Source organism: Mustela nivalis, assembly GCF_964662115.1.
Source record: "Mustela nivalis genome assembly, chromosome: 6".
NCBI lineage: Eukaryota > Metazoa > Chordata > Mammalia > Carnivora > Mustelidae > Mustela > Mustela nivalis.
Genome location: NC_139025.1, coordinates 150451929 through 150595167, shown reverse-complemented (window position 1 = coordinate 150595167; position 143239 = coordinate 150451929). Strand labels below are relative to the sequence as shown.

General features: G+C 44.1%; 2 protein-coding genes, 1 long non-coding RNA gene and 1 pseudogene across 4 annotated transcripts in view; 3 read left to right on the top strand and 1 right to left on the bottom strand.

Annotated features, from left to right (window-relative positions):
• LOC309867340 overlaps positions 1–4173 on the top strand; it is a 5897-nt gene extending 1724 nt beyond the window's left edge. Inside the window, exon 2 of the long non-coding RNA XR_014313121.1 lies at positions 3788–4173. This is a non-coding gene — a long non-coding RNA (uncharacterized lncRNA). The remainder of the gene's footprint in view (positions 1–3787) is intronic.
• A 64469-nt stretch (positions 4174–68642) lies between these two features.
• Positions 68643–81398, top strand: ARPIN (actin related protein 2/3 complex inhibitor). Its single transcript, XM_082736087.1, has 6 exons — positions 68643–68975; positions 70218–70293; positions 72833–72965; positions 75826–76032; positions 76408–76571; positions 77506–81398. The coding sequence occupies exons 1-6, from the start codon at positions 68884–68886 to the stop codon at positions 77512–77514; spliced, it is 681 nt and encodes a 226-aa protein (XP_082592213.1). The 5' UTR covers positions 68643–68883; the 3' UTR covers positions 77515–81398.
• A 2247-nt stretch (positions 81399–83645) lies between these two features.
• Positions 83646–135927, top strand: AP3S2 (adaptor related protein complex 3 subunit sigma 2). Its single transcript, XM_082736088.1, has 6 exons — positions 83646–83824; positions 88899–88990; positions 89359–89470; positions 103636–103707; positions 133163–133270; positions 134957–135927. The coding sequence occupies exons 1-6, from the start codon at positions 83756–83758 to the stop codon at positions 135083–135085; spliced, it is 582 nt and encodes a 193-aa protein (XP_082592214.1). The 5' UTR covers positions 83646–83755; the 3' UTR covers positions 135086–135927.
• On the bottom strand, positions 96460–98868 carry LOC309868126 (arginine/serine-rich coiled-coil protein 2-like; annotated as a pseudogene). The gene is made up of 3 exons: positions 98272–98868; positions 97944–98072; positions 96460–97344 (listed from the first exon to the last, which is right to left on the bottom strand). The product of its transcript is annotated as an arginine/serine-rich coiled-coil protein 2-like (transcript).
• Positions 135928–143239: the final 7312 nt, after the last annotated feature.

The following is a 143239-nucleotide window of genomic DNA, read 5'->3' as shown; positions in this document are numbered from 1 at the left end:
TCCATTACTTTATCTTCCAGGTCACTGATCCATGCCTAGGCTTCCTCTAGCCTAACTTAATTTTAGTTATTGAGTTCTTCATCTATATTTTTTTAAAATGTTTTTTATCTTTGTTCAGGATCTCACTGAAATCCTTCACTCTTTTCTCAAGTCCAGTGAGTATCTGTATGATCATTACTTAAAATTCTCTATCAGGCTATTACTGATCTCTGTTTTATTAACTCTCTTGCTGTGATTTTTGTCTTGATCTTTCCTTTGGGACATATTCCTCTGTCCCCTCATTTTGTCTGACTCTCTGTGTTTGTTCCTTTGTGATATGAAAGTCAGCTACATCTGCTGCTCTTGAAAGCAGTGGCCTTATGGAGAAGAGGTTGTGTAGTGCGCTGCAGTGCAGTGTCCCCTGTTCACCAGAACCTGGTACTTTAGGGGTGCCTCCTAGTTGTGTGATGTGCACCCTACCTTTGTGGATGAGCCACATTTGCCTTCAGTCCAGTCACCTGCAGTGGTTCTCTTTGCCTGATTTGGTCCCCATGTTGTTAATAGGCCAGTCAGGGTTTGCCTGGGGCTTACACTGGGTCAGAACAGGCATTTGCCAGAGCCGGGTGGCACCAAACTGAAGGCACTCTCCCTGTGTTGTCCCCCTGAGAAGACTTCAAAGATTTATTTATTTATTTGAGGAGGGGAGGGGCAGAGGGAGAGAGAATCTCAAGCAGACTCTGTTCTGAGCACAAAGCCTGATATGGGACTCAATCCCACGACCCTGAGATCATGACCTTAGCCAAAATCAAGAGTTGAACACCTAACGAACTGAGCCAGGCAGGTGCCACATGCCCTGAAGAGCTTTCATTGGTGGGTAGGGACTGTAGTCAGACCAGATGTTCATGATCCAGTGTTGACAGATGTGTATTTTTAGGAATTTATCCATTTCCTCTGCTAACCAATTTGTTCATGTACAGTTATTCACAATGTCTTTATCTATAAAGACATAAAAGACATAAAGATATATAAAGACATAAAGACCTTAAGGTCTCCTCTTCCATTTCTGATTTTAGTTATTTGAATCTTCTCTCTTTTTTTCTTCATTAATCTAGCAAAGGTTTTGTCAACTTTGTTTATCTTTTCAAAACCCAACTTTTAATTTTGTTGATTTTTTTCTATTCTCTATTTCATTTATCTCTGCTCTAATCTTTTATTATTTCCTTCCTCTGCTAGCGTGGTTTTACTTTGTTCTTTTTCTATTTCCTTGAGGTATGAAGTTAGGTTGTTGATTTGGGACCTTTCTTTCTTTCTTTTTAATGTAAACACATACAGCCAAAAGTTTCCCCCTGCTTTCACTGCATCTCTTAAGATTTGGTATGCTGTGTTTTTGTTTTTGTTTGTCTTAAGGTATTCTCTAATTTCCCTTGTAATTTATTTTTTGGTCCATTGGTGATTTAACTGCATGTTATTAAATTTCCACAAATTTGTGGATTTTCATTTTCCTTCTGCTATTGATTTCTAGTGTCTCCCATTGTTATTGGGAAAAAATACCTTCTATGATTTGAATCATTTAAATTTGTTAAGACTTGTTTTGTGGCCTAACATGTGGCTTACCTTAGAGAGTATTTTATATGCACTTAAAAAGAATATATATTCTGCTGTCGTTGGGTGTTCTGCATACATCTGTTAGGTCCAAATAGTCTACAGTGTCATTCAGGTCATGTATTTACTTATTGATCTTCTGTCTGGTTATTCTATTTCTTTTCTTTAAAAAGATTATACCATCTCTTGAAAGAAATATATTCACATGGTTCAGAATGTTAAAAGTACATGAAGTCCTTCATTTTTGTCTTCCATTCTCCAGTTCTCCTCTCCAGAGACACTCAGTGTTATCAGTTTCTTGGTTCTTTTGGGGTGGGGGTTAAACAAAATACATATTTCTGGGGCTCTTCCCAGAGTTTTTGGTATAGTAGGTCTGGGTAGGGTTCTGGAAAACTGTACAGGAGGTTATTCTGTGGCTCCAGATTTGAGGATCACTGCTCTAATCATCTTTCACATAAATGAACATATAGGTCAGGCATTTTATTGAAAAAGACTAAGGCACAGAGTAGGATGGGCTACTCAGGATAGATAATTGAACGGAAATTTTCAAAGAACAAGAGGCTGTCAAAAAGAGCATTTTGCAGCTGGGCAGTGGTGTGGAGGAAAGGCTGGTCTGGAATTAGGAGTCCTGGGTTCTCATCCCAGATTTGCCACCAATTTGGGGGGACATTGGACACTGGTCAGTGCCCTTCTCTGTCCTAGGTTTCCTACCCATGAAGTGAAGAGATTGGACAAGACAGTCTCCAGAGTCCCCTTCCCTGCAGCTTTTTAACATTTGGGGATTCCAAGCCTCTGCTTTCCCATAACCCATCCATGGGCTTGTCAGTGTTACTGTTTGCCTCCATAGTCATCGTTCCCTCCCTCCCTCCCTAAACATGTAGTGAGCTTGAAATGAGAGTTGTATTTTCTGTGAAGAACGTCTGGAAAGGGGATCCTAGGCAGAGGGGTTAATGTGTGCATGGATACATGGAGGCAAGAAATAGCATGGCCCCTCCTTGTGGGGGAGGGGCTGTACCTGGCTCAGCATAAGTAGGATGGGGAGATTAGGAAGTGTGTCCCGGGCTCCTGACGAGAAGTTAGGAGGGTCCAGGCATTAAGAGCCTTGTGAGCCAGTCTAAAGAGTTAGGGCTCTGTCCTAGAGGCAGTGAGGAGGCCTGAAGATTTTATATTGGAGAGTGATTCCCTCTAATTTAATTTTAGGGAGAATACCCGAGCATAAATATGGGAGGCAAACTGGAGGGAGGCAATACAAGCATAACGGAGACCAGGCAGGAGGCTGTGGCTGAAATCTGAGCAAGAAATCCCCACAACGTGGGTGCCTGGGTGGCTCAGTGTGTTAAGCTGCTGCCTTTGGCTCAGGTCATGATCTCAGGGTCCTGGGATCAAGTCCCGCATCGGGCTCTCTGCTTAGCAGGGAGCCTGCTTCCCTCTCTCTCTCTCTGCCTGCCTCTCAGTGTACTTGTGATCTCTCTCTGTCAAATAAATAAATAAAATCTTTAAAAAAATTAAAAAAAAAAAAAAGAAATCCCCACAACGTGAATTTAAACAGTGAACTTGACGGGTGCCTGGGAGGCTGAGTTGGTTGAGTGTCCGACTTTGATTTCAGTTCAGGTCACGATCTCGGGATCCTGGGACTGAGTCCCGTGTCGGGCTCCATGCCCAGCATGGAGCTTTCCCTCCCTCTGCCCTGACTCGAATTCTCTTTCTCTAAAGTAAATGGATATGTCTTCATAAATACAGAATAACCAGCAAACTTGAAAGAGTAGATGGGTTCAAGAGACAATAAGAAGAAACGATCAATGGGGTTGGTAACTGACTGGTCAAGACGGTGAAAGTGATTTTAGTGATGTCTATCTTTTCCGAGCCTTTATGCCTGTGAAATCATCTTAACTATTAAAAAGGCTTTATACAGGGGCGCCTGGGTGGCTCAGTGGGTTAAAGCCTCTGCCTTCGGCTCAGGTCATGATCCCAGGGTTCTGGGATCGAGCCCTACGTCGGGCTCTCTGCTCCGCAGGGAACCTGCTTTCTCCTCTCTCTCTCTCTGTCTGCCTCTCTGCCTACTTGTGATTTCTCTCTCTCTGTCAAATAAATAAAATCTTTAAAAAAAATTATAAAAAATAGTAAAAAAGGCTTTATACCAAAAAAAATGTTGATTCCACTGTTACTTTAAAAAAAAAAAGATTTTTTTCATTTATTTATTTGACAGAGAGAGACACAGCGAGAGAGGGAACACAGCATGGAGAGTGGGAGTGGACGAAGCAGGCTTCCCGCCAAGCAGGGAGCCCGATGCGGGGCTTGATCCCAGGAAGGCAGACGCTCAGCGACTGAGCCACCCGGGGGTGCCCGATTCCACTGTTGCTTTTGACAGAAGATTAGAACCATTCTGAGCTGCCTTTGAGGTATGTTCCCCCTGAGGCAGCCTGTGAGACTGACAGCTTGGAGGGGCAGTGACTCAGTGAGGCCCCCATTGCTGACTTCTAAGGGGGAAGAGAGCTTGAGGAAGATGATACAGGGTCACCTAAGCTCTTTGAGGGTCAGAAACATGTCACCCCAGGTCACATGAAACATAATAAAATGCACCTGCCTCCACAATTCAGTATCATTTGAATCTAACTACACAAGTCGCATTCCGCTTGCCTGTTTGACAAAGGTTACATTTTGCAGGCAAACATTTATTGTGATCGTGCTATTTTTAGTCTTGGGAGTCAACCTCTTTTGTTTGCTTGTTGGTCGCTTTGTAGCTTGCAAACGTTTTGCTCAGCCTCAGCGACGCGTGAAGGGACCTGGGGTGCGCTGAGGCCAGCGGGTGGCAGTTTCGGGGAGCCCCGCTACATCCACGGAAGCAGCTTTCTACTCATGAGAGAGCTGCCCCACCAGAAGAGCTGCCTGTTCCTGGACACAATTTTATTTCGGGCCAACTAACCTTCATTTAGCACCTGGTACATGCCGGGCACCGTCCCTCCATCAGACCTGCGGCAGGAAGGGTTTCTGGCCTTAATGGGGAACAGGAGAGCACAGTCTCTAGAGTCCTTCGTGTTTAACGATTTCATGGCCATGAATGCACCGCCCAGCGGCCTGCCACTCCCAGTGTGATTCCTGGTCCGGCAGCGCTGGCTGGGAGCTTGTTAGAAATGTGGATCTCAGGCCCTGCCACACCTCCCACCCCAGCCCTAGGAATCAGAATTCGCCTTTTCACAAGCTCCCAGGTGATTCCAGTACGCGGGACTGCTTGAGACGTGCAGTCCTTGTGGGCTGGCGGGCTCCACTGGTCTCACCAGCAGGGACCTGTCCTGGGCTGACCGCAACTCTCAGTTTAGGGGCTTATTTGTGACTAGGGGCGTCATGAGCTGACGGCCACACATGCATCCCCAGCCAGCAACTCTGGGCCCCTGTGGGGGTGGCTAGAGGCTGTGGGCTGTACAGAAGCTCATGGGGTTCGCTCAGGCAGTGGGGCCGCCGCCTGGGTGAGGAAGGGGCCTGCTGAGGACTCCCTGCCAGCCTCAGGGCCCCCTCCTGTAGCCGCAGAATCTGTTCTGTCTTGTACAACGAGTCTCCTTGGCTGACCTGGGAAGGCATGGGGCGGCGTGGGGCTCTCTTCATTCAGCAGGCGGGCCGAGGCTGCCGCTGCTATGAGGGGTCTGTCTCTGGGGAGGGCAGAGCAGCGCCTGCAGGGACCCTGGGCAGCCTAGAATTCTGATTTTCTGTCCTACCACCTGGGGGTTGGGAGGCCACTCAGTCCCTTACTCTCTAAGCATTTGCTAAGCACCCACTGTGTGCCAGGTACTTTGCCAACATCTGGTTAATCTGTGCCCCCAATATCTCCCAATATCTCCCAAGGAGTGGCTGGGAACTGAGGCTCAGCCTTGTGAGGCGACTGGCCTAGGCTGCCTGGTGGGCTCCCATGCAGGCCCACACTGAGGAAGCCACGGTGTGGGGCCTGGTCTTGGGGAGGGGAGGGCAAGGAACGAGGGAGTTATGGGCCCGGCAGGGATTGAAGCGGATGGAGCCCAGCACCAGCACCCATGGGGTGTGCAGCCCTGGGAGTGTTAGGACAAATGCCCCCGTGACTCTGAGGTCGGGTAGAGGATCCCAGAAGGTGGAGCCATGGCTACTGGGTGGCCGCAAAGTACCAAGAACCAGCCACGTTCTTCCAGAGAGCCTGTGGGAAGCCCCGTGCTCGCAGGATTACGATGGAGCCAAAGGCAGATGCTTAACTGACTGGGCCACCCGGGTGCCCCTGCCTACTGATTTCTAATGTCCTAGCTCATTCTTTTATTTTTGAGTGTATCCATTTTATTATACGGCCTTGTTTTGTTCCCAATTATTTTTCTCTTTTAAATGGCCTCATTTTACCTTTTCTCCTCTCCAACCTTTTAAGCCTTCTGTTTTCCTTTCGGAGCTGCTATTTAGTTATCTGTTTTTATTGTGGTGTATTTCCCTCCAATTTAAAAAAAATCATATTTTTCTGACTTGAAAGTGTAATGCATTTTTATTGCTAAATGTTTGGAAAATATAGGAAAAGGGTAGAAAGAAGAAAATTAAACTATCCCATTAAGCTCTCCTCTAGGGATAATAAGCACTGTCGCGTTCTTCTAGTCTCTTCAACTACCTCTCTAGCCACACACGCTTACACATACTGCTGTAACCCTTTGTCCACCATTGCGCTGTAAATATTTTCCCACGATTTGATGTTTGTTGAGAAAGAGTCTTTATTTCCTCATAGCGTGAATGGTCTAGAGCAAACAGTGCACCCGTCCCTTCCTCCACACCCACACCCCTGCGCCTCAGACCAGCCCAATGTCAGGAGAAGGTGCTGTTCCTCTACATCCCTCTAGAATATGAAAATGCATTTTCATGTATGTTTTAAACAAGAATTGTAGGGCTGCTTGGGTGGCTCAGTGGGTTAAGCCTCTGCTTTCAGCTCAGATCATGATCTCAGGGTCCCGGGATCGAGTCCCGCATTGGGCTTTCTGCTAGGCAGGGAGCCTGCTTCCTCCTCTCTCTCTCTCTCTCCCTCTCTGCCTACTTGTGATCTCTCTCTGTCAAATAGATAAAATCTTTAAAAGAAAAAAAAAGAATTGTATTAGACACGTGGTTCTGCCTTTTGCTTTTCCCCTCAACAACATGATAGGTGTCTTTCCACGTGAGCCCCGAGTGGGGCAGAGGTGGGCTTGCAGAGGCTCCACCAGGCAGGGTGGGGTTCACCGCCCCGAGTCAGATAACCCCAGAAGGCCCCGCTGGCCCATCTATCACCAGGGATGTTCCAGAGGGAGCTCATGTTTGTGGCCCATAAGCCAGAGAGGATCAAAGCACCATTCATTTCATTATTAGCAGAGCAAATGCCTGAAACCGGAGAGGCCTGGGTTTGAAAACCGGCCTGCAACGTGCCTCCTGGCGCTTCCTGGTGTTCCAGCAAGTGCAGAGCAGGAGGCCAGCCCACCAGCACTGCTCGGCGGGCACAGGCCGGGGATGTGGGAGGAGGTGGCTTCTCCAGTTTCCTGGTTCCCACTCAAGACGAGGTGCGAGGGTAGCCAGCTGTCCAGGCTGGAGCCCTGCCTGAGCAGCAGCTTTGCTATAGTCTGTTGGATTCCATCGTAATGATGCTACAACACGGAGTGACTGCAGGCCAGGCACAGCTCCCAGCCTGCTTCTTATCTCCTAACTCTTAATCCTCATGAACACTCTGGAAAGAAAACACGATATGATAGTATTTTTGGATGATAATGTTTTTCAGAGAAGAAATCAGAGGAACAGACGAGTTACTTAACCACTCGTCAGTGGTCACACAGCTGGCTGGAAGTAGACTCTGGATTTGAACCCAGACAGTATTCCTAACTGTGATGCTGTTCTAGTTTAGTTTCTAATGGCTCTGAGGTATTTACCTCATCTGGCATCTGGGTCCCTGAGTTAACCTCCTACAGCGTGATGCCACATGAGGGTCAGGCCCTCCCTCTCTCGTGGGAGAGCAATGAGTAGACATTGAGGCAGTCACACTGCACCCACGTGAGTATGTGTCCTCGTTCATCTTCTGGGTCAGGAGGCCCAGGAAGGCCCAAATGAGGAGCCACACCTCACACGGGACTCAAAGGTAGAAAGAAGTTGGTCCGCGGCGCATAGCCAGGCTGAGTCTGGGCATCTGGGCAGCCCCAGTGTAGGGGAACCTGAAGGAGATATCCAGAACCCAGGGTGAGGGACAGCCAGGATGCCCCAAGGCAGCCCAGAAGCTACGAGCCCCCAAAGGTGAACAGGGAGGGCAGCCTAGGGAAGAGCAGCCATGGGCGTGTCCATTCAACACCGTGACCTCACCCTTGATAGACCAGGTCTGATCAAAGCCTAACAACTCCTCCTCCAGGCTTGGGGTGTGTTGAGAGGAAGTGGCAGAGCAATCTTCCCTGCACGGAAAAGTACAGGCCGAGCTGACACATTCTTTTTAACCACGGCACATCATGCCGTCAGGAGGCTTAACCTACTCACGAACATTTAGCCGCGTGCTCCCCCAAATTCCACTCCTTCTACCGTGTTCTCCATTTTCTCCAAGCGGCTTTTATGTCCTCCAGCAAAGTTGTATATAGCTTTTGTCACATAGGAATTTTACATTTCTTGTTAAATTTATTCCTAGGCATTTTACAGCTGTCATTATTTTGAACTTAGGGTGTTTAAAGCATACACACACACACACATATATACGTGTGTGTATATATATGTATGTACCTATATATATGTGTATTGTGCTTGTATATTGCCAGATATGCTCACCTTTTCCTTTGTACTGCCAATTCTGATATCAGCCTCAAAGGGTCTTCTCCACTCCAAGATTATGGAGCCATTAGCTTAGATTTTCTTCCAAAACTTTCATATGGTTGTTAGCCAAATTGTTAGTCAGTAGAACCAATGTAATATATTGAGTTACCCATCTTTTTCCCCACTGATTCAAAATCACACCTTTATCACACATCAGAGTCTTATATCTAGTGAATCTTCTCAGTTTTGTGTTCTGTTCTATTGATCTGTTAGTTTACTCCCAGGCCGATACTACAAAATGACTTTATTTCTTATTAGAAAAGCAATAAAGGCTTATTACAGAAAGATCAGAAGATACGCAGACAGAAACAAACAAAAAAACACTCACGATTGTATCCCAGGATAGCTACCATTTTACTCTGGTGTTTCTCATTCTAGATCATTTCATTTATATAAACATGTGTAAAGATATATTCATACAGTAAAATTAAGACAATGTTGTACAGTTTCATCAACTTTTTTCATCGTATGATACTTCAAGAATGTTTCCTTGCTAATAAATACTCTTTTTTAAAGAGGGAGAGAGTGTGGAAGTGGGAGCAGGAGCAGACGGAAAGAGAGAGAGATAATCTGAAGCAGACTCCGTGCTGAGCATGGAACCTGATGTGGAGGCTTGATCTCCCCACCCTGAGATCATGACCTAAGCTGAAATTGAGTTGGACGAGCCACCCAGGTTCCCCCTGATAAATACTCTTTAAAAAAATTTTTTATTGAGGGATGCCTGGGTGGCTCAGTTGGTTAAGCAACTGCCTTCGGCTCAGGTCATGATCCCAGCGTCCTGGGATCGAGTCCCACATCGGGCTCCTTGCTCCGCAGGGAGCCTGCTTCTCTGTCTGACTCTGCCTTCCACTCTGTCTGCCTGTGCTCGCTCTCACTCGCTCTGACAAATAAATAAAATCTTTAAAAAAAAATTTTTATTGAAAAGTATAACATGCATGCAGTATGGTACACAAAACACACACATTTAACGCAGTGATTTATCACAAAGTGAACACCCATTCTCTTTCACTATCTCAAATAAAAAATATATTTAAAAAAAATAAAGATTTGTTTTTTTTGAATGAGTGAGAGAGAACAAGGTGGGGAGGGGAGGGACAGAGGAAGAGGGAGAAGCAGACTCCCAGCTGAGCAGGGTGCCTGACATGGGGCTTGATCCCTGGACCTTGAGATCATGACCTGAGCTGAAGGCAGACGCTTAACTGACTGAGCCACCCAGGTGCTCTGAGAGAGAGAATCTTAAGCAGATTCCAAACCCAGTGTGGAGCCTGATGTGGGACTTGATCTCATAACCCTGATATCACAACCTGAGCCGAAATCAAGGGTTGGATGCTCAAACAACTGAGCCACACAGGCGCCCCTGTTTTCCTCTTGTTAATTTTTTTTTCCAGTCCCAGCCAGTGAAGCTAAGATGGGTAGAGGAAAAACTCTTCCTCTCCTACAGTTTGGGCAACTATGAAGGGCCAGTAAAAGCTTGGGAGGCCCCACTGGTTCTGGAACCTACAAATGAAATCCTGGAACAATGGATAAAACTTGGCAAGAGGTAGGAATTCGTTTTTCATGTCAACCTCCTGGATGTCTGTTTGTAAGAGGAAGGTAAAAACTCCTCCTTGTCCTTCCCCGCCCCCCAAATTTAGATTAATAGGAGAAAATATTTGTGTGAGATAGTTCTTTGGCTTTGTGCTGTTTTTGCTATTTGCTATTGATCTGATTTTCTCCCAAGAGTAGACATAATTTTTCTTTGTCTTGGTATTTTATGTCATTTGTCACAGTGAGGAGAATCATAAAACTTAAGTATAGGTCCTGTAAGCCCCTTGTTTGAGTTAGCGACACAGATTGGTGAGCTGACTTCTCCCCAGAATGATATCTATTTGGACAAACTTTGCTGTGGGTCACCAATTAAAAAAGAGAGAGAGAAATGAAATTCTGCTTCTGTTTCATTTCATGTCTTGAGAGTTTGGCTTGGGTCTCGTGAGTGGATACTTTCCTTGTTTTCTCTGCCTCCCCAGGAGTACAGATTGTTGGGGGTCTGCCTCCATAGGCGATGGGCCATCAGGCTGGGCATCTGAGATGCTTCCTTACCAACTGTGCCAGCGATCAGGGGAATTTGTCTGGAGAAGGGGTCACAGCCTGTAAGAAGTCTTTGTTGTCTTTAACCCTCTCTGCCTCGGCAGTGCTGGGAAAATCCCATCCGAGCCTTGCCTCCCTGGTACTGCAGGTTAGTGGGTCTGCACTTAAAGACATCTAACTTTTGTTGGATGTTGGTGTTTCCTTGTTGCATGTGACAACAAAGATCTTCGCTTTCTTTGACAATCTCTGGGAGTGACCTTTTTGGATCACAGGGGCTACACCATCTACACTTGTTCTGGGGACCCCGCTTATACCTATAATAAAAATTTATTCTAAGCCTGGAAAGCTGTCTCTGGGTTTTCCCTTAAAAAGTTTTTCTGGGGGGCGCCTGGGTGGCTCAGTGGGTTAAAGCCTCTGCTTTCGGCTCAGGTCATGATCCCAGGGTCCTGGGATCGAGCCCCACATTGGGCTCTCTGCTCAGGAGGGAGCCTGCTTCCTCCTCTCTCTCTCTGCCTGCCTCTCTGCCTGCTTGTGATTTCTCTCTCTCTGTCAAATAAATAAAATCTTAAAAAAAAAAAAAAAAAGGTTTTCTGCACCTGGCTCAGTCAGTGGAGTGTGTGACTCTTGAATTTGGGATTGTGAGTTCGAGGCCCATGTTGGTGTAGAGATTACTTAAAAGTAAAATCTTAAAAAAAAAAAAAAAAAAGGCGTTTGTGCTGCATTTGGAATGAATATACCTTTGGGAGATCCTACCTATTGATGACCAAGTAATAGTTTTTTTGTTTTTTTTTTTGTTTGGTAATAGATCTTTTGATTTGAAAATATTTTTATACATTAATGGATTTTTAGAGAGATCTCATTCAAAGTATCATATTGATACCTATGGAAAGATGGCATTATAAGGAGGGCACATGACACAAGGCTGGACCAATAGTCCAAGGGACTCCCTTAAATTAAAAGGCAAAAGTCAGACGTTAAAAATCAAAGACAGAGAGAAAAGTTGGAAATCAGCCGGAGGAAAGTGGCCTGTCACATACAAGGGAGCGCCCATAGGTTCCACTACCCAAGATCCTGTGGTATTAGTGAATATATATCAATGAAATAGAATAGAGAGCCCCTAAACAGACCCATGTAAATCTAGTCAACTGATCTTTGACAGTGGAATAAAGATGATGCAATGGAGCAAAGATACAATTTCAACAAATTGTGCTGGAACTACTGGACATGTACACGCAAAAAAGTGATGCGGCCACAGACTTTATGTCTTCCATAAAAATTAACTCAAATGGATCACAGATCTAAGTTTAAAACACAAAATTATATAAACCGACTCTGTGAAAGACAATGTCAAGAGAACAAGAAGACAAGCTACAGACTGGGACACAGTGTCTGTGAAAGCACATCTGATTAAGGACTGTTGTCCAAAATATACAAAGAGCTCTTAAAACTCAATTATAAGGAAAGAAACAGCCTGATTTAAAAACAGTCCAAAACCTCAACAGGTACTTTGCCAAAGAAGATAAACAGATGGTAAATAAGCCCATGAAAAGATTCTTGACATCAAGGAAATGTCTCACTTTGGTAAGACAACAGTGAGATACCACTACCCGCAACTGTTAGAATGACCCAAATCCGTTAACAGTGACAACACCAAACAGCTCCACCTGTTGGGGAGCAACAGGAATTCTCATTTTTGCTAGTGGGAAAGCAACATGGCAGACTCCCTTTGTATTTTCTTACAAAAATAAAAATACTCTCATCCTATGATGCAGTGATTGTGTTCCTTGGTCTTTCCCCAAGAGAGTTGAAAACTTCTGTCCCTACAACTCCTGAGCAAGGATGTCTATAGCAGCTTTGTTCATCACTGCCAAAACCTGGAAGCAATCAAAATGTCCTCCATTGGATGAATGGATAAATAAATCATGGTGTATCTAGATAATGGGATATTATTCAGCACTAAATAAGAATGAGCTATCTAGTTGTGAAAAGACATGGAAGAAACTTAAATGTGTTGGGGTTCAGGATACACTACCCCCCAAATATGGCGCACCTTGGGATGTTGAATATTTTAAGCTGAAGGAGCTTGAGAAAACAGCAGAAACAGGAAGGTCTCTGTGACCTCTGCAATCCCTTGCTCTTCTTCCTTGAAACACATCATAAAGCAGTCACGAGAGAGGTACCCTCCCTTTAGGTGGAGGAAAGGAGCATCCTTATTTATAGGACTTGGAGAGTTCCTCCAGTTTACTACAATTAGTGGATACTCCTAACCTAGCATACTTTGCCCCTGCTGTCTTTTCATCAAACCTACCATAGAAACACAGAAGTTTTCATCTCCCTATGAAGGCTCATGTGTCGGGTAACACTCACCTTAGATCATTTTGTTTACCTTTCTCTTATTAACCTGTCTTTGTTGGTGTAATTGTCAGACCCAGTCAGGGACCCTCAAGGGGGTCAAAGGAATAACTTTTCTTCCTGTACAAATACATGTTTCTAAGTGAAAGAAGTCGATCTGAAAAGGCTGTGTATTGTAGGATTCCAACTATGGGACATTCCGGAAAAGACAAAACTATAGAGACAGTGAAAAAAAATCAGTTGCTATCAGGGGTTTGGAGGGAGGGAGGGATAAGTCATGAATGGCACAGAGGATTTTTAGGGCAGTGAAACTATTCTGGATGAATCTGTAATGGGGGCAGCGTGTCATTGTACATTCGTCCACTCATGCAGACTATACAATGTCAAAGGGAACTCTAGTGTAAACCATGGACTTGGATGATGATGATGTGTCCATGTAGGCTCATCAGTTGGCCCAAATGTACCCTCTGCTGGGCGATACGGATAATGGGGGAGGCCGTGCATGTGTGGGGATGGAGGCTACATGGGAAATTGCCTTCCTTAATTTTGCTGTGAATCCAAAACTATCTAAAAAATAAACTATATTAAAAATTTTTTTTAAATGACCCAAATCCTCCTCACCAACTGTAGGAACTTTCTTATTTATCTTAGGACACTGCAGATACTGGAAAAAGCCATGACTTTGGAAAAACAATTGTCCTACGGGTAAGCATAGGGAGGGAGGATTGAGTAGTAACAGCCCTAGATTTCTGATACTAGGGAAATAGGCCCTCTGAATTCTTTCTCAGAGAAACCCTACATCCTTTCTCTGTCTCTTTGAGATGTAAATCTTACTATACCTTTGAAATATGAACATCCAAGGAGATAACTCTTGGCTATGCAGCCACCTGAGTGAGAGGAAAATAAACATGAGCAAAAAAAGAAGCATTTGGACATAAGTCTCCACCTGGTGTTTTCAAAAGGGTCCCTGGCCCAAAATGTAGTCCACACTCTCTGTGATACTGCATCTCGGGGCAAATAAAAATCCTAAAACTCTCCACAGGTATTGGCAAAAGCTTTAGCCCTCATTGAGCAAGGTAATCTTAACTTGTTCTGTCTGCCAGAAACAACTCTGATTAAAACCAAAATAAGACTAGGATGAGAATCAACTCATAAAAGTTAGCAAAATTTATGTTTCTATTTTTATACCAAACTCAGCAAAAATTTAGAATAAAAGCTTTAAGCCTCTATTGGCATTTGTATGTTTAGGTATTTAGGTTGTGTACCTGTGATATTATTCTAAGTCTAAATGGTATTGCCCAAATTAATTTGTAAGAAATCTCCATTAATTGACTTTAAAAATAGAGACGTATTTATTTATTTATTTATTTGAGAGAGAGAGAGAGAGAGCGAGAGTGAGTGTGGAGAGAGGATCAGAGGGAGAGAATCTTCACAAGAGCTCCTATCCATGAGATCATGACCTGAGTTGAAACCAAGAGTTGGAGCTTAACTGCACCACCCAGGCCTCCCTCTATTCATTGAGTTTAAGAAATAAATATGTAGGGGCACCTGACTGGCTCCATCGGTGGAGTGTGGGACTTTTGATCTCAGGATTGTGAGTTCAAGCCCCATGTTGGGTGTAGAGATTACTTAAAAAAAAAAAAAAAAAAACACTAAAAAAAAAAAAAGTAAGTGCTTATATAAATTAAGTCTTTCTAACACTTTAAAAGAAAATAAAAATTAACCTCAATGCTTTCCAAGTTCCCGTGATGTGGGATAATCTTTGGTAAATAATTTGGTTAGTTTACAATTGTAAGCTAATTGGTTAACTAAAAGTAAGTATGTCTTTAGAATTGACAGCATTAGACAGAATGTAGATATAAAATTTTATTCTGTCTGGGTTTACAAGTCAAGCTTCTCTTACATGTCTGAGATTATAAAATTATCAATTCAACCTAAGAACAAAAGAAACAATAGAGATGAAGGGCTTGATGTATGTCAAACATGGCAGTAAAAACAGAAACAGGGGAGAAGGGAGAGACATATGTTTCACTTTTAGGTTTTTTGCTTCTGTGACATTTTTTTTATAGCTGGATTTATCAACAACCACAAAAAATCAGGATGATGGTTAGCTTTATTTAATGTCTCACGGAGCTTTCATGAGCAATCCAAACATAGTTGTTAAGGCAAGCAAATTAAATAAATGTAAGTGGGAAACATATATAAATGAACATTTATTTATTTAAAGTAATCTCTGCACCCACCGTGGGGCTCAGACTTACAACCCGGAGATCAAGAGTTGCACTGTCCTCTGGCTGAGCCAACCATAGGCCCCGTAAATGAACTTTTTTTTTTTTTTTTTTTTTTTAAGATTTGATTTATTTTTTGTCAGACAGAGATCACAAGTAGGCAGAGAGGCAGGCGGGGGGCGGGGCAGAGGCAGGGAGCCTGTTGAGGGGCTTGATCCCAGAACCCCAAGATCATGACCTGAGCTGAAGGGAGAGGATTTAGCCCACTGAGCTACCCAGGTGCCACCCCGTAAGTGAACTTTTTAACAGTAATTGTGTTTTATAATATATCCACTTAAAAATAGTTTCCAAAGTCTCTTTGGTAACTTGGAACCTTAAAGTTACACTTTTAGTTAAATGATAGATATTCAGTAACTATCTAGATCATTTTTAAAAAATACTGAAACATTAATTGCTAAACATAAATATAAGTTTATCTACTTTGGCTTCTCAGTTTTTACAGAGAGGCAAAAGATACTTGGATCTGTTAATAAACATGCCTTTTTTGCCATACTGAAAAATTATAGAATGGAAAATTATGTAGAAATTATGAAATAGCATATTATTAAATTCACTAATTTGAAGAATGCTGATCTACAACAATTCACAATTGCCTGCTCTCTAATTTTCTCCAGAAATTAAGGTCAGTAAAACTTAAGAATTCTAATCAATACATGTAAATGATTTACAAGAATACTACAGGTAAAGGAGAAAACCCTATATGCATAGTGTGCAAGGAAAGTGAGACAGGTTTTTAAGGAAAGATGTAAGGAATGACAGGTGCATTTTTTTTTTTTTTGGATTTTATTTTTAAGTCATCTCTGCACCCAACATGGGGCTCGAACTCACAACCCCGAGATCAAGAGTCACACGCTCCACCCACTGAGCCAGCCAGGCACCCCACAGTGGGTACATTTTTGTTAAGGGAAAAGGAGAGTAATTTTGTCCTCATTTAAAGGTTATTTAAGGTTGTCTCAGAATAAGAAAGAGGAAAATAGAGGGCAAAATCCTAAAGGGTATAGAAAGTTAAAAAAAGAAAGAGACAGAGAATATCTTACCTCGTGGTGTCAAGCTGGCTAAAGTTCATGGATTTATTATAAGGGTATAAAGAAGCTTTAATATCAATAGAATACCAATGCAAAAGTAGAATTTGATTTTTCTTTCTCTGTTAAAAAGATCAAGTTTCCTAGGATTATTGGTCTGTTCTTTTTTTTTTTTCTTTTAACAATTTTTATTTATTTATTAGAGAGACGGAGATTACAAGTAGGCAGAGAGGCAGGCAGAGAGAGAGAGAGAGAGGAGGAAGCAGGCTCCCTGCTGAGCAGAGAACTCGATCCCAGGACCCTGGGACCATGACCTGAGCCGAAGGCAGAGGGTTAACCCACTGAGCCACCCAGGCACCTCTATTGGTCTGTTCTTAATAAAAAATTATAAAAGCTGTTTGCTTTTTAATCTATGGAATAATATGTCTAGGAAGCAGATTACTTTATCAAAATAATTTCCCACACTTCACGTTATCTCTATCAAGTCTTCAAATAGTTAGGAAAGCGAAGCCTTCTCAATATTAACACAGCTAAATCTTTTTTGTTTTTTCTTCTCCCCTCAGCTATGTTACTTCCTACGTTTTTGAAATCTTTTGAAATCTTTTATTTTTGAAATCTTTTTTTTTGCCACTTCGGTAAATGAATAAGCAAGTATTGCTTCATAGTGATCTGTAATCCTATCTATAGATCTTCCTCCATTTACGATGGGGTTATGTCCTGATCAATCTACTGTAAGTGGAAAATCACAAGTTGAAAATGCATTTAGTGCACCGAAACTACTGAACCTCGTAGCTTAGCCTCCCTTACCTTACATGTGCTCAGAACATTCACATTAGCCTAAGCTGCGGAAGATCGTCTAACACAAAAAGCCTCTTTTTATAATAAAGTGCTGACTATCTCATGGAATTTATTGAATACTTCCCTGAAAGTGGAAAACCGGGATGGCTGTGTAGATAGACAACGGTTTTAAGTGTGTTTGTCTGTGTTCACTCTTGTGATTGAGAGACTGAGTGAAGCAGTGGCTTGCTCTCGCTGCCCAGCACCGTGAGAGATTGCTATTACTAGCCCTGGGAAAAGATCAAAATTCATGATTTGAAATATATTTTCTATTGAATACATACTGCCCCTGCGCCGTTGTAAAGTAGGGAATTATCTGCCATCAAGGGCTTAAAATTTGTGGTATTTTCTACAACCTTTACGAAAGCAAATTCTAAATAAAGTCTTTGACTTCAAACTAACTTTGAGGTTTATTGGTTTTTGTTTTTGTTTTGAGGGTCCTTGGGAAATCACCAAGGATTTGTCCTCTCATCTGGTAAAAGCAGATGTTAAGCTGATTAGGTGTATTTTATACGTTAAATTACACAGGAAGCATTGTCGAATAAAAATTGGTTTAACTTTCTTTAGGTTGTAATTGTACGGACATATGTTAATAATGTAAGTGTTCTAGCAATTGCATGAAATTCCCAGAATTGTGTTAATGTTCTTATTATCCATGTACTCAGTCGTAATTTCAATTAAAATCTTGTATGCCACAGAAGTAACAAAATTTCCTTGTCAATTACATTACAATGAACTCTCATCAGATGTTTCACCGTGACATTTCAAGCCTTTTGTCATTCATAGAAAATTATTGTTTTACTCTGACACTTCCCAGAGATCTTTTATAATAAGCAGCAATCCGAAAGTACTTACTCCTCAAAGAAGTTCATGGAGAACCCTCTGACAAATTCTCCGGAGAGGTTTCTGATAACTTTGAAAGCATACCACTTGACTGGGTAAGAATTTCCAGAACTCTAATAAAGAAACAAATAAAACTGTTGGCTCAAAGTCAGATAGAACAACATTGTCTACAATGGCCAAATTATGGAAGCAGCCCAAGTGTCCACTGATAGACGAAGGGAGAAACAAGATGTGGTGTATATATGCAATGCAATATTACTCAGCCACAAAAAGAATGAAATCTTGCCATTTGCAATGACATGGAGGGAGCTGGAGAATATAACGCTAAGTGAAATAAGTCATATATGGAATTTAAGAAACAAAACAAATGAGCAAAAGGGGGGAAAAGAGGAGAGAGAGTAGGACAAACCAAGAAATAGACTCTTAACTGCGGGGAACAAACTGCTGGTGACCAGAGGGGAGGTGGGCGGGGGGATGGGGGAAACAGGTGTTGGGGATTACGGAGTGCACTTGTCCTGATGAGCAGCGGCTGATGTACGGAAGTGTTGAATCACTCTGTTGCACACCTGAAACTAACATAACACTGTATGTTAACTGACTGGTATTAAAATAAAAACTTAGAAAAGATCAGGCAGAACAAGAATTAATTACATAAGATGAAGATGGCTATACATTTTTTAATGGCCTTTTTGTTTAAATTATTTTTTTAAAGATTTTATTTATTTTTTGACAGACAGAGATGAGAAGCAGGCTCCCTGCTGAGCAGGGCTCGGTCCCAGGACCTCGAGATCATGACCTGAGCCGAAGGCAGAGGCTTAACACACTGAGCCATCCAGGTGCTCCCTTTTTGTTTAAATTGGTTCTTTTAACGTTCTATTTTCTGGATATAGGAAACCCTTTTTCTCTTTTCTCATAAGCTATTTGCAACTTACAACAATGCATAAATTGTATCTTTGTAAACAGAAATACAATGTTAATTTTTCTTCTTTCTCTGTATGCTGATATATGGGGGTGAGTCCTGGGGAGGTGATCAGGTCATGAGAGTGGGGGCCTCATGAGTGGAACTAACTAGTGCCAGGGACCCCAGAGAGCTCCCTCACTTCTTCCGCCACCTGCGGACACAGTGAGAAGACAGCGGTCTATGAACAAGGAAGAAGCTTCTCCCCGGATACTGAATCTGCCGGCAGCTTGAGCTTGGACTTTCCAGCTTTCAGAAAACTATAAGAAATAAATTTCTGTTGTCTGTAAGCCTCCTAGTCCAGAGTATTGTTATAGCAGTCTGAATGGACGAAGTCACCGACTGATCCCTCCAGAATTCAGAAATTCTTTTTTTTTTAAAGACTTTATTTATTTGTCAGAGAGAGAGTGTGTGTACAAGTAGGTGAAGGGCAGGCAGAGGGAGAGGGAGAAGCAGACTCCCTGCCAAGCAAGGAACCCGACAGGGGACTCGATCCTGGGACCCTGGGATCCTGACTCAAGCTGAAGCCAGACACTTAACTGACTGAGCCACCCGGGTGTCCCCAGAGTTCAGAAATGCTTACTGAGCCTTATAACCAACAGACCGTGGCACCAGTGGAGTTGCAGGATTTCCGTGGCTGGGTCACGAGAAGGTTTGCCGTTCCTGCCTTGTTCGTGTCTCCAACACTCTCTGTGGCAGCTGCTATAGGAGAAATCTGGCTACCTTGCTGGGAAGACGATGTGGAGGGACCCTGGGGCTACACTTGAGAGGGAGAAGGGCCAAACTGAGCCGATATTTTCAGCTATTCTCCCCAAAACACTAGGCACATGAAGGAAGTCTTCTTGGGCCTTTGGGCCCAGCCCAGCTGCCAGGTGAAGACCATCCAGCAATGCTTGTCAATGTCATGTGGAAGCTGAAGAATCAGCCTTGCCCCAGTTCTTGATAAAAAATATTGTGAGACATTTAAAGGGCTTTATTATTAGTAGCATTTTTGATCACTAAGCTTTGGGGTAGTTTGTTACATGGCAATAGCTAGCTGAGACAATATTAATACATGTCAAATACCTTCATTCTCTTTATTTATTTTATCCCAGGTACACAAAATTCAGAGTTTCTTCCTCATTGGTCTGCGCAAATTCTCTTTTATTGTATGATTTTTTTTTCTATTCTTCTGTCCTTGTAGGAATTTAATACAGGTATTTAACATGTGTTTTTCCAATCTACCATCTCTGTTTATTTTGATATATGTCTCTTCTTAAAAAATATAGCAAGTCCCATTTTTTGTATATACCTTTAAAGTTACAGAATTGTACTATCAATGATGTTCTGTTTTTTACTTTTTTTTTTTTTTGCATTCAATTTATAAATTTCTGAGATCTCACAATATCGTGTCATGGAATCCAGGTGGCTTTTCCTGAGTGCTGCATAACCTTCCACCGAAAACACACTCCGTCTTCTCCTCACGCGTCTTGCTGGTATGGGAACGAGCAATTTTGTTATGACACACAGTTGCGTTGTTGTAAAGGTGACAAACTTTTGCAAGATAGTGTTTCCTGAGAAGTAAGGAGGGGAAGTATTGCTGTGTTGTGGGGAGTGTGTGTTCTTGATTTCACTAAGTGCTACTGTGTGGCTCCCCAGAGAGCTGCCCTGCTTTAGAATCTTATCAGCAAGATTGGGGGGGGGGCTTTTATTCCCCCACCTTCTCCAGAACTTGATAACATCTCACTTCCTGGTTTTAGTGCAGTGGTATCTGTTGTTTTGATTTGCCTTTTTCTCATTACGGTAAGATCAAATGCTTACTACCCTGGTGACTTTCCCCTTCAGGGACTTACCTATCAAATCCTTTGCCCATTTAAAAAATTGGGTTTCTTGTAAAAAAGAAAGATCAAAAGAAAGAAAGAAAGAAAGAACTGTGTTTCTTGTCTTTTTCTTGCTGATCAGCAGTCCTTAAATGTTCTAGCTATGACTCTGTTCTTGGCTTTTTGTACAGATTTCTCTTAGGCTGTAATTAGTCCGCTCCCTTGTTGATGGGGCCACTCTACTGAACTCAAATCTTTAAATGGTCAAATCCACTGATTTTTTTAAAAGAAAATTTATGTAATTTAAAAATCTAGTTTAAAAGATCCTGCCTCCCTCCCCACCCAAGGTGATAAAGTTGTTTTTCTGTTTTTCCCCTGATAGATTTTATCCCTGAACCTGCCACAGTGCCATCTGAGACTCAAAGCCTTTTCCCAGCAAATTCTCCAGCATTTTCAACCTTTTCTCTGAAGGCTGTCCTCACCCTTACCTTCTTGCTCTGGAAGAATCCTGGTTTTCCCAGGGGGATCCTACTGAACTCAGGGTCACAGAGTCAACTGTAGAGTGCTATCGCTATGGGGTAAGTTAGAAAAAGGCAGCCCTTCTGGGTGTCAGAGCCCCCAGGCATAGGGACGGTGAGGGGAGTGTGGACCTGATTTCCTCCCCTGCTGGCCCTTTCCCTGCACACCCCCTGCAGGGCACACTCCTGGCCGAAATGTGGTTTTATCCTTGTCATCCACTTTCACCTCATAAGGCTGAATTCTTGAGGTGCCTGGCTGACTCAGTTGGGAGAGCATGTAACTCGCTCTTGGGGTTGTAAGTTCGAGCTGCACACTGGTTGTAGAGATTACTTAACAATAAAATCTCAACCCAGAAAAAGCTCAGTTCTTAAGCACTGTCCTCTCTGCCCACCTCCTCCCATATTTCCTGTTGCATCAATGCCCCAAGCCCTGTGGGAACCTCCGAAACACCGATGACCACTTTCTCAGGGTGTATATAACTTTAAAGGTATATACAAAAAATGGGACTTGCTATGTTTTTTAAGAAGAGACATATATCAAAATAAACAGAAATGGTAGATTGGAAAAGCACATGTTAAATACCTGTATTAAATTCCTACAAGGACAGAAGAATAGAAAAAAAATCATACAATAATGTATGATAAAGTCCCTGTCTGGACTCCTCCCTCCCAGCTGCCCAGTGACACAGTGTAGCTCGCACCATCACATCATTATAATCATGCCCTTGCACCCCCAACTTGCCTGGAAAAACTCTGTCCCAACTTACCACCAGCCTTCCACTAACTCTGTGGCAGCACCTGGACTAAGGGCTGAAAAGTCACGGTCATGCTGAATTAATCTCACTTTAAATTAATGACCAAACATCTCCGTGTCCTATTGACTGTTTCTTCCACAAGGAATGGCCCGTCACCATCATTTGTATATGTAAAAATTCAGTTGGTTAAGCGTCTGCCTTGGGCTCAGGCCATGATCCCAGCGTCCTGGGATCAAGTCCTGCACAGATTAAGAAGAGAAAAGCCTACACATTTTACTGAATTTTTACATATACAAAGGAGCCTTCAGAAGAGAATGGAGACCCAAAGTAGTGATCAGAGCATGAAGCTTTCATAACTTTTAGACAAACAAACAATTTGTGAAGAATTGACAAGACAAAGGGGTAGTATATAATGAAGAAATGGCTAGGAAGGGTGCCTGGGTGGCTCAGTCGGTTAAGCGTCTGCCTTAGGCTCAGGCCATGATCCCAGCGTCCTGGGATCAAGTGCTGCATCAGGCTCCCTGCTCAGGGGGGAGTCTGCTTCTCCCTCTTCTTCTGACTGCTGCTACCCCTGCTAAGTTCTCGCTCTCTCTCTCTCTCTCAAATAAGTAAATAAAATCTTTAAAAAATTTTTAAAATAAAATAATAATTAAGTCTGTTACAATCCAGTTGTACCTTTAATAAATTGGTCCCAGTCAAATGGTTTTTGCATTTTTTTAAGTGGGCTGGCAATGGAGCCCAACACGGGGCTTGAACTCACAGCCCTAAGATCAAGACCTGAGCTAAGATTAAGAGTCAGACAGTTAACAAGTGAACTACCCAGGTGGCCCTCAAGTGATAATTTTCCATAGACCTATAGAAATTTTCTACTTAAACTTTTTGGGTAAAGTTATTAAAATGTAATATTTCTCTAATTATTATTAACTGTATATTAATATAATATGTTTATATTCGACCAATTTTATTTTTTGATCATCTTGTTTTGGAGATTTCAGACAAAAAACTGTACTGACTTTAAAATTATCTCAGTTTAGGCTTCCTGGCTGGCTCAGTTGGAGGAGTGTGTGCCTCTTGATCTCAGGGTCACTAGTTCAGGGCCCATGCTGGGCATGGAGCTTACTTAAAAATAAAATATTAAAAAATAAAATAAAATAAAATAATATCAGTTTATCCAAAGACTTATGAATAGTTGGTAACAGAATATTGCCTGTGACAGAAGATAAATGATGTCATAGATAAATGTATACACTAAATTTTAAAAATGAGTCCATATTTACCTATACAACCTAAAAAGCAAAAGGAGAATTTTGCTTATACCTCAAAGTGTGTATTTCTCTGTATTCCAACTTTTATTACTCTTATTAAACTCTATCAACAAATAGGTATTCTCCCTAATATGTCCCTTAGTGTATATTAAAACTTCTTTTATTTTAAAAATAACCGGTGTTGTGTTCAGAATGGTGTTGATCATGAAAGTCATCTAGATCTATATACTCGAAATCAGAACCAACATATTCAGCCTTAAAAGGAAAGGAAAAGGATTCACGGCCACCCATGGGATCTAACTCTGCATTTTTGTTTTATTTTAAAATATACAGGTTCTTCCTAAACCCAAAATGTTATTAGGTACTTAAACGAGTAAAACAATTAATGTGTTACAGGTTTGACACTATAATTTTACCACTTAAAATTTAATTGTTTTAAAATTATGATTTTTAAAGCTCTAAGTAAGATAATAATTCAATATAGATTTCTATAACAATCTCTCATACATATGTATATTTATATATGTGGGATATATATATATAGAGAGAGAGAGAGAGAGAATAAAATTACTTTGCATTTATTTCTTCCCATTTCCTGAACTATTAATTTGCAAAATTTCTGTTAAATCCACATGCAATTATAAAATTTAATATACCATATTTTATATGTATGATTGTATGCATATGTGAATCAGGATTGAAAGAAACAAGAAAAAGACAAACAAAGACCCGTAATAGTTCAGAATGGGAGGTGTGGCAGTGGAGATACATGTAAAATTTGTTGTTGTTGTTTTAAAGGTTTTATTTATTTATTTGTCAGAGAGAGAGAGAGAACAAGCAGTGGGAGCTGCAGTCCAAGGGAGAAGCGCACAGCCTGATACGTGGGTACGAGTGTTGATCCTAGGACCCTGGGATCACGACCTGAGCCGAAGGCAGATGCTTAACCAACTTAACCAACTAAACCACCCAGGCATCCTTAAAGTTTGTTTTTATAAACAGTAGCCAAATGGAGATGATCTCGCAAGAATTCTTTATTAAAAAGATTTTTATTTATTTATTTGAGAGAGAGAGAGAGAGAGAGAGAGAGCATGAGCTTGGGGGAGGGGCAGAGGGGCTCGATCCCAGTGCTGGATCCCAGGACTCCATCTCAGGACCCTGGGATCATGACCTGAGCTGAAGGCAGAGGCTTAACGGACTGAGCCCTCAGACACCCTCACAAGAATTCTTATGTAGGAACTTTGCACTTGTAACCAGCACTGAACCAGAGACAGGCCCATCCGAGTTCTTGTACATGATGGTGGCCCACATTTTCCATCCATTTTTCTTCATGTTAGCAACTAAATACATCCGCCAAGTAAGAAGTATAAATTGTAACGTACTAGAGCACTATCACCTTTCATTTGAAAATAAATGTGAACAATTGGATCAAGCCAGGCACGTGTTTATACAATCACAGCCGAATCAGAAATTATTACCAATACCTGTCACCAGGTCGATGGGTTCACCATATGGCTACCAAGGACAGCTATAATACTAAATTTCATAACGCATGCACTATTATATGATCAGTGCTGGGATTATAGTTCATCTCAGGATAAAACAAACAACCAATTATAGTTTTAGTCAAGAGTTTTAATTAAGGCTTACTACTTTATAAAAGGAAAAGGGTAACAAATTTAAACACTGGCAACAAAAGCCTTTGAAAGTCCCATCCCCCAGTGAGAAGGCTCTTGTTCATTGACAGTGTCAGGGCAACGAAGCCTACTGGCCAAATTAGGAAGGAATCTGCATCCCTTGGAATTATCAGGAACTTGGGAATACAAAAGAGGATTTAAAAAAAAAATAAACCGGACACGCTTTGCACAGAAACCTAATTCAGATGGCCAGATGTGTTTTCACTCTACAGTCAGCAGAAAATTGAAACCCTCCCCCTGCAGAGTCAGGATAAGCCCCTTTGATATTCTCTGTAGACATTTATTTCAAAGGTAACCATATTCATTGATGTATTGAACACGCTCTTGTGTTTTTGAACACACTGAAAGGTTTTTGTTGGGATGGATTGATTATATTTGAACATGACTACATGCCCAAGAACTTTAAACCACCCCACGAGCACCCCCATCTGAGAAACATAACATTCTTTAAAATAATGCTACAAATATATTTCCTATGCACGTATTTGCCCAAACATGGAATAGATGAGCCACAAAATAAATAAAATGGATTACGTAAATGAGTGGAAAGAAACAAGATGGGGAAGGCAGGGGTAGAAGACGCACTTCTCTGAAACGAGGTCGTTTTGTAGACTCGACTCTAGAATTCTGTGACTGTTTGGCCTGAGAGTTAAAACAAACTTAAATCAAAATGCATCGGCAATTTGTGTCTTCTTTTCTTTTTTCTTGATCAGTCTGTCTCCAGGTGGATCAATTTTATTGATCTTTTCAGAGAACCAGCTTTTGGCCTCATTGATTTTTCTCTAATGTTCTCTAATGTATTGATTTTTGCTCTTATCTTATTTCTTTCCCTCTACTTGCTTTGAGTTTAATTTGCCCTTCTTCTTCTAGAAATCTCTTCTTTTTGAATACACGTACTTGCACAGCTCTCAGTTTCCTTCCAAGAATGTGGCATGTGTGTGAAGATGTTTTTAAATTACAAATCCAATTTCTTTAACTGATACAGGAATATTCTGATTGTCTATTTCTTCTTATTCCAGTTTGGCAATTTGTGATTCTTTTTCCGGGGACTTTTCAAGGAGTACCTGGGCTGTTCTGTGCCCTGAATGGCTGTGGGCCTGGTTTGGCTTATAGCTCTTGGACAGTTGTCCCCTGTGTGCCCTACAGATATGGACGCTAGGTGTGCACATAGCTTTGGGGGAATCACTTTTCCCAGGTCTTCTCAGCAGACAGGGCTAGGGACTATATGTAAGTGTATATCTTTTTTTTTTTTTTTTAAGATTTTATTTATTTATTTGACAGACAGAGATCACAAGTAGGCAGAGAGGAAGGGGGAAACGGGCTCTCTGCTCAGCACTGAGCCACCCAGGTGCCCCTGTAAGTTTGTATCTACACACAAACATACCTATGTCTGTTTCTTTTCTTTAAAGATTTTATTTATTTATTTGAGAGAGAATGGGAGAGAGAGAACACAGCAGGGCCAGGGACAGAGGGAAAGGGAGAAGCAGACACTCTGCTGAGCAGGGGGCCCCATGCTGGATCCCAGGACCTGGGGATCATGACCCCAATGGAAGGCAGACGCTTAACTGACGGAGCCACCTAGGTGCCCCCGGGTCTGCTTTTATATAGTTAGTTTTAATAATATAGTAAATACTCATTAATCCATTGCCTGAAAGGAAAGCAAGAACTATGACAATATTTTATATCTAATATGTCCCCACCATACCTCTCTTCCAAACTTCTCCCAAGATAAGTATTACCGTCTCATTGTAGTTCATTCATCTAACTGCCACAGATACTTCATTCATAAGACTTAATCATGGTTAATTCGTCTACTCCCCTAGATGGGCATCTAGATTATTTCCAGGTTTTGTTTGTTTGCTTTACAATTTTTCTCTTTGTCTTGGAATTTGGAAATTCATCCTTTGGGATGTGACGGTGTATGAATCTTTTTTCACAAATTGTTCCAGTACGTGGAGGATGGTTTCAGACTTGGCATCTTTTATCTTTTTCAGCATACAGACCATGTCATAATTATTTGGAAGCTTTTGATATTTTCAGTAATGCTGCTATAAACATTTTTTTACGTGTTTCTCTGGTTGTGCGTGAGCCAGAGTTTCTCTAGAAAATTTTATCTAAGAGTAGATGATAATGATAACTTTATTGTTTTCTAAGGTGGTTACAACCACCCCACCAGCAATGTTTAAGAGTAATTAGAGATTCACATCTTTTCTAACGCTTGACGGTATCAGACTTTCACAATTTTGCCAATCAGATATATGTAAAATAATATCTCTGTGTGGTCTTGAATGGCATTTACCAGATCAGTTTTAAAAATCTCTTCATAGATTTATTGATATATATGGTTCCCTTTCTAAAACATCCCTTTTCACATCTTTTACCTATTTTTCTATTGGACTGATTGTCCTTTTTATATTAATTAAGGAAAGTTCTTTATCCATTTTTTTTGTGATGTCAGAGAATGGGATTTTATTTTTTAATTTATTTTTTATTTTTTATTAACATATAATGTAATATTTGCCTCAGGGGTACAGGTCTGTGAATCATCAGGCTTACACACTTCACAGCACTCACATAGCACATACCCCGCCCCCCAATGTCTTAATCCATTTTTGAGCTGAATTCTTGTCAGTGTGTGCCTGTTATTTTCTTTAGGTTTTCCTTTGAGATAAAAAATCTTAACTTTAACGCAGCTGATTTGTCATTATATTTTACTGTCAATGTTTCTTGTAGCTTGTTTGAGAGATTTTTCTGTACTCCATGTTCCAAAGAGCCGGCCTCTGTATTCTCTGTTCAATTTTTCCCAGTTTGTTTTGAAATTTAAATTCTTAATTGTTCTAGAATTGACTTTTGTGTATGATGTGAGGTAGGGATTTTTTTCCTACATAGATAATCATTTTTCTCCTTTCTCACCAACCTGACATACTATCTCTGTCATTTGTGTATTATACATTGATATCAAGCAATTTTAATTATAATAAATTCATATTCAACCCTGATATCTGGTAGGGAAAGTCTTACTCTCACCTCTTTGTCTTTAGAAATGTCCTATCTTTGGCTTTTTATTTTTCCATGTACATTTTGGAATAATCTTAAGTTTTATGGCAAACTCTATTGAAATACTGATTGTATATGCATCAAATATACAGATCAATCTGGGGAAGATTGATATCTTCATAATAACACATTTTCCTACCCATGAACACAATACGTCTCTGTATCTACTTAGGTCATCTTTAATATGCCTTAATTGAGATTTATTATTTTCCTTAGAGGTATCAAATATCTTCTCTTGAATTATATTTTCTAGTTGTTCGCTGTTGGGATATAAAAATGCAACTGACTTTTGTATATTAATAATCTTATGTTCTTCCATTTTGTTAAAAATCACTTATTGTTTCTGCTACTTACCTGTATATTCTTTTGGGTTTTCTGTGTTAATAATGTATTATCTACAAATAATGAAAGCTTTGTTTTTTTCTCAATCATTATGCCTCCAATTAACGTTTCTCAGATTGTTGCATTGGCTAAGATCTCATATACAGTGTTGAGTGGAAGTGATGACAGTGGGCATCTTTATTCCATGTCTGAAGTTAAAGGGAATATTTTTACCTTTTAAAAGCAAGTTTGCAGGGTGCCTGGGTGGCTCAGTGGGTTAAGCCTCTGCCTTCAGCTCAGGTCATGATCCCAGGGTCCTGGGATCGAGCCCCGCATCAGGCTCTCTGCTTTTAGCAGGGAGCCTGCTTCCTCCTCTCTCTCTGCCTGCCTCTCTGCCTACTTGTGATCTCTGTCTGTCAAATAAATAAATAAAATCTTTTTAATAAATAAATAAAAGCAAGTTTGCTCTGGTTTTTCTGATTTAGGAAGTTCTGTTTCTAATTTACTAAGACTTTCCAAAAAAAATTCCCTATGGGTGTTGAATTTTTGCAAATACTTTTTTTTGTATCTGTTGACAGTTTACATGGATTTTTCTCTCATAATCTTTTAATATGGTAAATTATATTTGTAGATTTTCTAATCATCCTTTAATTCCCAGGGCAAAACTACCTTGGTCATTGCGCATTGTCTTTTTTATACACTTTGGATTTGGTTTGATAATATTTTGTTTAGAATTTTTGCATCTAGGACACCGGGGTGGCTCAGTGAGTTAAAGCCTCTGCCTTCAGCTCAGGACGTGATCCCAGAGTTCTGGGATCAAGCCCTGCATCACGTTCTCTGCGCCCCTGTAGAAAGTTTTCAAGCTCTGATTAACTTCTTAAAATAGTTTCAGGACCATTTAAGCTTTTTATTTCTTCCTGAGTTAATTATGATTAGTTCTCTTTTTCTAAAAAATCTGAATATTTTGTCCAAGTTCTCAGAATTGTTAATTGTCATCACTTCTATACTTCCTCTGTATTTTATATGTAGTTATATCTCTATTTTCATTCATACTATTTTGTTTCTGTCTTATCACTTTTCTTGACCAATATGGCTAGAAGTTTGTCAATTTTATTAATTCTTTTTCAAAGAAACAATGTTTACTTGTTGATCAACTCTGTTGACTCTTTACTTTCTATTTTCTTGGTTTCTGTTTTTATCATCTTTGCCTTTCTAGTCCATTGCTCTTTTTCTAACTTCTTTTTTAAAAAAATATTTTATTTATTTAACAGAGAGAGAGATCACAAGTAGGCAGAGAGGCAGGCAGAGAGAGAGGAGGAAGCAGGCTCCCTGCTGAGCAGAGAACCCGCTGTGGGGCTCGATGCGGGACTCGATGCGGGGCTCGATCCCAGGACCTTGGGATCGTGACCTGAGCCAAAGGCAGAGGCTTTAACCCACTGAGCCACCCAGGCATCCCTCTTTTTCTAACTTCTTAACGTGATCACTTAGTTCAGCACATTTTAAGGCCTTCTTCTTTTAATATTTAAGTAACTTGAAGCAAAGATTTGCTGTGCCCTGCGCCATCTGAGATACAATGTATTCATGTTATTCTTTTCTAGTTATTTAAAAATGTTATGATGACCCCTCTTATCCATAAGTTACGTAGCAATACGTTTTACAGTTTCCAGATATGTAGGGACTTTTTACCTATTTTTCTGTCATTAACTTCTGTGAGATGATAGAAAAAATATATTGGTTTCTGCCCCCAGTTCCCGTCACAGAACTCCTAAAGCTTGTCATTTCCTAAGTGACAAGAGCACTAGGAGCCTCTCTTGTTCTAAGAGTAGTCTTTGACCTCTGCTTCTGATACTGGGCTCCTGATACCCTTGTGATTTCCTGGGTGAAAGGAATGTCTTATTTTATTGAGGTGACCTTGGCTGGGGGCTGGTCACCAGAAAGCGCAGCCCCATGCATCTCTTCCGTCTGATGTTTGTCTGTATCCTTTATCATATCTTTTTGTAATAAACTGTAAATGTAACTGTCTCCTTGAGCTCTGAGCCACTCTAGCAAATTAATCAAACCCACGGAGGGGGCGGTAGTTGGAACCTTCAATCTATAGCCAGTTGCTTGGAAGCACCGTGACAACCGGGACATGTAGCTGGCATCTGGAGCATGTGACATGGCAGGGGGGTGGGGGCTGTCTTGGGGACGGAGCCATTAACCTGAGGGATGTGACCCTATTCCAGGTAGACAGTGACAGTGTCAGAATTGAGTTAAATTGTAGAACATCTGTCTCACGGCGCAGGGAATTGTATTGTTTGGTGTGGTACAGTGAAGATGCAAATGTTCGGTGTGTCTTTAGCTATGCATCGAAGAATATGCTGAGGTTTTCTCGATCAGTTTTTGTTAGTGTTTCTCACGTGCCGGAGAAACGAGAATTGCATGTTTTCCCTGTTGGATGCAGGACTCTCTCTAGACTCATTCGATCGCCTCTGTTCATTGTGTTTTCAGATCTTTGGTACTCTGGCTGAGGGTTTTCTGCTTGACCTCTCAACAGTCAAGAGAGGAGTGATAAAATCTCCCACTGTGATGGAGGAACATTTAAGAATTTCTCTCTGTGGTGGCTCAGCTGGTTGGGCACCCGACTCTTGGTTTCGTCTGGGGTCATGATCTTGTGGGTGGTGAGATCTCGTGGGTGGTGAGATCGAGCCCTGCCTCTGGCTCCCCACTCAGGGGAGAGTCTGCTTGAAGATTCTCTCCCTCTGCCCCTTCCCCCGCTCACATATGAATGTTCGCTTTCTAAAATAAGTCTTTTAAAAAAGAATTTCTCTTTATATCTTTACCAATGTTTTGTTTATATACTTTATTAGGTGCATACACATTTTAAATTGCTGTGACTTCTTGGAGAATTATGTCATTTGTCCCAACACCTTCTTCACCTCTGATAATACTCTTTGCCTTAAGACCATTTTGTCGAACATTAATATGATTATTGCTACCTTTTTTTTTTTAGTTTATATTTGCCTGAGAAGCCTTTCCCCATCCTTTACCTTTAATGTTTATGCCTCCTCATGTTTTTAGGTAGCATTTTATATAAACAGCATATAACTGGAGTTTTAAAAAATCCATTATATACCTCTTTATCTTTTAAAATTATTTTAATTATTAATATAATTGGATGTGGTCCTGCCAACTTAATGAATTACTTTAATTTTTCTGTTTCTTTTTCTTTTTCTTTTTTTTTAAATTGATGCCTACATCCCCCTCCCTCATAAGACAAAAGCTCCCTCATCTTAATATTATAGGTATGTTTATCTTTTAGTTTCATCTTAAATTTTTTTAAAGACAAGCTTGATTAAGGACAACTGGGTGTCTCAGTTGGTTAAGTGTCTGACTCTTGAGCTCAGCTTAGGTCTCTCTCTTTTCTTTTTAAAGATTTTATTTATTTATTTGACAGAGAGATCACAAGCAGGCAGAGAAGCAGGCAGAGAAAGGGGGGAAGCAGGCTCCCCACCAAGCAGAAAGCCCGATATGGGGTTTGATCCTATGACCCTGAGATCATGACCTAAGCTGAAGGCAGAGGCTTTAACCCACTGAGCCACCAGGGCGACCCTCTTTTTTTTTTTTTTTTTAAGTAATCTCTAGACCCAACGTGGGGCTCTAATTTACAACCCCAAGTTCAAGAGTCGCATGCTCTGTAGACTGAACCAGCCAGGTGTCCCTCAGCTCAGGTCTTGATCTCAGGGTTGCGAGTTTGAGTCACGCACTGGGCTCCATGCTGGGTGTAGAGCCTGCTTTAAAAAAAAAAAAAAGACAAGCTTAATCAAGTTTAGATTTTATGTCTCTTGCACATCCATTAGATTTGTCTCTGCTACTATTCAAATACTTTATGCAACAGTGTTTCTAGTGTGAACTTACTGTGGTGAATCTTCTCAGGCCTGGTTTACCTTATGAGATTTTTTTGATCATGCTCTTCTACTTGAATGAAACTTGGGCTGGATGTCAAGTTTTTTGTTTCTAAATCCTTTTCCTTCAATCGTTTGAAAAGAAGCCTTTTGCCGTCTTGCATCTAATACCGGTATTGAAAAGTTGATGTAAATCTGATCTCGGTTCCTGTGATAAAATCTGCTTTTTTTCCTGTAAATTTTCAAGTTTCTCTTTGTCTTTGATGTTCTTAAATCTCACTATGATTTCTCTAGGGGTGGGATTTCCTTATCTCTCTTCTGGGGCCCTCGTGGCCCAGTTCAATCTGAAACGCTTCTTAGGATAATTCTAGTAAATGTGTCTTTATTATTTTTCAATTATTTACTCCTCTCTGTTTTTCCCCCCTTTCCAGCGTTTCACCTATTTTTTTCTGTCTAACCATGTTTTCTATTGGCTATACTTTTTTTTTTTGCCGTGGGTGGAATAACATCCTCCCGAAGACATTCACCTCCTAATCCTCAGAATCGGGGACTTATGTTACATTACTTGGCAGAGGGGAGTTAAGGCTGCAGATGGAATTCCGATGACTAATCACCTGACCTTGAAATAGAGAGATTATCCTGGATTATCCAGGTGGGGCCAACATAAAAATAAGGGCCCCTAAATGTGAAAGAAGGAAGCAAGAGAGTTGTGTTGGTGTGTGGAGATGAAGACAGACTCAGCCATGCTGACATGCAATATGGAGGAAGGGCCACAAGCCCAGGAACAGGGGGGTGGGGGTGGGGAGCAGGGGTGGGGGGTGGGGGTGGGGAAGGGGCCTCGAGGGCGGAAAAGGCAAAACAATGGATTCTATCCTAGCCTATATCTCTAGCCGGGATTGTAACTCTGCCCTCATCTTGATTTTAGCCTAGTGAGATTTGTTTTGGACTTTTAAACTTCTGGAACTGTAAGCTAAACGAATTTGTATTGTTTTAAGACACCCTAAGTTTGTGACAATTTGTGATAATAGCAAACTAACACTCTTAAAAAACAAACAACAACAACAACAAAAACAACCTAAGGGCACCTGGGTGGCTCAGTTGGTTAAGCAACTGCCTTTGTCTCAGGTCATGATCAGGGAGTCTAAGGATTGAGTCCCACATCGGGCTCCCAACTCCATGGGGAGTCTGCTTCTCCCTCTGACCTTCTCTCTCATGCTCTCTCTTAAATCAATAAAATCTTTAAAAAAAAAAAAAAACAACCTAATACACTTAAAAATTATTTTTCTTGTTTCTTTTTCTTTTTTAGGGAAGCCATTCTTAAAATTTATTATGTATATATTTTTAAATAAGCTCTAAACCCAATATGGGGGGGGGGGCTTGAACTCATGACCCCAATATCAAAAGTCTCGCGCTCTACCAAATGAACCAGCCAGGAGCCCCTCTTATTTCTTTACCTACCATTTGTTGGCTTGATTGCATTTTACTTATTCCAGTTCTTTTTTCTTATGGCTGGTTGCAAGCTCTATCTCCCATTTTATAATTTTGGCAGTTAACCTTAGCGTGCTCACATTTTTTTTGCTGTGTTGTATATGTGCTTGGTGTCAGAGTCCAATCACCGTACAAGTTTTGTTATGAAAAATAGCAGTCTCTAGGGACACCTGGGTGGCTTGGTTGGTTAAGTGCCTGCCTTTGACTGGGGTCATGATCTCAGCGGCCTGGGATCAAGTCCCACATCGGGCTCCTTGCTCAGGGGGTGCCTGCTTCTGCCTCCACCTGCTGTTCTCCCTGCTTGTGCTTGCCCTCTTGATCTCCCTTTCTCTCTCTGACAAATAAATAAAATCTTAAAAGAAAAAAAAAGCAGCCTCATCCTTCCTCCCCCCTACCATTTCCTCCTCACCAGCGGAAACCACTTTCACTCCCGTAGCTGATGCTTCTCACATATACTTCTTTATCTCTGAATGTACTGCTCCTTCTTGATTTTTCAGTTTTGGTCATCATCTGTTGACTTTCCACTGGAGAGGAGGAAGATGGGACACTTCCATCAGCGCATGCACACAAACACCCGTTTTCCAGTCCTCCCAAGCCAGTAGGAGGTAAGAGAAGGAAAAGGATAAACTTTGGTATGTTCACAAAGCTGTGGAGATGAATGAGGCATAGTCTAAGGATGAGAGGAAAAACACATTTCAGAGAACAACAGAGTGACATTCTTTTTTTTTTTTAATAAGATTCTAAACCAAGTAAAACAAAACCATCCACCGTTCAGGAATCCATCTATGCGAAAAAAAAACATTTTTTAAAAAGCAAAGAATGATAAACACAAATTTCAGGATGGTGGCTACCCTTCTCTGGGGGTGCTGGGGGATGGGAAAAGCAAGGAGGCGGCAGAGTTGTTGGCTGGTGGGTTTACGGGAGTTCATTATGTAAACAGGAGCACACCGCATGCATTAGCGCAAGTCTAAGTGAATGGAATGAGAGAACATGCGTGAGCTACGCAGTGAGAGCGGGTCCTCAGCTCCTGTAAAAGTGTTCACAGCAGCGCTGTACTTCATGGCAACGATTCTGGAATATTTCATCAAATTACATTGTTTTGTAAATAGTTTCTGCTCCTCCATTTTCCCAGTTTTCTCTGTGCAAGCTAATTATTGGACCACTGGATCTCCTGGATGGATCCCCTATTTTTTTTTTAATTTATTTATTTGACAAATAGAGATCACAAGGAGGCAGAGAGGCAGGCAGAGAGAGAGAGAGAGGGAGAAGCAGGCTCTCCGCTGAGCAGAGAGCCCGACGTGGGGCTCAATCCCAGGACCCTGAGATCATGACCTGAGCCAAAGGCAGAGGCTTTAATCCACTGAGCCACCCAGGCACCGCCGGATCCCCTATTTTGTATCTTCTGTCTCTTTGTCTCTCGCTCTCTCTGCCGGGACATTTCTTCTCCTGAATGTCCAACTGTCCGCTTCCACTGTTATGTTTTTAATTTCCAGAAGCTTAGTTTTGATTTCCCAAGTGTTCCTTTTCTATAGTATCTTTTCTTTTTTAGTTTTTAGTGGATTCGTTTTTACCTGTCTTAAGGATTTCTTTTTTTATCCTTGGTGTCTTGAAATATCACACTGGGTCTGGGTGTAGGTCATTTTTTTTTCTTTCCCTCTTGACTGGTCTATCTTTCTGCTCCAGGCTTCATGTTTCAAGTGTGGCCATTCTGACTTTGAGTTTGTTTTTTTATTTCTATTTTATTTTATTTTTTTAAAAGATTTTATTTATTTATTTGACAGACAGAGATCACAAGTAGGCAGAGATGCAGGCAGAGAGAGGAGGAAACAGGCTCCCTGCTGAGCAGAGAGCCCGATGCTGGGCTCGATCCCAGGACCCTGGGACCATGACCCGAGCTGAAGGCAGAGGCTTTAACCCACTGAGCCACCCAGGCGCCCCAAGTTTGTTTTTTTAATATCCAGTTTGACTTTTTGCCAAAATCTTTAATTATTATTATTTTTGAACACCAACTTCTCTTTTATCTATCTGAGCTTATTACCTGTAAGTAATCTAATGTCTTATTGTTTCTTCTGCTTAACGTCTTATTGTTTCTTCTGTTTCAAGGTGTTAATTCTCAAGGTTTTTGTTTTTTGTTTTTTTTTAAAGATTTTATTTATTTATTTGACAGATAGAGATCACAAGTAGGCTGAGAGGCAGGCAGAGAGAGAGAGGAGGAAGCAGGCTCCCTGCTGAGCAGAGAGCCCGATGTGGGGCTCGATCCCAGGACCTTGGGATCATGACCGGAGCCGAAGGCAGAGGCTTTAACCCACTGAGCCACCCCGGTGCCCTCAAGGTTTTTTTTTTTTGAGTCTTGATTGTGTAATTGTCTCTGTGTTCCAGTACTACTATTAGCTTCTACAGAAGACTCTGGCAGTGGGCTACAAATAGGTGTTCTTCACTTCTTGCTTCCTAACAGAACCCTGATTGTTTTGGGGCAGTCATATGTCCAATCAGCTCAATTGTACTAAATCAATTCTAATTCCAGTGCCTCTTTTTCCCAGCCTCCTCTGCAGCTAAGTCTGGCATGTAACAAACTTCTAGCCAATGAGATAAAAGTGGAAACCTACTGAGAAATTTCTGGGAAATCTTTTTACTTTATTGTAAAAGGAACACTTATATGAGGAAAATTCAATGGTACTGCATCTTTTCCATTATTCCTTCCTTTGACGTGGATGTAATGCCTGGAGCACAGCAGGCATTATGTGACCATGAGGCAGCTATACACTAATGATGTTGAAGTGCAGAGCATGAAATTGATTTGTGGATAGTTTTAATTGGGTCAAACCTGACAAACCTGAAACCACCTCTAGACATCCTATAGTGTGATTTAATGAAATGTTTTGTTTTTGTTTTTGTTTTTTGCATGAGCCACTATTAGTCATACTTGTCATTACTTGTTTAAAGATTTCTGAGAAATGTGGCCAGTATGTGAACACTGTAACTGTTTCCCACATCCTGAATCCAGGGATTATGGTGGAGGAATGGAAGACTCTACTGGATGAGGCGATCCAGGAGCTTATGTCTTTGACCAAAGTAGCTTCTTGCTCCTATGTATTGATAGCCTTTCCGGGCACTGATATTATTTTTAATCTCCTGTGCTGTCATACGACTGACTGCAGGCGGATGCCTCTCTTATCCTCATCTTGACATAATAAGGGGAGGAAAACAGAGAGCTAGTGTCCTGTTCCGACGGACATGCCTCAACAAACCACCTTCAAGTAACCAGACAGCTTTCTTTCTGCTTCCCGTATCTGCCATTTCTGAGTTTAGAATCTCTCAGCTGCTCTTGACTTCTGTGAGCCGTCTTCTCTTGCATGTGGTTTCTACTGTGGTTTCCTCCTTCAGTCTAGCCTCATTCTCCTTCTGTCTTTTAAGAGTTCCTGATCACTTCTGGTCTACTGAGAGCCCTTGTCACCGTAGTGGGCACATAGCATGCATATGCACGCACAAGCATGTGCTTGTGTCCACCCACCTCACGCTCTATCCGATGGCTACAACATATATTCACACCCACAAAATAGCCAAACTTCTAAATATCTAAACCCTCTTCTAAGAATCTTTTTGAAGAAATGGCAGAAGTGTAGTCAGGGTTTTATACTCCAAATTTTCCTTTCCGGCAGCATTAATAAGATGAAGAGGATTAGTATCTCAGAAAGTGTTAGAATCTTTCCAAGAACATGACTTTCTTTCTGCTTGATTAGAAGCATCTACCTGCCTAGGAGTAGAAGAGGAGGTGTGGGAAGGAGAAATATTAAAGTTGACAATAATTCATCATTTCTAAGACTTACATTTCTTTGAAATTGGGTGTGTCCCATAATCGATGTTGGCTGACAGTAGGTGTTGGCTTGGCAACAGTCATGACATGGTTGTCATTGTCGGCATATATGCAAACGTGGTCTGAAAGCCTTCTATTAAAACCTTCTGTAAGGCTTTTAAAAGGTTGGGGAGGGGCAGCATGAAGACTTCCAAGATGGGTGTCAGCAGTTCGGAAGAAAATTCCAGAGGCAGTGGCAGATCTCTTACTTAGTCTCTGGGTTAAGAGATCCTTCGTCGACAATACTCTTGATGCGCAGACAACTCTGAGTTGGAAAGGGATTCAGAAGAATCCTCTGCATCAGTCTCTTCTGCAAAGAAGTCTTAGGAACACTTTCCAATTTATTTCACTTCTATTTTCCTTTTTACCGATGCACAGGGGTGATATATGATAGAAACGTATGTCTAAACGAGCCCAAAAAGAGCTTTTTCAGTAAGTATACACCAAAAATCTAAACTATAAGAAAGCATTGCTCATAACTTAATTGGCAGCTTGTTTTTCTTTCTTGGGAGTACCTAAAATAACAGTGCATCTTACAACCCATGGCATTCATTGCAGTGAAATGCAAAATTACAGAAAGAATGAAGAGAGAAAGAAGGAATTAATACCCAGCTTCTGACATTCAGAATAGAATTATGCAGTATGACATTAGCCTTGCAAAATGGGTGTCTGTCTTAAAAGATCTAAATTATTTCCTTTTGATCCAAGGTACCCCCACAACCCCCTCCCTCCTTCAGCATTTCAACAGCGGAGCTCAGAGAACTTAGCTTGTGGGGTCCTCCCTAAGTGGAGGAGATAATCCTTCCAGCTCTGGAAGGCAGGCAGGGAGGATTGCTCTAGAAGGCGGCAGGGATGGAGGCAGAGCCCAGCAGAAGCCCGCCTGTGTCAGGTCCAGGGAAAAGCAGGAAGATGAACGCAGTGGAGGAAGGGGCGGAGGGAGAGAGCACGTCAGGCAGAATGAGATGGGAAATAGAGAAGTCAGTAACTTCTGACACCCATGATGTGGGGGGAGGGGGCTTTGCCTCTCTTCCTGCTTGGAGCCCCTAGAAGAGGTCACTTCTGAGAAAGCCCTGTAACTCGTCCAGGCACAGTCCCAGGTGGAGCGGCCCTGGGTCTGTCTCCCCCAACCTCTGTTCTGCCCCCACATGGGGTCCAGGAGTAGCTAAGAGGGAGCCGTGATTTGCTGGAGGGGATCACTGTGATGTGGCATCACCTGAGCCTCAGAAGGGACCTGAGGAAACCCATGCGCAAGGAACCCCCAGCCTCCCTCCCACCCCTGCCCCTGGGATCCCAGAAGCCACACTCCTTCCCCTGCTTCCTGGCCTCCATCTCGGCGATAGTGGGAGACTGGCCATTTTTCTTACAGAGGCTGAGCTTCCCATATAAGGATTATTGACTAGGAAGAATATTTGAAAGGTACCTTTTTTCTCCTGAGACCACCCAGAGAACAGGACATGCGGGAGACCAGTAAAAATGAAAGAGCTCCACTTTTGTCTTCATTTCCCAGATATAGTTGAATTTCAAGACCCTGTTACATTTATAAAAGTGAAAGCTGGAAACAATTTTGATGTCTTGCTATAGGTAGATGGTTTAGCTGGTCATTATACATGCATCACGTGTAACTTTACATGGTCATCAAACTGATCTTTATGGACTATTTTAATGATACAATAATTGGGAATCAGAAGTAAATGTGTATATACCGAAAGACCTCAGTGAGATATAAAAAACAGACCAGAGGAAATTCACTAAAATGTTAAGAGTGGTTACTCTGAAAAGAGAAGTATGGGTAATTTTAATTCTTTATCCCTCACTGTAGTTTCCAAATTTTCTACAATGAGTATGTCGAGCCGAAAAAAATAATAACATTGAAAAACAAAATCTTATATAGCAAACGTCACAAATGGGTTTCTGAAGCCCCTTGCTCTCCTCAAACATAACTACCTGTGACAGGACGTGGGCGACTTGGCTGAGGGAGCGATTGTGGGAAATGATCCCTTTTTCCCTGTTCCCTAATACCCAGCCCAAGTATGACAGTTTCGGGGAAAAACTGGTTATTTGTATAACACTAGCCTTCAAAGCAGAAATATAGCAGGACAGTCTCCAGGGCTGTCCCCAAGCCCTACCACCCAACACCACCCATTTCTTGATGAACATGTCGGTGACAAATTTCCCATTCACCCTGTCTCCGGGCTGGCAGCTCTCGGAGGACCGCTGAGTCTGGCATTCTAATCCCCAGCAATAATTTACTTCTCCGTAAGGACCTAAGACAAAGAAAGATGTACATACGAACAAAATGTGACCAGATAGAGAGCCTGTCTGTTTCATCAGGCAGAACAGTGTCCAGCGGTCAGCAGGGGAACAGGGGAGTGTGGCCAGGGGCCCCTGAAAGGACACTCAGCCAAACCACCCGGGGCCTATCCTGCCTCTCTGTTCTGTTAGGTTCCCTTACAGGGACATGACAACTTCAAATATGAGGACATTGATTTTCTAAAAGTCAGCATCTTGCAAATCGCACCAAGGATAAAAACAAACACCACGTGGGGAGTGTCCAACTCCACATCCCCCCGAGCAGACCTATGCCCAGTCGGGGGGGCTTTTAGTCTAGGGGAAAAGCAACTTTAATTCCTTTCTCGAAGCAGGCAAGTTTCAGGTGCTCTGGGCACACCTGGTGAGCAGCAGCAGAGTGTCATTTGGAAAAGGACCCTCTTTAGCATTCTGGAATGTGAGTCTGGCAATAAATGGCAATCCCCTTAACGACGACACCTTGCTTCCAGGGTTGGAGGACAGCTACTGTCACTGATACTGTGCCTGAGCATGGAGCTTCCTGCTGGACAGAGAGAGACCTGCCTGGGAGCCCAGCGCCACCACACCCTAAGCTTTGAAGGTCAAGTTTCACCCCAGGGGCTCTAATCTGTCTGGAATAGATCATACCCCTAGGAAAATTGGTGTCGGAGGAAAAATTCAAGGTCAAATGGAGAAGAGTGACAAAGGGAAACTTGCCTTATTGGTTATTGGAATATCTCCTGGAACTACAAAAATCAAAATGGTGTGGTACTACGCGGACAGTTCCGTGGGTCAGAATAAAAAGCCAAGAGATATTTGCAAGTATAGAAGAAAAAGAAAAGAAAGCAAAAACAGAAAGGACAAAGGTGGCATTGCAAGTAGGGATGTATTTAGCTCTGAGCGTAATGACAGACAGGGGAGGGGGGGGGATACCAGGCGCCCAGTAAGTGTGCTCTTTAATCCCTACCCCCTAATTCCCCCACCCCGCACCCACCTCTCTTCTGGTAGCCATCAGTTTGTTCTCTATTATTCTCTAGCTCCAACCACGTTACTGCAAATGGCAAGATTTCATTCTTTTCTGTGGCTGAGTGATGGTCCATTGTGCATACACACTACATCTTCCTTCTCCATACATCAGTCAGTGGACACAGGCTGCTTCCATAGATTGGCTATTGGATATAATGCTGCAATAAACATAGGGGTGCCTGTAGCCCTCTGAATTAGGATTTTTGTGGGGCACCTGGGTGGCTCAGTGGGTTAAAGCCTCTGCCTTCAGCTCGGGTCATGATCCCAGTGTCCTGGGATCAAGTCCCACATCAGGCTCTCTGCTCAGCAAGGAGTCTGCTTCCCTCCCCCTCCCCCGCCTGCCTCTCTGCCTGCTTGTGATCTCTGTCAAATAAATAAAGAAAATCTTTTAAAAAAATGAATTAGGAAAAAAAAATGAATTAGGATTTTCATATGTTTTGGGTAAATACCCAATAATGCAATTCCGGGATCATAAGATAGTTCTACTTTTGAGGACCCTCCACGCTGTTCTCCAGAGCTGCCCCAGTTGGCGTTCCCAGCAGCAGTGCAGGAGGCTCCCCTTTCTCCACATCCTCGCCCACACCTGTTGTTTCTTGTGTTGTTGGTTTTAGCCCTTCTGACAGATGCGAGGTGATATCTCCTTGTGGTTTTGATTTGCATTTCCCTGAGGATGAGTGATACTGAGCATCTTTTCATCTGTCTGTTGGCCATCTTCATGTCATATTTGGAGAAGTGACTATTCATGTCTTTTGCCCGCTTTTTAAAATATAATTTTTAATTTTTTATTAACATACAATGTATTATTAGCCCCAGGGGTACAGGTCTGTGAATCACCAGGTTTACACACTTCACAGCACTCACCATAGCACATACCTTCCCCAATGTCCATATCCCCACCACCCTCTCCCTCCCCGCCTCCCCCTGGTAACCCTCAGAGTCTCTTATAGTTTGTCTCCCTCCCAGTCCCATCTTGTTTCATTTATTCTTTTCCTACCCTCCAAACCCCCCACGTTGCCTCTCAAATTCCTCATATCAGGGAGAGCATATGATAATTGTCTTTCTCTGATTGACTTATTTTGCTCAGCATAATACCCTCTAGTTCCATCTACATCATTGCAAATGGGAAGATTTCATTTCTTGTGATGGCTGCGTAGTATTCCATTGTATATATATACCACATCTTCTTGATCCATTCATCTGTGGATGGACATGTAGGTTCTTTCCATAGTTTGGCTATTGTGGACATTGTTGCTATAAACATTGGGGTGCGTGTGCCCCTTCGGATCACTACGTTTGTATCTTTAGGGTAAATACCCACTAGTTCTGCCCACTTTTATATTAGGTTGTTTTTTGGATATTGAGGGTTTTTTTTTTAAGATTTTATTTATTTATTTGACAGATAGAGGGAGAGACAGCGAGTGCACAAGCAGAGGGGAGAAGCAGAGGGAGAGGGAGAAACAGTGTCCCCTCTGAGCAGGGAGCCCTACATGGCTTCCATCCCTAAGCCGAAGGCAGACACTTAACTGACTTGAGCTACTCAGGTGCCCCAAGTGGTACTGAGTTTTATAAGTTCTTTATATATTTTGGATACTACCCTTTTAATTATCTTCCCCATTCAGTATGTTGCCTTTTAGTTTTGTTGATTGTTTCCTTTACTGTGCAGAAACATCTCATTTTGATGTGGCCCCTATAGTTTATTTTTAGTTTTTTTGGGGGGGCAGTTTATGTTTAAGTAATCTCTACACCCAGTGTGGGGCTTGAACTTGCAACCCTGAGATTAAGAGTCCGGTGCTCTACTGACTGAGCCATCCAGGCACCCCAGTTTGTCTTTGCTTCTGTTTCCTTTGCCTTAGGAGACATATTTAGAAAGAATTTTCTATGGCTGATGCCAAAGAAGCTATTGCATGTGCTCTCTTCTAGAATGTTTATGGTTTCAGGTCTCACATTTAGGTCTTTAATCCACTTTGAGTTTATTTTTGTGTGTGGTGTAAGAAAGTGGTCCAGATTCATTCTTTGTCTCGAGCTGTCCAGTTTTCCCAGCACCATTTGTTGAAGAGACTGTCTTTTTCCCATTGCATATTCTTGCTTCCTTTGTTGAATATTAAATTGACTGCATAATTGTGAATTTACTTCGGGGTTATGTTCTAGTCTGTTACTCCATGTGTCTATTTTTATGCCCGTACCATACAGTTTTGATTACTACAGCTTTGTAATACAACTAGGAGTCTGGAACTGTGATGCCCCAGCTTTGCTTTTTTTTCAAGGTTGCTTTGGCTATTAGGGGTCTTTCCCAGCTCCTTCCAATTTTAGTATATGTGTTGCCGAAGCGAGCACTCTTTTGCAGTTCCATACACATTTTAGGATTGTTTGTTCTAGCTCTGTGAAAAATGCTTTTGGTATTTTGATAAGGATTGCATTAAATGTGTAGATTGCTTTGGGTCATATCGACATTTTAACAATATTTGTTCTTCCAGGGCATCTGGCTGGCTCAGTTGGTAGAGTATATGACTCTTGATCTTGGGGTTGTGAGTTCAAGCTCCACATTGGGTGTAGAGATGACTTAAAAATAAAATCTTAAAAAAAATTTTTGTTCTTCTAACCCATGAGCATGGAATGTCTTTCCATTTCATTGTGTCATCTTGAGTTTCTTTCATCAGTGTTTTATAGTTTTCCGAGTACAGGTCTTTCAATCTCTGGTTGTTTATTCCTAGGTATTTTATTTGTTTTTTGGTGCAATAGTAAATGGCATTTTCTTAGTTTCACTTTCTGCTGCTTCGTTCTTCATGTATAGGAATAAACAGATTTCTGTACATTGATTTTATGTCCTGCAACTTTACTGAATTCATTTATTCGTTCTAATAGTTGTTTGGTGGGATCTTTAGGGTTTTCTATGTATAATAGCATGTCATCTGCAAATAGTGACAGTTTTACTTCTTTCTTACCCATTTGGGTGGCTTTTATGTCTTTATGTCATTTGATTGCTGTGGTCAGAACTTCCACTAATACATTGAATAAAAGTGGTGAGAATGCACACCATTGTCTTACTCCTGACCTTAAGGGTAAAGCTCTCAGCTTTTCATCATTGAGTATTTTGTTGGCTGTGGAGTTTTCGTATATGGTCTTTATCGTGTTGAGATATATTCTCTCTAGACCTATTTGCAGAGGGTTTTTATCATGAGAGGTTGTTGTACTTTGTCAAGTGCTTTTTCTGTATCTAGTTAAATGATCATATGGCTCTTATCCTACTTCTTATTGATGTGACATATCACATTGGTTGTTTTGCAAATATTAAATCACCTTTGCATCCTGGGAATAAATCCCACTTGATTATGTAGAATGATTTTCTCAATATATTGTTGGATTCGGTTTGCTAATATTTTGTTGAGGATTTCAGTGTCATATTCTTGTTCTCTTTTTCTGTAGTGTCTTTGTCTATTTTTGGTGTCAGGGTAGTGCTGGATTCATAGAATGAATTTGAAGCTTTACTTCCTCTTGTATTTTTTTGAGTAGTTTGAGAAGAATTGGTATTAACTCTTCTTTAAATGTTTGGTAGAATTGGAGCGCCTGGGTGGTTCAGTTGGTTAAGTGTCTGACTCTTGACTTTGGCCCAAGTTATGATCTTGGGGTCCTGGGATCGAGCCCTATGGAGGTCTCCCTGCTCAGTGGAGTCTGCTTGAGGATTCTCTCTCTTCCTCTCCCTTTGCCCCCCTCCTCTCTCACATAAGTGTGTGTGCGCTCTCTGTCTCTCTCTCTTTTTTTAAAGATTTTATTTATTTACTTGCCAGACAGAGATCACAAGTAGGCAGAGAGGCCGGCAGAGAGAGAGGGGGAAGCAGGCTCCCTGCTGAGCAGAGAGCCCAATGCGGGGGTCGATCCCAGGACCCTGGGGTCATGACCTGAGCCAAAGGCAGAGGCTTTAACCCACTGAGCCACCCAGGCGCCCCTGCGCTCTCTCTCTTAAACAAATAAATACATTTTATTTATTTCAGGGGGTGCATAGAGGAAAAGGGAGAGAATCTTAAGCAGACTCCATGCTCAGCCCAACGAGGGGCTCAGTCCCACAACCCTGAGATCATGACCTGAGCTAAAACCAAGAGTGGGACGCTCAACCAACTGAGCCACCCAGGAGCCCCTTACATAAATAAATCTTTAAAAATAAATAAATGAATGTTCAGTAGAATTTTCCTGTGAAGCCACCTGGTCCTGGGATTTTGTTATTTGGGAGTTTTTTGATTGATTGAATCAATTTCATTGCTGGTGATTGATGTGTTCAAATCTCTCTCTTCCTCCTTTGGTTTTCATAGGCTATATGTTTCTAAAACTTAATCCATTTCTTCTAAGTTGTCCAATTTGTGGGAATATCATTTCATAATATTCTGGTTAAAATTGATTGTACTTCAGGGTGCTTGGGTGGCTCAGTGGGTTAAAGCCTCTGCCTTTGGCTCAGGTCACGATCACAGAGTCCTGGAATCGAGCCCCGCATTGGGCTCTCTGCTTAGCAGGGAGCCTGCTTCCCTCTTTCTGCCTGCCTCTCTGCCTACTTGTGATCTCTGTCTGCCAAATAAATAAATAAATCTTTAAAAAAATTGTTTGTATTTCTGTGATATTGGTTATTTCTCCTCTTTCATTAGTAATTTTGTTTATTTGGGTTCCCCCCCTCTTTTTAAAGTATCTTGCTAGAGATGTCTCAATTTTATTATTTTTTTCCTTTTTAAAATTTAAATTCTAGTTAGTTAATATATAGTGTAATATTAGTTGCAGGAGTAGAATTTTGTTAACTTTTTCAAAGAATAAATTTCTGGTTTTATCGATCTGTTCTATTGTTTTCTTTGTTGTTGTTTTAGTTTTTATATCAAATTTTTCCTGCTCTAATCTTTATTATTTCCTTCCTTTGCTGGGTTTGGGTTTTTGTTTGTTGTTCTTTTTCTAGCTCCTTTAGGTGTAAGTTGGCTTGTTTATTTGAGATTTTTCTTGCTTCTTAAGGTTGGCCTGTGTTGCTATAAACTTCTCTCATTAGAACCACTTTTGTTTCATCCCAAAGGTTTCAGACTGTTGTGTTTTCATTTTCATTTGTCTTCATGTAGTTTTTTATTTCTTCTTTGGTTTCTTGGTTGACGCATTCATTTTTTAAATAAAGGTTTTATTTATTTATTTGGCAGAGAGAGAGGGAATGCAAGTAGGGGGAATGGAAGAGGGATCTGCAGGCTTCCCGCTGAGTAGGGAGCCTGATGTGGGGCTTGATCCCAGGACCCCGGGATTGTGACCTGAGCCGAAGTCAGCTGCTTAACGACTGAGCCACCCAGGTGCCCAATCCATTCATTGTTTAGTAGCATGTTATTTAACCTCAATGTATTTGGGCTTTTTCTAGATTTTTTTCTTGTGGTTGATTTCTAGTTTCATAGCATTGTGGTCAGAAAAGATACATGCTATTACTTCAGTTTTTTTGAATTTGTGGAGACTTGTTTCAGTGCTTAATATGTGATCTATTCTGGAGAATGTTTCATGTGCACTTGAAAAGAATGTATATTCTGCTGTTTTAAGATGGAATTTTCTGAATACGTCTGTTAAATCCATCTGTTCCAGTGTGTCGTTCAAAGCCATTGTTTTCTTGTTGATTTTCTGTTTGGATGATCTGTTCATTGATGTGAGTGGGGTGGAAAAGTCCCCTACTATTATTTTATTACTATTGATTGGTTCCTTTATGTTTGTTATTAATTGTTTATGAGTTTGGGTGTTCCCATGTTGGATGCACAAGTATTTACAATTGTTATATCTTTTTGTTGGATTGTCCCCTTAATTATTATATAGTGTCCTTCCTTGTTCTTGTTACAGTCCTAGTTTTTTTTTTTTTAAAGATTTTATTTATTTATTTGACAGAGAAAAAGAGATCACAAGTAGGCAGAGCGGCGGGCAGAAAGAGAGGGGGAATCAGGCTCCCTGCTGAGCAGAGAGCCCAATGTGGGGCTCGATCCCAGGAACCCAGGACCATAACCTGAACTGAAGGCAGAGGCTTTAACCCACTGAGCCACCCAGGCACCCCTACGTCTCCTCACTTTCAATATGCAGGTGCCTTTCAGTCTGAAATGAGTCTCTTGTAGGCAGCTTATATATAAGCCTTGTGTGTTTGTTTTTTTTAATCCATTTTGTTACCCTATGACTTTTGATTAAAGCTTTTAGTCCACTTACATTCAAAGTAATTATTGATGGTTATGTATTTTTTTTTAAGATTTTATTTACTTATTTGACAGACAGAGATATTCCAAGTAGGCAGAGAGGCAGGCAGAGAGAGAGAGGAGGAAGCAGGCTCCCCGCTGAGCAGAGAGGCCAACTCGGGGCTTGATCCCAGAACCCTGGGATCATGACCTGAGCCGAAGGCAGAGGCTTTAACCCAGTGAGCCACCCAGGCGCCCTGATGGTTATGTATTTATTGCTACTTTGTTACTTGTTTTGTGGTTGTTTCTATTGATTTTCTCTGGTCCTTTCTTCTCTTTTTGTATTTCATTTTTAGCTTTCTTTTGTGATGTACTTGGATTCCTCTTCTCTTTATTCTTTGTACCTCTATTACTGGTGATTACCATTACATTTGTATATAACATCGTCTGCATGTAGCAGTCTATATTAAGTTGATGGTCTCTTAGTTTAAGCCCATTCTGTATTCCTCTTCCTCCCACATCTTAAGTGTTTGGTGTCATGTTTTACAGCCTTGTATTTTATGAATCCCTCGACTGATATTTACAAAACCATTTATTTTTACTGCTTTTGTGTTTTTTACTTGTCCTACTCTCACTTATGGTCTCCCTTTCCACTCTAAGAAACCCCTTTAATATTGCCTGTAGGGCTGGTTTAGTGGTCATGAGGTCCTTTCGTTTTTGTTTGTCTGAGCAACTCTGTATCTCTTCTTCAATTCTGAAAGGTAGCCTTGCTGCATGGAGTTTTCTTGGCGGCAGATTTTTCCCCTTCAGCACTGCGAATGTATCATGCCACTCCCATCTGGCCTATAAAGTTTCTGATGAAAAATCCACCGACAGCCTTATGGGGTTTCCCTTGTTCATAACTATTTTCTCTTCCCTTGCTGCTTTTATTTTTATTATTTTTTTAAAAGATTGATTTATTTCAGAGAGAGAGAGAGAGAAAGTATGAGCTGGGGTGGGGCAGAGGGGTAGAAGGAGAGAGAGAGACAGACTTTTACTAAGCGCAGAGCCGGAGGTGGGGCTCGATTCCATGATCCTGAGATCATGACCTGAGCTGAATTCAATAGTCGGGTGCTTAACCCACTGAGCCATCCAGGCACCCCTTCTCTTGCTGCTCTTAAATATTTTTCTTTATTTCTACTTTTTGCCATTATTTGTTTATTTTTAAGGAAACGCTACGCCCCATGTGAGCTTGAACTCATGATCCCAAGATCAAGAGTCACGTGCTCTACCAACTGAGCCAGCCAGGCACTCCACTTTTTTTTTTTTTTTAACCATTTAATTATTAACCACTAATTACTATGTGGTCCTCCTTTGACTGAATTTTTGGGGCGATCTCTGTACCTCCTGGGTCTGGATATCTGTTTCTTTCCCCAGATTAGGGAAGTTTTCAGTTATTATTTTTTCAAATGAATTTTCTATCCCCATCTCTCTCTTTATTTTCTGAGATCCTTATAATGGGAATGCTATTATGCTTGCTAGAGTCCCTGAGTTCCCTAAGACTATTCTTAATATGCATCATTCCTCGGCTCGGTTGCTTTCCATTACTCTGTCTTCCAGATCGTTACTCCATTCTGCTTCATCTAGCCTGCTATTTATTCCATCAAGTGTATTTTTAATTTTATTTATTGCATTCTTGATCTCTGATTGGTTCCTTTTTGTCTCTGTGTTAAGGGTCTCACAGATGTTCTCCATTCTGTTCTCAAGACCAGTGAGTATCTTCATGATCATTATTTTAAAAAAAATTTTTTTTAAATTATTTATCTTTTAAAGATTTATTTATTTAATTGAGAGAGAGAGAGAGAGAGCGCGCGCATGCTTAAGCACGAGCAGAGGGAGGAGCAGAGGGAGAGGAAGAGCAAATCTTCAAGCAGGCTCCCTACAGAGCACAGAGCTGGATGTGGGGCTCAATCCCAGGACCCTACGATCATGACCTGAGTTGAAACCAAGAGCCTGCCTCCTAACTGAGTGAGCCAGCTAGGTGTCCCATGATCATTACTTTAAATTCTCTACCAGGCATATTACTTATATCTGTTTCACTTTGGTCTTATGCTGTGGTTTGTTCTTCTTCTTTCATTTGGGGCATATTCTTTTGTCACCTTAATTTGTCTGATTTTCTGCATCTGTTTCTGTGTGTTAGGAACATCCGCTACTTCTCTCGCTCTTTCCAATAGTAGCTTTATGATGATGAGGTCCCGTAATGCCCTGCAGTGTAATAGCCCTTGTTCCCGAGGGCCTGGCACTTCAGGGAGTGTCTCCTGCATGGTTACCTGTGTTCTACTGTTGAATCTTGGCCTTTTATTCCTTCAGTCCAGTTGTCTGCAGAGATTCTGTTTTCCTGTTTGAACAGCGAAGTGTGCAGTGGTCTGCCAGCAAAACCAGACCTGCCCCCACCACTGCTGAAACCAAGGTCCTCTGTATTCTCACAAGCACCTTCAAACCTTTTGTAGAACTAGACTAGGCATCAGTAATTAAGAGTCAAAAGTTTAAAAAGGTAGATATGGAAAGTACAAAGAACTATGAGCATTTGAGGGAGGGAGAAATCACATCTGCTTTTGGAGTCTGGGATAAGCACCAGGGAAAGGGTGGCCTTTCAGATGAGTCTTGGAGGTTGAGTCAAATTTTAGGACATGGAGATGTTGAAGGAATGGCATTCTTGGTGGAAGGAACAGAGAATCTGAAGACACAGAGGCAGAAAAGAACTAAGTGTTGTGAGGCACAGGGAGTGGTCCTGTGTGGAATATGTATTCATTCATTCACTTATTCTGAAATATTTATTGAGGACTTAATATGTACCAGATGCTTGCTCCTAGAGTAGGCTCAGTGGCTTGATTCTATGACCAAAGACTTTAGTCCTTTATAGATTTTCAGTTGTCCATATTCTGTGTATCAACAACATTTCCCTCTGGGGACACAAAGGCTGCAACTGTCCCTGGCAGCAAATCCTCCTGTGACAACATGCAAGAAGGCAGGCTCCTCTCACCTGTCAGTTGATATTAAGGAGGCTCAGGGGCCACTGCAGACTTGCCTCGGGCCCAAGGCCTTGTTTCCTTGCCCAGCCCCATTTATTGCCTGATCTGTCCCCTGTCTCTGCCAGGCTCCCTCCAATACTCACCAATAAATGGAGTTGGGCAAACTGTCCAGATGGGAAAAGAAGTATTCAACTGCCTCTCTTCTTCCTCAGCCAATATGAAAATTGGTATATAATGGATCTAAGTGCCAGGAGTAAAACTTAAAACCTTTTACAGGGGCGCCTGGGTGACTCCTGGGTGGCTCGTGGGTTAGCCTCTGCCTTCGGCTCTGGTCTTGGTCTCAGGGTCCTGGGATCGAGCCCCGCATCGGGCGCTCTGCTCAGCAGGGAGCCTGTTTCCCCCTTTCTCTCTCTGCCTGCCTCTCTGCCTACTTGTGATCTCTCTCTCTGTATTTATACATTTTTAAAAAAAGATTTTGTTTACTTATTTGTCAGAGAAAGAGAGAGCACACAAGCAGGGGCAGGGTGAGGCAGGGCCCCATCCCAGGACCCTGAGATCATGACCTGAGCTTTATGAGTTTTTGAATCCTTTCTAAAAAAAATCTTATTTCCCTGATGTTTTAATTTGCATTTCTCTGATTACGACTGAGATGGAATATTATGATGTTTTCAGAGTTTAAAAAATTAAGTAGTTTTTAATTGAAAAAGTAATTCACGTACATGGTATAAATATCAAACAGCATAAAAACGTACCCTATGAAACATAAGTCTCCTTCCCGTCCTGGGTGTCAAAGCAGGCCTCCCGAGGCAGCTGCCGGAATCAGGTTCTTCTTTCGCCTTTCAGAAATATGTACATAAACAAGCACTCATGCAAGAAAAAAAAAAAATGCATCTATGTATGTTTACGTCCTCTTGTATATAGCAAGAGCATGTTTTTAGAGGAAAATACAGATCCCCAGCTCTGCCTACGGCTCAGACCCCCTCTGGGCGGCCCTCCCCACCAGTCACCATACTCCGACGGGACCGGCCTTCTCTGCGGCCCTCATTCTGAGCTCTTTTCTGCCTCGGGCTCTTTTTTCTTGTACCCTGCTGCCTCAACTCCGAGGATGCCTTTGGAGACGTCTCCCTGACCACGTGTTCTAAAGCAGCCTGGCTGCCCCCAGTCTGTTGCGGTCACATCTCTGTGCACAGTTCCCACTGCAGCATTTACAACTCTCTGAAACGAGCTCATTTCTGGATCTCCTTCTTGTCCCTTGCGCCTCTCCTCGGGCAGAATGTAAGCTTGGATCTGAGCCATTCCATGTTTCTCCATTTCTGCAGTGCCGAGGACAGACCGTGGCGTAAAGCAAGTCCTCTACTAGTATCTGTTGAATGACTGATGCTTGGACACACTGTACTGGATTTTGCTGCTTTGACTTCACAGTGAGTGAAATAGGTCGGTATCGTGTGTGCACACATATGTGTGCTGTGTGTATATGTATGTTCCATTCATTTTACTGCTTCGTAAATAACTCATAATTCATTGAGCCTGCTCACCAGGGATGGACAATTAGCTCGTTTGTAGTATTTTGGTATTTCAAAACATGCTCACATATATGTTAATCCACACACATAGGAATATGTTCCTAGAGCTAGGATTGCTGGATAAAGTGGTATGTGTGTTTATGGGTTTTTATATTTTGTTGAGGTTTAATCGACATATACCACTAATTTGGTTTCAGGTGTACGGTGTAATGATTCGTGGATACTGGGGAAGGATCACCACAGTAAGTCTAGTTAACATCCTCTACCACCCACAGTTACAAAATTTTCTTTCTCGGGATGAGAACTTTTAAGATCTGTGTCTGTGCTTTTAATAGATCAAATGCCCTTTCAGAAAAGCCACACCAACTCACACACATATTTCCCCCAAAGACGTATGTGTCTGTTTACCCATGTTGTAACCGAATTCATATTACCAAATGTTCTGATTTTCCTCAACTAGGGGAAAATATGGACACAAGCAAAAATCAGCTTTCACAGAAAATATAAATGGCTCATAAAACATGTTTAAAAAGCGCTCAACCCTACTCAAGCGGTTTTATCACATGACTTTCATGATGAATGAGGAGGAGCACCTTTTGCCGTGTTTACGAGGCAATTATAAATCTAGAGCCATGCTCCCCCACCTTGTTTTTATGCCATTAGAACATTAGTGCAGAACTCCTAATTACACGCAATTACAACCCATGCCCCCCTTTTTTTGTGTGACCGAGATTTTAGGTTTTGTTTTGAAAAGCTGTACCACTCTGAAGTTAAGCTTTTTTTTTTTTTTTTTTTTGCATGGGTTTTTTTTTTCCTAGTTTTTTTTTTTTTTTTTACAGTACTTTAGATTTTTCACTTTTAATTAATTGGGATTCAGTGGTCCTAATATCACTTGCTGATCTGTCCACCTCTTCCCTACTGGTTTGCAATGGTGCCTTTATCGTATACTGGTCTTCCGTTTGTCTACCAGACCCTCCTTATGGGGATGTCAAGTCACATATGAATGTGTGAAGCCACCTTCCTAGAGATTTTATTTTGGGGAAGCCTAGGAATCTTGAGGCATAATGCTATGACGAGGGAAAAGAAGTAAGCACCTTTGAGAGCAGCAAGGAGTATGTTCCAAAACTAGAGCTCTCAGTGGGGGACACTCCTGGCCCTCTATCTCAAGGGCATGGGACAGGTGGCAGGGCCCGAGGGCGTTAGAGCTCGGGAGGTGGCTCAAGGGGAAATTTACAACCTTATAAACTGCGATTTCTAAACCAGATAGAAGGAAAACAAATGGATTTAGCGTTCAGTGCAGGACATTTTTAAAGGAATAACAAAATAAATGTAAGGAAAGCAAAAGGAAGGAAATCGTGCAGCTGAGAGGAGAGAGAAGAAATTCAATAACAGAGAAATGCCAGAACTGATAAATAGGGTTGGCTTTTGAAGAGAAAAAATTAAAAACTGCTAAACAACAACGAAGAAAACCGGGTAAAGCACAGTCATGGCAAAATGCTGATCAGAGATACTGACAACTTGTGTCTATTTCGTCTGTTCTAGGCTGAAAGAAGTAAATTAGTCTCTCACTTCTATTGTATTTTTTAAAGTTTTTATTGAAATTCCAGTTAGTTAACATACAGGGTAATATTAATTTCAGGTGTACAATACGGCGATTCAATACGTCCAATGCCAGGAGCTCATCGCAGGCGCACGCCTTAGTCCGAATCCCCTGTTTCCCACATCCCTCCACCCACTTCCCTTCTGGTAGCCAGCACTTTGGTTTTTGTAGTTTAGGGTCTGTTTCTTGGTTCATTTCTCTCTTTCTCTCTTTTCCTTTTCCTTTGCTCATTTGTTTTGTTTCTTGAATTCTGTACATGAGTGAAATTGTATGCTATTTGTCTTTCTCTGGCTGACTTATTTCACTGAGCATGATACTCTCTAGCTCTATCTCATTGCAGATGGCAGGATTTTGTTCTTTCTTATGGTTGAATAATATCCCACTGTACATATACACTACCTCCTCTTTATCCATTCAACGGTCAACGGACATTTGGGCTGTTTCTGTAATTTGGCTATTGTAGATAATGCTGTTATAAACATTGCCGTGCATGTATCCCTTTGAATTAGTGCTTTTGTGCTCTTTGGGGACACCCAATAGCATGATTGCTGAATCATAGGGTAGTTCTATTTTTAACTTTTTGAGGAACCTCTATACAATTTTCCAGAGTGGCTGAACCGGTTTGCATTCCCACCAACAGTGCGCAAGTGTTCCCCCTTTCTCCACATCCTTGCCAGCACCTGGTACTTCCTGTGTTGTTGACGTTAGCTATTCTGACAGGTGTAAGATGATTTTGTGGTTTTGATTTACATTTCCCTGAGGATGAGCGATGTTGAGCATCTTTTCATGTGTCTGTTAGCCATCTCGTATGTCTTATTTAGAAAAATATCTATTCATGTCTTCTGCCCATTTTTAAATTAGGGTGTTTGTTTTTTGGGTGTTGATTTGTATACACTTTTTATGTATTTTGGATACTAGCCCTTCATTAGTTATGTCATTTGCAAAGATCTTCTGTCATTCAGGAAGTTGTCTTTTAGTTTTGTTGGTTGTTTCCTTCACAGTGCAGAAACATCTTATTTTTGCTGAAGTCCCTATAGTTTTTAATTGTTTCTTTAGGTGTTATTTTTAAGTAATCTCTACACCCAGTGTGGGGCTTCAACTTACAACCCTGAGATTAAGAGTCCTGTGCTCTACTGACTAAGCCAGCTAGGCACCCCGGTTTGTCTTTGCTTCTGTTTCCTTTGCCTCAGGAGAAAGATCTAGAAAGAATTTGTTTGGCTAATGCCAAAGAAGCTATTGCATGCACTCTCTTCCAGGATGTTTATGGTTTTGGGTCTCACATCCAGGTCTTTAATCCATTTTGAGTTTATTTCTGTGTGTGGTGTAAGAAAGCGGTCCAGTTTCATTCTTTGTCTGGAGCTGTCCAGTTTTCCCAGCACCATTTGTTGAAGACACTTGTCTGTCTCCCATTGCATATTTTTCCCTGTTTTGTCAAAGATTAATTGACCATATCATTGTGGGTTCATTTCTGGGTTTTCTCTTCTGTTCCATTGATCTCTGTACTTATGTTTGTGTCTGTGCCATACTGTTCTGATCAGTACAGTACAGCTTTGTAGTATGACTTGAAGTCCAGAATTGTGATGCCTCCAGCTTTGCTTTTCTTTTTCAAGGTGGCTTTGGCTATTAAGGTTCTTTTGTGGTTCCGTATACATTTTAGGATAGTTTGTTCAAGGTCTGTGAAAAAGGCTGTTTGTATTATGATAAGGATTTCCTTGTATATGTAGATTGCTTTGGGTGGTATAGACATTTTAACAACATTTGTTCTTCCAGTCCATGGGCATAGAATGTCTTTCTAGTTCTCTGTGTCATCGTCAGTTTCTTTCATCAGTGTTTTATAGTTTTCAGCATACAGGTCTTTCACCTCTTGGGTTAGGTTTATTCCTAGGAATCTTACTATTTTTAGTGCAATTGTAAAGGGGATTGATTCCTTAATTTCTGTTTCTGCTGCTTCATTATGGGTGTATGGAAATGCGACAGATTTCTGTACATTGATTTTGGATCCTGCAACTTTACTGAGTCTGTTGAGCAGGTTTACTAGCAGGTTTTTGATGGAGTCTTTCGGGTTTTCTATATGTAATATCGTGTCATCTGAATATAGTGAAATTTGATTTCTTCCTTGCTGATTTGGATGACTTTTATTTCTTTATTAAAATTTATTTTGGGGGACGCCTGGGTGGCTCAGTTGGTTAAGCGGCTGCCTTCGGCTCAGGTCATGGTCCCAGCGTCCTGGGATGGAGTCCCACATTGGGCACCTTGCTTGGCAGGGAGCCTGCTTCTCTCTCTGTCTCTGCCTGCCAGTCTATCTCCCTGTGCTCACTCGCACGTGCTCTCTCTCTCTGACAAATAAATAAAACCTTTAAAAAAAGTAAAATTTATTTTTGTTTTTGTTTTTTTCTTTAAGATTTTACTTATTTATTTGTCAGAGAGAGAGAGCGCAAGCAGAGGGAGTGCGGCAGAAAGAGAAGCAGGCTCCCCACTGAGCAAGACCCCCTCCCCTCAATCTGGGAATCAATCCCAGGACTCTGGGTTCATGAGCTGAAGGCAGATGCTTAACCCACAGAGCCACCCAGGTGTCCTGGATGGCTTTTTTTTGTTGTTGTTGTCTGCTCGCTGTGGCTCTGACTTCCAGAACTATGTTGAATGATGGTGGTGAATAGTGGACATCCCTGTCTTACTCCTGACCTTATAGGAAAAACTCTCAGTTTTTCCTCATTTAGGATGATATAAGCTATATTTCATACATGCCCTTTATTAAGTTGAGGTATGTTTCCTCTAAACCTACTTTGTTGAGGGTTTTTTTTTTTTTTAATCATGAATGGATGTTGTACTTTGTCAGAGGCTTTTTCTGAATCTACTGAAATGATCATATGGTTTCTACCCTTTTCCTTGTTGATGTAATGTATCATGTGAATTGATTTGCAAATATCGAACCACCCTGGCAACCTAGGAATAAATCCCACTTGATTGTAGTAAGTGATTTTTTTAAATGTACTGTGGGATTCGGTCTCCTGGTATTTTGTTGAAGATTCATGCATCTATATTTGTAAGAGATACTGGCTTGTGGTTCTCTTTTTTTGTGGTGTCTTTATTTGGTTTTTGTATCAGGGTAATGCTGGCCTCATAGAACGAATTTAGAAGTTTTCCTTCCTCCTGTATTTTTTGGAGCAGTTTGAGAAGAATAGTACTAACTCTTCTTTAAATGGTTAGAATTCGCCTGTGAGGCCATCTGGTCCTGGATTTCTGTTTGTTGGGAGTTTTTTTTGATTACCGACTCAATTTCTCTGTTGGTTATCAATCTGTTTAAATTTTCTATTTCTCCCTGTTTCATTTTTGATAATTTAAGTGTTTCTAGGAATTTTTACCCATTTCTTCTAGGTTGTCCAGTATGTTGGCATACAGGTTTTCATAATATTCTCTTATAATGGTTTGTATTTCTGTGGTGTTGTTTGCTATTTCTTCTCTCTCGTTTGTGATTTTATTTGTTTGGGATCTTTCTTTTTGCTTTCTGATAAGTCTGGTTAGAGGTTTATCAATTTTATTAATTTTTTCAAAGAACAAACTCTTGGTTTCATTGATCTGTTCTTTTTTTTTTTTTTTTTTTTTTTAGTTTCTATGTGGTTTATTTCTGCTCTCATCTTTATTATCTCCTTCCTTCCGCTGGGTTTAGGCTTTGTTTGTTGTTCTTTTTCTAGCTCCTTTAGGTATAAGGTTATATTGGTTATTTGAGATTTTTCTTGCTTCTTGAGGCCGGACTGTATTGCTGTGAACGTTCCTCTTAGAACTGCCTTTGCTGCGTCCCAAAGGTTTTAGATCATTGTATTTTCATTTTCATTTGTTTCCCCGTATTTTTAAATTGCTTCTTTTGTTTCCTGATTGACACATTCATTGTTTAGTAGCAGTTATTTAATTTCCATGTATTTGTGGTCTTTCCAGATTTTTTTCTTGTGATTGAATTCTAGTTTCATAGTGTTGTCAGAAAAAGCGCATAGTATGACTTTGATCTTCTTGAATCTGTCGCGGCCTGTTTTGTGACCTAATAAATGATCTGTTCTGGAGAAGGTGCATCTACCCTTGAAAAGAATGTGTATTCTGCTCTTTTAGGATGGAATGTTCTGAATATATCTGTTAAATCCATCTGGTCCACTCTGTCCTTCAAAGCCCCCGTTTCCTTGTTGCTTTTCTGTTTAGATAATCTGTCCATTGATGTAAATGGGGTGTTAGCATCCCCTACTATTATTGTATGATTATCTAGTTCCTTTTTGTTAGTTATTAATTGTTTTATGTATTTGGATGTTTCCGTGTTGGGTGCATAAATAATGACAATTGTTATACCTCCCTGTTGAATTGTCCTTATTATTATTATTAATAATGTTTTAAAAGATTTTATTTATTTGACACAGAGAGAGAGATCACAAGTAGGCAGAGAGACAGGCAGAGAGAGAAAGAGAGAAAGCAGGTTCCCTGCAGAGCAGAGAGTCTGATGCAGGGGCTCGATCCCAGGACCCTGAGATCATGACCTGAGCCAAAGGCAGAGGCTTTAACCCACCGAGCCACCCAGGTACCCTGTCCTCTTTATTGTTATACAGTGTCCTTCTTTGCCTCTTGTTACAGCCTTTGTTTTATTTTATCTATTTTTTTTAAAGATTTTATTTATTCGACAGAGAGAGATCACAAGTAGGCAGAGAGGCAGGCAGAGAGGGGGGGGAAGCAAGCTCCCCGCCCAGCAGAGAGCCCCATGCGGGGCTTGATTCCAGGACCCTGAGACCATGACCTGAGCCGAAGGCAGAGGCCTAACCCTCTGAGTTACCCAGGTGCCCCACAGTCTTCGATTTAAAGTCTAGTTTGTCCCTTATAAGTATTGCTACTCCAGCTTTCTTTTCACATCCCTTTGGATGATAAATATTCTCTTTTTGTTTTTTTTTAAGATTTTATTTATTTATTTGACATATATAATGAGATCACAAATAGGCAGAGAGGCAGGCAGAGAGAGATGGGGAAGCAGGCTCCCCACTAAGCAGAGAGCCCGATGCAGGACTCGATCCCAGGACCCTGAGATCATGACCTGAGCGGAAGGCAGAGGCTTTAACCCACTGAACCACCCAGGCACCCCTATCCCCTCACTTTCAATCTGCAGGTATCTTTAGTCTGAAATGAGTCTCTTGCAGGCAGCATACAGATGGGCCTTGTTTTAGTCCATTTACATTCAAAGTAATTATTTGTAGATATGTCTTTATTGCCATTTTGTTACTTGTTTCACGGTTGTTTCTGGAGACTTTCTCTGATCCTTTTTTATCTTTCTCTCTTGCACAGTTTGCTGATTTTCTTTAGTGATATATTTGGATTTCTTCGTCTTTATTCTTTGCATGTTTATTAGTGGTTTTGCCACTAGGTTTGTATATAACCTCTTCTGCATATAGCAATCTTTTTTTTTTTTTTTAAGATTTTATTTTTTTGCTTGACAGACAGAGATCACAAGTAGGCAGAGAGGCAGGTAGAGAGACAGAGGGGGAAGCAGGTGCACCACTGAGCAGAGAGCCTGATGTGGGGCTCCATCCCAGGACCCTGGGATTATGACCTGAGCCAAAGGCAGAGGCTTTAACCCACAGAGCCACCCAGGCACCCTTTTTTTTTTAAGATTTTGAGAGAGAGAGAGCGAGCGCATGAGAGGGGAGGGGTCAGAGGGAGAAGAAGACTCCCTGCTGAGCAGGGAGCCTGATGTGGGACTTGATCCAGAGACTCCAGGATCATGACCTGAGCTTAATCAACTGAGCCTCCCAGGCGCCCCTCCCCAGGCAATCTAGATTGCTAGATGCAATCTATATTAGGTTGCCAATCAGTTAGGTTTGAACCCATTCTTCTCTCCTCCCCACACTGAGGTATATATGATTATATTTTCTATCCTTTTTTTTTAAAGATTTTATTTATTTATTTGACAGACAAGATCACAAGTATGCAGAGAGGCAGACAGAGAGAGAGAAGGGGAAGCAGCCTCCCTGCTGAGCAGAGAGCCCAATGCGGGGCTCGATCCCAGGACCCTGGGACCATGACCTGACCCAAAGGCAGAGGCTTAACCCACTGAGCCACCCAGGCGCCCCTATATTTTCGATCCTTTTTTAAAATATGAGTTCCTTGAACGATTTTCTTACAGAAATGTTTATTTTTATTGATTATGCGTCTCCTACATTTATACTGTCACTTTTGGTCTCTACTTTCCACTCAAAGAGTCCCTTTTAATATTTCTTGCAGGCCTGGTTTTGTGGTCATGCACTCTTTTAGTTTTTGTTCATCTGGGAGACTCTTTATCTCTCCCTCTGTTCTGAATGATAGCTTTGCTGGATTGTGTATTCTTGCCTGCTCATTTCCCCCTTTCAGCACTTTGAATATATCATGCCACTCTCTCCCAGCCTGCAAAGTTTCTGTTGAAACTATCTCCTACCCTTAGGGGTTTTCCCTTGTAAGTTAATAACTTCTTTTGCCTTGCTACTTTTAGGATTTTTTTTTTCTTTATCACCATATTTTACCAATTTATTTACAATATGTCTTGGTGTTGGCCTGTTTTTGTGGATTTTGATGGGAGCTCTCTGTGCCTCCTGGATCTGGATGTCTGTTTTCTTCTCCAGATTAGGGAAGTTTTTGGCTATTATTTCTTCAAATAAATTTTCTGTCCCTTTTTTTCTCTTCTACTTTTGGGATTCTTATAATATGAAGGTTATTAAATTTGATGGGGTCAGTGAGTTCCCCAAGTCTATTCTCGTTTTGCATAATTCTCCTTTCTCTCTTTTTTTCAGCTTCATTGCTTTGCTTACTTTTGTCTTCTAGGTCATTAATTCGTTTCTCTACTTCTTCCAGCCTGCTGTTCATTGCATCAAGCATGTTTCTAATCTTGCTTATTGCACTCTTCATCTCTGATTGATTCTTTTTTTAACTCTTTTATTTCTGGGGTAAGGGTCTCACTGATGTCTTCCATTCTTTTCTCAAGTCCAGTGAGTATCTTTATGATCACGCCTGACATAAACGTATGTTTCACGTAGATCTCTGGCTGTGTACTTATCTTGTTCTTTCATTTGGGATCAATTCCTCTGTCTTCTCATTCTCTTGTATTTCTAATACACTCATAGACTTTTTTGTACACTTTTTAATACACTTTTTTTTTTTTAGAATGGGGAGGGGTAGAGGGAGAAGGAAAGAGAGAATCTTATGCAGGCTTCATGCCCAGTGCAGAACCTAACACAGGGCTGGATCTCACAACTCTGACGTTATGAACTGAGCTGAAATCAAGAGTTGGACACTTAACCAACTGAGCCACCTGGGTGCCCTACAGACATGTCTATTTTAAAATGACATTTCCCCACTAAAAATTCCCAAGCCTGTGATGTATTTAAACCTAAGAAGGGAGTTGCAGAAGACAGAAAATGAAAGGAGATATGTCATAGAAAATAATCTAAAATGATTGGATCAGAAATAGTTCTGTTTTGGTGTCCAGCCAGTATGCTAACATACAAGGGAACGAGAAACATCCTCTCATTCTTGTATGAAGCAAGGTGTGGCTGCAAAGAACACAGGGCTACACCAGCTTCCAAGAACTGCATTACCCCCATGGAGTCCAGAAGGGGCAGACATAACTGGAAAAGGCAGCAGTGGTTGGTAGGTCAGGGTTGGGGAGGGAAGAAGGGTACCAAATGGTGGCTTGACATCAGAGGCAATGATAAAGTGCCTTCCAGATTCTTTACACACAGAAGGGTCCTCAACAAGAGACATAGAATCAGGCACACTGATCAGGAAAGGATGTCTGGGATGGTCACTATGTGATCGTTGAGGATGGGATTCCTAGAAGTAATTAAGAGACAGCCACAGGGACAATGTGGGATGTGAGGATAGAGGTCAATAAAATATGAGTCTGTGATGTTATTATGAGCCATTTCAAGTCCCACATGCATATCCTTAGGAAGTATGGATTACCATAATATTCAGAAAATAAACACATTCAGGGCACCTGGGTGGCTCAGTGGGTTAAAGCCACTGCCTTCAGCTCGGGTCATGATCCCAGTGTCCTGGGATCGAGCCCCACATCGGGCTCTCTGCTCCATGTGGAGCCTGCTTCCTCCTCTCTCTCTCTGCCTGCCTCTCTGCCTTGTCAAATAAATAAAATCTTTAAAAAGAAAATAAACACATTCAACTGTAAAAACATAAAGAGATCAAATAAAATGACATTTCCCCTCCATTCACTGTTTCCCTCTCATTCCAGCTCTGTTCCCCTGCCACTCTCATCCCCTAGCACCCACTTTTATGCATTTAACTATGTGTCCTTGGTTGGATGTGCATCACCAAGTGACACGCAGTGTTATGGTCTGAATTGTATCTCCACCAAAGTTCCTGTATAGAAGTTCTAACCCCCAGAACCTCAGAATGAAATCTTTAACAAGATAATTAAGTTAAAATGAGGTCTTTAGAATTGCCCCTAATCCAATATGACTGGTGTGCTTTCAAGAAGAGGATATTTGTATGGACTTTGGGGAGGGTTTGTGCTATGGTGAGTGCTGTGAAGTGTGTAAGCCTGACGACTCACAGACCTGTACCCCGGGGGCAAATAATATATTATATGTATTATATATAAAAATAATTTTAAAAGAAGAGGAAATTTGGACACAGACATGTATATGCACAGAGAAAAGACGACATAAGATGCACAGGGAAGATGGCCATCTACAAGCTAAGGAGAGAGGCCTTGGTAGGGACCAACCCTGCAGACACCTTGATCTCAGACGTCTAGCCTCTAGAATTGTGAGGGGTTACATGGCTGCTGTCTAAGCTACCAGTGTATTGGACTTGGTTACGGCAGCCTAGTAAACTAAGATACCCAGTGTTGGTGTATGCATGTGTTTGTTTTCTAATTTACATATATCATCTTAGAAATCTGTTTCTTTTTCTTCCCCTTAGTGCAATTTCTAAAAATGTTTTCTTTTTGCTTATCACATTTTCCACAGTGCATGTGTACATTGATTTTTTTTATTGTGGTAAAATATATTTAACATAAAATTTACCATCTTCTCCATTTTTAAATGTACACTTCTGGGTTGTTAAGCGCAGTCACATTCCTGTGATGTTTCCCTCTCCAGAAGTTTTTTATTCTCCCAAACTGAAGCTCTACACCCATTAAACAACAATTCCGCATTCTTCCCTTCCCCCAGCCCATGGCAACCATCATTCTATTTTCTGTTTCTGTGACTTTGAGACCTCTAGGTATCTCCTATTAATGGAACCACACAAGGTTGTCCTTTGGTGCCTGGTTTATTTCACTGAGCACAAGGTCTTCAAGGTTCATTCGTGTTGTGGTATGTGTCAGTATTTCCTTCCTTTTTTTTTTCTTAAAGAGAAAGAGAGGGCGCTACAGAGAGAGGGCAGGAAGGGGAGATAGACTCTCAAGAAGGCTCAAAGCCCAGTGGAGAGCCCGATACGGACCTCGATCTCACAACCCTGAGATCCTGGCCTGAGCTGAAATCAAGAATTGGATGCTTAACCAACTGAGCCACCCAGGTGCCCCGCACTTCCTTCCTTTTTCAAGGCTGAATAATATTCTGTTGTATGTCTATGCCACATTTTTTTTAGTCCATTCATCCACTGATGGACGTTTCATTTGTTTTCACGTATTAGCTGTTGTGAATAAAGCTGCTGTGAACGTGGGTAGGGAAGTAAATGTTTGAGTCCCTGCTCTTGGTTCTCTTGGGCGTACACCCAGAGGTAGAATTGCCAGACCCTATGGTAATTCTATGTTTAATTTTTTGAGGACCCTCCATACTGCTTTCCACAGTGGCTGCACCATTTTACATCCCCACCAACAGTGCACAAATGTTCTGATTTCTCTACATTCTCGCCAACATTCGTTATTTTTGTTTTTGTGTTTATATAATAGTAAGATTAACGGGTGCGAATTTGGATCTCATTGTGATCTTTTTTGATTCTTATTTCATCCTGTAATGTTTTATTTTTGAATTCCAATCCTGCTTTATTTGTCATGTCGATATTATCGTCATTCTGTTACCTTGTAGACTGTAATTTCCAGCACTATAAAACCCTATTTTAAAAAAACGGAGTTTATGCAGTTTGTGTTAAGTTCAGCCTTGTCTGCTGTTCACGAGTATGACTCTGCCATTTTGTTTTGCATATTTCTCCTCTTTGCCAAGCCTTTTTATATTTATCTTTGGGGGTCACTTTGTTTTAGAAAATTCTTGTATATGATTCTATTCTATTGGGTTCTTCAAAAAGCACAGCCTGAGACCAACTCTCCCTTGCCACTCCTTTATTAGGAAATGCAATCCCAGGAAAGCCAGAGGAAGGGAACATCCCTGAAGGGCAGGGAAGTAAGATGGGCAAGTCTAAGTGTGCCCTAAGCAGTGGGTCACCACTTGGACATAAGAGGGAGTGCACGTCTGATCTCATGGGATCATCTTCCAAGAGGCCATATGCCTTTTCAGCTGTTTCTCATCACAGTCTGTACAAGGAGAGAAAGGAGGCAGAATTTACCTGGCAGCTTCCATCCCCCCACATTCTCAAATGTTCTCTCCACAGGTGTTAACTCCCCTGCACTTCAGGTTCGTGCAAGGTTGGTTGCCTCAGGGCGAGAGCGGGAGACATGCACAGGGGAGGGCTCAAGGCACCGCTGGGCTGTCCCCGAAGGCAGGGAAGTTCCACCATCTCAGCGACAGCTGGAACGGAGCGAGCAGCTCTGTCACCCTGACAATCTGCTAGAGAGCCTGACTTTGAGCAGTTTGCCCTGGAGCTGCAGGCGACAAGAGTCTCCTCAAAGGCTACCATACAGCTCCCCGGGGCACCTACAGATTCTGACGTCTGCTGTGGGCTACCCCGAACCTCTCATCTTCTTTCCTGCAGGATTTCCACTGTTGCTCATACAAAGCTGGCCCATTCCATCTTTCTCATAATTCTCTTTGCCCCCAGACCATCCCATGCCATAGACATCCCATCTCCCAGCTGAGTCACCTCCTACCCACACTTCGCCCCGCTGAACCACAGATGAAAACCCCAGGAAATCTGATGCCTCTTTGTGCTAACGGTGACCGCCACCCACTTTCCATAACAAGAGTCCTTGTTGCCAACAGACCTATAGGCAATTCAATGTCACAATCTTACGCCCAGAGTCTTTTCCTAAGGGCCACCCTTGGGACCAATGGTCTTTGGAGGCAAGTGTTGAGATGCAGCCTCGAGGTAAGGCGCGGAGGATTGTTGCTGTATGAAGTGTGCTGGTACCCAAGCAGGGCGGGTCATCACCGAGAGGCCAGGACAGGACGGGTCAAAGGCCCTTGAGGCGTGTAAGGACCAGAGGCTCTGATGTGGTATGAAGAGATGTCTGATACAAAGGCACACCATAGATTTTCTTTCCCAACAAGGCTTGTCCTATTTGCATTTATTGATGTAATGTGATGGATAGGTTTAGTTCTCCTTCTGGTATCTTATTTTATATTACGCTGTCTCTCTTCGCTGCTTCTTTTGTTTTGCATCTTTTGCTCTGCGGTGTGTTTGTGTTTTCTTCAGGTGATTTCACTGCATCACTCTCTTTCTTCCGGAACCAGCAGACTTTGTCAAGAAAAGATGCGTCAGATATGCTAAGATGTGTTGTGATGCATAAAGCCTGAGACCACACACGTGGGCGCTTCTCGCCGGTTTTACTGTTGTCTATTTCTGCTGCACAGAAATCCTGGTGAATTCCATTTTGCCCCATGCACACCAAATAGGACAAAAGGGTCGTGGGTTTATAACGACATGGGCAGCTTTAGCGAGAACATTCCTGAGAAAACTTCCATCTTGACTAGGGTTAATAAGCCCAGTCCTCTGCTTATGGTTTCCCCTGTCTGGTGAGTGGGAGGAGCTTCTGTGCACCAGCTTCTCATTCTTCATGTTCTACAGTTTGTTCCTTCTCCTCTCCCCACGGGGGCTCAGTGCGAGGCGCTGCGGCACACATTTCTGCTGCGATGGGATCCCTGGTTCTGCCCCTTCGAGCCCTCCCCTGGGTGAGTCGGCCCAGAGGCTGGTGGGGCCCTCCTGTACCAGGACAGCTTGCAAAAACTTAATGATAGCGGGAAAGACTACAGACCCCACAAATCTATCCCACAAAACCCAAACTAAACATATCTTGTGTCAACCGTTCTCTCATTCCAGTCCTTTCCAATATCATCTGACATGAGGCGAGGGAAAATTCAGGCAAAAAATAAAAAATAAAAAAGATACTGGTCTTGAGGCGGCTCAGTTGGTGAAGCATCTGCTTTCAGCAAAGGTCGTGATCCTGGGGTCCTGGGATCGAGTCCCGCTTTTCCCTCCACCCACCCCTGCCCCCGACTTGTGCGTGGGCACACACACACACACACACACACACACACACACACACTCTCAAATAAATAAATAAAATCTTAAAGAAAAAAGATACTGGTCTTAACTGACTGTACCCAAAACTGCTCTGTGAAAAATCTGCACAAGCATATGCCCCTATGAAACATGATTTGGGGTCCTCAACCCTGTCCTTTAAAGGGGCTGTTGAACTGAGGGGCCCAAAGCTTAAGCTGTCTCCATGTTGTACCTCATGGTTTATAATTTAATGTAGAAACATCAATCACCTACAAATAGGTGTAAGGAAGTCCAACATAGTTCTGGTCTTTTCCCCATGATGACTGGTGTTCTTTAGGAAATACCAAAACCTTTAAAAAAATGTCTTCTTGTTTTTTTAGCTTCCTGTCTTGCTGGTGCCTGGTCTACCAGTTGTACTAATGGGGTACTGATGGAGCCCAGAAAGCAAGAGATTCCTCTTCCCAAGAAAGGATTTACAGCAGCTCTGTTCCATCGAACTTTCTGCAATGAAGGAAGTGTCCTGTGTCTGTTCTGTCCAAGGTGGTAGCCACTAGCCACATGTTGCTAGCTATGAAGCCCTTGAAATGTGCCTGGTGAGACTGAATAACTGAATTCGACTTAGGTTTAATGAATTAAAACTGAAATTAAAATAGCCACATGTAGCTGGTAGCTGCCACGTAAGGCAGTAGAGATTTGAAGCCACCAGAGTTTGAAGTTGATAGAAAGAGGAGGAGAGGGGGGGCACCCCATCCACATGGCTGCAACCAGCCTGAGGTTTTTTGCTTGCTTGTTTGTTCATTTTTTAAAAGATTTTATTTATTTGACAGACAGAGATCACAGGTAGGCAGAAAGGCAGGCAGAGAGAGAGGAGGAAACAGGTTCCCCGCTGAGCAGAGAGCCCGATGCGGGGCTCAATCCCATGAGACCATGACCCAAGCTGAAGGCAGAGGCTTTAACTCACTGAGCCACCCAGGCACCCCTTTTGTTTGTTTTTCAAACTATTTTATTGAGGCATAATTGACGTGCAAATTGTTGTACATATCTAATGCATACAACTTGAGTTTGGTGATAAGTACACACCCAAAAAACTATTCACCACGATCTATGCCATAAACATACCTATTGTCTCCAAAAGTTTATTTATTACTATTATTATTTATTACTATTATTTTTTATGTGTCTTATAAGAACAATTAACATAAGATTTACCCTCTTAGGGATGCCTGGGGGCTCGGTCGGTTAAGCAGCTGCCTTTGGCTCAGGTCTTGATCCCAGGGTCCTGGGACAGAGCCCTGTATCAGGCAGGCTCTCTGCTCAGCGGGGAACCTGCTTCCTCCTCTTTGCCTGCCTCTCTGCCTACTTGTGATCTCTGTCTGTCAAATAAGTAAATAAAATCTTTTAAAAAATTAAAAAAAAATTTTATCCTTATAGTAAATTTTTAAATATATAAATCAGTCTTCACTCTAGGCACTACACTGTGCAGTAGAATCTCTAGGTCTTTATTCATCTTGTATACCTGAAACTTTGCACCCCTTTGACTTCTGCCTCCCCCATTTCCGGCTCCCCCCAGCCCCTCACAACCACTATTCTATTCTCTGCTTCTGTGAGTGTGACTATTTTAGATCCTCCATGTAAATGAGATCGTGCACTGTTGTCCTTCGGTTGTCTGATTTCTTTCACTTCCGGGTTCATCCTTGTTGCAAATGGCAGGACTTCCTTCTTTTTTAAAAGGCTGAATAATAGTCAATTGTATGTGCATGCTACATTTCCCCGCTTCTATCCATTGGTGAACCTTTAGATGGCTTCCCCGTCTTGGCTATTGTGAACAACACAGCAAGGAACATGGGAGGGCAGGCATCCGTTTGAGATCCTGGCTTCAGTTCCTTTGGATGTACACCCAGACGTGTGATTGCTAGATAATATGGTAGTTCTATTTTTAATTTCTTGAAAAAAATTTTATTGTTTTCCACAGTGGTTATACCAGTTTACATTCCTACCAACAGTGTATCAATTGCTAATACTTACCTTTTGTCTTTTTGATACCAGCCCTCCTAACAGGTGTGAGATGATACCTCATTGTGGTTTTGGTTTGCATTTCCCTGAGGATTAGTGATGTGGAGCAGATTTTCATGTACCTGTTCACCATGTGTATGTGTATGTCTTCTTTGGAGAAATATCGATACAGTTCCTTTGCCCATCTTTTAATTGGGTTATTTGGGGATTTGCTATTAAGTTGTAGGAGTTTCTTATATCAGCCAGGGGAGTTTTGAACAGAGAAAGCCCAGAGATAGTTCTGCTGAGAGCCCACTAGGGTTCTTGTCCTTCTCTCTCAGACTTTCTGGAACAGCCACGTAGGCCAGACTGAGGAGGAAGCAGGGGAGCTAACGAATCTGTTTGACACAGTGCCTAGGACCCATGAAAATATTTTAGTTTCTTTAAAAAATTAGAAGAAAAAAGGAATTTTTAGACTGAAAAAAATGTTTTAATATATAATATTAATATATTCATCTTTATGTCAACCCACACATAAATATATATATATATATAATTTTTTTTTTTTTTAATCAAGGAGCCCTTGAAAACAAAAGGGGGTAGGACCCACCAAAGTCTTAACGTGCGTTGCGGGGAAAGGGTGCTTCCTCCACCATTGAGCTCATCTTGGACTCCCACATATCTCCCAGGCCACCTCCCCTTTTGGATGCTCCCCCAGAGGCCACAGATGAATTCCATGAATGGGTCTAAGAAAACCCAGGCTCTCCAGCAATCCCAGGGTCGGAATAGACTCCTGCCCCCAGGCTTGGAAAATGCCCCTCTCTGCTTTTACGTACTTAGGCAGGGGGAGTGGGGCGCTGGGGAGGGATTCAAGAGCTGTGGGGGAAGGCAGAGAGGGGAAATGCTCTGTGCTAGAGTGAGTTTACGAAGCCGAACCGGTACCACCCCTGGGATACCGACCCCGTAGACAAAAAAGAATGGGCTCAGAGAGGTCGAGACACTTGCTCATGCTTGCGCAGCTGGGGTTCAAGCCTCAGTATGACACCCAAGCACAGATCCCTGGAACCCCTTCCCCAGCCACTGTGGGACCTTGGGCAGAGCACGAAGAGCCTCTTCTGTGCTGACCATCCTGCCATCCCTGAAGACTGTACCCTTTACTCCATTCCTGCTCCTTCCAGAGCAGATCCTGTAGGATCTCTGGGCCTTAATTTCCCCTTTTGTTGGGACGCGCGTTGGGACGGGGTCTCCTTATAGGAACAAGGAAGGCAGGGAAAGAGGAGGACTTGGCTCCCTCCCCCCCCGCCCCGCCCACAAAGAGGCCCCAACTGCGGGTCTTCCCGGAAGCCCACCTCCCCGCGCGCGCCGTCCCGCGGCAGGAATTGGGCTCGGCCCCTTTAAGTCCCGCCAGGGCCAGCCGGGCCCAGACCGCGCCCTTCCCGGATCCGCGCCTGGGAATCGCTGCCCCGCGCGCGCCCCCCGCGCTCCCCCGCGCCGCGTCCGAGACTCCGCGCGCTGCCCGGGAGCGCCAGGCCTGCGGGCGCAGCGGCCTGCGCGTCATGAGCCGCATCTACCACGACTGCGCCCTCCGGAACAAGGCGGTGCGGAGCGCGCGGCTGCCGGGGGCCTGGGACCCCGCCGCCCACCAGGGGTAGGCCGCTCTGCCCCCGCCTCCCCGACCCCCGGGGCCGGTTCGTCCCCCGCGTGGAACCCGGGCTCCGGGATTGGGGAGGGGACTGTGGTCCGGGTGCGGGGGGGTAGGAAAGGCAGATATGGCCATAGCTACCCCACGACTCGCACCCCGGCGCTCCCCTCCGCCCTGCAGCCGGAGCGCACCCCCTAAAACACAGATCGGCTTCAAACTCCCCGCTGACCCCCCATATCCTTCCCGACCCTCAAAAGCACCGACCTTTGGCTCAACCCCTCCCTGGCTGCGGCTGTGAACTCTAACCACTTGCCTCCGCGCCCTGTCTGCAGGCCTTGGCACAGGCCGGCCCACTTCCCGCCCCTGCAGGGAGGACGTCGTCGTGCAGGGACCCCAGGAGCGCGGGGCAGTTGGCATGGCCGTGGGAGGCCCGTGCCTGCCTGGTGGCGCGTGTGGGCTCCGGATGGGGAGGGGGTGGCTGTCGTCACCCGCACTGGAGAGGTTATGAGAACAAATGGACCCTTCCATTTGCAGTTAGAAACACAAGACTTTGGAGGTGAGGCGATGGGTAGGGTAAGGCAAGTAGAGCGAGTTTCCATTTTCATCTCCATCCTTTCGTGTTCCCATCCCTCTCCCATTTCTGTGGCTCTAAAAAGGGAAGCCTCCGGTTCTTTTATGAAAACTAGAAGAGGGAAGCGGCAATCTAGTTCCTCTTGGGCTAGTCATGGAACTTCTAAGCTTGGGTTTTCCCACCTCTAGGTGAGGAGAAGAATAGAAAGTGCTTTAAGACAGGTTGGGGGAAAAAAACCCAAATAGTTGAAAAAGAAACTCTATAGCAGCTTAGATCCCTTCCTCAAATTTGGCTTAATAGAAAAGTAAAATCCTTTATATTGAGTAAGCACTTAATAGTATATAAACCCCTTCACTTACATGATCTTATGCTGTGGTCATCACAGAAGCAGAGCGAGGTGGCTGTTACTCTCCCATTTCCTAGCTAAGAAGACTGAGGCTGTGCATTACAGTAAACCCTTGGGGGAGGGGCCACAGCTTGGTCTTGCAGCCTGAGGCTGTCCCCCCCACCCTCTGCGCTGCGTCCCAGCCTTTGGGGCCCTCCAAGGAATGGAGGACCTGTTCAGTACCAGGCCTACTTGGGGGCCAGGCGACTAGGAGACCTGGGCCATTGAACTTGTGGTTCTTCCCTGATGACTGACAGAAGCAGCGGAACCCTTCTTTCTCTCTCATCCCCAGGGGAAACGGCGTTCTGCTGGAGGGAGAACTGATTGATGTGTCTCGCCACAGCATCTTGGACGCCCGTGACAGGAAGGTGAGGATGCTTGCTGGGGGACACCAGCAGGGACTCGCTTCCTGGTCCTCAGCCACCAAGCCATCTCCCTGTGCTCGGCTCTGCCAGTGCGCAGAGTTGGGGTGCAGCTCATTCCTGGAGGGGCTCATGAGGCAGGTGGGGGGTGAGTGGGGAGATAGCAGCCCAAAGGGGCCACTGGGTGGAAAGGGGCCAACTGGGACTGTGCTAGGCAGAGGACAGAGGGCAGGACCTGGGCTCTTGCTGATAAGACAGAGCAGCCCTAACCCCATTGGGGCTGGGATTGGGAGGGTGGGAGCAGAAGCGGTGAGGTGACTGGTTCAGGGCTGAGGCTGTGGGTGCTGTGTGGCCGGAAGGCGCTGTGAAGAGGGCCTGTCACCTTCTGTTTAGAGCGCTGGGTGCCTTACTGGCTGCGCAGGAAGAGTGGCTCTTTATTCTGGGAGGGCTGAGGGCCCAGACTTCTGACTTCTGGTCTGGCGGTTCCCACTGCCCTGGGGCCTAATGGACTAGGGGAGAGCGGCCGGCAGTGACCTTCCCTTTTCTGAGTACCACGTCTGTTCCTGGGAGGCTGCGTGTCTTGGAACTTTTGGGAATTGCATTATTTTAAATGTACTGGTGGAATTTGCTATTAGAAGGACCCTTGAAGTTCTCCCTCTGCAAAGCGGTGAATCTCTTGGCGCGGTCCTGCTCTTCTTTGAGCACCACTGTGGCTGGGCACTTTGGAAGTCTGGGTTTCTAGGACGTCCTTGTGCGTACAGGTGGGGACACTGGGGTGGGGGGTGGGTTGCTGTGTGAGGGGCCTTTGTCCAGCCTACAGTCTGCGTGGTCAACCCTGTGGGGGGCTTCAGCTCCCAAGTCCTGGTACCTTCTTCCCTTGCCCTCTCACGTCCCTGGGGTCATGCCCTCTGTCACCACGCCATCTCAGGTGTGCTCACACACACCTCTGCTGCTTGCCGGTGTCGCTTTCCCAAGCACTAGATCTGAATTTCCGCCCCCTTTCATATAGCCCCGCTCTCGTGTGCTGACCACTTCATTTCTTGATCCCTAAAGCCAAGCTCATCTCAGTGCCCCCAAGGCAGGCCAGAGGCCTGGTGCTGCTCAGCGCCTGTTGCTGTCCTGTGGCCCTGGGGAGAGCCTCCGCTCCCCCACCCCCTCCTTAGTGTGCAAGTCAGGAGGGTGGACAACCAATCCAGAGCCCCCAGCCCCCCATCCAACAGAAAGTGGATGGAGCCTTGCAAAGCCAGTGCTAGTTCACTCCAGCCTGTTATGGGGCTCTCTTAGCCCTGCCCAAGCTCGGCCCCCTCAGCTCCCCTGCCCTATGATAAGGCAATACACCCCCCAGCTGCTAGCCACAGGCCTGCAAACCTCCACTGTCTCTTCCTCCCCTCTCCCCCAGGCGAGCTGTGCCTGGTCCTATTGGCCTCCTCCCTTGACCATCCCTTCCCCTGCCCTTCCCTTCCTCTTTCCACTGGCCTCGGATGAGCCTCAGGAACTTAGCCTGTTCTCCTCAAACCTTGCACCCGCCCCTCCTGCCTTCTGGCTGCCCCCAACGCTCGTCCTTGCCCTGCTGCCAGCTCGTTTCCCGAAAGACCTCTCTTAGGATCTCACTGCTGCTCAGAAACCTTTGAGGATTCCTTCTTGTCTACCAGATCAAGTCCAAACTCTGAATACCAACGCAGGGCCCATCGTGAACTGATGCTACTTGTATTCTCAGCCTGGATACTCGTGAGGCCCCTGCATTCCCCATGTCACTCAGACACACACAGGGGACCTTGACTTTGATTTCATACCGGTCCCAGGCTTTGAAGAGTCTCCCTTCACCCTTCTTCCCCCGCAGTCCTAGGATCTCCCCCCTTCGAGACCTTGCCTTTTCTGTTTTTCCTGGGAGGTGGATTCCTCTTCTCCAGTCTCGGGGCGGGGGGGGGGGGGTGTCATCTGCCTGTTTGGCTTAGAGCCGCTGGCAAGCGGTGTTGACAGCACCCTCCATGTTTTCCACCGTGCTGCCTCCTCTGTCATCTCCTTGAACCTTTGCAACATTCCTGAAAGTAGACAGTGCGTTGTCCCCATGCCACAGGGGAAACTGAGGCTGGGAGGGACTTGCCCCAGGTCCCATATGTGTTGGAAGAGGCACTGTGGCTGCCCTCACTCAGAACTCCCTTACAGTGCCCTTTCCATGACACTTGGGTTTTTCACTCCCGCGTTGCAGTATTTGGGGTCCTTGTCGCTTGGGTTATGGTTTTTTGTCTGTGTTTTCTGTCTCTGGCTGAGTGGAGACCCTGGGGTCAGGCCTGGGGCCTGCCATCTCACAGCTGTCTACGTGGTTCATTTTGTGTTGCAGGTGCTGTGCTAAGCACATGATTAGATAAATGAATGACTATGGGGGGCGGTGGCATCTGCCCAAGCTTGAGTATCTTTCAGCGCTGAGGTGGGATTCAGGATAGAGGAAGAGGTTGGGGGCGGTTTGCCGTGGAGCCCTGTGGGGAGTGTGTGTGTTGGAGGTCGGTGGGAGGGAAGCAGCCCCCCACTCTCTTTCTGGCCCCAGGAGCGCTACTACGTGCTGTACATCAGGCCCAGTCGCATCCATCGCCGGAAGTTCGACCCCAAGGGAAATGAAGTTGAGCCCAACTTCAGCGCCACCAGGAAGGTCAACACGGGCTTCCTCATGTCATCCTACAGTAGGTATCCTCCATCATTCCTCCCTCAGCCTGTGGCCTTTCTGTGTCTCTAGGGGGTCCCTTGGCCCTAGTGAGTGTCTTCTCAGTGTGGCTGGCCTTGAAGCCCATGTCTGGCCTGAGCCCCTGGCTGGACTCCTTCCTGCCCCCACTTTCACTCAGAGGATCCCTAGGGCCCCACCTCAATCCTGAGGGCCTGGCTGGCCTCCCACCTCCCGCCGACTCCTGGAGTCTGGCAGAGTCGTCCGTGTACCGTGTATTCTGGGCTCTCGCTGCCTTCGTGCCCAGGCTCCATTTTCCTGCCCAAATTCCCTTGGGATTCTTAGGCCCTTTGTGACTTCATTCCTCTTTCCAGTTTTGGCTCTACAAGGACGTCTTTGCCGTCTGGCCCTGTGGAAGAAGGTTTCAAGGTTGAATGAGCATCCATCTATCCGTCCCTCTGTCCGTTTACTCATTTATGCTCTCAGTTGTCCGTTCGTTCTCTGATTATTTAACGAGCATCTGTGCTGGACCAGGCCCTGAGCCTCGTGTGGAGCTGCCTGTTCGTCCCTGGACGAACATGACTCAGACCTGCACTCGAGATGTCCTCAGTCTGGTAGCGGAGATGGACGGGTCCGGGACTGGAGCCCAGGCAGGCACGGTCAGGGGCTGCCCTGGAGCAGGGGACAGCAGGACCAAATGCTGAAGGAAAAGCAGGAGTTAGCAGGGTGCCAGGGCTGGGAAGGGCGTTCCAGGAGGGGGCTGTGTACCAAGGCATGCTGGAAGCTGGGGGCCCCTGATGCAGGGGGAGGAGAAGCATCTAAGGAGGCAGGGGCCAGGTCGAGAAGGGCCCCAGAAGGGACACTCACTCAAGGGTTCAGGGGAACCCCATCATGAGTAGTTTTAAGTAGGAGAGCGACATGATTAGAACGCTTTTTAACAATCCCCGAGGGGAGACCAACAGGCCTGTTAGGAGGCTGTGGTGGCCTGATTAAGGGCCTGTGGGTAGGGATGGAGAGACTGGACAGATTGGAGACAGAGGAGGGACCGTGGCCTCAGTGCTTGGAGACAAGGAGAGTGAAGGAGGAATCAGGGACGACCCCCGGGGTTTGGGCTTGGCTGCAGGTGTGGGGAGAAGCGTTCTCTCTGTGACCTGTGGTCGCAGTTTCAGGTAGAGGGGCCTGCCAGTGCACTGGGGCCTTGGGGCCACAGTTCTAGAACGCAGGAAGCAGGCTGGGTTGGAGGCACATGTTCAGAAGTTGTTACGCATTGCTGGTCTTGAAGCTAGGAAAGTGGATGGAGTTGCCCAGGAGGCCATCTTGGGGAAGAGCGACCTGGAGAACAGGGAAGGAGCCTGTGAAGGGCAGGAGAGACCCCTGCAGAGGCCAGGGTTGGGGGGAAGCCTATGTGTCTCTGAGGCCCAGTGAAGGTGGGGGTGAGGTAGTGATGAGGTCAGGTGCTGTCTCAGCCCCAGGAAAGTGGGGGCCACTGAGCCTCCAGTGGGCTCACAGTGAAGAGCTCCCAGTGACCCTAGTCGGGGTGGGGGTAGGGGCTTCTGAAGTAGTGGGTGTCAAAGGCAGAATTCAGGAGAGCATTGAGGAAAGATCTGGTAGGGAGAAGGAGAGCCCAGTCCCCGAGGAGGGGGAGTGGGTGGGATCCGGAGCCCAGATCTGGGGGAGCTGGCTAGAGGCTGGAGGGGGACTCGTGGTCCTTTGAGGTGGGAACCGAAGGGAGGAGGAGAGGTTTCACGTGCTTATCAGTAGATTGACAGGCAGGTGGTATTAGGGGGTTCTTGGGAAGTGGAGGTGAGGTGGTTTGGTTCCTCAGGGACGTTGAGCAGAGCAAGGGCTGAGGAGTAGGGAGCAGTTCGAAAGCCCTTAGTGGGAGTGAGGTATGTGGGGGAACCCCAGAAAGCGTTCCTGATGTTCCTGACGGAGCTTGGAGGTTTTACACCCTGAATGGAACAGTGTGGGCTCCTTGGGCCAGCTGGCTGCTCTCTCCAGCCAAGCCCTGCCCCCATCTGTGGGCGTCTTTTGGCGTGGAGAGGGCCACTTGTGGGACAGTTTTGGGTTGCTGAGCTGGGGGGTGGCTCTGCACACCTTTGTGAGGTCTCAGGGCCTTGCAGGTCCTCACTTCTCAGTCTGGGACACCGCTGCCCACCCCCCACGCCCTGGTCCCCAACCCGGGATTTCCAGATTTGGGACATTCGGGGCTGGCAGGTGAGCCTGTGGGAATTCTCCCTGAACCTCGAGCTTTCCTGGGACTGGGATGAGCAGGCCAAGGGGGAGGACGGGCATCGCCACGGTTGGCTACTCATTCCAGCAGCTCTAGCCCTACCAGGAGCCCCCAGAGAGGACCCTGGCTCATCACTGCGGCCTCCGTGGGGAGGCACGTGTGGAGGCTTTGCATCCTGCCTCTTCCCCTGACTAGCTGTGTGACCTTGGGCAACTCACCTGACCTCTCTAAGTCTGTTTTTTCCTGTGTCAAAAAGGCATAATTAAGACATTTACTTGCATTGAGGGTTTCCCGCATGCCAGGCACCGTGCTGACTGCTTTCGTGTTACTTCATGTACACCTCACGTCAGCCCTAGCAGGTGGGTACGGTTTTTATCCCCACCTGTCAGGCCCAGGGAGGTTAAGTCACCTGCCGGAGCTCACATGGCTTGCAAACAGATCGGCAGCAGGCAGCCTGGCTCCGGGGCCCATGCCCATATCTCCTCTGCCAGGAAGCCCTCGGTGAGTCCCGGCACTATGGGGATGCGAAGCCTTGGCTTCAGGTGGTTCCGTGTGTGTAGAGCCCTCCAGCCTCACCTGGTTCCCGAAAGGTCCTCCTGCGTGCTTGCCACTCCAGCAGTAACGACCTTCTCGTGCTGTGTGCCTACAGAGGTGGAGGCGATGGGGGACACCGACAGGCTCACGCTCGAGGCCCTGAAGGCACTGGTGCAAAAGCCAGAGCTGCTTGCACTGACAGAGAGCCTTACCCCCGACCAGACAGTGGCGTTCTGGATGCCCGAGTCAGAGATGGAGGCCTTGGAGCTGGAGCTGGGGGCCGGGGTACGGCAGAAAACTCGAGGCGACGGCCCCTTCCTGGGTGAGCATGTTCCTGTGGCCTATAGAGGCTCCTGGCCTCCTGTCTGAGGCTCCCCTACCCCTCCTGCTCAGAGCTCATGGGAGCAGGCCAGGTCTGCTTAGTCCTGAGGTCTGTTCCTAAGTGTCTGGACAAGTGCCCTGCGGCCAACAGCCTAAACACTCTGGATCCTGGGGGAGCCACCCCATCCTGTGGTTCCTCTGGGTGATGTCTCCTTTCTAGCATCAGAGATCACACTCAGGACCTCCCCGAGGGCACCCAGGTCTGAGAGAACAGTGGTTTAACCCGGGCCTAGGGGACCCCAGCAGATCAGGCCAGCCCCCAATGCTGTTTCCAAAATAGGGAGATGGGGCCATTCAACTTCTTCCCTTCTTTCAGAGTCCTTAGCCAAACTTGAGGCTGGAACAGTGACCAAGTGTAATTTTGCTGGTGATGGAAAGACAGGGGCATCCTGGACAGACAACATTATGGCGCAGAAGTCTTCGGCGGGAGCCATGGAGGAGACCCGAGAGCAGGGGGACGGTGCCGAGGACGAGGAGTGGGTAGGTCCTGAGCGATAACCGTGGGCCCGGCGTTGGTACAGTTTATCTCTCGACAGGAATTTTGTCTGTAGGGGCTGAGGTTGGGTGTAGGACAAGGACAGGGCAACGTGCATTGTATGCCCCCAGCTTTGGTGGAATTCTACGGGATTCCCAAGACTGAGTCAGCCTCAGGAAAATTATTTTCAAGGAGTGAAGGGTGACCACTTGAGACCTTTCTTTTTTGGTGGGTCTGAGCTGTGCCAGTCTACAAGAAAGTCCCAAAGATTAATAAAAGCAAGGGAGGGAAAAAATGGACCAGGGAGGGGAACCAGTGAAACCTGATGCCGTTGGATCTCCAAACATTTTCACTTCAAGTGAATACATTAGCCATGTTGTGGCAGCTGAGCTGAATGAGCTTTTTTTTTTCCTCCTTCATTCTGGGCTCCCTGCCCAAAGTGGCTAGAAGATGGCTGGCTTGGTCCTCACTAGGTTGTTGTTGTGTGTGTGTGTGTGTGTGTGTGTGCGCACACACATGTGTGCCAAAGATCAGCCCCCTCGTTGATCTTCAGTCCATCCACAGTGGATGTATTTTTCTGAAGCTTATTTCACCTGAAGATTTGAATTGATGTCAAAAGGCCCCAAACTGAACACTTAAAACAAAGTCCCAGGAAGATGGGCTATTTATCTAGGTGATGCTGATAATGACATTTGCAGGAGAAAGCAGGGAAGGAAGAATGGAGGCTCTGGATTCCTCTTTGTCCTAATAAAGTGAGTCTCGGAATGAAACATGATCGGAGCTGCCAGCCAGCTCCCTGGTCCGCTTGAACAAGGTGAAGCCAAGAAAGGTGGCTGAGGGCTCCACTGGTATCCCTCAGTGGGACCCTTGTTGGTCTGGTGACTTGTAGAAGACTTTTATGAAATGCACTTTGTTCACTTCTCTTCCCTTAACCCCTAGGATGACTGAGGTGAGTGGGCGTGAAGTGTCTCTGAGGCCACCAGCGCTGCTGAGACTATGATCTGTCAACATCTACTCTGGAGTTCAAGGGAGCGGTCCACTAAGCCTTCCCTGGTTCTTCCTCCAGCTGCCCCAGAATACTCTTGGAATAAGCACTGCTAAAGTCAAATCCATGACCGTGACATGACCAATGTCACCCCATGCTGTGGCTCCTGGAGGGGCCCTCCCTGGATGTGAGTCTAGATCTCCTAGACCTTTCCACTGTGGCCCCTTGCCCTGAATGGCAGCCTTGTTTCTAGAGGCAGGCAGTGGAAATGAACTTGGTCTTGGTGTACACTTGGGGAATGTCCCTCATCTGCATGCTTTCCCCTGTCCTTGTATATCCTGCCTTCCTCCCATACCTGCCCCCTACCACCAGGGCTCTGAGCTGTAGCCTTTGCTCTTCTGTTCAAACCTCCTTGTTCCCTCTATGCCCTTTTCCTTCCCCAGAGCTGCCAGTTCTTTATTCGTCCTCGGGTTCTCTGCAACATTGCGGGGCTTCCTGTCTCCTGACCTCCCCTGGCTGCTGTCTGATGGGGATGCTGTTCTCAGGGAGGCCTAGAGTCTTCCCAGGTGTGGCTGGTTGGTCCCCACCTTGCAGGCTCACTCTGCCAGGCCACATTTTGATAACACCTTTGTCGCTATTGTTTTGTACTTTGAGAACTTTTTATGAGTGAGTAAACCTTCAGAAAAGGGTTCCTGTGCATTGACTGGTTCGTGTCAGGTGTCAACAGTCTTCCAGCTGAGCAGTGATCCTATAAGAAGGAAGCTGCGTCTTTTTGATCATGAACATCCCCTTGCTGGGTACTGTTCCCGCACTCAGATCTGAGACGGGATGTGGAGTCAAATGGGGCAGAGACTTGGTGACATTCGGATCCTGCTGGCCTCAGGGACAAGATAGGGGGGTGGTGAACTAACAATTATTGAGTCCCCTAATATGTCAAACACAGCACTAGATGCTTTCCATGACGGTAACTTAGCCACTGACCTGCTTCCCGGTACGAGCACCCATATCCCCCGTTTTTCAAAAGTTTATGTTATAACACTTGGCTTTTATGAAAGACCTACCTTAGTACCTGTTTTTTCTAACCAAAAGAAATCTGCAGAGGGTTTTCATTTTTGTGATAATAAGGCCAAAAAAAAGAAAACAGCATTCAGCATTTGTTTCCCAGGGAGCCATTACAGAGACAGTGTGCACCCCAAGTGGTGAGAGGGACCCCACCCATCTCCTTCCCCGGGAACTGTACCCAAGCATCAAGCCCCCAGAGCTTTGAACTGTGTTTGGGAGCATCTGTGCTTTACTGCAATGGATTTTGTGCCCGTGTTAGCAAGATGTGCCCTAAGGTTTCAGAAAAGCCTAAGAGAACGCTCATTTCCCCATGGAAATTAATGGTGAGTGCTTCCTCACTGCCTCTCATAGGTTTCGTGGGAATACTGTACTTTTTTGATAGTGGGGGAAACCTGTACTTGCTGAGCGCTTGCAACCTCTTACTTAACTGTCCCAATAATCCCAGGAGGTGTGTGAGATTATTCCCATTTTTAAATTTTTTATGATTTTGAAGCTTAGAGGCTCCATCGTAGTATATAGAGGAGAGAGGAATTTCAACCCAGGCAGTCCAATTTCAAACTCTGTAATCTTCACTGGGTGATTCTGCTTCCACATGTATACTACAGGGGAGGAAAGGGGCTTTGGAGAGGTTAAGGCAATTTCCCCAGAGTCACAGCCAATAAGTGGCACAGCCAGGATTTAAATCCAGGACTGTGGAAAGCCAAGCTTGTGTTCTCTACCTGCCCCCGCCCATCCACCATCCTTTGCTTCTTGACCTACAGAAGGACCTTGGACACGGGGGCCAGAGGAGTCCTGGCCCTGTGAAGTGGGGTTATATCCTTAGATGTTAGGGAACTTGCCTAAACCCTTGACTGCTGATCTGTCCAGGCTGAAATCAGTTCCACTGGTATTAGCCGTTGAGCAGGTAATATTATGCTTCCCGAACTTATTATCATGGTTCCAATTTTCGTTTACCTTCTTGCATATTTGAGCCTGGGCTTGACAATATGGCTGTGAGGCTTGGGATTCACGCTTCAGTGAGGCCACCTGAAGTCACGGGTTACTGGTCTGCTCACGGATCTCTTCTGTTCTTGTCGCCCTTTTCTTAGTTTAGATCCCTGTGACCTCTCACCTCGACAATTATAGGAGCTGCCTCCCTGGTGTCCTGTGTCTGAATGGGGCTGGCTGGGTGTTGAGCATGCTGGGACCTCAGTCATGGGGGTGGCCAGGGAAGCAGTTAAGCAGCAGGAGGACTGGAGATACTGACTGGGAGTAGAGACACCCAGTGAGCGCATCCTGCTGCCCATAGCATTAGGGCCAAAGGGTATGGCAAGGTCATACAGGCAGGTCACCATTCCATAAAAGGAGGTCCAGTGTGTCAGTGGGGGAAGCCCTGGACAAAAAATGGGCAGGAGAAAGGTGAAGGAAGGAAGGAAGGAGAGAAGGAGAGAAGGACCGTGGGATGGAGAAAGGTAAAGGCCTTTGTGGCCGGAGCTCAGAGAACGGGTGGAGATGTTGGAGATGATGCAGGACCTCAGGCATGGTATTTTTAGCATGTTAAGTATTTTAGGACTTTATCCTTAACTTCCTGGAAGCCACTGATTCTGGGGAGAGTGGTACAATTTGATTTGTTTCTATCGAAGATCAATTTTTTAAAAGATTTTATTTATTTATTTAACAGACAGAGATCACAAGTAGGCAGAGAGGCAGGCAGAGAGAGAGGAAGAGGGAAGCAGGCTCCCTGCTGAGCAGAGAGCCTGATGCGGGGCTCTATCTCAGGACCCTGAGATCATGACCTGAGCCGAAGGCAGAGGCTTTAACCCACTGAGCCACCCAGGCACCCCTATCAAAGATCATTTGACTGCAGAGAAGCTGAAGGCAATAAGCCCAACTGGGAGACTGCCTTAATTGTCACAGTGAGAGGCAAGATAGAGTGTGTAGCGAGGGGAGTGGAGATGGAAAGAAGTCCAGGTAGATGGAGGAGAAAAGGGACTTTCCAGCAAGACATGAGCACCTGAAAAGCCATGGAGGTGGAGGTGGGGCCTGCTCCTGGAATATTGTGTCCTTGGTTGTTATACCATACCTACCCATAAAACTTGATAATCCTTTTTCAATTAATGTTATATAATCGCTTCCCATGTTGCTACAGAGTCTTCATAACCATTGTTTTTTAAGATTGATTGCCACTTAGCAGCTCTATCATTGTCCAATTTTGGGGTAATTAATTGACTCCTACTTGGAGCTAATATAATTAACGTGTCAATAAGTTCTAGATTATGTAGTTCCCTAAATCTCACTCATACACCGTCCCTGTCCTGCACCCCCACCATATTTTTGTATCTTGGGGTTATTTCTTTAGAGTCCGATTCCCAGGAGTCAGATTACCGGGAATCTAGGAGTCTTCTGCAAAAGTTTTTTTAGATTGTCAAATTGCTTTACAAAAGGGTTGTTCTGAGTTATAATTTCACCAGCACTATAGGAGAGGGCCTTTTCCATGCTACCTTTGCCAGAATTGGGTGTAATAACATTTGAAAAATGGTATTTGATAAGGTAAAACAATACTTTAAAGTTAATAATTTGCGATTAGCTTTTCTCCCCCATTGATAGTGAGCTTAAAGATTCTTTCCATGTTCATTACCTAGATATAGTTCCTCTTTGCTTACTCAGTTTCTTTACCTATTGATACACTGAAGGTGGAGGTCTTTTCTGCTATTTATATTTTAAATATAACAACTTACCATATTTTATCAACTTGTTTTTTAAAAAATTGATTTTTTTACAAAAATAAAATCTTTATATGGATACATCTGTTGACTTTTTGTAATTTTTTTATTGCTTCTAGGTTTATAGTCTCCTTTCAGATGTTAGATACTCGGTTTCAGTTCTTTCATTTTGGTTATTACCTGGCTTCACAGTTAAGTCCTTAATCGACTCTGCCTTTAATTTGTGAAAGGATAGGAAGTGAGATAACTAAATAGCTTATTTTCAAATTAATAACCAGTTATCCCAATACAGTTATTGGCTTCCTTCCCACTCTCAAGTTACGATGTCTCCTACATCACATATTAAAGTTATTTTATACTTAAATTATTATTCTATTTCAATGTCTCCCTATAGTGACAATTGGAACTATCATAGTAGGTTTTAATAGTTGGTAGAGCTATGTCTCCCTTATTACTCTTTAGTATTTTGTTATTTCTCCTCAACATTTGAAACATTTTGTCAACTTTCAGTGCATATTTATTGACTTCATATTTTTTTAAGATTTTATTTATTTATTTGACAGACAGAGATCACAAGTAGGCAGAGAGGCAGGCAGAGAGAGTGGAGGAAGCAGGCTCCCTGCTGAGCAGAGAGCCCGATGCGGGGCTTGATCCTGGGATCATGACCTGAGCCGAAGACAGAGGCTTTAACCCGATGAGCCACCCAGGTGCCCCCATATATTTTTTTCTAAGTATGCTCCACACCTGGGGTGTAGTCCAACGCAGGGCTTGAACTCATAGCCCTGAGATCAAGACCTGAGTTGACATCAAGGGTCAGATGCTTAACTCTTGGATATTTTTTAACTTAAAAAAAAAAAAAAATCTGGCTACAAGAGTTATATATTTATTTTAGAAAATTCAAAAAAATAAAAAACATCAGCTGCTTTGTTAAATCGCTTATGTACCACTCAGTAATATGCCATGCATTGCTCCAAGTGCTTTCAAACAACTGATTTTGTACTTATAACCGTCTAAGTGGAATAATTTTTTTCAAGTAGAAAAGAGCCTAGTTTTAAAGTAAAGGAAACTGATACTATGCCTGTTTTACAGATGAAGGCACTTGCCCGAAGTACCCAGGTGGTCACCGGAGCCACGGTTATAACCAGGGCAGTGCTGAACACTTAGTGATGCTGACATTCCACTAGACATGATTATTATTTGTATTTGGGTGTATCTACTTACAATCTTATACACTGGGATATCCATGTACATACCTTGTGTGATCTTTCACTTACAGATAGGCCAAGAACACTTAACTATACCGTAAACATTTCACAGTATTATTTTCAATGACCTTTTAGTATTTCTCATGTGCATGCCAAAAAAGGCATTTAACAAGTAACTCGTTTCAGAATAATTTGTTTCCCATTTTCCCCTGCAGTTAACACTGCTGAGATGTACTTTTTTTTCTTAAGATTTTATTTATTTGTCAGAGGGAGAGAGCACAAGCACGGGGAGTGGCGGGCAGGCAGAGGGAGAGAGAGAAGCAGCCTGAGCGGGGAGCTTGATATGAGACTTGATCCCTACCTGAGCTGAAGGCAGTTGGTTAAGGGACTGAACCACCTAGGGTCCCTGAGATGCACATTCCTGAGGCTTTTCACACGCCCACAATCTTTTTATTATAAATTTTAACAGTGGAAACGCTGGGTCTAATGGTCTATATATTTTAAAGGCTTTTGATGCCCACTGCCAGTCCTCTGGACAGGGGGTTCCAACGTGTAGCTCCAGCTGCAATAAGGGACGTGGCTCCCCCTCGCCCCCACTAAGTTCTTAGAAGAAGAAACACAATCTACCACTTGGGATCGCCCCATGCATTTGCACGGAAGAGTCCTTAATCCCCCACTCACTACCGACCATGGAAAAACGAAAATGAACTCAACGTTCCCCTTAGCGGACAGTGGCTAGAGGAGCCGGCACCTGCACACTGAGAACCGTCCTGCGAGTGTGCCGGGGAAAGCAGGACTTGCACGTTTTCGCGCGGGCGGCGGGACGGGGAAGCTCCCGCCGCCCGGTCGCCCGGGAGCCCGGCTGCTTCGGGCAGCTTCTGCGTCGGGCATCTGCTCTTTTGGCGTGCTCCGCCCGGGGACTCCGCGGCAAGCGTTCCGTCCGGGCGAGGGCGGAGATCCCGGTTCGCGCCCTGGCCAGGCCCGGACTGGCGAGCCGACGCCAGCCGAAGTGACGCCCCGGCCGTGCCCCGGGGTCCGCCCCGGCCCGACCGCGGCGAGCCCTCCGCCGACCCTGCAGTGCGGGGAAGCCGGACTCTTCGCGCTCGGGCCCTTGAGCGCGGGGGCACGTTTCCGCGGGCCTCGTTCCGTGGCGCACCCAGCGGAAGTGGCCGTGTTGCGACGGAAGGAGATGCTTTGTGGGAGCTGCCGGCGCTGAAGAAACGTGGCCGGCGAAGATGATTCAAGCGATTCTGGTTTTCAACAACCACGGGAAGCCGCGGCTGGTCCGCTTCTACCAGCGTTTCGTGAGTGCGGCCCAGCTTCGTCACATCCCTTTGGAGCGCCCGCGCTCCGCCTTCCCTCCCTTCGGCGACTCCGGCCGGTCCCCCACCTCGGGCTCCTCCCACCCGGAGTGACCCTCACCCTCTTGACCCTCCTTGCGGGACCCGGGCGGCTGTCGGGCCGTCAGCCCCACCCCGCGCTCCCTCACCGGCTCCCGCACTCCTGCATCTCTCTGCCGTTTGGGGACACCACCCCTTGGGTCTCAGGGCTCGTCGAATGACGGCGGGGGTGTGCCCCCCTGAACACGCGACTGATGGAAGTCCCCTTACTCTGTCGGTCCTTAAGCGCGGCTGGACGAGTAGGAAGACACGGGCCAACTTAGGAAAGTTCTTGCTGCGGCCAGGAGATTGCAGAAGCGCGTTCTTGGGCTTATTTTACCTCAGTGCTGGCTGGGGCTGCCCAGGGACTGGATGCCCCTCCCTCCCGTAGAGCTGAACCGAGTCAGCTTAATTAAGAGTGGGTCGTGATGAGAGCTTGCAGATGCTGCCCCGTGAGGGCTCCGTAAATGATAACGTGAATTTGAGTTTTCCCAGAAACTCCTCTGGGAAGGCACAAACGTCATGATTTGCCTCCTGCCCTCCAGAGTTGCATTTCTTCGTGGCAAGGTTTCCAAATGTTACCGACAGAATTGGTGGAACGAAGGAGGATAAAGAGTCAGAAAACTCCTGTTCAGGCCTCAGCTCACTTTTTTTTTTTTTTTTTTAACCCCCTGTCTATGGGCCCTGTGTTTTTCTCTCTCTCCCCCTCTCTTTATTTTGGTCAAATGGATAGGAACAAAATAATTGTACCTTTCTCGTAGAATTTTTTAAGCTAGATTACATTTTATTAAATAATTATTTTTTAAAAAGATTTTATTTATTTGTTTAACAGAAATTACAAGTACACTGAGAGGCAGGCAGAGAGAGAGAGGAGGAAGCAGGCTCCCCGCTGAGCAGAGAGCCCGATGCGGACTCGATCCCGGGACCCTGAGATCATGACCTGAGCCGAAGGCAGCGGCTTAATCCACTGAGCCACCCAGGCGCCCCTAAATAATTATTTTGAGATAAAACTATTAACGTTCAATGCAACGATTCAGTTGGTGTATGCATTTGTGTGTGTGAACTTTTCTGTTTTGTTTTTGGGTGGTGTTGAGAAGTAAATCCCACACATAGAGTTCACCTATTTAATGTATACAGTTCGGTGGATTTCAGTAGGTTCACAAAGTTGTGGAACCGACCCCATGGTCAATTTTAGGACATTTCCGTTTCCCCAAAAAGAAGCCCCTCCCCATTAGGAATCATTCCCTGCTTCCTCCTAACTCTCTCAGCCCTAGACAACCACTAGTCTACTTTCTGTCTCTTTAAATTTGCCTATTCTGGACATTTCATATAAAGGATATTCAGTATGTGGTATGTGGTCTTTTATGACTGGCTTCTTTCACTTAATATCTTTTTAAGGTTAATCCAGCTTGTAGCTTGTATTAATTTGTCATTCCTCTTCATTGCCAAATTGTCTTCCGTTGTATGGATAGACCACATTTTGACTGCCTATCCGTTGTTTGTCCCTGTGGCTCTCGTGGGTAATGTTGCTGTGGACTTTTGTGTACATGTTTTTATGTGCACGTATGTTTTCATTTCTCTAGGTTATAAACCTAGGAGTAGAATTGCTGGGTTATCTGGTAACTTTATGGTGAATATTTTGAGGAATTGCCCAGCTGTTTTCCAAAGTGGCTGTACTGTTTTACATTCCCATCAGTAGTGTATACGGGTTTCAATTTCTCTATCTCCCTATCGACATTTGTTACTTTTTTTTTTTTAAGATTTTATTTATTTAGGGGCGCCTGGGTGGCTCAGTGGGTTAAGCCGCTGCCTTCGGCTCAGGTCATGATCTCAGAGTCCTGGGATCGAGTCCCACATCGGGCTCTCTGCTCAGCAGGGAGCCTGCTTCCTCCTCTCTCTCTGCCTGCCTCTCTGCCTACTTGTGATCTCTCTCTGTCAAATAAATAAATAAAATCTTTAAAAAAAAAAAAAGATTTTATTTATTTATTTGACAGAGAAAAAGAGATCACAAGTAGGCAGAGAGGCAGGCAGAAAGAGAGGGGGAAGCAGGCTCCGTGCTGAGCAGAGAGCCTGATGCAGGGCTTGATCCCAGGACCCTGGGATCATGACCTGAGCCGAAGCAGAGGCTTCAACCCACTGAGCCACCCAGGCGCCCCTTGTTACTATCTTTTTTTTTTTTTTTTTAAGATTTTATTTATTTGACAGAGATCACAAGTAGGCAGAGAGGCAGGCAGGGGTGGCTGGAAGCAGGCTTCCTGCCGAGCAGAGAGCCCGATGCAGGGCTCCATCCCAGAACCCTGGGATCATGACCTGAGCCGAAGGCAGAGGCTTTAACCCACTGAGCCACCCAGGCGCCCCGTTACTATCTTTTTGATAAGAAGCTTTAATGGGTATCACGTGGATCTCATTATGGTTTCAGTTTCCATTTCCCTAATGACTAATGACGTTAAGCATCTTTGCATGTTCTTATTGGCCATTTGTAAACCTTCTTTGGAGAATATGGGATTTTTATGACAACCACATTAGCTCATGAGTGAAAGTTACCTTGAAAACTTAAGAGAACTAAAAGATATGAGGGATTGCTAACGTCATTGAGGCATGTAAGCAAGTAGTAGTTCACCTTTATGTTGAAATTAGAAATTAGGGGTGCCTTCCGGCTCAGGTCGTGATCTTGAGTCCTGGGTTAGAGTCCTGCCTTTGGCTCCCAGCTCAGTGGGGAGTCTGCTTCTCCCTCCACCCCTCACCCTGCTAGTGGGTGCTCGCTCTTATAAATAAAATCTTTAAAAAAATTTTTTTAAATTAAAAAAAAGAGAAATTAGCTTCACTGTTTCATTACCACATCCCCTGACTGCTGCCACCTCTCCTAGGGTCAGAGAAAAGAGTTTAGTTTGGAAGATGTTTTTATCAGGTTAAAAAAGTGCTGATAACTAGCATGTTTTATATTTCCAAGTACACAGAGTTAATCGTTTACAGCATCCTGGCATCAGTGAGCTAGCTTTGTGTCTTTAAATGGAAACCAGGAAAATAGTGACTGATTGATTCAGACTTACAATGGCTAGTGATTAGCAGGTTTTCTTTTTTCTTTTTTTAAGGTTTTATTTACTAGTTTTATAGGGATAGTGAGAATACAAGCTGGGGAGTGGCAGGCAGAGGGAGAACCAGTCTCCGGATCAGGGACCCCCACTACGGGACTCGGTCCCAGGACTCTAGAATCATGACCTGAGCTGAAGGCAGATTCTGAACCAGCTGAACCACCCTGGCGCCTCTTTGGTAGTATTCAATAAATACTGAGGAGCTACTGTTTATCCATGTTGAGTCAAAGTCATGAAAAATAATTTCTCCACAATGACATTTTCCCTGGGTTTTTTAATTTTTGGCTTTATTTAAATAACCATTTCAAACTTTAATTCAATGGTTTAGAAAGAAGGGATTAACATTACTTGAATCTATTTTCTGACTCTTAGGGCAAATCCAATCTGAAAGTTTCCTTAAGCTTTGCTACTCAAAGTAGGATTCCCCAGACCAGCAGCATTGGTATCATTGGGAAGCTTGTTAGAAGTGTACTCTCAGGATACACCCCAAACCTACTAAATCAGAACCTGTATTTTAATAACATTCCCAGGTGATTGATTGCACATTGAGATGTGAGAGCATTGGTCTAGAGCTTTCAGTTACTTTTGTGTTAATGATCAGTTTCTTCCTCCTATCATTCTTCTCTCTCTTGTTTAAAGATTTATTTATTTATTTGAGAGAGTGGGGGGAGGGGAGGTGCAGAGAGAATCTGAGGCCGACTTCTGGCTGGGCACACAGCTCGTGGCGGGGCTCAGTCCCATGACCCCGAGATCATACCCTGAGCTGAAAATAAGAGTCAGAGGCTTAACTGACTGAGCCACCCGGGTGCCCCCCATCATCTTTTTTTCCCTTCTTTTGTTAACCATACTTATTATGAACCTCCTCTGTAAACAGAAATCCGTATGAGTCATCAAGAGGTGTCTTTACAGTTGAGCTTTCTCCTCTATGGTAGTGGAAAGAAAAGTATAACTGTTCAAAATTCTAATCCGTAAATAGAACTTTTTCTGTCAGTAATACTTCATTGGTGAGTAACTCCCCATTTTCAGTGTAATACCATATTACCAGTATAGAAGACAGAAAATTCAGTTTTTAAAAACATGATTATACAATTTAATCTTGCCCTCCTTGAGGGGTTAGACCCATTGATATTTGTTATTTACCTCAGCGTAGATATTTTCTAGGGGAAGGCAAAATATTCAGGACTGGGCCTTCTAGTTATTCTTTGACCTTTTATGAGAGTTTGTCAGTTCTCTTTTACTTGGTTTTTATTTTTTAAAGATTTTATTGATTCGGGGCACCTGGGTAGCTTAGTCAGTTGTATCTGCCTTTGAGCTCGGGTCGTGATCCCAGGATCCTGGGATGAGTCCCGCATCAGGCTCCTTGATCAGTGGGGAGTCTGCTTCTCTGCCCCTCCCCTCAACTTATTTTCTCTCTCTCTCTCTTTCTCAAAATCTTTAAAGATTTTATGTATTTGAGAGAGTGTGTGCAAGTGGGGGAAGGGGCTGAAGGAGAGAGAATCTCAAGCAGAGCCCATTGTGGGGCTCAATTTCATGACCCCGAGATCATGAGCTAAAACCAAGAGTCATGCCAAACCGACTGAGCCACTCAGGCACCCCACTCCTTTCCTTGGTTATTAACCATAAGGAGGTATGGGCTTACCTATCAAGACAGTAATGGTTAGTGACTTGATGTCCAGGGAAATATACCCTAGCTTAATTCCTGTAACTGAGTCTTACCCATTTTCCGTAGATTCCCCTTTTATTTTTCCTTTACTCATCACTTTTATTTTTTCTGGAAACCAGTACCAAATGTTCAGATCTTTACTGCTTGGAAGCACATCTCTCCCTGTTCATCCCCTCCGTGGAATTTAATTTGTCAGACCGCCTTCCCCTGCTGCTGATTCACTTTTATTTCTTTTACTCCATAGCCAGAAGAAATTCAACAGCAGATTGTTCGAGAGACCTTCCATCTAGTTCTCAAGCGAGATGACAACATCTGTAACTTCTTGGAAGGTGGAAGGTAAATGATGGGCTTCAGCTTTCTGCCTGTGTATCCACTGTTGGGTGCCCTTGAGGTAGTACTCAGGTGTCAGGTGGGTACCTGTGTTGCTGAGGAAGAGACCCAATTCTGTTTGGAAGCTCTTGAATGGTTGTGCTTCAGATATTACTCATTTAGGTGTTTGGTTCTTGGGAGGATGACAGGAGAAAAGGTGAGCTAAAGTGCTGTAGGCACCTCTGCCACACTTGGTTGCTGTTCCCGTGGTAGAAGTGGCCTGTTGTTTGGCCTGGTCTCCCCTTTCTGTTGCATACCGTTCTCATTCGTTGGCATAGGGTTTCTCTTGGATATGTTTAAGACATAGCCATGTAAGTGTTTCCCATCTTCTGCAGTTTGATCGGTGGCTCTGACTACAAGCTGATCTACCGGCACTATGCCACACTCTACTTTGTGTTCTGTGTGGATTCGTCAGAGAGCGAACTTGGAATCTTGGACCTCATCCAGGTATGTGTAGTCAGCTAATGATGGCGGCCACCAAAGAGAATTTGCACTGGATTTTTGAGTCACTATCCTGTAGATCTTGTTGTCAGTCTTTTTACTGATACTGGTGAGAGTTGCCAGATGTCCACCATATGGTGCACTAAGAAAGCTCCTGGCAACCCATAAAAACTCCTGGAGCTTTTGGATTCACTGGTTTCTATCCAGCTCTCTCTCTGCCCTTGGTTTTCACGTATGATTCTGATACCATTTCCCCCTCCACCACCACCTAGCAGTTAACTCAGTTCTCTGTGGGCAGTGACCAGGTGACCCACAAATTTAACTCAGTCCTGACACTATCTACCTGAAGATAAAGACCCGTCACAAATCCGGGTTGGTGTCACTTGTGCTTCCGAGTGACTCGCTATGTATCGGAGGTTCCCATGACTTCCTCTTTGGGTTTAATTTGCTAGAGTGGTTCACAGAACTCTCTAGTAGAAGAACGTGGTACTTACTAGATTATCTGCTTACTCTAAAAGGATGGAAGAGATTTATAGGACAAAGAATAGGGAAAGGGCTTCCATGCCCTTTCTAGTCAGGCCACTCTCCAAAGTCCACCAACATGGAAGCTCTCCAAATACTGGCTTGTTGGGTTTTTCTGGAGATCAGGGGTAAGACTGAAAGTTCCAGTCCTCCAGTTGCATGGTTGGTTCCCGTAGCAACCAGTCCTCATCTTTAGGTGCCTTCTAAAAGTCACCTTATTAACATAAACAGGTCACCTTTATCATTTAGGACATTCCAAATTTCCTTTATCACTTAGGAGCTCTTTGCCAGAAACAGGGATGAATACCAAATATTTTCTTATTATAAATTATAGTATCATACCATGTTTTGAAATTTTTTTCATCTGTTAAACCAAGTGACATTTAAGAATTCATACTTTTGGGGCGCCTGGGTGGCTCGGTGGGTTAAGGCCTCTGCCTCCGGCTCGGGTCATGATCTCAGGGTCCTGGGATCGAGTCCCACGTCTGGCTTTCTGCTCAGCAGGGAGCCTGCTTCTCCGTCTCTCTCTGCCTTCCTCTCTGCCTACTTGTGATCTCTGTCTGTCAAATAAATAAATAAATAAATCTTTAAAAAAAAAAAGAATTCATACTTTTTATTTTCACTTGTAATTCTAGCCTAAGACAGAGACTTAATATTTTAGTTAGTCTGTGCAATCTTAACATAGGTAAACATGATTTCTTTTTTAGGATTTTTGTAAATTAAAATAGATTACAGATCGATCAATTGGATTTTTTTTTAAGATTTTATTTAATTATTTGACAGAGATAACAAGTAGGCAGAGAGGCAGGCAGAGAGAGAGGAGGAAGCAGGCTCCCTGCTGAGCAGAGAGGCCAATGCGGGGCTCGATCCCAGGACCCTGAGATCATGACCTTAGCTGAAGGCAGAGGCTTTAACCCACTGAGCCACCCAGGTGCCCCTGATTGATTATTTTTAAAAAGATTTTTATTTATCTATTTGAGAGAGAGTGTATGGAGAGAGAGAACACCAGCCAGGGCTGGGGGTTCAAGGGAGGCAAAGGGAGAAGCAGGCTCCCTACTAGGTAGGGAACTTGACGCAGGGCCCCGTTCTATGACACTGGGCCCATGACCTGTCCCAAAGGCAGACGCTTAACTGACTGAGCTACCCAGATTTCCTGTGGGTTACAGATTCTTTTCATCGTCTTTGGAAAAACTGAGCTGTGTAGGGACTTTAACTTGGGAACCATTAATTTAGTGTAATTCTGTTATTTTAGATTTTTTTCTTAGAAATAACTTCTTCATCCAACATGGGGCTCAAACTCAACCTCGAGAGTGAGAGTTGCATGCTCTACCAACTGAGCCAGCCACTGGCCCTAATTCCATCACTTTATATGTGAAATTTTAGGTATGCTTCCTTTAAGTGACTTGAATAAAGCACTGAAATAGAAGTTTGCACTGAAACCTAATTAACAATTACAGAGAACTCGAACTCTCTGGCTACAAATTTTTACATTCAGAAAATGATTTAAGATGAGTAATTTAAAAACTCCTACATTATATTCACATATTGTACATAACAGTATAAGTTATCTAAGAAAAATTGTCTCTAAGATAAGATTTAAAAAGCTTTCTTAAAACATTGGAGTCAGATTGGACATTGAGAGTTAATGTGCATAACAGAAAGAACTTAAGATCTAGAATCAAAAAACCTACATTTGAGTCAGATCTACCATGAATTTAGAAGTAATAGATTATAGGATTCAATTGTGATATTGTATTTTATAGTATGGTAAACTATAGAATGCTATAAAAATGGGCATATAATAAGTGTTTTAGAAAAAAAAGGAAATAGTGATAATGTAGTTTAAAAATTGAGATGCAGTTATTGGGAATATCTATATTGGCAAGATAAAAAGAAATTAACTCTACAATGTAATGGACATTTATTAAATAGTAAGCATTGGATTTGGGAAGATAGATAAAATGTAGAAATAACAGGAACTAAAGGGTTTGATCCTTGAAAAGACAGCGAAATCAATAAATAGTTGGCCTAATATATTGAGGGTAAAAGTCAGAAAATATCAACTTGTTTTTAGAAGATGATATACATAGTTGTATTCCTAATGTATTTGAAATAGCTGACTTCAAAATGTAAATACTCAAATTAGTTCAACAACAAGGCACTTAATCCAGTATCAGGATGAAATTTGAAAGGGTTTAAAAAACCTGACTCCGTGATAGATTCATTAGAATTTTTAAGTGTTGAAGTACAATAAAACCTCTTATTGCATAAGATATTTTTTTCTTTCTTTTTCTTTTTTTAATGAATGCAGATTTTGGGGCACCTGGGTGGCTCAGTTATTTGGTGTCTGCCCTTGGCTCAGGTCATGATCGCAGAGTCCTGGGATTGGGCCCCACATCAGGCTCCCTGCTCAGCGGGAAGTCTGCTTCTCCTTCTCCCACTCTCCCTGCTTGTGTTCACTCTTGCTGTCTCTCTCTCTGTCAAATAAATAAAATCTTTAAAAAAATTTTTTTTTAATCCTAGATTTTTAAACTTTTCTTTTCTTTTCTTTTCTTTTTTAAAGATTTTATTTATTTGAGAGAGAGAAAGAGAGCACTGAGTTGGTGGGGAGAGGGTCAGAGGGAGAAGCTCTGCTGAGCAGGGAGCACAGTGTGGGACTTGATCCCAGAACACCAGGATCATGACCTGAGCTGAAGGCAGTCGCTTATCCACCTGAGCCACCCAGAGCGCCACGTAAGGTATTTCTTAAACTAAGAATTTAAAAAATGACACTATTTAAGTGTATTTTACTGTGTAAATTGTTAGTAATCCAAAAGCCTCTCAAAAGAAATGTTACTTGAAACAGCATATTAGTTTTGGTACAGAATTACTAAAGAAGATCTTAGCCAATAATCACTTGTAGCAAGAAGTCAGAAGACCTGGCTCTTGTTTCTGTCTGTCCTAATAATAAGCAGTGTGGTCTTAAATCATTTTATGCTTTTTTTGGCTTAAGGGTTTTGTTTTCTGTTTCGGCTCTTCTCTGTGTTTGTGTGTTTCAGTTTACAAGTTTACAAGTTGATCACTTCTCGGCCTTTTGGCTAAGATCGAGTTTACAAGTTTACAAATTCTTTTCTAGCTCTGAAATTTCTCTTTCCGGAATACTTCATAGTAGAAAAAATATTCATTGTGTCCAAATTGTCTTTATTCTAAGGATGCCAGTTAGTTTAATAAGGGAAAGTTCTTTGACTCTCCTACAGCAATAAGAAAGATAGTGGAGACTGATAGAGTTGCATCAGAGAGAAATGATTATCCAAATTTTATTCCCCAAATGCTCTTGAATTGGAATAGGAAGCATTTTTGCTTGATTTTTAGTGCACATTTATTTATTTATCATAAACTATTGTTGAAGAGATAATACATACACATTGTTCAAAATTCAGAAGGCAAACCAAGAGTATATAGTGAAAAGTATTTTTCTCCTTCTTTTCTCCAGTATGTAGGTTATTTTTCTCAGAGCAGCAGATTTTAGTTTTATTTATTTTTCCCCCAAGATTTTATTTATTTATTTTTATAGAAACCTTTTTATTTTTTTAAAAAAGATTTTACTTATTTATTTTGAGAGAGAGTATGTGAGCAAGGGGAGGGGTGGGGGGGTAGATAGAGAAAAATCCCAAGCAGACTCCCTGCTGAGCACAGAACCCATTGCGGGGCTTAATCTCACAACCCTGACATCAGGACCTGAGCTGAAACCAAGACCTGGCTGCTTAATTGACTGAGCCATCCAGTTGCCACTTTATTTACTTATTTATTTATTTATTCTGCATCCTGAACCCACTGGGCTCAAACTTATCCTGGAACCAAGAGTCACACACTCTACTGACTGAGCCAGCCATGCACCCCAGCAAATTTTAGTTTTAAAACCAAGAGCCAGTGTTACCTCAGGAGAAAAATTTACAGTCATTCATGAAAACAAGGATCTCTCTTATTGTTTACTCTAATTTGAGTAAACATTTGTAATGAATGATAAAAAAGGAAAGAAACAAGTTACATGATAAAGGAAGAGAGAACTAAGTTTCACTATAGTATGGCCTGATTATATACCTGGCAACCCTGGGAAAAACAGCAAGCATTGTAATAACACGTAATGGATGATATGAGCAAAATGGCAAATTATGAGATGAATCCATCAAAATTGAGTTTTTCATTTCATGAAAATACTTAGAAAAACCATAATTTTAAAAAACCCTCACAGTAGTGACGTAGGATATTGAGTGTTTGGCAATTAACTTGGTATGGAATACTTGACAATTCCAATAGAATTATGAAATCTTAAAGGAAAAAACAAAGGAATAGTTCAAATAAATGGAGCTACAAGTGCTTTCCTTGTTGGGAAAGATAATAGAGTAATTAACAAATTAAGTGGGAAACCAATTATAATTCCATCAGGAAATGTTACAGAACTTGTTGAAGGGAAAATTTATCGGAAAAAATGAATGACCAAGAAATGCAAAAGTATGTTTTGAGGGAAAAAGCTCAGTTAATGGGGGATTGCTTTTCCTAGGGTTGCAGATGAATAAATAAAATCTTAAAAAAAAAAAAAAAATTTGGGCGCCTGGGTGGCTCAGTGGGTTAAGCCGCTGCCTTCGGCTCAGGTCATGGTCTCGGGGTCTTGGGATCGAGTCCCACGTTGGGCTCTCTGCTCAGCAGGGAGCCTGCTTCCCTTCCCCTCTCTCTGCCTGCCTCTCTGCCTACTGTGATCTCTCTCTGTCAAATAAATAAATAAAATCTTAAAAAAAAAGTCAATCTTCTAAAAACTAATAATAATAATAATAATAAAAATTGTATTTATTGTGAAACATGTATATACAAAAAAAAATCTGTTAAACTTGGCAATATAGTTTCAAGATGCTAGTAAAATGAAGCTATCACTCAGATTAAGAAACAGTATATTACTAGTTCCATAAAGCTTGTATATACTGTTCCTTACTTCCATCCACTCATTCATTGCATCCCTTCTCAGACTTTTGTGTTGGTCATTCCTTTGCTTCTCTTTATTGTTACCATGTGATGTATATTCCCTAACTGGTATTTATCTTAGTTTGGGATATCTGAGTGGCAAGTACAAAAATCAGCTGTATAAGGAAGGGGTAACTTGCCACTTTTGTTGAATTTATTTATTTATTTGACAGAGAGAAATCACAAGTAGGCAGAGAGGCAGGCAGAGAGAGAGGAGGAAGCAGGCTCCCTGCTGAGCAGAGAGCCCGATGCGGGGCTTGATCCCAGGACCCTGAGATCACGACCTGAGCCGAAGGCAGAGTCTTAACCCACTGAGCCACCCAGGGGCCCCTAGAATGCTTTTGCGTAAGTTCTTTTCCTCATGAGCTCTTCAGATGACTCTCTTTATCATTCATGACTCAGCTCAAATGTGGATCTTCTGAGACTTTCATGAAGTAACCCCCGTCACATCGTCCTGCTCATTTCCTTCAGGGCACTTAGGACAATAGAAAAGATCTTATTTATATGCCTTATTCTTCCCACACCTGGAACATAAGCCTGGCGAGAGCACAACTTGTTGACTGAGGTAGTCTCAGGGTAGAATGGTATGTGTCTAGCATGTGATAGCCACTCACTAAGGTCAGTTGAATAACCATAATTTAGTCTTTGTTTTTACTCATCATTCTGTCTCACTGAGTTGTGTTTCTCTTTCTGCATGAGTTGCACACTGTCTTACTGTTTTTAATGTAGGTTCAGATACTCGGTAAGACCAGTTACTCCCCGTGGGTGCAATTCTTTTTAAATATATTCTTGATATTTATAACCGTCTGTTCAGCTGTTACATTCTTGAATAATTTGTAATGGTCCCAAAGTCTCTGTTGGATTTATGCTTAGAAATGAATTAAGAACCGCATTTTCTTCCATTTATTAATTTCTTCTTTCAGATCTTACGTGCAAGTTTTGTTGTTGCTTTTTTTTTTTTTTTTTTCCAAAGAAGGTCCTAATACACATACAAATCTTAGAATTGTTTGTGTTCTAGTTCTGTGAAAATGCTGTTGGTGTTTGATGAGGATTGCATTAAGTGTGTAGATTTCTTTGGGTGGTATGGCCATTTTAACAGTATTTGTTCTCCTGAGAAAACCTTTTTTATCACCATGACCACCCAGTTCATCTGCGCTGGATTAGGTAGAAAATAGCCAGATAGTCTACAGAACATCTGTATAACATTTCTTTCATGTTTCAAGAGATGAAAATAACTGTAAGAAGTTAAGTATAAAAGTACCCAGGATGACATAAATAATCCATGTATGAAGTTTTATCCCACCTGCAGCTTTTATTTATTTAAAAATTAGAATTCATGGAATAAAAAATTTTTCTTGGAAAGTTTAATGGAAGGAGGTTTAGCCTGATTACAACAGTAATACTAGTGTCACTGATTTGATTTTTATAAAAATGATTTTCTCCCAGCCTTATTGAGATATAATTGATGGATATAGTGTTGCGCAGGTTTAAAGTGTACAGTCTGTTGTTTTGATACACTTATATATTGCAAAATGATTACCACTGAGCATTGGCTAATGCCTGTTATTGCGTCACATAGTTACTACTTTTTTTGTAATAAGGATCTTATTTTTCAATAAATTAAAGTCAGTGTGATACCCACGCAAGCTGGAATGCTAGCCCTCCTGTGAACAAGCACCTGACCTCAGAACAAGAAGTTTTTAAAGTCCGGAACATTAGAAGTGTGATCTTTTTCAAAGTGAATCCATTACAATCTTGCCATTTCATACTAGATTTCCAAATACAGTTGAACTGTGCTAGGTCCACGTATACATGGATATTTTTCAATAAATACAGTGCAGTACTATATATTTTCCTTATGATCTCCTTAATAACATATTTCCTTTAGCTTACTTTATTGTAATAGTACAGTGTATAATACATATAACGTGCAAAATATGTGTTGACTGTGTTATTGGTAAGGCTTCCAGCTACCAGCTGTAGGCTATTAGTAGTTAAGTTTGGGGGGAGTCAAGTTATAGATGGATTTTGGATTATGTGGGAAGTGGAGTAGGGTCAGCACTCCTAATCCCCATGTTCTATAGTCAACCTTACTTCTTCCTGTTGCTTAGGCTTGGGACTTCCTTCATCATCAGCTCAGCTCTCTCCAACTTCATCTTCACTTAACAATATCATTTACTTTTCTAAATTGGATGTTTTGGTTCTTATTTTCAAAATTCAGCTTAACTCTGTATTTAAGCAGGCATGGAATCATCCCCTTCTCTCTTGCCTTGCTACAGTGCCTTCTTTTTTTCCCCTTGTTCAGCAGGTTTCACTGGATTCACAACTGCAGGGTTGTAATAGCTAGGTAAGACCATTCTCATCTCTGAAAAATATTAATTTGGGCTAACATCTGAGCCATAGCTGTCTTAGGTGTCAGAGTAGTCCCCCTTAATGCACGGCTTCACTTTCTGTGCTTCAGTTACCAGCTCAGCCACGACCCAGAGGCATGTCCTCCTTCTGACTTATCAGAGGGTCAGTAGTAGCCTGATGCTACGTCGCAGTGCGTTCATCACTGACCTCACTTCATCTCACCATCAGGCATGTTCTCATCTTGTCATCACAAGAAGGGTGGTACAGAACAGTAAGATATTGAGAGAGAGAGAGACCACATTATGTAACTTTTAATTACAATATATTGTTATAATTGTTGTAGTTTTATTATTGTTAACCTCTTAGTAGGCCTCATAAACTAAACCATCATAGGTGTGTGCATATAGGACATAGTCTCTACAGGGTTAAGTACTACCCATGGTTTTAGCACCCACAGGGGTCTAGGGGTGCACCACCATGGACAAGGGGAGCTCGCTGCACTGCCTACAGAGCCACAGCATTGAGAACAGAGCCTCCCATACCTGTGGTTAATTCTTGTTTTTGTTTTAAGCAGTTTCCTCTTCTTGCTCTTTTAATTTCTAGCCCCTGCCCTTTCCAGCTCCCTAGCTAAAGCTTTTTGTGCACTCGTTGCTATTTCTGCCTCTGAAGAGAGGTAGACTAGGAGTCTGAGTTAAACTTCTGTTAACTCTTCTTGGTTTTTCCATTGTCTTCTCTATATCTTGACATCTCCTCTAGCGTTGCTCCTGCTTCTACCCATATACCTGTTGGTGAGCAGGAACCAGATCTGATCCACACACAGTGTTTCCCCTGCTTCTGGATCATGGTTTCTTCCTCTCTCTGCTTCTGGATTATGACTTCTGTATCTGTTCCTGGATTGAGACATTTCCACTCCTCGCTTCTACTGTAATGATGCCTTTAATGAGACTTCGGTCTTGAATGACTTCTGCCTCTCAGTGACTTAATTTCTTTGTGTTTGTGTCTGTCCTCACCATTTTCAGATATATTTAATCTCTCCTTTACTTTATAAGAAGAATGTTCTTTGTCAATATGTTTCTCAAATTTGTATTTCTTAGAGGATTTATTTTTAGATACATATCTTATTATTTTGCTCTCTGCATCTGTAGCTTCTTTATTTTTTTCATACATTAGCATACTCTGCTTCTTCTCTGGCTCCTGCATTTTCTTCCTACATTATCTGACTTTCATGTTCTTTTGATCTTGATCATGATCTCAAATGATGATATCTTGAGGCTCTAGGAGAAACATACATCTGACTGCTCTTTTTTTTTATCTTTATCTGGGGATAGCTTTTCTGGAGCTATTTCATCTCATTCTGTTTTACTGGTCTATTTGAGAATCCAGATGTTACTGACTAAATTGCATCCCCTCAAATTTATATGGTGAGGCCTTAACCCCCACTTTGCCTATATTTAGAGATGGGTGCTTTTAAGGACGTTATTATGGTTAAATGAGTTTATAAGCGTGGTGCTCTGATCCCAAACAACTTGTGTTCTTATAAGACAGGAAGAGATACTATAGATTTCTGTCTTTCCACGTGCACAAACCAAAGAAATTCTCATCACCATCAAAGACACAGCAAGAAGGTGACTGACTGTGAGCTAGGAGGAGAGCCCTCATCAGAACCAGTCCTGCCAGACCTCGATCTGGGATTACTGGCTTCCAACACTAAGAAAATAAATTTCTGTTGTTTAAGTCACACAGCCTGTGCTATTTTGTTATGTCAGCTCAAGGCAGCTAATACGCTAATCTTAATTTCATTAACCCTCTCTAGTAAAAACAACCCCTTGGCATAGTGATGCTGAGAAATAACGGTCTCCCTTTCCTCACATATGCTCTGGGCATCTTACTCCAGAGTCCTAGCTGCTGGGGCAGCACTTTTAACAATACCAGCCACCCAGAAGCTTCCCACAGACTGAATCCATTCCCATGAGAGACCTGAGAGGCGCAAAGTGGCTTTGCCATTGCTTTTTAGTTTGTTTTTTACACTTAGTAACACCTGTAAGGTATTTTATGTCTGTTTTGGGATAGGTAACTACCTTTAATTTTTCCCTCTGAAGGAAAGCCGTTTGTCCCAACACTGTCAACCAGTGCATCTTTCCCCCACCAACTCAAAATATCACCTTTGTCAAAATTGTATTTTCTTGGGGTGCCAGAGTGACTCAGTCAGTTAAGCGTCTGCCTTGGGCTTAGGTCATGATCTCAGGGCCTCTGGTTGGCAGGGAGTCCTCTTCTCCCTCTGTAATATCTCCCCCCCCAACCAATAACTAAAAAAAAAACCTTAAAAAAATTTGTATTTTCTTGGCATGAGAAGCCCCATGTACAATGAAGTGCCCCCACCTTGTAGGACAGGGAGGAGGAGGAGGCTTGCATGGTAGAGGGAGAGGAGGAGGATTTGGGAATGCCAACCGCTGGAGGCTACACGAATATGACACAGGGTGTGGGAGCTCTAGGCATGGAGGCAGCCTGGCGACAGTAGGCTGCAGTGACTTTTCCACAGACTGTTAGGGCTTTCATGGTTTTGGTCTTCCTAGAGTGCATCTAAAAGTATTATACACAAAATCAGCTTCTTAATTTTCTTAAGTTTCAAAACCCAGAGTGCCTATGATGTGTCCCATCCTTCATTGGGCTTACCAGCAGTGGCTTTTCAGCATAGCTTGTCTGAAATTCTTAAGACTGCAGAATTCAAGACGGTGGTAGATTTTATCATGATTTGCTTTTGAATTTAGTTTATTGAGGTTCACAATAAGTGGAAAATAATTTCAGATAATTCATTTTGTTTAGAATTGAATTCTAAATAGAATTCTAGAGCCAGCTTTGTTTAGCATTAAAGCAAAAGCCCATCTTTACTTGTTTATGGAAGGTATTGCTATAAGAGATAGATATGATGCATTTAATCTACATTTGTATTAATTTATGGCAGGTTTTGTATGAATTTTTACCTTTTAACAAATTTCCAAAAGTGGATTATGCCTTTGATAATAATTAAAATGATTTATCACATCTGGTAGGGGGAGAAGAATATATTTTCTTATACACATGTATATGTTTCAGCATTTTATTTATTTATCTATTATTTATTTATTAAAGATCTTATTTATTAGAGAGCGAACACGAGCAGGGGGAGAGGCAGAGACAGGGGGAGAAGCAGACTCCCTACTGAGTAGGGAGCCCAACTTGGGGGTCAGTCCCAGGACCCTGGAACTGAAGATAGACTCTTAGCCAACTGAGCCACCCAGGCACCCTGTTTAAGTATTTTATATCCTGTCCATCAATCCATATTTTATTTCTATCTTAGTATTTTACTATTTTATTTATTTATTTTTTATTTTGCTTATTTATTTGATAGAGATCACCAGTAGGCAGAGAGGCAGGCAGAGAGATGGGGGGAAGCAGGCTTCCAGGTGAGCAGAGAGTCTGATGCAGGGCCCAGAGCTCTGGATCACGACCTGAGCTGAGACAGAGGCTCTAACCCACTGAGCCACCCAGTCGCCCCTGTATTTTACTATTTTATTTATTTATTTTAAAAAAGATTTTATTTTATTTATTTGAAAGACAGAGACCACAAGTAGGCAAAGAGGCAGGCGGGGGTGGGGGGAGCAGGCTCCTTGCTGAGCAGAGAACCCGATGTGGGGCTCGATCCCAGGACCCTGAGATCATGACCTGAGCCGAAGGCAGAGGGTTAACCCACTGAGCCACCCAGGCGCCCTATTTTACTATTTTAATGACCAGGACTTTGCAATGAATTTTGATATCTAGTCATTCCTTACTATAATTGTTTTTCTAAACATTCTTGGCAGAGTATTTTCACGGTTTATTTTCTGTTAAGAATTTTGACTTTGTCAGTTTCTTCTTTTTTTTTTTTTTTTTTTTAAGTCCTATTGGGAACTTCCACACTTCTAAGTTAATTTTTTTTCCTCTAAAACTAGAGGACACACCGACACAGACACACAAGGACAGAACAGGAGAGTAAACAATAGCAAGGAACTTTTGAACGGAGGAAAGAATATGGTAATTGACTTGGCAAGTCCAGGGAAGCCACATCCTGGGCCAGCAGTAGAGAAGGCTGACAGCCAAGCTGCTACACTGCGAAGAAGCCTCACGAGGCACAGAGCTGGCAGCACAGCCGCTGGGTGTGTCGCGGAGTGGGCAGGGAAAGCTGCCTGAGCTCCCGTTAGATCCCTAAGTCCTTGCCCCACTTCCGGGTCTCTGCTTTGGGGGACACCAAACATGGTTGATGGTACACAACTGGAGGATCAGATGAGTGTGTGCCTTGTGAATGTTGTATACTGACTTCCTAGCCTTTTGCCGCCACTCAGCTCCCAAATTTCAGATAGCTAGTCTTTCCGTCTTCAGGCTGCAGGTTGTAAAATCTCTCTTGAGAAATCGGAGCAGTCTGAGGGGAAGGAATAAAAAGGCCTAAAGGGATGAAGGGGAGGGTCCCCAGCAGACAGCTAGGGTTGCAGAGCTTCCAGTGAGCCTTTGATTCTTACAAATAAAAAAAACAAACATACAAGGATAATCAGTAATCTGAGGAAAGCCTGTAACATGGAATGTGGAGACTAAAGTGAACAAACCGTAAAAAGCAATGTAGAGGAAGTAGAGACCATAAAAGGAAGGAGAATGATAAAACAAACAAACCCCTATCTTTAAGCTGCTGGGAAGTAAAATTTAAAAAAACTAAATAAGAAAGTTGGAACAAAATATTCTCTTAGAAATTAAAGACCGGAGAGAAAACTGGAAGGGAAAGGATCAGAAAATGAGGAGGTCTAGTACCTTAGTAGAAGCAGCTCCAAAAAGAAAGATTAGGAACAGGAAAAGGGGGAAATTCTCAACTAAAGTATATGGTAAAATTTTTCGAAACTGAGGGAATTGGGTTGCTAGATGGTAAAGGCTCACTGAGTACCCAGCACAGGGATTGAAAATAAAGTCCTATGCAAGTATGTTACCTCTACAGAAAAATGTTCCCCCCTGGTAAAAATGTAAAGAGTTATGGATAGTGCTGTTGTGAAATTATGATATGTGTCTTTTGGCATATGCATATATATATATATATGCATTTCTGTTGGGTATGTACATAGGTGTAGAATTGCTGATACAATAAAATAAGAATAAATAATAAGTAAATAAATAATATAAATAATGTCAAAGAGTTTTCCAAATGTGCTAGAAATAGGATTTCCATTTCTATTTTTTTAAAAGATTTTACTTATTTATTTGACAGAGAGACAGCAAGAGAGGGAACACAAGCAGGGAAAGCAGGAGAGAAGCAGGCTTCCCATTGAGCAGGGAGCTGGACTCAGGGTTTGATCCCGGGACCTTGGGATCATGACCTGAGCTGAAGGCAGATGCTTAACTGAGCCACCAAGGCAGCCCCTTTTCTCTTAGTTTAGAGCTAGTCAGAAGCTAACAACTCAGATGTCCCATCTGTAGGAGAATGCATAAATATTTCTGTGAAATACTATGCAGCAGTGAATATGAACAAGCTTTTATGACATGGAGTAACACGGAGGAATTCACCAGCACTGTTGAATGAAAGAAGTCAGACGAGAGAGTCCATGTTGTATGTTGACACCTGTGTAAATTCACAGACAGGCAGAACCAAACTGTGATGATAGGAATCAGGATGGTGGCTACCTTTAGAGGGGGATTTTGTCTGAAGGCGCATAAAGAGAGCATCTAGGAGCTGGGAGTATTCCATTGCAATATCTGGATGGTGGTTGGTTACGTGATAGGTTCATTCTGAAAATTCATTAAGCTGGACTCTTATCATTTGTATACTTTCCTGTTTAAATGTTATATAAGTTAAAAACAAAGTAGTGAGTATGTTAAGTGATTCATGGAAAGGTGTTTTGAGGTTAATGTTAATTGGAATTAACAGAACAAAACTATGATAACACTGTAATAGTAAAAACCTTTTGAGTGTGTATACACAAAGGCCTGCGGAAAGGACTGCAAGCAGGTGGTATTTCAGTTTGTTATTTTTCTGTGAAAATTAGCACCTTATAGAGGGGGAAAGAAAACCCCATGTGTCTGCCGCTGGTTGTATTGCTATACTAAAAACAAGATTGTTTTGTCCTTGACTGTGCCCCTTAAATTGGGGTAGGTAGGGTGATTGCCTAAAGCTGGTAGTTTTTTGGTTTGTTTTGAGATTTATCATAAGGTAAGTAGTATTGTGACTGCCCCCCTGTGCTTTCAAATGTGACATTTATGAAGATGTGAATATGTTCCTGTTTCTTGATCTGTTTTTCCTTGTTTCCTAGGTTTTTGTGGAGACCCTGGATAAGTGTTTTGAAAATGTTTGTGAATTGGATTTGATCTTCCATATGGATAAGGTACCTTCTCTCCCTAACCAGGGTTACTAGAAAACTAAAAGCCTAGGTTATTTCTATCTGCCTCTACACCTTTATGTTCTTTTTGTGGCTGTTTACTCTGGGAGTAGTCCCAGATGTTGTGTTTCACTTAATAACTGAAGTTTAATAGTTTTGGGAGCGTTTTGCTAAGATCTGTTACCAGTTTTAACACACACATGAGATTACTCGGCCTATGTCATCGTTCATGTTTTTATAGACATACTTTTTTTCTTGGTAGAGAGCAGTGATGTCACAATGATGCTTGACTGCCACATTAGTGGAGTGAGAAGTTGTTTTATATTGATTGTAAAATGAGTTCCCTTGGCATAATCCGGTGACAGTGAAGCTTTGGAAGAATCATGATGTAGGGTCTTTGACCTAGCTAGTAAAGGTTATAATTTTCCCAAAGAGGAACAGAGTGACTCAGACATTTATAACATCGTTCGAGGTCAGGTGGTATTCTGTAGGGAAGCAGACTGTTGGGCAGAATTGAAGTACAAAGTACACGTTCTCAGATTTGTGCTGCTGCATCACTTTGACATGGCCTCTGTCCCCATGTGCCAAGTTAAAGGTGGGATAGGACCTGCCACATGTATTTTATCCAGCTGGGCTCATGCCGTGTCCAGTGCTATTGACCTTGGACAAGTTCCTCGTTTCCTTCAACTGGTTTTTACCGTGTCCCATGGCCCTTGGAGAAAGCGAATGATTTTTTAGGAGACTACAACTCATTGCTAAGCCATAATCCTTTTTACTCTATTTTCATCTCAACGAGGTAGTTGTTTTTAGATCCATCATCGCTAGCATTGCTGTCTGGAGGACTTTCTTGTCATTTTTCAGGAGGATCTTTCGTCTCCGTTAACCCTCCTGAGATGTGGATGACCGTCTCTGGGCGAATGCAGTGAGTGCATTCTTAAGGTTGGATGTTGGAGTGAGTGACGTTTTCTCTCTAACAGCTAGCTTAGTGCTGAGACTCCCTGAGCAGCCTGGTACAAGAGAATCACAGAAGCCCATTCTTGCCAGATATACTTCCCTTGGAGCTCCCCAATAGGCTCAAGGCAGAGCTCACTGGTGCTTTTGAGGAGGTCACTCTCCCTTTCCATGTGAAAGAATCTTAGAAACTTCAGAGACCTCTTCGCCTCCTCTTGGCAAGCATTTAGAGTTGCTTTGAGCTTGTCAATTGTTCAAGGTGCTGTCTTGTAATTTCCTTTAAGGAGAGCCATAGGTCAAACCCAGTGTCCCTCTCTGCCAGTGGGCGTGGCTTTAAAAGGAAATAAAAAGCCAACAAAATGTTGTTCTTTCTCCTGTGTCTTATCTTTAAGTAAGTTCCATAAAATAGTTTGCTGCTGCTGCAGATTCCTTTCACAGTTTATAACCTGTCTATTTTTAGTTGCTCATGTGACATCAGGAAATTAGCCTCCAGATTCCCTGAGATCTTTGGAAAGTGATGGCGCAAGGAGCCAGGGCCTCACCCGGCTCACCTTTATAGTGTGGAAGGTGTCTTTCAGCAGGTGACTTTTTTTAGTTCCACCTCAGGCTTGTCCTTGCCCTCACATAGAACTCGCATAGGTTGCTAATTCAGGCTTACCTTCTAGGGCTAGGTAGGCAAAGGACCTGTCAGAAGACAATAGGAATGTCACCTTGAACTCCATCCTTCTGGACTGAAGAAACCTCTCTATCCTAAGTCTCCTTACCTCCTCGCCCTCCCTTTCTTCCTGGCTTAAAGAAAAGTGTGTTTCATCCCATGTGGAGAGCCAGATCCCTTCCTGTCTCTCCCCACCATACACCACAGTGACTCGGAGCTGTCTGTATCTGTTCCTTCTCCTGGGGCCGCTGTCTCTCACAGAACCCACCTGTTCCCTTGCTTCTGCCGTCCTTTTAACTGGTGTCTCATCTCCAGTCTTGCATTTAAGGTGAACATCTTGAGTGCGTGAGTGATTCACATCCAGTCTTGCATTTCTGCTTCATCTGTTCCCTTTCTGGAGCCCTGTCTCCTGGTTTTCATTCTCACCCAAAAGGCACTATAATTTCCTAATCCTGTTTGCCAGTATCACCTTCTGGATGGTTTCTGCAGCATTCAGTGCTACCGATTCTTCACGAAGTACTGCCTTCGTAGTCCTTTTTCCACCGGTGCTTCTGTTACACAGAACCCTTTCGGCTCTTACTCTCTTCCCACTTCTGTCTCTAACTTACGTCGTCAGTCATCTCTTAACTCACTCTTCTCGCACTCCTGTTTCTAGCCTAGATCTCATCCTGTTGTCTTATTTAAATTATCCGTCTGAGTCATTCCCAAACTTGTCATTTCTAGTCCAGGATGGCCTGAGTCCCATGCCTGTATTTCCCGTTGCTGGAGGCATTTCTCCCTCCTCTCATTCCAGCATCTCACTTCTTCCCGCCACTTCTTATCCAGAGCCAGGTTTGGCCTTGTCTCCTGAAAACCGTTTCTTCCTCCAGCCTCCCTTTTCCACTGGTGCAGCCACCATCCTCTGGCGAGTGCACTCAAAACCTCAAAACTTTGCCTCCCGCTTCTTTGCTAGGAATAGCCAGTCAGTTGCTAAAACCTGTCACTTCTCTCCGTAGACTCCTTAAATCTATTCTTAATATTCACCAGTTATTAACATTTGTACACTTGCTTTTAAATCTCTCTATATGCATATATGGTTTTCTTCTCGACCCATCCGAGTTCGTTGCAGATGTCATGACCTCTCATCCCTAAATACTTTAGCAGACATCTCCTGAGAGCAAGGACATTGTCTTATATGTTGTGCATAATTCTGTAATTAATGCAATAAATTAACCACAGCATAATTAACATAGTTGAAGTCTAACATCAAAAAATACTATTTTTCAAAATATAGTTTGTATTTAAATTTCCTCCCTTCCCCCACTAATGTCATTTTTTTTTTTTTTAAATTTATTTATTTGACACACACAGGGAGAGAGATCATAAGTAGGCAGAGTGGCAGGCAGAGAGAGAGGAGGAAGCAGGCCTCCGGCTGAGCAGAGAGCCCAATGTGGGGCTCGATCCCAGGACTCTGAGATTATGACCTGGTCTGAAGGCAGAGGCTTATCCCACTGAGCCACCCAGGCACCCCTAATGTCATTTATATTTTTAACACCAATTCCAACTATGGGTCAAGCACTGTCTTTACTTATGGTGCCTCTTGATTTCAGTTGTGTCTGTCAGGTTTTCTAACCTTACTTCTTCTTCCTTCTTGTTGATCCTGCAGGTGGGAATTATTTATTTATATATATATATATATATATATATATCTTTTTTTTTTTTTTTTTTAAGATTATTTATTTATTTATTTATTTATTTGACAGACAGAGATCACAAGCAGGCAGAGAGGTAGGCAGAGTGAGAGGAGAGAAGCAGGCTCGCCACCGAGCAGAGAGCCCGATGCGGGGCTCGATCCCAGGACCCTGGGATCATGACCTGAGCTGAAGGCAGAGGCTTTAATCCACTGAGCCACCCAGGCGCCCCTATTTTTTTTTTTTTTTTTTAATTTATTATCCCCCCCTCCCCAAAGCCCGCATTAGACTATCTGCTCCCTTGAGCACAGACCAGTTTTGATCCTGTTATCAAGCCTTGACCCCCTGGCCAGGCATTCGAGGCTGTCTACAGTTGTCCCTATTCTATCTTGGCCTTGTTTACCATTTCTTCTTGTCAGATACCTCTGCTACAGCTTGACTGGACCAGTCTTAGTCACGTTGTAATTCCTGCTCAGAGCCTCTGCCTGAATTGCCTTTCACATCTTTTTGTAACTGAATCCAGCCTGTCATTCAGGCTCAGCTCGAATCCTACTGTCCTAAAGCTTGTCCTCATCACCCTGGGCTATGATGATCTCTATGGACCATGTAGAGTGCTATTTCTGGCCATATGTTACTTAGTTTATATAAGCTTGTGTGTTTTCCATGCTTGATTAGTTTATCCTTATCTTTGTGTTTGCCCTGTCTCCCTCACCAATTCCAGCATGGTACCTGAGTGAGGTTAATCTTCACGGTGAGCGTTCCAAGGATTGCCATCTACCTAGACTCATTAGGTTGTTCATGGTTTAAGCTGCTACAGGCTGGGTGAAGTCTAATTTCACAGTCTCTGGAGTAGTCTTCAATCCAGACTGTGCCGTTTAGAACTTATTTTGCCTGGGGCATTTGATTCCCTTTTGCTTTCAGAGATACCCAAATAGCTCAATGTCATGACTAAATTGGGTATTGATGTTAATTATGATCAAATAAAACCATATGGGATGCCTCTCTGCTTACTTGTAATCTCTCTCTCTCTGTCCAATAAAAAAATAAATAAATCTTTAAAAAAAACCCGAAAACATATGGGTAGCGTAACATTTTGATCTACGAATCGCTCATCAGCAAAGCTGAATTTGGCACTCAGTTGGGCTTTGAGGATTTGGTCATCAGAGTCACAATTCAGTGGCTGTATCAAAGGAGTTTATCCAGGCTTTTTATGGACTTGGGTTTGCCATGGGCTGTCTCAAGAGGGTTGGAACGTATGTTTTTGGGAGGGTCTGAGGCCAAGAAACCTCATAGTATGGAATTTAAAAATCTCTTGCTAAGTATAGACTGCTGAAGTGGGAAAATGCTGAGGGCTCAAAATTGGAATGAACTGCTGAGCCCAAGATGAAAGGATCATAAATGTCATAAAGGATGGTGCTTTCTTAATGTCCCTTCTGGGAACAGAGCTTGTGATAACGGGCTCATTAAGGCCCTCCACACCCTGATAACTTTAAGGCCCTCCACACCTTAGTGACGTTGAAGCAGGTATCCTGATTGCTGGTCTCCAAAAATGGAAGACAGTGAGGGGACACATACTTTGTGTGTTTTTAGTGCGGAAGAAGCTACTGTTTTGGCATAGAAGAATAAGACATTCTGTTTGAGTTCTAGTGCTTGAGGAGGTCCTAGTTGGCATGCTGACCATCCCTGGCTACCTCTGTCTTTCTGGCTTACGCCTAAGAGGGAGGAGGGAGCCTAGGCCAACCTTTGGTCCCATTGCATTCCGAGCCCTTCTCTGCTGATGCTTGATGGATAAGAATTTTGTGGCAGAATATTTTTCAGAGGCCAATATCTTATCCTTTCAGAACAACTGGCAGAGACTAGCAATGACGATTTCTTAAATTTCTGACATCACTATACTTTGTTTAAAGAGAAAGAAAAGCCGAGACTGCTCCAAACCACTCTTACTGTCTGCTGCACTACTTCACAGTCCTTACTTCTTGAACTTTGCACTGCCTCATTGTCTGCTACTTGAAATTGCGAGAGCCTGTTTGCTTTGTTTAGTCATTCCTTATTAATGGTTAAGGGGTTAAGGGCATTGGGATGATAGTGTATACAACATAGCAAAAGCTGACCTTTAGAGCTCTCTGTTTGTTATCCTGCCTTTTCAATAAAACCCAGTGTTTGTCCGGATTGTAGTCCGCAGTAAAGCTTAATACTAATGATATTACTTGGATATATTGCAGCTGAAACATGTTATATATTATTTTGTTGTTTTGTGGTTGCCCTTAAAGTCTGGAAATGAGATCAGTTTTACTGTTCTTGTGTTATCCTTTGTGATCCAAGAGAGGGTTGACCTATTCTGAAGCAAAACCTAGAATTTCTTTTTTTTCTTTAAACCCAGAATTTCTTGATCCCTAGTTGAGAACCCTTGTCAGGCTTGGTGTTTGTATCAGTCTAAGTAGACGAGGTTATACATAACTCCAAAAACTCCGGTTTTTCACTCATGCTGTGGTGTCTCTCTGCACTATAGTCACTTGGGTATTCAGGCTGATGACATCCTCCTCACCATGTACTTGCAGCTGGACTGACATTTCATTGGTCTGGCAAGTCACTTGCCCACACTGAAATGGCTAGGGAAATGCCTTTGTTCCATGTACCCGGGACAGGGCTGGGGGGTGGGAGGTTGGACCTGATACAGTTTTGAATGTTACTAATGACTACCACTCTTTTTCCACTTATTTTCTTAGAGGAAAAGCTGACATTTGCTTCAGGATCAATTTATGGGCAGGAACCTAGAAGTTTTGGTATCTGAAAGATAGAGCAGTGCTCATGAAAGAGGGAAGCATAGTTGACTCTTAGAAAAAGGCATCTCTTAAAAAAAAAAAAAAAGTTGACTTTTTGTTAAAAAAAAAAAGAAAAAGGCATCTCATGTAGCAGCTTTTCAGTTTCTCTACCAGAACATATGACATTCCTATCCTATACCTCTCACATGAATTTAAGGTGTTTAGGAAATTAAAATTCCTTAACAGAATAAACTGCTTCCACCTCCTTCCTTAGAGAGGCTTTCTTCAAATCATCTATCCTTACCTTGGCTCTCTGACCTAAAGCACTGATGTCTGTTAAGAATGTTTTTTTATCTTTTTTCCCCTCTGATTATCAGACGAATAAAAAACATTTATTAACGAGGAGGACCCTGTGCTAGATACGGAGATGCAAAGATGGAAAAGAAAATGCCCTACCCTCAAGAAGCTGATAGGCCAGTTAGAAGGGTGGGTCCCTTAGATATGTTCCTCGGTCTTGGAGGAAGCAACATTTTTGGAAAAGACACCGTAAGTTGAGTGTAATTTCTCCATAGGCATGGTGTTATATGAGTGGGCTCTCGTCTTGCACTACTTTTTATAGAAGTGAGCACAGGCACCGCATTTAGTCCCATGTATTTATGGTATATTTGCATATTATTGTTACCTTGTAAATCTAAAGTGTATATGAATTATTCCTATTGAATAATATAGTTCCTAATCATGAGTCCTGTGATTTAATGATACATGATCAGTGGGAGAGAAAGAAAAGTGGGACTTTGAAGAGATGTGTCTCTGAGGCTCTGAAGTGGAAGTGGCCAGGGTCGGTGGTGGCCCACCTGTGCTCTGGCTGGGCATCTGGGGTCCTAGACATGGGAGCACATGTTGGGCAGCCTGCTGAGCACAGCGGCTATTGCTGAGTCCTAACAATACAGGTGAGGCTGGGCAAGTACCACAGGTGTGGCGGCCCAAAGTCAGGTAGCTGGGGAAAAACCCTAGCAGCGTGTGGTAGATCAGGGCTGCCCGAGAGGAGCAGTGAAGGCTGTACAAATTCCTGAGCAGAGACTCACCAAGGGAAGAGACAGTCACAGGAAGAGAAGTTCATATCCATCCAGTCTGGTGCCAGGCATTGCATTAGGCACTTTATGCCCAGTTATCTTTCATAAAAGGGATGGTAATACCCGTGCCTAACAGGCCAGCAAGCTGATGCGCAGGCTGAAAGGCCCAGAATATTAAAGACCGACATTCTCGGAGTGCCTGGGTGGTTCAGTCACTAAGCATCTGCCTCCCTTTGGCTCAGGTTGTGGTCCTGGGATGGAGCCCTGCATCGGGCTCCCTGCTCCGTGGGAAGCCTGCTTCTCCCTCTCCCACTCCCCCTGCTTGTGTTCCCTCTCTTGCTGTGTCTCTCTCTGTCCAATAAATAAATAACCAAAAAAAAAAAAAAAAAGCATGACGACTGCTGATAAAACAAGTGTGTATATTGTAAACAGCCACATTCTTTGCATTAAAGCTGAGATGTCAGAATTCGAGAGTTTTAAAGCATGAACATTATATAGATATGTAGACATTTATGAGATTGGTCCATTTTAAATTCCAAAACCAGAATTCTAGGAGGCAAAGCAGTAGGAAGTGAAGGTATGCAAAGGGTGGGGAGGAATGTGTGAACATTAGGGGAGACTTGGAACCACCCATAAACTCAGCTCCAGCTACGCAGAGTCAGCCAACGCAGGTGCTGTCAACAGGTCGGGTAGTGCAGTTTTTCACTGAATTGCTGGTATTTACCATTCCTGACCCCCTCGACTAAATGCCAGCAGGGCCTCTGCCTCATACTGTGCAGATGCCGTCTGGGGTGAGAGCACGGCATGAAGGACTGAGGCTGAGCAGACTGTGGAGAGCCTCGTCGTCTGCGGTGCTGAGTCCAGCGGGCATTTTCCAGGGTCTTTCTCACGGAGCTATTTCCGCACTTCCTCCTCCTTAGAGCCGTCTTTGTTCTAGTTCCTTTCCGTTCTAGTTCCCATGGCACACGTTTGCCTGGTCTTTTATCTACCTTTCTGGCCATTCCGTCCGGCCTTTTAGGCTTCTTGTAGTTTAATCCCGTTTCTCTTTTCTTTTCTTTTTTTTTTAATAGATTTAGGAGAGGAAGGAAGGCCATTCTTTATTTATTTTTTTTTTTAAGATTTTGTTTGTTTATTTGACAGAGATAACAAGCACGCAAAGAGGCAGGCAGAGAGAGAGGGTGCAGGCTCCCTGCTTAGCAGAGAGCCCAATGCGGGGCTCGATCCCAGGACTCAGAGATAATGACCCGAGCCTAAGGCAGAGGCTTACCCTACTGAGCCACCCAGGCGCCCCCTCTCCTCTTTTCTCTTCTTAGGAAGTCTCATACAGCCATCAGTCGGCTGGTGCTTCTAAGTTACGAGCTGAACTCACTTCATTTCGAACTCACTCATGTCCAAAACCGAGTCTCTAGCCCCCTGCATCTCCAGACCGATAGTTCTGAATTACCCTTCAAGAAAGTCTTCGAAAACCCTTTCTGACATTCCTCTCCCTGCCCATAGACGGAATAAGTATACTTTCCTTGTCCCCCCACAGCACCCCTCAACTACTTTTGTCATTATCCTAAACATCATGTGTTGTTTTTGCTCATTTACTTGAATAAGAACACAGACACCAGAGCCTGCGTGCCTGGGCTTGAGTCCTGGTTCTGCAGTAGGAATTGTATGACTTATGTCTGAGGAACTTTCGCGGGGACGGGAATAATGAGAGTGCGTAGCTCTTGTTTACCCCTTACCCACCTCATACCATTGTTAAGGTGGGTATCAGACTGTCTCATTCACCACTGTGAATCTGGTTAACACAATACTTAGTACATTCTGGCTACTCCGTTCTCATTGAATTCATTTTATCTATCCACTCTTCTAGGTGGTTGGTAAAGTTAAAACATTCCTATCTTTATGAACCTTTTATCTTGTAGGAGAAGATAAAATGTATATTAGGTGGTGTTAAGTGCTGGGGAGAAAACAGAGCAGGTCAGAATTGGGTATATTGGGCGGCTGGGGAAGGTATCTCTGATAAGGTGAGTGAATAGTTGAAGGAAATAGAAACGAACAAGATGTGGCTTTCTGGACGAACAAGATGTGGCTTTCTGGACGGGAACCTTCTAGGTAGATAGACTAGCAGGTACAAAGACCAAAGACCTAGAGGCCAGTATGAGTGGATGAAAGTGAGAAAGGTGGGAAGTACAGGTGACCCTTGAACAACACAGTTTTGACTTTGTGGGCCCACTTATATGCAAGTTTTGTCTTTTTAATAAATATAGTCTAGTACTGTAAATGTATTCTTTTCTTCCTTGTGATTTTCTTTTCTTTTTTTTTTTTTTAAAGATTTTATTTATTTATTTGACAGAGGGAGAGAGAGAGAGATCACAAGTAGGCAGAGAGGCAGGCAGAGAAAGAGAGAGGGGGAAGCAGGCTCCTAGCTGAGCAGAGATCCCGATGTGGGGCTCAATCCCAGGACCCTGAGATCATGACCTGAGCCGAAGGCAGAGGCTTTACCCACTGAGCCACCCAGGCACCCCTCCTTATAATTTTCTTTCTTTCTTCTTCTTCTTTATTTTTTTTAAAGATTTTATTTATTTATTTGATAGAGATCACAAGTAGGAAGAGAGGGAGGCACGGTGTGGGGGAACAGGCTCCCTGCTGAGCAGAGAACCGGATACGGGACTTGATCCCAGAACCCTGGGATCATGACCTGAGGCGAAGGCAGAGGCTTTAACCCACTGAGCCACCCAGGCGCCCCTCCTTATAATTTTCTTAAACAATTTTTTTCTCCAGCTTACTTTAAGAATACACTAAAGAGTACATATAACATACAAAATATGTGTTACTTGACTCTTTATGTTATTGGTAAGGCTTCCAGTTAATTGTAGGCTATTAGGAGTTGAGTTTTGGAGAAGTCAAAAGTTCTATGCAGATTTTCGACTATGTCGGGGTGGCGGGAGGAGTAGTCAGTGCCCCTAACTCCCAAGTCATTCAAGGGTTCTCTGTAACAGGAGTTGAGGTACGGGGGGAAAGAGGATCACATTGGTCATTGTAAGTCATTGTTACAGAAGAAGTTAGTAAGAATTTCTGCCTCTGGGGAGGGTATCTATGTAAGTGTAGGGAATGACTTTTGAGAAATGTACCATATACATGTATTGCCTTTTTATCAGTTGGTGTCTTAAGGCCCACTGCACTGAAGAATATAGACAGTTTTCTCTCTCTCCAAGCTTTATTGCCTAGCATGGTAAATAGTAAATTGCTCTCTGCTGCTCTAAGGCAAAGTCTGAGCTCTAAGCCAAATAAATTGATAGATGGTCTGCAAACTAGCCCCTTCACCCTAGCCTAGGAACTATGATTTACAGCCAGAGCACCAGTGTGGAGGGCCAAGGGAGTGTGTGCAGAGCAAGGCTAATGGCCCAGAGTGTGCCTTAGGATACATTTATGGGTCTGAAGGCAGATGGCTCTGCAGGCTTGGTGAAAACAATGCACTAGATTTAATTCCCAGTCACCATGAAATCTTTGTGGCCTTACCTGTTAATGACCTCAAGAATCAAGGTTCTGTAGAGAACAAATTGTCGAACCCATTTGTGATGTTAGCCAGGTCTGTACCATGGTACCATAAGATACTTTCAGCAGCTGTAGCAGAGGCCTGCCCTGGCCCAACCCCACTGCTTTAACTGCTGAGACTATTGAAGAAAAGTCATCCTGTCAAAGCCAGGAGCTGAGCATTTCCCTGTGTGGCCCTTTAGATTTTCTGACTCTGCATGCCTGAATTTACCCTGTATGTATCATGTTTAATGATGTTAGTTATGGAAACCTCCAGAATGGAAGGCTCTCTGCTGACTGGGTCCAACCTTTTGGACTTTAAGACTGCTGCTCCTTTTCCTACCTATAGAGAGAGAAATGGGTGTGTGCCCCATATCTCATTTCCCAGGCACCCTGCTGGTTTTCTCTTTGTGCATTCACCTTTGAGTACACACATACTTTAATCCAGATGGGCGATGGCATCTACATTTCTTTCTTTCTTTTCTTTCTTTCTTTCTTTCTTTCTTTCTTTCTTTATTTCTTTTTCTTTCTTTCTTTCTTTCTTTCTTTTTAAGACTTTTGAATTTTATTTTATTTTAGAGTGAGAGCAAGAGTACGGGTACACAAGTGGGGGGAGGGGCAGTGGGAGAGGGAGAGAATCCCAAGCAGACTCCATACTGTGGGCTGAGCCTGACACAGGGCTCAATCCCACAACCCCGAGAACATGACTCGAGCCAAAATCAGCAGTCAGTCACCCAACCAACTGAGCCACCCTGGTGCCCCCATGACATCTGCCTTTCATTCTGACCAAGCTAATGGCTGTGTTTCCCAGAGTGTATGATATCCCTTCATGTGGATGACCTGCTACTGCACCAGACCACTCATATCCTCCCTCCTCCACCTCCTTTCCTGCCTACCCTTCTCACCCACTACCCTCTCCACCCAGTCTCTTCTCCTCAACATCTCCAGCCGGTCGGCAACATCGTTCCCTTTAACGCGTGAAGTCTTGGGATGCTGCTTTACTTCGTAGTTCTAAGTGATCACCAGGTGGTCTCAGTTCTTCGTTCAGTATTTTCTCCAGGTCCACTTTTACCTTTTCTTCTCTTTTCCTTTTTTTTTTTCTTTCTGTGACCTAAATCCAGGTAACTAACATAGAGCTCCAGCAACTAAATCCAGTTTTTCTTGCAACCTTCCTCACTGGTCTGATCCTCCACAGAAAACATTTCTCCCATTGTCCCTTTAATCGATATTCTTCCCTTTTGCTTCCAAGGATTTCTGGATCATGGAGCCTCCTGGCCCTTAGCATCTCTGTGCTTGGGGACCCAGACCGCTCAGGCCCATGAGACGTCTCTTCCACACACACAGTGCCAGTTCCCACTTCTTTGCCTGTGCCCACACCAGTCCCTCTTCACTCCCAGCACCCTCACGTCCCCCGTCAAGCTTTCCAGGCTTTAAGACCCAACCCAAGTTTTACATTTGATGAATTTTTCTCTGAACTCCAGTGTTCTGGTTCTCCAAGTTATCTTTCTTGGCCTTGCTCTAACATTTTTAGACCTAATTGTTTCCACTATATTGAAAACTGTCAGAATAGTGTCAGTTTGTAATGCTGTGTTGGTTTTCTAAACAGCACAGAGCACGCAAACATAGTTAACTGGTCGATGTAATAAATGTCCTAATTCTGTGTGTGCATGTGGGTATTTTTTTTTTTTTTTCAGTTTTCAAAATACTTTTCAGATACAATGTCTGATTAGCACAGCTAGAGGCCTCTTTTTGTAAACAGATTTTAATTAGTTTTTGACTTTGAAGGTTTTTGACCTGTGCATGCTCGCTAGTTTCAGGGTAGGACTCTCTGAGATTTGCTGTTGCTCCCTCGGGAGATAGATCACCTTTGGACGGATGCAGAAGAGCCTTTTGTTCCTTGAGGGGCTCCTGCCTGAAGTGGCCTTATAGACTTCCGGCTCTGCTGGATTCTAATTGTGTGACTTAGGCAACCTTCTTGAAGACCTCCTTGTGCTTCCCTGTCTTCAGTTGTAAAACAGGAATGATACCATACTTTTTTGATTCTCTGACTCCCATTTTTTTTTTTAATTTATTAATTTGAAAGAGAATGAGTGAGAGAGAGCATGAGAGAAGAGAAGGTCAGAGGGAGAAGAGACTCCCCAAGGAGCTGGGACCCAAGTCGGGAGGAGATCCTGCAAGTCCGGGATCATGACCTGAGCCGAAGGTAGTCGCTCAACCAACTGAGCCACCCAGGCGCCCTCTGACTCCCATTCTTGGTAATATTTTTGATTTTAACATCTCAAGGCAAGATTTGTCTTACATCACTGGCATTTCGTAGTCAAATTGGCAACATTTTTCTAATTTAGTGGTACATAAGATAATGGTGTGTTTTATTGTCGGTGGAGTACGGTAACTTGGCTTTGGTGGAGTATAGTAACAGCCAGCACTCTCGGTTGTTTTGAGGATTGGAGTTTGTAATTGCCACGCTCAATACATGGTGATCTTGTCTTTATTTTTACCTTTTCCCCACACTGTTCTCTCTGGCTCCACTATTACTCCCTTAAATCCATCCTTTACACACCTGCCTAATGACATTAAAAATATATTTTGACTGTCTCGCTCCCTTGTTTGAATTACTCGGCGGCTCTGTACCCTACACAGCAGTGAGTCTTATAGAAGAGAAAGACACGCCTCACTCCTTGGCCTGCTTCTTACCAACCCTTATGAATGTAAAATGACACCTGAGTGATGGAGCACGTGTGTCATACAAATGGGTTTTCATGAGTGTAGAAAGAGTTGGGGACCACTGCCAAAGGGATGGCACTGAGTCCCCTTCAGTGTTTACAAAGACCTCTGACATCTGTCCCAGCCTGCCTCTCTAGTCTCAGCTCTCCCCATTTCCTGTTCTGAACTTTGAGCTACAGCAGTATTGAGTTATTTATACAACTTGTCCTTAAGGATGTCATAGCTTCCTAAGTTTCTGACCCAGCTCGTAAAGGGCTGGAGAAGGCGGAGCAGGGTCCATGGCCATCCCAGGAACAATGCTTTAGAAGGAACAAACAGGAACTTCATCTCCTTAGAAACAGGTTTGTAGATCAGAACATGGCATTTGGAATTTTTTCTTGATGGCCAAATGAATTGTTTGCCTGCCATTTGGTCAGATTAAAAAGATGATAGAATCCCAGAGGAGAGGACAGGGACTTACTCTTTGCTGCTTCACTGGGTAGAGGTTTAAGTCCAGGGGATGGAAGTGGTTCCAAGCATGTTGCAGCTCAGAGCAGTTAAGAACATTCTGATGGTTACTGCTGCTCCACAGTACTCTGGACAGCTTAGGAACCCAGTGAGCTGTCGCTGCTTAGGTGAAGGACCTGTTCTTTCAAGAGCTAAAGAATAAATCCTGGGTGGCTCAGTGGGTTAAAGCCTCTGCCGTTGGCTCAGGTCATGATCCCAGGGTCCTGGGATCAAGCCCTGCATTGGGCTCTCTGGCAGGGAGCCTGCCTCCCCTCTCTCTCTGCCTGCGTCTCTGCCTGCTTGTGATCTCTGTCTGTCAAATAAATAAACAAAATATTAAAAAAAAAAAAAAAAGAATAAATTTCTGCTTTGGGAAGGATGTTGTACCAGATGACTTTGATCGTAATTACTGCATTAACTAATATTCGTCAGGTACTTATTTACATGGCAGGCACGTAAGAACTCAGTGCTTGAAATACAATGTCTCATTTATTTCCTGCATCATCTTACTTTGTCTTTAGGTTAGGCCTCTCAGATGAGAACTCTAGTTCTCCCCATTTTACAGAAGAAACTGAGCTTAGAGATAGGAAACCTCAGTTTCCTTAAGGCCACACAATTCTGATAAGTAGCAGAGACAGAATTCAGACCCTGGACTTGCTGATTCCAGAGCCTACACTCTCCACATGCTGCCCTTCGTGTCCTCTCCTGCTTTAGCATCCTCAGTGTGGAAAGAGATGGGATCTGGGTCTTGTTAGTTAGCAGTTAACCAGTCAGAGAGAGGAGAAAACTCAAGAGGGCAAGGCCTGGGTCATTTTCTTCACCCAGTACTTTGCTTACCATTTGGGACCTGTATTGCAGAATACTGGAGATAGGCAGGGAATGAAGGAGGATGAAACAGCAGACGAGCAAGAGGAAGTCCTGCTGGGACCCTTTAAAAACTGCACCCTTTAGAGCACTGCAACTCATAATAGGCATTCTTTGGGGAAAAGAAAAAAAATTTAGGAAAGAAGGAATACTATGCATTGAGCATGCTTCGCTACGGTCAGCTGTACTTATACAGTGTCAGACAGGAAGCCAGTGAGTGAGGAATCCTTTTATTAAAAAATTCTTAGCAGGGCACGGAGAATAGTTCATGAGTTGCAGGGTGCTGTGCCATCCCCTCTGCCCAGATGCCTTCTCCGTTTACCAGCTCGAGACCCACCCTCTGAACGGCCATAGCGTTTTGTACTCGGGTCATAGTACTGTCACAGCCGCCTTTTATTACAGCTCATTTCCTACATGCTTTATCTTCCTTAACTTGATTTCAAGCTCTTTGAGGACAAGGTTCACATCTTATCTTCCTTTCCTCCTTCTAGCTCTCCCCATTCTGTTTTGTTAAGCATATTTGAAAGCAGATGTTGTTACGGGTCACATCCTTTGGGTGAAAATGAGTGAACGCCTCAACCCTCACGCATCATCTTCTGTGTAGGGAGAACACTGGGCTCGCCCGTGCATTGTTAGCTTATACGGGTTCAACCTTCACCATCTGGAAAAAAGATGGAGACGAACAATTCCAGATCCTGAGGGATCCCGGCCACAATTCTGCTCAGTTCCTGTGTGTCTGGAGTGCGTGTGAAATGGGCTCTTCTTTGTCTGTGCTCTTTCACGCCTGTCATGTGCCTCTCATAAACATCTTCTGGTGCTTGGACCGATTTTCTTGCTTAAAGATATAGTACGGCTTTTCAGGCTGTGGCCCCTGCCCGAGCTGGCCACTTCACCAGTGTCGCTGGTGGAGGAGGACTACAGACGATGTCAGGCTGGGGGGCTATGCATGTTTCTGTCTCTACGGGTGGCTTACCACTGACGTAAGTGGAATCATGAGGTTCCACTAGACTCGTTCCTGTTGCGTTGAAAGAATGTGTGATCATATGAGTGTGAGAAAGAGAGAAAATCACGGGCAAGGGATTGAGCTTTGTGGAGTTACGTGACAAGATGACATCTGGAGAGAACAGTGCAAATGTCCTGTCTCCATCTGAAGATTAAGGGAGGTCATACACATAATGCAGGAGACGCCCATAACAAGGAAAAGAGAAAAATAGAACTTTACGAAGCAGGTTGTTTCTTTGACTGCTTTCAGACAGCCCTGTGGCTGCGTTCCCAGGGGCATCTCGGAGTCAGAGTGCATTCACTAACGGAAAATAGCAATGAGCAGTGAAGAAAAAAACTAAATTGTGTTCGTCGTATCTTGTTTTAGAAGTCACAGGAATGTGAAGCATGCTTCTTTTGGTTTCATTACCATTCTCTACCCAGTTTATCAAGAGTTTTGTTATGTAATACCTCTCTACAGTATCATTGTTTTGACAGTGCAGATACCTAGAGTAATAGAAAATTATTCTATTATTCTAAATAATCCTTGTGCCTCTCTGCTGTCCCTTGTGTCATTGCTGTCATGTATCTCACTTATACATAGGCAAGTGTATACACACAAGCATGCCTCGTAAAATGCTGCTGCTGCTGCTGCTTCTGCTGCTTCTGCTGCTTCTTCTTTGGACTTGCTTATCCTTTATCTTTTTATTCTAGCCCGGTGCATCGATCTCCAAATTCCAGTTTTCTCACCCCTCAAAACAATGTAAGACCTGGAGCTCCTGGTCTTGTGTTAATAATTCTGCATCAGGTTTTCTGGGATATCTTCTGATCTTTTCTCCCTGTGCTTTTGATTTGCATTTCTCTGAGGATTAGAAATTTTGAGCATCTTTCCATGTATGTATTGGTGATCTATATGTCTTCTTTGGAAAAATGTCTACTCATATCTTCTACATTTTTGAAGGTTTCCATTAAAATAACTTAGTATGGTGATTTATTTATTTATTTTTATTTATTTTTTTTTTTAAGATTTTTTATTTATGTATTTGACAGAGAGAAATCACAAGTAGATGGAGAGGCAGGCAGAGAGAGAGAGAGGGAAGCAGGCTTCCTGCTGAGTAGAGAGCCCGATGCGGGACTCGATCCCAGGACCCTGAGATCATGACCTGAGCCGAAGGCAGTGGCCCAACCCACTGAGCCACCCAGGCGCCCAGTATGGTGATTTAATGTTTGACTCTTCCACAGTGCTTTGTAGCATGCAGTGTTTTGTCTCTAGCTAGAGAATCAACTTCACAGTGGAACCAGCTATGCCCGGTACTTGTGTGTGTGGCCCATATTGTTCATTGCAGTTACATCTACGTAGACACTCAGCAGATGGTTGTTGAGTCTAATTACCATGGTTCATTTGTAGACAGGTGAGATGAAAAGGCAAGCCACCACGATGAGGATGGGCAGTCCTCAGCATGTTTCAGAACACTGATAGGGGCGCCTGGGTGGCTCAGTGGGTTAAGCCGCTGCCTTCAGCTCAGGTCATGATCTCAGGGTCCTGGGATCGAGTCCCGCATCGGGCTCTCTGCTCAGCAGGGAGCCTGCTTCCTCCTTTCTCTCTGCCTGCCTCTCTACCTACTTGTGATCTCTCTCTGTCAAATAAATAAATTAAATCTTTAAAAAAAAAAAAACACTGATAAAACACTGGACTTTGGAATGAAAATAGGGAAAAGAGAGAAGACAGCTTAGGTATCAGGTTTCTGAAATGCCTTTTTATGTCCTCTTCCCCTTTTCATTTCTCTCTAAAATTAATAATGTGGGAACTAGAGGCTCACTCTGTGCCAAGATGATTCTCAAATGATTTTCTTTTCCCCTTATCAGTACTGAGCCCACTTACAATGTCCTTTTACACTTTGGCCTGCTCAGAGCCATTACCCTCCAGCATGGACAAGGAGGTGTTGCTCATCTCATCCTACCAAGAATTTCTTCCCTCCTTACTCTCCAGGGGTCTTTCCAAGGAATTAATGAAACCAGTCAAGCCAAGAAGAGGTAAAAAAAATTATCAACACTTAGCTTTTTTTTTTTTTTTTTTTTAAGTAATCTCTATACCCAGCATGGGGTCGAACTCACAACCCTGAGATCAAGAGCCACATGCTCTTCTAACTGAGCCGGCCAGGCACCCCAGCACTTAGCTTTCAATGTAGTAGATCTTATCAGTGATTCTTCTCCTTAAAACTTAAGTATTAAAATATTGGTATCCTCCTGTTCCAGTACAAGCACTATGACCATTCTCTTGTATTTGGTTAGTGTTTTACTGTCTTCTGTGTGATGACACAGTTGTTTTTAGAACAATATGAAAGTGGGGATGGAGCCCTTGCCTTTTGTTGTACTACAGGCTTTTGTCCTCCAATGCAAGAACCTAGGGAGGGATTGATCTCATCTAGAGGCTTCTGTGGTCATGATGAAGCTTGGAGTATGGTGTGCCTTAATGTGCCACTGGTGTCTCAGAACATCTTACCAATCCTCTCTGCCTGAGTTCTGCTAGATAGGTTCCTGCCATCCCAATATAGAACTGCATTTTACTAAAGAAGCAGTATTATTTATGGTATTGAGATGTAGATGCAAAGCTGCTTGGTGATACTACATTATAGGTAGCATTATGGATTTCAGTCCACTTCTGTGGGCTGCTAGCACGAGAACCTTACTTATTGTATCTGTAGAAAAATTCATTGTTAAGTTTAGTGCTTAAACTTATGAAACATGGCCAGTTTAAGGTGTGAAGAGTGTGTTTTGACTAGATGAAAAAGTGATGTCTTGTTCGTTATCATTAGACTCCAGATCACTTTGCTTCTAGTGATGACCTCTGTTGACCTGGGACTGGATTTGGAACTTTTTTGACCTCCGTGAGAGATGTAACCAAGAACAGAACTCTGGCAGATCCCGGAATCCTCTGTCCTTGGATAGGGTTGTTGAAACCAACTAGTCCCCATCCCCAGCAGTTCCAGAGCTGTGTCCCTAAGGAACATCGCTATCCTTGAAGTGATCCTTTTTTGTTCCCGCTTAGACTCTCCATCCTGACATGAAACTAGCAAATTTATTTTAACCCACTTTTATCTGTAGAGGTTAACTCTGAGTCCTGGGCAGTAGAGCTTGTTTCTCAGTGCCAGAATGGAAAGCCAGGCCAACTCAGAAAGCCCATGTGTCCTCACAGTCAGGACTTTGGACTAAGATGAGCTGCTTTTATCTACTCAGCTAGCATTTATGAAGGCTCTGCTTAGCACCGGAGACCCAGAGATGAATGTGGCATAGAATCTACCCTCAGGAGCGCCTGGGTGGTACATTCGATTAAGCGTCCAACTCCTGGTTTGGCTGAGGACACGATCTCAGGGTTGTGGGCTTGAGCCCCACATTGGACTCTGTGCTCAGTGGGAGTTGGCTTGTCCCTCTCTCTCTGTTCCTCTCCCTGCTTGTGTTCTCTCTCTAAAATAAATAAAATATATATTTTTTAAGATTTTATTTATTTATTTGAGAAAGAGAGAGCATGAGAAGAGAGAGGTCAGTGGGAGAAGCAGACTTCCTGCCTAGCAGGAAGCCTGATGTGGGACTCGATCCTGGGACTCCAGGATCATGACCTGAGCCGAAGGCAGTCGCTTAACCAACTGAGCCACCCAAGCGCCCCATAAATAAATAAAAACTTTTAAAAAATAAAAAAAGAAAGAAATAAAGAAAGGAAAATAATCTACTCTCAAGGAAAATCATGGTTGAGGGAAAGAGGCAGACAAGTAAAAAAAAGACTGAATTAAGTACTTCGGTAGAAATGCCCACAGGCCCCAGTACTATCACTGAGAAGAGGGTGATTATCTTGGCCCAGAGAGCCCTTAGCCTTTCTTGAGTTTACTTGGCCCAAGCTGTGGGTATTCAGCCCCTCCAATCCTAGAAAAAATATCTCTGATTTTTACAGAATTGCTCAACAGGATCAGCATGAAGAATGGTAGAAGGTAGTCCAGATTAGAATTAGAAATCGCTGAGTCGGCGGCAGTATAAGCCTTTGTTCTAGTTTGGAGAAGGGCTTTCTTTGCTTCAGGGAGTCCCAGCAGGTTCAGTAGTCACTAAACTCCTCTGACTGGTCCTGGTGTCATTTTCCCATTTCTCTGCATCTTTGCAGGGGCACTGCTGGCCAAGCCTTTGTTGGCCCAGAACCTCTGACTCAAGGTCTTCAGAACAGAAGAGTTACACTTCCTAGGAGCCCCAGAACCATACCTAAGCACTGTGGAATCATCAGCACGCCCCAGATTTGTTCTTCCTATTTCAACTATTCATGAACTGGGTCACAGAAAAACTTCTGGGAGAGCACTACAAGCCACAAACTTGTAGGTCCCCGTCCCAAAGGACACTTATTATTGCCTCTAGAGAACAAGACGGGTGAGGTCTCAGACAGTTAACTTATATTCATACGAAAGAGCAGTGAGGCCAAATTAGATGCCCAGAGGATCCAGTTCTAGAAGTCCTATCTTCAGGGGAGGGAGGACGGTGTGACAGCCTCCTAGAAAAGATAAACAAAGGAAGACCACTGTCCAGATGTGTTGGGAGGGTAGTACAGAGGCTTGATAGCAGGCTAGATTACCTTTAGAGGAATAGACATTTTGTTAAAAGATTTATTTATTTATTTGAGAGGGAGAGGGAGAGGCAGACTCCCCACTGATCAGGGAGCCAGCCACAGGACTGTATGCCAGTACCCTGGGATCACGACCTGAGCCGAACACAGATGTTTAACTGACTGCGCCACCCAGGCGCTCCAGAGAAATAGGTACTTTGATTCTGGTAATTACAACTGACCCTTGAACAATGTAGAGTTGGGAGCGCTGGTCCTCAGCACAAATCCGCATCTAACTTCTGACTGTCCCCGAGCCTTATCAATAACATAAACAGTGGATTAAAACATATTTTGTATATGTATTTTATACCACATTTTTACCATAAAATAAACCAGAGAAGAGAAAGTGTTATTAAGAAAATCATAAGGATGGGAATGCAAGGGAATGCAAGCTGGTGCAACCACTCTGGAAAACAGCATCGAGGTTCCTCAAAATGTTGAAAATAGAACTGCCCTATGACCCAGCAATTGCACTACTGGGTATTTACCCTAAAGATACAAATGTAGTGATCCAAAGGGGCACGTGCACCCGAATGTTTATAGCAGCAATGTCCACAATAGCCAAACTATGGAAAGAACCTAGATGTCCATCAACAGATGAATGGATAAAGCAGATGTGGTATATATACACAATGGAATACTATGCAGCCATCAAAAGAAATGAAATCTTGCCACTTGCGACAACATGGATGGAACTAGAGTGTATCATGCTTAGCGAAATAAGTCAAGCAGAGAAAGACAACTATCATATGATCTCCCTGACACGAGGAAGTGGTGATGCAACATAGGGGCTTAAGTGGGTAGGAGAAGAATCAATGAAACAAGATGGGATTGGTAGGGAGACAAACCAAATCTCCCAAAACAAACTGAAGGTTGCTGGGGGGATGGGTTTGGGAGAAGGGGGGTGGGGTTATGGACATTGGGGAGGGTATGTGCTTTGGTGAGTGCTGTGAAGTGTGTAAACCTGGCGATTCACAGACCTGTACCCCTGGGGATAAAAATATATGTTTATAAAAAATAAAAAATTAAGAAAAAGAAGGAAAAAATCATAAGGAAAAGAAAATACATGAACAGTACTGGAGTGTATTTATGGGGGAAAAATCCATATATAAGTGGACCTACAGAGTCCAAATCCGTGTTGTTCTGGCATCAACAGTATTTTACTTTTTGATTGGTTTGAGGGATTTTTTTTTTAAGATTTTATTTATTTATTTGACAGAGATCACAAGTAGGTAGAGAGAGAGAGGAAGGGAAGCAGGTTCCCTGCCAAGCAGAGAGCCTGATGAGGGCTCAATCTCAGGACCCTTGGGATCATGACCTGAGCTGAAAGCAGAGGCTTTAACCTACTGAGCCACCCAGGCGCCCTGTTTGAGGGATTTTAAAAGAAAAATTCAAATAGGACAATTATAAACACCAGTTTTTCCTCATTAAAGTGTGGCCATAAATTTGTTTCTTTGATCTTGTAAAATACGAGTTCCCAGCATTTTACCTGTTAAGATTTCAGATTCATCACCCAAAGTATTTTTTCTGTTGCCTTCCTCTTAAATCAAGTTGGCCTGTTGGTTTATTGGGGTTATCTTAATCTCACGTTCGTTGAAACTCTTAAATTGTTACTATTCCTAGGTCAGATTACCATTAGATTTGCAGAGAACTAAGCACTAAGAAATCAGTAGTGCTTTTGTTTAAATTCTCTTAACAGGTACTTTTGTTAATGACTTTTGTTGTTGTCATTGTTTTAGATGGGTGTCAAAATAGCAGAGAACAATGAATTATTATTACTTGATAATTCCTGTTTATTCAGTGCAATTGATGTTAGGCTGGGTTTATGGCTCCTGAGGACCTTAAGCTCTTTGCTTTCTTCTGTTCTTGTGGTTTTTATTGCCCTCTACGTGACTCAGATTTTAGGTTTCCTTTTCCCGTGCCTCTTTGTTGGTTTGATACTTTTAACTCCATGTTCTCTGAGGTACTTACCTGCGTTTCTGCCGTTGTCCTCAAGGTCAGGCCATCTGTCACCTCCTGGTCGTTTAACAGGACCATTCTTTTTTTTTTTTTTTAATTTTTTTTTTTTTTTTAAAGATTTTATTTATTTATTTGTCAGAGAGAGAGCGAGCGAGAGCGAGCACAGGCAGACAGAGTGGAAGGCAGAGTCAGAGGGAGAAGCAGGCTCCCTGCGGAGCAAGGAGCCCGATGTGGGACTCGATCCCAGGACGCCGGGATCATGACCTGAGCCGAAGGCAGCTGCTTAACCAACTGAGCCACCCAGGCGTCCCAACAGGACCATTCTTTGTGATCTGACTATATCTAGTTTCTTAAGTACAGGAGTTTGGTATTGATTCTTTTTTTTAAATTCAAGTGTAATTAACAATACAGTGTCCGATTAGTTTCGGGTGTATGATAAAATGGTTCAGCAGTTCTGTACATTACTCAGTGCGCCCCATGGTAAGTGTGCTCTGGATCCTCTCTGTGTTCCACTCCTCCCCCTCTGGCGACCCCTCTGTTCCCTGGTTTTAGGAGTGGTTTTTTTTTGTTTTGTTTTGTTTTTTAAGATTTTATTTATTTATCAGAGGGCGGGGGAGAGAGCAGCAAGCACAGGCAGACAGAATGGCAGGCAGAGGCAGAAGGAGAAGCAGGCTCCCTGCCGAGCAAGGAGCCCGATGTGGGACTCGATCCCAGGACGCTGGGATCATGACCTGAGCCGAAGGCAGCTGCTTAACCAACTGAGCCACCCAGGCGTCTCAGGAGTGTGGTTTTTTGTCTCTTTTTTCCTTGTGTTTTTGTTTAGTTTCTTAAGTTTCACATATGATTGAAGTCATATGGTATTTGTCTTTCTCTGTTTGACTTCTTTCACTTAGCATAATACCCTCTAGGTCTGTCATCTGTGTTGTTTCAAATGGCAAGATCTCATTTGTTTTTACTGCTGAGTCATATTCCTGTGTGTGTGTGTGTGTGTGTGTGTGTGTGTGTAGTATTGATTCTCAGCTGCCTTCTGTACACACCCATGCTTAGCAGCCTCCAACCTTCTCATGTCCCCTCGGTCTACACTTGAAGAAATGTCGTTCCTTTTTCACAGTGCACTTCACGTTCAGTGGAAGGGGTCTTCACTCACTTGTCAGATGAACCTGGGCAGCGGGGAAGCTGACCCTTTTAGTTCCTCATCCTTTGCTCGTTTATAGCACATGAGTCACTGTGCTGACCAAACGTCAGCTGTGGCATTTGTAGACCTGGTGATGCCAAACTGGTATTGTAATTACATAACTTAATGATATACAGATAAACCATAATGAGCAAAAGAATTGTTCTATGAAAACTAAGGTTCACGAACACTTTGGAAAGGCTAGTTAGGTAAAAAAGGAAAGGAAGCTGAATCGGGTTTGGGCAAGATAGCTGTAGAAGACTAGAGGTGGAGGCTCCTAACATCCGGAAGAAGGACGTACTTACTGCTTCGCGGGGGTCTGAGTCTCCCTGTGCTTAGAGAAACTGATGCGTATGGGTGACTTTGGTGCAGGAAAAGTGGCACGCAGCTCTGGTCAGCAGGAAAGATCTTACTGGCCCCAAGTCTTCTGATTTTCGCTAGCCTTTCGATGTCATAGGACACACAGCATGGGCCTCTCTTATTGTTCTGCCCCTTCAGCCCGGCCCTGCCTGTAAGCAGACTCTGGTGCTTATGGCCAGTCTGTCTCCCCTCACTTTTGGCTGGCAGGGGTGTTTCCTTTTGTAGATTTCTCCAGAAAAACTCTTGGGAACAGTGTTTCCCATGCTGTCACTCTGGCTCAGCAGCCCCCTAGGAGCAGTTCTTGGGTTGTACTTCCTCTCTTTGGGAATTGTGTAGGTAACTGCATCTTTTTCTGCTACCCCTGAATTTTACTGTGGGAATTTTCAAGAGTTTGTCCCTCATTTATGTGATTTGATCTTTTTGCCTGGGTCTGTCTTGGCACTGACTGTTCTGGGCCAGCTTTTCCTGGGATGCATTGTCCCTCTCAGTACGTGGATACTTTTGTTTCAGAAACATCTTGAAGGAGATCTTCCTGGAATGTTTATGAGCAACTGTGCCTGTTTGTTCGCTGCAGTTACAGTTTTCCTTTCTGTGCATGCTGCGGGCCTTGGCTGTCTTCTGGAACTCCGTTCGCTCTCTCTTCTGTTGAACCCCTTTTCTGTTTCATTTTATGTGCTTTTTTCCATGTCCCTCTGTTTTATTTCTTATCGTGCTTTCCGCAGTATCTCGTCTCCCTTTTGTTCCTTTTTGTTTTACCCTCATTTCGGTTTGTTTTCCCTTCTGCTTCTTCCCTGAGCCGTGCCAGTCAGGCCTCTCTTCTTCCTGTCATCTCCCTGCCTCTCCCATGAGCGCTTGTTCTCCTGCTCTGAGTTCTTGCCTCATGGGGTTTTTTTTTTTTTTTTTTTTTTTGCAGTTTTGCAAAAAAGATTTTATTGCCATTCATCGGCTCTTGGCAGTGTTTTCCAGTGTTTAGTCTTAGTCTGCCTTTGGTTTTCCAGTTTCTTCCCTAATTTTTTTTTTGTTGTATCTTTGTATCCTATGAAGATGTCATTTTTATAACTCCTCTTTAAATAGGTGAGGTTTTCGGGGACTGGCTGTTTGCAGGATGCTTGTGTAGAAGAGGTGCCCAGTCTGTGTTCCGCACTGGCTGCCGCTGTCCATGATTGAGGGTCCTGGGTGAAGTCATCTACCCCCTTTCTCTCTCCCGCCAGCAGAGATGGGCATCTGTGAGGCGAACATAGCTGCTTTGTGTGGTTTCCCAAGTAGTTCCAGCTCCAGGTCCACGAAGTTCCTGCCTCTCAAAACAAGGAATCGTTTTCGGTCCCAGAGAGCATGTCCTTTACCTACAGGAAGTCTGTTTCGGCAGGTCTTTCTCCCCAGCTCCCATGTGCCCTCTCTGTAGTATCCTTTCTTCTTTTCTTTCTCTAAAGGAAAGGAACCTCGTTTGAACTCCCCGCTTTTGACAGCTTTTGTGGCTGTTTTAGAGTCTGGGAGTTTGGTTGTCTTCCAGCTTTGTTGAAAACAAGAGTTTGCATTTTTGCTTCTCCTTTTCGTACTTAGAACACATCTCGAATAGCATTTTAAAATTATGATTTCATGATGCACAGTGTTCAAATCAGAAATCTTAACTGACATTTTCTATTAACCAGAGAGGCTGGTCCCCATGGTAATCTGTATTAGGCCTTCTACACCTTCTCCTTCCAGCGTCCACTGCCACACTGCCATCCACCTTCTAAGCACCTAAAGCCCAGGAATATGCTACTCAGACTTATGAAAAGCCTTTTCATTCAGTCAGCGTGCCTCCTCCTCACTGGGCAGTGTTCTAGGCCTTGGGATAGAGCATGGAAGAATTCATACGAGATCTCCAACAAACCAAAGGCAAGTCTTAAAATGCTTCCGTGTGGACTAGGGGTGTGGCGTGGTCAGGGTAGAAGACACAGTTTGGGATTTTGAGGTGTCCTGGTGGAAAGGATGTAGAACGTGAGCTCCAGAGGCAGGCTGACCTAGACTCGGTGCTCTGTGCTGCTACTGATACATGTGACATCAAAATAGTTGATCGACTTTTCCATATTTCACTTCCCTTGTATATGAAGTGAAGGTCATATTACCTACTTCACACGGCTATTCTAAAATTAAAATGAGTTACATATGAAGTGCTCGTCATACAGTAGATGCTCAACAAGTTCTACTTCCCCCATGAAGGAATAAAATACTAGGAGGACTGGTAAATTTTATGTAACGTAAAGCTTACCATCTTCATTTTGTGTAGTGTTAAGCATATTGGTGTCATTGTGCTACCCTTCTGGATCCAGAATTCTTCATCTTGCACAACTGAAACTCTGTTACCATCAAACAAACCCCCTCCTCCCCTCAGCCCCGGCAGCCACTGTTCTACTTTCTGCCTCTGGTTTTGGCTACTGGGTAGCTCACATAAGGAAGTCATGCCATATCTGTTCTTCTGTTTCTGGCTTAATTTCACTTAGCGTAATGTCTTCAGGGTTCGTCCATGCAGTAGCAGGTGTCCGAGTTTTCTTCCTTTTTAAGACCAAATCATATTCCTTTGTATGCATACGTCAGACTCATTCTTTCCTGCACCAATGGGCACTTGGGTTGCTCCTGCCTTTTGGATATTCTGTGGATAATGCTGCTGTGAAGAGAGGTGTGCTAGTATCTTCTGGAATCCTTGGTTTTGGTTCTCCTGAGTATATGCCGAGTGGTGGAATTGTTTGGTTATATGGCTGTTATTCTTTAAAAAAATTTTTGAGGAACCACCACATTATGTTCAGAGGCTGATTTCTTGATGGGGAAGTATAAAAACAGTGTAGTTCCCTAACAAATAAAATTTTTTTTAAGATTTTATTTATTTATTTATTTATTTGACAGAGAGAGAGAGCACAAGCAGGCAGAGAGGCAGGCAGAGGCAGAGAGAGAAGCAGGCTCCCCTCTGAGCAAGGAGCCCGATGCGGGGCCTGATCCCAGGACCCCAAGATCATGACCTGAGCTGAAGGTAGCGGCTTAACCCACTGAGCCACCCAGGGGCCCCCCTAACAAATAATTTTAAGATCAGTCCTGTTTAACATTGTATTAGTTACCTAAATACGAGCTTTTTGCTATTAAATCTCCATTTGCATTAAGTAATGAAATAATTCCTGTTGTATAAAATTTAAGAGTGCTGCATGAGTGTGTCTGTGTAGACAGAAAAATGATTTGTAGGGGGCGCCTGGGTGGCTCAGTCTGCCTTCGGCTCAGGTCATGATCCCAGGGTCCTGGGATCAAGCCCTGCGTTGGTCTCTCTGCTCAGCAGGGAGCCTGCTTCCTCCTCTCTCTCTCTGCCTGCTTGTGATCTCTGTCTGTCAGATAAATAAATAAATAAATAATCTTTTTTTTCTTCTTTCTTTTTTTTATGTATTGTTTAAAATAAAGAAAGAAAGAGGGGCACCTGGGTGGCTCAGTAGGTTAAAGTCTCTGCCCTCAGCTCGGGTCATGATCTAAGGGTGCTGGGATCGAGTTCCACATCAGGCGCTCTGCTCAGCAGGGAGCCTGCTTCCTCCTCTCTCTCTGCCTGCCTCTCTGCCTGCTTGTGATCTCTGTCTGTTCAAATAAATAAATAAAAGCTTTAAAAAAAAAAAAAAAAGAAGAAAGAAAAGTGATTTGTAAAGCCCCATGTAAGCATACATACTTTGTGTTTAAACATATGCTTTTTTTTAAAGATTTTATTTACTTTTTTGACAGAGAAAGAGAGAGAGAGAAAGCGTGTGCACACATAAGCAGGGGGAGGGGCAAGAGGGAGAGGGAGAAGCAGGCTCCCTGCTGAGCAAGGAGCCCAATGTGGAACTTAATCCCAGAACCCCAGGAGATGCCCAAATGACTAAGCTACCCAGGTATCTCTAAACATAAGCTTTTTAAGGTTTTATTTATTTATGTATTTAGAGAGAGAGCATGCAGTGGGGAGGGGCAGAGGGAAAGAGCTAGAATCTCAAGCAGACCCCTTGCTGAGCATGCTTTCATTACACTTCCTCCCTGAGGCCAGAAGATGTACCCTGGTTACGTCTTCATGCGTTCCCTCCACTTAACTCTGGGCAAAAGACAGAGAACTGCTGTGCCCAAAAACGCACAAACGCACAGACACATCTTTTGTCTTGACTCTTTGTTGCCTACAGAGTAAATTGATGCTCACATCCTCCACGGTTCAGTCTAGATGCTAGACCCATGTGTCTCAACTGGGGGTGATTTTGCCAGAACGTATGTGACCATGTCTGGAAGCATTTTTGGTTGTCACAGCTGGAGCGGTGCTACTGGAACCTAGTGAGCAGAGCCCAGGGGTGCTGCCAAACATGCTACAATGCACAGACAGCCCCGCCCCCACCAGAAGAAAATTATCCATCCCCAAATGGCAGTAGTGCCCAGACTTTAGGCCCAAACTGCCTTGTCAGCATTGTCTCTAGCCTCTTGGTAAATCTGCCATTCCAGCCAGACCCTGATGTCCTTGTACCCTACACCAGCCGAATTGCTTTCTCCAGTGCCTTTCATCCAACATCCTTCTCCGACGGCAGAGCCCAGCTCCGTCCTCCCACCATCTCAGTGAACACGTCTGGTCGCTCCAACCACTGCCCTCTTCCTTCTCGGACTGCTCATTTAGTGCTTAACAGTATGAGGTGGTACTTGCGGTCTTTCCAGCATGACTGAAAGCACCGTGAAGGCCATGTTGACAGGATTTGACTTGAATGAGGAAGTCCTGCTCCTGCTTACAGAACCCCGTGGACACCTCTGACCTGACCCTCTGGGGGTTTCCGTGGCAGCCCTCCCGCTACCATGGAGCACAGTGGTTAAGTCAGCACCGCGGCTCTGCTGGCACACCAAGATTCACCTTTGCTAGGGAGTACTGGCTAGACAGACCCAAGCCCAGGTGTGAGTATTCATGCCGAGCCTGGTGTCTACCTGAGCTCTAAGAAAGGGATGAGGACAAGTACAAAGGAACGGGTCCATTTTGCGTCCGGTGGAGCCCAGGCGGATGGTCTGTCTTAGGAAGCCTGGGAGACGTCCCACTGTGCAGGGCTCGCTCTGCCACAGCTGCACTGACGGAATGCATCAGTGAGGATGAGGCCGATGCTAGTAATGAAGGCCATCCCAATTCATCCAGAAGCTGCTGTGGGGCAGACACCAGGCCCGATGTTTGATACAGGTTATTGCATTCAGTCCTCATCACAACTCTGGAAGGAAGCTGGAAAACTGAAAGGATAATTTCCCAGGATCATTCAACTAACAGAGAGCAGAGCTGAAATTTAAACAAGGTCTGTCTGACTTCAGAGCCTGTGCTCTTAGCCACCACCTCCCTGCCTTGAGTGTGGCCAGGCAGTTTAGCTGTCATTGCTCACGTAAGAGATCCATGTTAGGGAATGCCAGGGCGTGGGGGCCATCTGTTTGGGCTCACTTGGGAGGTCGATAACCCATGGACTCAGGTGTCTGTTGGGAATCAGGAGCTGGTGTCGGGTCCGACTGCTGGGCTGGTGCCGGAAAAGCCAAGAGGTCTCATGTGCCCAAGCCACTCATACCTTCACTTCCTGCATGTGGCCCATTTGGGCCACACCCCAGCTACCACAGGGTGCTCTAACCCTTCTTATTTTTACTTCCCCTTTAGGTGCACTACATCCTTCAGGAGGTGGTGATGGGTGGGATGGTGTTGGAAACCAACATGAATGAAATCGTCGCTCAGATCGAAGCTCAAAACAGGCTGGAGAAATCCGAGGTGAGTCACGTCCGTCCTTTTGCCCTGGCCAGTTTGAAGAGCCTGGGGCAGAAGGAGGAATGGACACATCTGTTGGTTTGTGTTGCTGGGGAACCTTAGGCATGTTTATGGTCCTCCTTCTTCCTTGAGTCCATCAGAACCAATTGATTTGAAGGCCAGTGCTGAAAATAAAACATGTAAGAATTAAGGCTAAAAGTGTGAATGGAAAAGTCAGTTGGCTCAGGAAGACGAACAGCTCCAGGCTTGGGGGATTATGGCCCGTGTTTGTGGTTTGTCATTCCTCCCTTCAAAGCTATGTGTACCCTGGAGGGAGCCAGAATGCCCATCTCTGGTCCCAATGTGGTTTCCTGATGCTATGGCAGTCCGATCTCCCAGCGGCCATTTCTCATGGTGACTTTCAGAACCTCACAGATGCCAGTTGCATTATTTCCAGTTAGCCTTCTCCTCAGCTGTAGCAGAGTTTGGCTGGATTTGCAAATAACATACCCCGGCCCATCCCTCCTGGTGCTCACAGTAGGTGTGGCTGGCTGGCTCAGTCGGTGGAGTGTGCGACTCCTAATCTTGGGGTTGTGAGTTCAGGCCCCACTTTGGGCATAGAGATTACCTTTAAAAAAAAAAAAAAAAGCTCACAGTTATTTCCATCCTACCCCTCTGAGGTCTCTCCCTCGTCTCCATCAGCTTTCCCAGAGAGCAGAGGCTACGGTCATAAACCTTCACATGTGACAAAAACAGCAGAATAAGTTACCACTTTAGTGAGTTGAGTGTCTTCAAGAGCTTCTTGCTTCTTGTAACAGAATTTGATCTTGCAAAACCAGAAATTCCTCTGTCCGTGAGGCTTGGCGGTCCTGCTGAAGAACCTTTTCCAGACCACAGTTAGAGTAGCACATTAGTTCTTTTAGGGAGGCAGGCCAGGAAGCTTCCAGGAATAGTAAGTGAGTCAGAGGCAAGGGGTTTGGAAAGCAGAAGAATGGAGACATGCTGGACAAGAGTGGAACTGGAGTCAGTGTCTTGAAAGCAGTCAGTAAGGAGGAAATGGTTCTGAGAATCTTGTTGGCTTCTCCCCTTCTCTGTGCACTGTGGGAGAGCCAGAGGGGAGCGCCCACCATGGACGCCTTCCCCTGTGTTTGTTATCAGCCTTCCCATGGCTGTGGGTACATCAGACCTCTGTCCTTCTATCTCACTGCCACATGATATTTCCAGAGCCAACTCTTACCCATCTCATGGTGTTAGTCGGCAAGCATTTAGCCCTAAGCTCTGAATTTCCTTTTCCTTGTAAGAATTTCCCTGTGATTGCACTAGTCTCTAAGACACAGTCTGTTCAGGAAAGGTGTTGTGTTGGAGCCTGAAAAGTGCCCCCCATACTATGACTCAGTTGAACCATCTCAGGTTATTGCAGCAAGCATTTATTGAGCACCTGCGGTGTGCGGGCCCTCTTAGATGCTGGGGCTACAGCACTGCATATGGCACAACCCCTTCAGGAATGCAGAGTGTGGGTCCCTACCCCATGGCCCCTGTTACCCTCGGGATCATCATGCTGGCTACCTTTGGGGAATAAAGAGAAAAAATCAAAGCATACATTGTGTGTGCTCAGTGTGGACACTTTCCAGATCTCTGTCACTTTTATTTCTTCGTGTTGGGCAGATGACACTGAGTGTGTGTCTCATGTCCCTTCCCATTTCTCCTCAGGGCGGCCTTTCAGCAGCTCCTGCCCGGGCCGTGTCTGCTGTGAAAAACATCAATCTACCGGAGATTCCTCGGAACATCAACATTGGTGATCTCAACATCAAAGTCCCCAACCTGTCCCAGTTTGTCTGAGGGTCCATGGCTACTGAACTGCAGTCCTTGAAGCAAGCCAAGCCACTCCTGCCACAGAGCCCACTCTGAGCCTTAGAAGGGTCAGGCCCCGGGTCCTGCCCCCTGCTGCTGTTGGGGTGCTGGTGGAGTTGGGGGTGGAGGGTGTCCCAGGTTCATGGCTAGCATGGGCTTGGTTTTCACATGTGACACCTGTCGGCCTGTGATACATGTGGCCACTGCAGATGTGGGAGGACCCTGGCTTCCTCTGTGGGATCCGTGTGCCCAAACCACTCATACCTTTACTTCCCGCATGTAGCCAATTCAAGGGACCAGGCACTGTCTGGGGGCCCATCTGCTTCCTAGAACCCACCACTAGGACATTCTCTGCCTAGAGTCTTCATCCTTAGCACCGTCAGGCTTCGGAGGTCCTGTGGCATTCACTCTTGCTGACAAGGTGCCGAAGCTAGAACAGGGCCAACCCCTCACTTAGGGTATGTGGTCAATGGCAAACAAGGGCCGAGTTTGATGAGAACCAGAGTTACCCCCTGGCTCTATTAGGGTTTTCATGCCCAGAAGCCTTTTTATAGACAAGTTTCCTGGTTCCCACCGCCTTCAGAATATGTTTCCCTCACTGCCACAGTCCTAGCTCTGTTCACAGAGGACGGAACCCAGATCATGAACCTGGTGCATGCTAGTAGGGAGGGCACCCGCTTCCCCACGGCCGTTTCTCCAGCACAGCCACAAGGCCCCTCACCAAAGTGGGGAGGCCCCATGTCTGTGGAAGGCAAAGCTGACAATGTGTAGAATATCTCAGATTTATGACTCTTTGCAGATTTAAATACATTCTTCTCATGAGGAACAGACAGATCAGTTGCTGTGTTGTAAATGATGAGTCTCCATACAGGAGACTGCTTGTGGGGCAGGAGAGCCTGAGCTGGGATCACTCATTCTAGAACTGGCACAGGGAAGGCTGGGGCCACGGGGAGTGTGCTAGCTAAGCCTGGTGGGAGCGCAGCATCTTCTCCCTCGTGTGGGAGGAGCCCCTCCCTGATCTCTGCCTCTGGGCCCCCCCAGGTGACACCCTCCCATGGAAAGGTGCACATTTTCACGTGTGATAAGTCTTTATTTCTGAGGTTAACTTAGAGCTCAGACTACACCTTAGAGTAATGCCTCTTCTACACTGCCTCGGGGACCAGGACTCCGAGGGAGCTCACTGCATTGTCACGGCACAGTCTCCCAACCTGGGGATTTCTCGTGCCTGCTGGCGGGGGCCCAGACTGTTCGCCTGTCTCCTGCTGCTGCTGCTGCAGAGCCCATCTTAGATGGCGCCCATAGGATCGCCATGCTCTGTGCTTAGTGCCCGGTGTTCCCCGAAGCCTCTTCTTGTCACCCTTTCAGGCCTTACCTGACCACCTCAGAGACGGGTGTGGTGATCAGAAGGTTGGCCCTCTTCTGTCCGAAGGAGATGGAGGTTATCTGATGTCACTGCTGATGGCATTCTTTGAAGGCTTAATTTTTTTAAATGGGCATTTCAGGATATTCACATCCCTCTCTCACATTTGCTGAACGTGGAATAAGAAAGGACGAAAAAGACTGGTGTTTACTTTACACATACTGTAAGGCGGTGAGCAAGATCCTTCCACAGTCCTTACAAGAGACATTATTGGCTCCGTTTTGCAGGTAAAGAGAGTAAGACTCAGATCAAGTAACCTGCTTTTGGTCACACAGGACTAAGAATTGAGACTCTGCTTGCCTAAATCCGAAGTCCATTTTCTTCACTGTTCAATGGCTTTTCCAGATTTAATCCTCTTTGTTATACATAAGGAAGCTGAGCCTGGTTTGCTCACAGGGCCAGTGACAGTGTCTTAGAGGGCAAGCACTGGAGACCCCTTCTGTGCTCTGTTGGGCTGATGAGGGAACAGTAGACCAGAGTGTTAAGTGTTGTATTGAGAGTCACAAAGCTAGAACCTAGTCATTTTTTTGAGTTCCTTTCTTCGTTTTGTGGTTTCATGTATTACCTCAGGACAGTTGGATGTCCTGCATTTCCCGGGACAACCTTCCAATGTTCTTAGCTGCCAGAGACCGTTGGTTTCTGCTCTGTTCCCACAAACTACTGACGGGTCGCATAGACCCCCAGCAAGTCAGCATCCCAGTCCCCTCCCAGACAGCCTCTAAAAGTGGCCTAAAACTTCAGCCTGTTGTTTTATTGGTAAGCTCCATCCCTTTGGACAAACCACAGTAATTGTTCATTAAATACTTGAGGTTGCCTGCAAATCCAGCTAGACCTAGTGCCTGCTACCAGCAAAACCATAAATTTCCTTTTTTTTTTTTTTTAATTAAAAGGAAATTGTATGCTTTTTTTGAAGAAGGATACAGATTCTGCTGCTTGAGAGATGTGAGTTTTTGAAAATAGGGTCTGGGTCTAAATTTGGGAGTTCCTGGCCCTGCACAGTTTACACTGAGGGTTTCCTGAAGTACTGGGTTTCCAGTGCTCACTGCCCCTAATTAAAATCTGAAATTCTTCTGTTACGCAGTTTCTAAGTGCCTGGTGTGTGTTAGACTCGGCTTCTTGATCTTGTCTCTGCTGAGGAGCTCTGAGTGCCCACGTTGAGTGACTCGCAGTCTGAATTTGTAGTGACTTGAATTGGTGACTGTGTTATGTGGGATATTTAAAGGACAAAAACCCATTTCCTACCGCCAGCAGCCCCCATCATGCCCTTCTGGCCATTGCTCTAACCAGCCTGTCTTAGTTCAAGCTGCTGTAAACAGAAAGACCTTACACTGGGTGGTTGAACAAACATCCCTCACAGTTCTGCAGTCCAGTCAAGGTCAGGATGCAAACAGATTTGATGTCCAGTGGAGGACCTGCTTCCTGTTTCATAGACTGCCATCTTCTTGCTACATCCTCACATGGCAGAGAGAGAAGGCTCTGTGTTCTTCCTCCCTGTTATAAGGGCGCCAGGCCCATTATGGGGCTCCACCCTATGACCTCATCCAAATCTAATGACCTCCCAAAGCTTCCCCTAAATACCTTCACTTCTGGGGATTAGATTTCCATATCGGAATCTGGGGGACACAGACATTCATCCAAAGGGCATCTAGCTACTTACCTTTCCTCTTGGCCTGGTCACAGCCCTTGCTTGTTACATTGAGGGTTAAGTTGGGATTTCTTGAGTCCTCTCAGTCCCTGTTACTCAGGCCTCTGCCACTTACAGAGTCAGCCCTTCCCCTCCAGCCCCCTTCCATGCAGCCACCCTAGCAAAGTGCTCTCTGGCCCCAGCCCCACCAGAGATCCAGGGGAGCATGCCGGCTAAATCCTGTCTTGTGGACCAGCCTTTTATTTTTATTTTTTCCAAGATTGATTTATTTACTTGATAAATAAAACATGTAAGCTGGGAGAGGGGCAGAGGGCGAGAGAGAAGCAGACTCCCGGCCCAGTGGGGAGCCCATCGTGGAGCTTGATCCCACAACCCCAGGATCACGCCCCAAGCCAAAACCAGGAGTCGAAGCCTCAATCGAGGGTTCAGCCTGGGTTGACACCCAGGCGCCCCTAGACCAGCCCATAAGAGGGGTTTCCTTAGTGTAGCCAGCTGTCTGCGGCTTCCCAAATAGGATGCATCAGTGGCGCCTGAAGATAAAAATCAGAGTGAACGAGATAGCCAGGATGGAGAGCCGCTTCGGTATGAGAGACCCAGAGGCATTGTCAGCTCCAGCGGACGCCTGCTCTTCAGCTTCCCACACCTTCTGCCCTGCCTCCCAGGGGTGCCTGTCGCACTGTGCAGGTGGTTCATCGAGTGCCCACACACCCCTGTGTGCCACCTGGCTGTGCTTATGAGCTGCCAAGTGGCTATGCCCCTGCTTGAGACTTTGCCCTTTGAGCAGCATAGGAGGGCTCCCATCTGCTGTCTGGCAGACAGTCAGCAGATATGCAGACAGACCCCCTTTAAGGAAATATTCCATGGAAATGATTAATCTTTTCCAAAAGGCACATTCTTTCCTATTTCAGTGAATTAATGTTCTAAAAAGGAAATATATTCATGAAGTTCAAAATTTAAGATAACAGAAGGCTGTTCAGCCAGATTGCCACCCTGTTCCCACAAACCACGAAGCGCCTATCTCTGATAGCAACAAGTGTTTCCAATTCGAAGAATTAAGAAGTAAGGCCCCTGGATTTTTATTACCAAAACCAAGAGTGTTCTCTTTCTGTGTGAGTTAGGTACCTTTTGACTTGGGTGATTGGCCTCCGCCTGTTAGAGCCCTGCCACCCTCTTGACAGAGGAGGGGCCTCTCAGACCGTCCCACATGAAGCGGCTCCTCTCTTCTGCCTCCCCACCCTTGCTCTGCACTGTGTTTTTCCATGGCACTCTAGCAGACTGTATATTTGGATTGTAGCTCCTGTCCCCCGCTAGGATGTATGCCCCCCGGGGGGTGGGGTCCATCCCCCATTTGGTGCTGTGTGGACAGTTCCTGGTGTGCACTGCTCAATCAGGAACTGTAGGGTGAGTGATGCTTGAGGCAAACAAAGTTCCTCCTTATGAGAACCCATAGCTTGTGCTCTCCGGGGCCCTGTGCTCAGTCCTTTGGGAAGTGGTGTTGGGAGCAGCGGGAGGGGAGGGACCAGGTGATGGCCTCTGGAGGTTGATGGAGAGGAGAAAGGCAAAGCTGATGACTGAGGAATCCAAGTGCCGGGAGGACCGGTGAAGGTGTAACTTGAGAGAGGGGGAGGTGGTTTGAGAGGAAGAGCGATCCAGAGTTTGGATGTGAACACATTAGATTGGAGTTGCCTGAGAGTCACTGGGGCAGACGTTCACCAGCCAGCTGGGAGCCTGGGAGTGGGCAGGAGAGGAAATGAGTTGAAGCTGTGGGGGCGAGCGGTGTGGCCAAGAGCAGACAGGAGGGGTGCGGACACAGCCTGCAGGCAGGGGCAGGGAGAGGAGACCGTGGAGCAACCTCACGTCAAGGAAGGGGCCTTTAGGGGGAGAGGCCAAGGGGTTGGGGACTAAGAAGGCATGGCCGTTGAGCTCGCAGTTGTCCCCAAGTGAGGCAACGCAACTAGGGAACTTGAAGGATGGTTCCAGCCAAGTGGCAAGGCGGTTGTGTAGGAGTGAGTGAGGGTTACAGCCCCGCTCTGGGATGCCCAGAGCCTGCAGAAGGTCAGCATCTGCAGCCAGAAAAGCAGGAACCAGGTACTCCTGCCCCGGGGGGTGTTGGGGGTTAACAGAGAACTCCTGTAGACCATGGAGGGCCCACTAAACTCAGACTGCTGTCATTATGGGGTGTTTGGCAGAGGGAGTGGCAGAAGATGTAGGAAGCCAGGAGGTTTGGCAGTGCTGGGAGGGAAGCCAGGATGGACTGCCCGAGAGAGGCTGCTCGCCTGGCCCCACCAGAGGTAGAAAAAGTGGGGGAGGCTCTGGAAAGCAAAGCTTTTCATATAATGAGGAGAAAACTTCTCTGCTAGGACGTGAAGTGTGGGAGATACAGCCCGCAGCTCCCTCCCAGTCTGCAGGAAAAATGAGAGGTGCCACAGGCACCGTGGAAGGAGTCCTTGTTTGGCCAGGACTGGGCTAAGTGCTTCGGGCCAAGCAGGCCTGGCCGCCTCCCATGAGAACTGGGATCTTTGGGCATTTGATAGAGCAAATCTTACAGTGTTACTCAGCTCTGACATCAGCCTGGCCTCCTAAGAGCACTTGGGAACAGGGGTGCCCTCCCCTGCCTCCTAGGATTGGGCCACGGCTTCAAGAGAGCAGGTTGAAGGTTGTCTTCTGCATTGCTGAAAATGAGCGGCCCTTTGCAAACGCATAACGTAAGACACAGCTGAAATGATAAAAAGGAAGAACAGGTGAATTTCTAAGACTGGGGTCCATTGCTCCTCCAGATTGAGGTGATCCTCAAAATATTTACCCACCAGCATGGCTCAGGCACTGACTGACCAGAGTGGAGGCACCAGAGAGTGGGGATGTTACCGGTGGTCCATGTTGGTCTGCCTCCAGGAAGGACCTTGCCTCTCCAGAGGCAGCAGAAGAGAGAACCCCGGAGGCAGCCACTCCTTTACCAGCCTGGGTACAGCCTAGATAAGACCTTGCATTTGCCCGCGGGGCCTGGTGAGTCAGCTCGCCTCCTCCAGCAAGTGTGGCAGAAGGAGGCCCTCCCCTGTCCCATCTCTGGACGCTCACAGGCACGCAGGGAAGCCGGAGGTGAACAGGCAGCCACAAACCCAGGCCACTGCCCCAAAGCCAGAGACCACTACTCTTGCCCTGGCAGACTGGGCCGGAAGCTTTCCTCCAGCCTCTCTGTTCTGAGCACCTTCCTTTGACTCCTTTCAATGCCCTTCCTTTGACTCCTCCCCAAGCCTCCGGATAGCCCCGGCTGGCTGCCGGCCACACAAATCTCACCCAGGCAGCCTGGCATGAGGTAGCTATGAGCCAAAGATGGTGACACTATAGCCTGGGAAGCAATCCTTCCTTGCTAGGGAAACTGAGGCAAGCTAAGGTTTGGGGGGTTTTTTTGGACTGCCAGCTGCTTAGCCAACTTTCCTGGAATTTCTTTGTGTGTCTGGGAGCTTCTTCCGCAGCACCACTGGGAGGGGACTCCTGCTCAGATGCTGGGCTGGAACACCTTGGGGCATTTTCTGCTGAAATTCCCCTTCTGAGTGTGCCAGCCTCGAACTGCTTCCTCTCCTGCAGCCGGGCCCTCCTGGGCCCTCGGAAGTGCCGACCAACCCACCAGCTGTTTAAAGTGCGTAATGATGTTACAGCATTGGAAGGAAATCCCAAGGTCCAGAGTCTGTGCCAAGCAGGCAGGTGCCACGGCGATGCTGCCTGGCAGCGAGCAGCACCTGGCTCTGGGTGATAGCCCAGGGGGGCCTCCCTGTCAGGCTCAGCTGAGCTGTTGGCTCGGGCTCAGAACTCGTACCTGTCAGCCACCTCGCTCCCAGCTCCCAGCCCAGCCCTGTGGAGCTGCTCTGGGCTCCTGTGCCCCCAGAAGGGCCACAGACCCAAGGCCAGGCTGGGCTCCCCGGGCCTCCCAGTTACCTCTAGCTCCCGTGTGGCCTCACAGGTAGTGCCTTTGTTTCGAGATGGCAGTCCCCAGCCTCACCCCTCATTGAAGCCTCAGGTGACCCAGCCCCTGTTTTCACCCTTTCAGAGCCCCCAACATTAAGCCCCCTCCCTGGGAGCCCACTGCCCACCTGTTGCAGATACAACCAATCAACCATCCTGGAACCCGCCCGTCACCCCCACGTCCCCGCACCCTTATCCCCTGCCTGGACACTGTCGCATCCCCTCAGCTGTTGATCTACCCCTCCTTTGCCTCCTCATGGCCCCTTTTATCACCCAGCAGCCAGACCGAACCTTCTGAAGTCTTCATCAGACCAGACAGCACCGCCCTGCAGCGCGTAAAACCTTCCAAAGCCTTCCCACTAGCCCCACAACAAAACGCAAGGCCCTGCCTAGCTGGGCCCCTACCTGTCTCTGTCCTCTCCTGCCGGCCCGTCTGACTTCCCTGCCCCAACCGCACTGGCCTTCATGGGTCCGAGGACACGCCGGGCTCGCTGCCACTGAGGGGCCTTCTCCCTTGCCTCCCTGCAGCTCCGATGTCTTCAGAGGACCTCCCTGTCCTGCCTGCCTCATCAGTCACTCCCTCTCCCTCACCTGCTTTGTCCTTCATGGCCCTTGTCACCTGACAGGACAGCATGTGTAATGTCTTCTCTGCTTGCTTCACTATTTGCTGCTACTCTTCTGCTGGTGGCCAGCACAGTGCCTGACCGCCCCCGCCTTTGCTGTCAGTCAGTAAAAGATGGCTCGGCCCTTGCATGCACGTTCCTGTTTCCCTCTCAAGTGTGCTGACACTCCATGCTCACTCCAGGATTCAGGGCAGGAAGCTCTGTGGTATGGGAGTCACGGGGCCTGACTTCATGATTCACTGCGTGATCCCAAGTGAGTCACTTAGCTGCCTGCTTCAGGTTGTGGAAATAGTGTATGAGACATGCAGACAGAAAAGCCCTAAATAGGGTATAAGCTTGGTTTGAGTCTTGGCTCCAGCAGGTCAGCTGTGTGACCTTGGACAACCTACTTAGCCTCTCTGTGCTGTTTTCTCACCTGTGAAATGTTATTAAAATCGTTCCCTTGAATCAGTCAGGGTATGTGGTTGCAAACAACAGAACCAACCAAGAAGCTT

Excerpts from the sequence above, each read along its gene's own strand:
- AP3S2 (XM_082736088.1), top strand. The coding sequence starts at position 83,756 with ATGATTCAAGCGATTCTGGTTTTCAACAACCACGGGAAGCCGCGGCTG. Across the intron at positions 89,471-103,635 it reads GAATCTTGGACCTCATCCAG|GTTTTTGTGGAGACCCTGGA; the intron begins GTATGTGTAGTC and ends CTTGTTTCCTAG. Across the intron at positions 133,271-134,956 it reads ACAGGCTGGAGAAATCCGAG|GGCGGCCTTTCAGCAGCTCC; the intron begins GTGAGTCACGTC and ends ATTTCTCCTCAG.
- ARPIN (XM_082736087.1), top strand. The coding sequence starts at position 68,884 with ATGAGCCGCATCTACCACGACTGCGCCCTCCGGAACAAGGCGGTGCGG. Across the intron at positions 72,966-75,825 it reads CTTCCTCATGTCATCCTACA|AGGTGGAGGCGATGGGGGAC; the intron begins GTAGGTATCCTC and ends GTGTGCCTACAG. Across the intron at positions 76,033-76,407 it reads AGGCGACGGCCCCTTCCTGG|AGTCCTTAGCCAAACTTGAG; the intron begins GTGAGCATGTTC and ends CCCTTCTTTCAG.